General features: G+C 42.1%; 2 protein-coding genes and 1 long non-coding RNA gene across 6 annotated transcripts; 2 read left to right on the top strand and 1 right to left on the bottom strand.

Moving 5' to 3' along the window:
* Positions 1–25,519: 25,519 nt before the first annotated feature.
* PLEKHG4B (pleckstrin homology and RhoGEF domain containing G4B) lies at positions 25,520–104,786 on the top strand. 4 transcript variants are annotated; one of them, XR_013978542.1, is made up of 24 exons: positions 25,521–25,840; positions 41,913–42,110; positions 52,521–53,841; positions 56,724–56,918; positions 58,800–58,923; positions 60,572–60,665; positions 62,786–62,872; positions 63,830–63,946; positions 65,174–65,272; positions 65,835–65,977; positions 66,764–66,902; positions 68,417–68,539; positions 70,337–70,501; positions 71,000–71,886; positions 82,522–82,771; positions 87,550–87,639; positions 87,751–87,975; positions 93,370–93,540; positions 94,436–94,616; positions 95,423–95,539; positions 96,508–96,777; positions 97,424–97,638; positions 99,035–99,209; positions 104,441–104,786. XR_013978542.1 is itself a non-coding variant. In XM_080976462.1 (23 exons), exons 1-23 carry the CDS (start codon positions 25,784–25,786, stop codon positions 99,056–99,058), a joined length of 5,280 nt encoding a protein of 1,759 aa, XP_080832588.1. In that variant the 5' UTR covers positions 25,520–25,783; the 3' UTR covers positions 99,059–102,479. The 4 variants fall into 4 exon arrangements, 3 of the variants coding, with proteins under 3 accessions (XP_080832588.1, XP_080832589.1, XP_080832587.1); XM_080976462.1 differs by lacking the exon at positions 104,441–104,786 and having other exon boundaries at positions 25,520–25,840; positions 56,736–56,918; positions 99,035–102,479; XM_080976461.1 differs by lacking the exon at positions 104,441–104,786 and having other exon boundaries at positions 99,035–102,479.
* Positions 95,546–105,205, bottom strand: LOC308460677. Its single transcript, XR_013978714.1, has 4 exons — positions 105,134–105,205; positions 104,820–104,879; positions 98,278–98,571; positions 95,546–96,104 (listed from the first exon to the last, which is right to left on the bottom strand). It is a non-coding gene; the product is annotated as an uncharacterized lncRNA (long non-coding RNA).
* On the top strand, positions 105,123–119,884 carry LRRC14B (leucine rich repeat containing 14B). The gene is made up of 2 exons (XM_080976809.1): positions 105,123–106,160; positions 114,603–119,884. Exons 1-2 carry the CDS (start codon positions 105,190–105,192, stop codon positions 115,246–115,248), a joined length of 1,617 nt encoding a protein of 538 aa, XP_080832935.1. The 5' UTR covers positions 105,123–105,189; the 3' UTR covers positions 115,249–119,884.
* Positions 119,885–128,698: the final 8,814 nt, after the last annotated feature.

Here is a 128,698-nt window from a genome sequence, read left to right as displayed (position 1 = left end):
CTGACTCTGCCGCACTACAGTTCCCCCTTGTGACCTTAGATGTGCACAACCTGAGATCTGATCATCTAACTTGTGTTCTCCCTGTGAGGGGTTTATATACTGGTGGATATGCGCTGTGAGTGGCTTTTGAATTACATCATACTCTATGTTCTGTTGTTCCAGTGTGGGTGGAATAGTAGGGGATGATGAGGCAGGTGTTTTTTATTTATTTTCCTCTTACGTTATGCTCAATAGGAGGGAAATTGCTTCCACCATCCCAGACCTGATGGGTGTGTCCATGGAATGAAGAAGTTTAGGATTTGGCATAGCCATGCCCCACCCCAAACTCATTTCCTCCTCCTCCTCCTTCTGTAATTTTACCAGTGGTGGAGTTTTCTGCTGGTGTTTCAGGTGAGTTTCACTGGCCTTGGTGTCATCCTGGTGGCATAATGCCATTTCTGCTTGTGGAGTGGGGCTGAATACATGACAGCTGAAATGTCAGAGGAGTTTGCAAAAGAGTGTGTTAAATTTTGTTGTTGTTTTTTTTAAATGATATTTATTAAAGTTTCACAAAAATACAGAAAACAAAGAAAAAAGTATAAATTACAGCAAAAAAGCAAAAAGTAAGAAAAAACATACAAAATAAAACAGTTAAAAACACACTAATGTTCCATAACCTATCTTCCTTACTCTTATTTCCCCAGACCTCCTCATACCTCCCTTCTTTGTATTCCAATTCAGTTTGTTGGTTCAGCAAATCCTTACCATTAATCTTTTACCCAATTGTTAACCTTTTTTTTTTCCATGTCTCTTAAAGCATTACAGCTAAAAACCTCTTAATTTCTATCCAGCATCCTTCTAAAGTTCCTTAATTTTACAATATTTCTGTAAATAGTCCTTAAATTTTTTCCAGTCTTCTTTCACCGACTCTTCTCCCTGGTCTCGGATTCTGCCAGTCATTTCCGCCAATTCCATGTAGTCAATCACCTTCATCTGCCATTCTTCCAAAGTGGGTAGATCTTGTGTCTTCCAATACTTTGCGATAAGTATTCTTGCTGCTGTTGTAGCATACATGAAAAAGGTTCTGTCCTTCTTTGGCACCAGTTGGCCGACAATGCCCAAGAGAAAGGCCTCTGGTTTCTTCAGAAAGGTATATTTAAATACCTTTTTCAGTTCATTATATATCATTTCCCAGAAAGCCTTAATCTTTGGGCACGTCCACCAAAGGTGAAAGAATGTACCTTCAGTTTCTTTACATTTCCAACATTTATTATCGGGCAAATGATAAATTTTTGCAAGCTTGACTGGGGTCATGTACCACCTGTATATCATTTTCATAATATTCTCTCTTAAGGCATTACATGCCGTAAACTTCATACCTGTGGTCCATAACTGTTCCCAGTCAGCGAACATAATATTATGTCCAACATCTTGTGCCCATTTAATCATAGCAGATTTCACCGTTTCATCCTGAGTATTCCATTTCAACAGCAAGTTATACATTCTTGACAAATTTTTAGTTTTGGGTTCTAACAATTCTGTTTCTAATTTTGACTTTTCCACTTGGAAGCCTATTTTCTTATCCAAATTATATGCCTCCATTATCTGATAGTAGTGGAGCCAATCTCTCACTTTATTTTTTAATTTTTCAAAACTCTGCAGTCTCAATTTATCTCCTTCTTGCTCCAAAATTTCCCAATATGTCGGCCATTTGGCCTCCATATTGAGCCTTTTCAGAGCTTTTGCTTCCATTGGTGACAGCCACCTTGGGGTTTTATTTTCCAATAAGTCTTTGTATCTTATCCAGACATTAAACAATGCTTTCCTAACAGTATGATTTTTAAATGCTTTGTGTGCTTTGACCTTATCATACCATAAATATGCATGCCATCCAAATACATTGTTAAAACCTTCTAAATCCAAAATGTCTGTATTTTCAAGAAGTAGCCATTCTTTCAGCCAGCAGAAAGCTGCTGATTCATAATAAAGTTTAAGGTCTGGCAGGGCAAATCCACCTCTTTCCTTGGCGTCAGTTAATATCTTAAATTTTATTCTGGGCTTCTTGCCCTGCCAGACAAATCTAGAAATATCTCTCTGCCACTTCTTGAAACAGTCCATCTTATCTACAATTTGTAATGTCTGAAACAAAAACAACATTCTAGGCAATACATTCATCTTTATCACAGCAATACGGCCCAGCAACGAGAGTTTCAAATTTGACCAAATTTCTAAATCTTTTTTCACTTCCGTCCAACATTTTTCGTAATTATCTTTAAATAAGTTCCCATTTTTGGCTGTCATATTAATCCCCAAGTATTTCACTTTCTTTACCACATTCAATCCTGTCTCATTCTGAAATCTCTCTCTTTCAATCGGTGTTAAGTTTTTCTCTAAAACCTTAGTTTTTAACTTGTTCAATTTAAAACCTGCCACCTGACCAAATTCCTGAATTAATTCTAAAACTCTTTTAGTACTAGATTCTGGCTCCTGTAACGTCAATACTAGGTCATCTGCAAATGCTCTCAATTTGTACTGTTTAGCTCCGACCTGTATGCCCTTAACCAACCGGTCCTTTCTAATCATATTTAGCAAAACCTCCAGGACCGATATAAAAAGCAGTGGGGAAATTGTGCACCCCTGTCGTGTCCCTTTTTCTATCTTAAATTCTTCCGTAACCACATTATTTACAATTAATTTAGCCTTTTGTTCAGAGTATATTGCACCTATACCATTTTCAAAACCTTGGCCTACCCCCATCCCATGCAGATTCTTCTTCATAAAACTCCAAGAGATATTATCAAAAGCTTTCTCCGCGTCAACAAATATCAATACTGCTTTGGTGTTTATATTCACTTCTAATTTTTCCAAAATATCAATTATATTCCTCAAATTATCAGACAGGTATCTTCCCGGGAGAAAGCCCGCTTGGTCTTTATGAATATCTTGGCCAAAATGTCTGCAAAAATTTTGTAATCCACATTAAGTAACGATATAGGGCGATAGTTCTTAAGCTGAGTCTTTTCAGTCTCTGTTTTCGGTATTAGTGTGATGTACGCCTCTTTCCACGATTCTGGTGCCCTTTTCCCCTCCAGTATTTCATTGCAGACTTCCTTCAAAGGTTGCAGTAACCACTCTTTCAAAGATCTATAGTATCTGGAAGTCAGCCCATCCGGTCCTGGAGATTTGCCCAATTGCATATTTTGTATGGCACCTTCTACTTCCTGTTCAGATATTTTATAGTTCAGCATTAATTTACTTTCTTGAGAGATTTTTTGTAGGCCATTTGTCTTCAAAAATTGGTCTATGTCCATTTCCTTCTGTGGCCCTTGTGTGTATAATTGTTTAAAGTACTTCTGGAAGCAATTTCTAATCTCATTTGGATTATGTATACTCTTTCCTTCCACTTCTAAATTTATAATAGTATTTAATTTTTGTCTTTTTTTCATTTGCCAGGCCAACAGTTTTCCACATTCATTAGCTGATTCAAATGTTTTTTGTCTCATTTGTTTGATTTTCCATTCTATTTCCTGATTCATCATTTCCATATATTGTACTTGATATAATTTTATTTCTCTCAAAATATCCTGGGACTTTGGTTTTGCTCTCAATTTCTTCTCTCCTTCTTTTATTTTTTCCAAAATTTTATCTTTCTTTTCATTTTGACTTCTCTTCTTTATTGCATTCTGTTGTATCAAAAACCCTCTCATCACAGCTTTGCTTGCGTCCCAGATTACTCTTTTTTCTACATTGGTATTCATATTTATTTCAAAATAGTCTCTCAAAGTCTTTTGGGCCTTTTTGTAAACTTCTTCATCTCTAAATAAGGTGTCATTCATCCTCCATCTAAAGGATCCGGTTGTTGTTTGTTTCATCTCCATCCTTACAGCATTATGGTTGGAACAAGTTTTTGGGCAGATTTCTACCTTCTTTATCTTTGGTGCCATTCCTCTAGTTATCCATATTTGGTCAATTCTAGTCCATGTCATCTTGGCTTCAGAAAAAAAGGTTCCTAAGAGTGTGTTAAATTTTGAACTGCGTGGTTTCTATATGCAAAGCTGCACTTCAGTCTAGGAGATTTCTGCAGTGTTATCTTAGCCACACTGTTCATGAGAGATCATGGGAAATCTGGAGCGGGAGAAGCTTTTATTACAAATTCAAGAAAATACACCCACTCTTCAGTTTCAGATTGCCCGTTATGTTGGGGAAACATTTCAGACTTAGTGCAAGTAATGTTTCTTTTTGTATCATGCAAAAACTGTGAAATGACCTTGACTCCCATGCCACATTCTGACATTTCAGGTCAGTTCATGAAAATACCCCCCTAAATACCAATGTTCTTATCTGTATGAATAAAGCTTACTTTTTGTCTTCAGAAAAACCTTCATAATTTTGATTACTTTTACCTACACATTTCACAACTTGGCATGGCAGCATTAATCCTATAACACTGCCTTTTCCATCACATTAATAAAGAACAATAAGTTTCCTGAACAATTTTTTAAATGCTTTCTTTGCGTATTTATACACTTGTGAGTTTAGATTCCGGTCTGAACTGATAAGGCTGAACATGTTGCATTAGCACCAAAGGGGTCTTTTTTGGTTCAGCAGCTGTGGATATATTTGTCCAGGTCTGACAGAATTCTTTAGGAGTTGGACGTACTCAGCGGAGCAATTAAAAGGTGGGTGGGTGAGTGTGAAATCAAGGATAAAGAGCTCTCATACCTAATTGAGATGATCAACCCAATACTGGTGTGTTCTTTCCTTTTGCTCTTAATGGAAGGTCAGCTTCAAAGATGCGGGCACCGAGAAAATGTTAAGAGTGTGGAATCTACTAATTTAAAACCTTTCAGCAATCGGGAAATGGTAATCAAATACAACAAAGCATTGTCACTGTGAAGTCCATAATAGTTTCTGTGACGGGGGTGGGGTATCATAAGCTGTAATGGCAGGAATGAATCTTGCTTTGCTTTCCAATTATATCTGTTTCTAATTCTCAGGTTGGCACATCCCTGGAGGATATGCAGCCACCCTGATTCAGATAGAATTGGAAACCACACTTTGTGGAGGTATCCAGACAGGGGCAGGGCATCCTGTTTCACCACTTGAGGGGGAACAGAAAGTGCTGCCTTGCCCTGCTGCCCCCCCACCTGCTCTACTGCAGCCTACTCTGCCCCTGCTGTGGACCCTGCTGCATTTGCCCCTGGCAGAGAAGCACGACCATCACAGGAGCCAATCTGGGGTGAGATCTTACCTCAGATAGACACGATCTTGCCCAAAATTGGCTCCAGTGCTCTACTGATGGTGGAGGTGTTGGGGCAGGTGGGATACCCACAGGCATGCCACCTGGGGGAGGGGCTGCTGCCTGAGGCTGTGGCCTCACCCTGCTTAATGTATCCAGAACACTGTTCCATTTGTGCTGGATTACTTGTGGGTTTTGCATTCTGAGGATGTGGACAAGCTGCTTGCAGGATTAGAGCTGACCACCTGTTTGCTTGACCCTTGCCCACCTGGGCTTCTTAGAGCTAGCTGAAGGGGATTGACTGGGTCAGTCATTGCCTAGGGGGAGATACCACCTGCCTTAAAGGAGGTAAAGGTGTACCCCTTCCTTAAGAGGACTTCCCTGGCCCCAGAATAATATTCTCTAGTGACAAATATCCTGTGGCAATATGCTTGAAAGAGTTCAGGAAGCCCAACTTCAGACATGTTCGAAAGAAGCTGACTATCTGCACCCATTTCAGTCTGGTTGCAGGCCCCATCATGACGCTGAAACTGCCTTGGTTGATGACATTTGTTGGGAAGGAGGTGGGGAGTGTGTGACCCTGTTCATTACCCTTGTCCTCTCTGCTGCTTTTGTTATTGTCAGTGGTATTTTCCTGGAGTGGCTCTGGGAAGTGGGAGTTGTAAAATAGATGCCTCTTCTGCGCACACAGCCTTTAGGAATAAGGAATTGCAGAAGGTGTTGGGGGCAGTCGGGCTCTCAGAGCCACTCAGGAAAGATCCACTGTTCTGTTAAGCCCTGAGGTTTAAGAATGCCCTGCAGGAGCTTCTGGAGAAAATTAATTTTCCTACCATGAATTTCTATTCTGAATCTACTACCAGGGTGTTCCACCCACCTCTTCTTCTTAAGCCACCAGGACATAAGTGGCTACTAATAATCAAATTTATTCTGCCAGCACCACACGTCAGGGAAACTGATAGGAATGCCTGCAGTTAATTATCTTCTTTTGCCTCATTACTTAATGTTTCTTAATTAATTGTTAATGTCATGGGTAGGCAAACTAAGGCCCGGGGGCCGGATCTGGCCCGATTGCCTTCTAAATCTGGCCTGAAGATGGTCCGGGAATCAGTGTGTTTTTACATGAGTAGAATGTGTGCTTTTATTTGAAATGCATCTCTGGGTTATTTGTGGGGCATAGGAATTTGAGCTTGTGCATTAAGCAGCCATTTCTTCTTTTGAGTGTTCCCAAAATCAGATTCCTGCTTGTGAATGTGGATTCACTGGTTCGTACCTAGTGTCAGTATAGTAACTTGTATTAAAATGCGCTTGATCGTCACTTGCATTCAAGACTGCTTGCCAGCGGAGGCCAGGTAACTCCTGGCGAGAAAGAGTCAAGGGTTAAAATGTCCCTGCCTTCCAGAGGTGTGTAGTCTCGTTGCCAAGGCCCTTAAGGCACACTGGACCCAAGCTGAGGCGTTTCTCCGATAACAAAATCCAATTTTGTTTGTTCGTGTTCCCAAGGAGGGAGCATTTCATCTGAAGAATGTCCTGACATCATAACAGCAAAGGTTGGGTCACCCGTTGTGGCAAAGGAATTGGAAGTCAGAATACAGTTATGTCTTAAATGAAAACCAGCTACAGCTTGGCTCATCTTACATAGCAATTTTGGTTCCCTTAAAACAGTGCTGCTTTTGAGGTACGTGAAATAAACGTGGAGATCGCCTATCCGAGGGGTAGGCAACCTAAGGCCCGGGGGTCGGATGTGGCCCAATCGCCTTCTCAATCCGGCCCACGGACGGTCCAGGAATCAGCATGTTTTTACATGAGTAGAATGTGTCTTTTTATTTAAAATGCATCTCTATGTTATTTGTGGGGCATAGGAATCTGTTCATTCCCCCCCCCCCAAAAAATATAGTCTGGCCCACCACATGGTCTGAGGGAGGGTGGACTGGCCCACGGCTGAAAAAGGTTGCTGACCCCTGCCCTAAACCATATGAGGCAGGGTACCTGACGGGCTGACCAGTTAATTTAATATCTTCCTTTTGTGCTCTCTCATTCGGAGATAGCACCTTCTTTTGGGAACCCCCCATATTTGTTCAGCTGGTGCCAACTGTTTTGTTCCCTGGAACATTAATTGGCTGTTGTTGTGATTGACTAGCTAAAACCTGATGCTGTTTTAATATGCTGTTTTTGTTGCACCTCTCAGTATTTGACTATTACATAGCATATTGCTTTTAAGTAATGTTTTGTAAGCCGCCTTTAAGAACTGTGGCTGAAAGACGGAGTCACATAAATAACATAAACTGCAAAATACACCCCACTCCTAAATCTCAGCCCTTGTATTTGTTGTTTGAAACACCACAGCTTTGAAGCAGCAGAAGAGATGGAAAATAAGTATCTTCTGAAAATGTGGTCAGATGACAGAAAAAGTGAACTTTGAGTAGAATTGTTCTAAATTTTTTGTTCTGAGCTGCTTAAACTGCTTAAATATTGTCATAGTAGCTGCAAGAGTTAAAGGCATACACCTTCATTCTTCTAATATTATGACCCATTTTAGCCTCGTAGCCACTGTTCCCTACAGAACAAAGAAGAATTGTTTAGGGCTTTTGTTAGAAATACTGAGCCCTTGCTGGAGTTGTCAAAGTTTTCTTTTGGTAATGAATGACCCTGAATTGCTTGCTGTAATTAAATCTGTATGTAGCCTAGTGGGGAAAGCTGGATGAAATGCTCATTTGTTGCAGCCACAGTCTTTTCACATAGATGTTATGTTGGTAGAAAGAGGCACCTAAAACCCCTTTTTGCCGGGGGTGGGGGGGAGTTTTTTTTTGACTGATAAACACTTTCTGCTGACTTTGCACAAATGTTTAAAGTACCCAAAATGGATGTTAGTTGTGGGAGGCCAGACCAGTCCACTACCCAAGAGGGTGGGGGGCAGATAAAGGACGTCGGAGGGCGAATTTCAGGCAGTGATGCATCTTACTCCCAACTGCTTAGGATTTGCAGCTTCACAGGATCTTCTTAATTTTTTCTTGCGTTGATGCCAGCCAACATAAGAAAGTTTAAGTTAAAAGCGTTTCGCATTTATTAACAACACCATCATCACCATCAATGCACAGGGTTCTTTTATGACATCATAGTAAACAAGGTCTCTTCTCCCAAGAAGCTAGGTGTGATGCTGGCAGACTGATGTGTTGGGCTGCCAGCCAAATGCCAGGTCTGCTGCCAAATTTCTATAAAGCAGAAATGGAAAAGGGGAGTTACCTTGAGGAAAGTTCTTAAACTCCTCTTGCCTGTACCCCTTGCAGCAGGGGTTCTTCTCATCTCGAAGCCTTATTGAGGGAAAAACAATTTAAACAAATTTGGAGAGGGAAGCAGAAGTAGATAGTGGGTTCAGTGTATCTCGTCTAATGCACAATAAAGGTTGGAAGGCCACCTGTCATTGATACTTTAGTTGAGATTCCTGCATTGCAGGGGGTTGGAGTAGATGACCCCCAGGGTCCCTTCCAACTCTGCACTTATATGATTCTGGAAAATCACAACTTGCCTCTTCAAGAGTAACTTAACAGCCAGCCTGATTCTGACATGCATATTTGTTTTATTTATTTATTTTGTTGTTGTTTTTCCTGTGAAGCATCTCGAGGCAATTTCACAATACAGTAAAAACATGTATAAAATAACAGCTATATAAAAGCAGTTAAAGCATATATATGAAAACAATTTCAGATCCAATACTGATACTGACTTGCAAATCTTCCTGGCTAGTCTGTCCATGAAGGAGAGTTCTGGAGAACAATGGGTGGCTGCGAGTCCATAGTCCAGGGCAGCCTCAGATGAAGCACTTCTTTGTGTCCTGTGAAAAACAAAGTTGTTTTAAAGCAGTCACAAATAGTAGTAGCGATCCTGCTGCAACATGCTGTTTTCTTTTTTTTAAAAGGGAACATTCATTGATAGATGCTATGTAAATGTAAATATGACAAGGTGATTATAAATAATGCGCAAATTGCTGGAAAAAACTGCATTTCTCTGGATCGCATCAAAGTTAAACACACCAATTATCTCAGCGCAAATGTTATTTGGCATTCACTTCTGATTACAAGAGCCTTCTGAAGAAATGACAAGACAATTACAGGGCTTGAGTTATTTTTCAGCGTCAGCAGAAAAGCAAAGGTGTTATAACATGAAGCCTGCCCTTTGGGCACAGCTAGCACAGAAGTACAGTAGGTGTGTCTTGTAAGCTCTGTTTTAGCAGTGCATTTTAAAGGAAATCGCAATCTGACATTAAGGCAAAATAACATACGTTTCAAAACCTCATTGTCTTTGCTAGAGGTACTGGCTCTGATCCATCTCTAATTATAGATGATCCCTATAGCCCAATAACCATATAACCCTATTAACTTGGAAATATGCTCTGTGGCATTCAATGAAACTCCATCCAGTGGAGGTGTGCATAGGATTATAGCGTTAGTTTGCCCTCCTCATCAGAGACACACATTCCCGGTCACATCAAAGGAGCATGCAGCCAGCTCGTAGCCTTGATTAGCATGTTCATGCAAATACAGCCCACATTAGCCACATGAGGAATTATTGCTGGATCACGGTGATTGTATTTTTAAACAGAGAGAGCTAGTATTTTTAGGATGCCAGCCTCAAATTGTTCCTGGCATTATTTGGTACTATAACCAAATCACTGTTATTACTTGTTTGCATATGGTCACACTGTTGGCACTCTGTGAAACGGTTTCCCTAGTATTCTTGATAACATGGGACGTGTTAATACTCCTCTCCTCCAGAGCATCAACTGTCACTATGGTACTTCTCCCTGGAGACCAGGGATGGAGAACCTGTCTTCCTCCAGATGTTGCCAGACTCCCCTCCCCTCAGCCCCAGCCAGCATGGCCAGCGGTCAGAGAAGATGGGAGTTGGAGTGCAGTGACACCTGGAGAGCCACAGGTTCTCCATCTCTGCTCTCCACTGAGGGGCAAATGGTATAATATGCTTGTTTAGCTGCATGTAATGTTAACTCAGTGACTGCTTCTTCGCTCCAAAGGGGCAACTTCTATGGTGAAACTGGAAGGAAGGAAGAGCACTTAGAACTACAGATCTAAATATAAATAAAGATCTAAAAGTGTTTGAGATACATGCTCTTTTGAGGTGGAGGAGAAATGGTGGGAAAGTTACAAATTTCCACCTCCCAAGGTTGCTTTAGAACTGAGAAGTGACTAATCTGTTAATGTTCAACACAAACCAGAGTTTTGCTTGCACCTTCTTCTTTACAAAGACATGTGCTACCCATGTGAGGTAGGATGTATTGTCTTTGGCAGGAGATTTTAGAATGGCAGGCCTGCAGCTTTATTACGGTAGACAATGAGCCTAGAGTGTCTGCGTTATCCTCTTTTTTAGAGTCACTTTCACTTTGGCAAAACATCCATGTATTTTTATTCCGTCTGAATACGCAGTACAGTGGTACCTTGGTTCTCAAATGCCTTGGTACTCAAACAACTTGGAATCCAAACACTGCAAACCTGGAAGTAAGTGTTCCGGTTTGCAAACTTTTTTGGAAGCCAAATGTGTTCTGTTTTGAGTGTTACACTGAGGTTTGTCTGTTTTTGCTATTTATTTTGCATTTTTGTTTTGCGGCTCTTTTTTGTGACTCTGTGGAACCCAGTTTAGCTACTGATTGATTGATTGATGGTGTGACTGCAGGACATTGTTTATTGCTTTCATTTTATGGATCAATGGTCTCGTTAGATAGTAAAATTCATGTTAAATTGCTGTTTTAGGGGTTGCTTTTAAAAGTCTAGAACGGATTAATCCATTTTGCATTACTTTCTATGGGAAAGTGCACCTTGGTTTTTGGAACGCTTTGGTTTTGGAATGGACTTCTGGAATGGATTAAGTTTGAGAACCAAGGTACCACTGTAGTCCAGATAGACTCAGGCTTGAGGAGACTGAGGTTTTGATTAAACCTGGTGAAGTGTCAAACAGCACAGGTGGCTTTTTGCCGGCAGGGTGTTGCAAAGGGATTAATCTATGAAAGTGTTTGCTATGGTTACCAGGTGAGAAGAAGTGTTTTGCTTAGAGGAAACACCAAGCCTTGATTACAGAGAACTTTTGACACAATAAGCTATCTTGTGCTAGCCATTTCCCCACCACCCAGCCCTCCCTGCCTGCTTGTAAGAGAAGTCTGGGACCCACAGCTCGTAAATCAAGGCCAAAAGAGCAAGATGCACTGCATCCTTTGAGAAAAAAACTATGAGCTGTTTTGAATCTCTGTGCTGGAAAGTGCCTTCACAGTCAGGGTTTCCAGTGTGTTTATCCAAGGCATACACCCAGAAAAGCACCTGTGCTGTAAGTCATACATTATATGACATGTGAATCAAGGCACATTCCTTCGGTGCTGATGCCACTCGCTGATTCCCATTTGCTGTTCTCATGGCTGTGCTGCCTCCCGTGGGTCTCCGGCTTGCATTTTGGAAGGAGGAAACTGACTGGGGTTTGGGTGGGTAGCTGAGGCAAACATAAGTGCACTGGGGGAAAGGTGGTGGGCAGAGAACCGTGGAGCAGGGAGGGCTCTAAATTCAGTGCTTGGCACCCAGGCAAACAGAAAGGGAAGGGATAGTATCTTTCTCCCAAGCAAACAGAAAGGGAAGGGATAGTATCAGAAAAACCAGTATTGCTGACAAAAGAGAAAGATCAGCATTGTTGACATGTGAATCCCATACACTGCCACTTTGGCGTAATTCACCGCATAATCATCACACACGCCTTTTTTTGGAAAGAAAAATCATCATTAAAAATGTGACAATTATGCAGTGAATTATGGTACATTCTACAACATTGGCCATTGGCCAAATAGGCAGGCAAGCTGTGATCCACTTCCTAGGCCTAGGTGAAGCTGAAAAGGGTTCACCCAGGCCCAGGAAAAACCCCTTGCCTCCAGCACAACTGCTGGATCCAGGAGAGGCATTGTCACCGTCCCATAACAGAGCCCAATCTGGCTGTAAGCATCATTGCACAACAGATGAAACATGTACAAATGGTTTTTCAATTTTTCTTCTCTTCTTTCTTTATGCTTCCACCACCATTTTTATTCATTGCCCCCCAATTGCACCTGAGGTTACTACGCCCCCCTGGATGACCCCCCCCCCAGGAATGGGAAACACTGATCTAGTGTAAGCTGTGTGCAAGCTCAGGATTTCTTCACTTATAATTATTTATCCCCTTATGTAATGATTATGCGCATTTCAGGACAAAGTTAGTTAATTTGTAAATGCTCATAGCGTGAAGTACTTAGGAGTTGGCCATGACGTTAACAAGTCAGTAGCCCTATCTTTATACATAAAAATGGAAGGCTGTCTTCTTCTAGCCCCCATTTTAGGATTATTGTGCCCCATCACAGTACTGTATTTGCATGAACCCGGGCAGGGGAGGGCACCAGAAGTGAAGAGAAGTTGCAGAATAGTAGCGGGCATGGCATAGGAGTGAGAAGGGAAGGGACACTTATAGGGAAGAAAGCTGCCTTGAGTCCCATCAGGGGAAAAGGCAAGGTATAAAGAAATATATAACAACAATAAGTGGTGGCATGAGAATGAGGTTGAAGATGAAAGCAGGGGCCTGAAAGGGTCTGAAGAATTGGAGGGGGTTGTTGGCATCCGTCTGTCTCGAGAGACCCCCTCCAGGGGTGAAGTCAAACTGCTGTATTAGCAGCAGTGAAGTGACTTCCCAAGGTGCAAGCCTGGGCAGTGTGTATGGAGGTCCTGAGTTGCCCAGATGACAAGACACCCCCCCCCCGCTTGGCCTCACTGCTGTGGCCCAAAGGAAAGCAGAGCAGTACAGTGGTACCTCGGGATCTGAACGGGATCCGTTCCGGAGCACCGTTCACATCCTGAATAGAACGTAAGACGTGACGGCGCGTCTGCACATGCGCTGGTTGCGTTTTGCCACTTCTGTGCATGTGCGCGATGTCATTTTGAGCGTCTGCACATGCGTGAGCACCGGAACCCAGAAGTAACGCACTCCATTACTTCCGGGTTGCCGTGGAGCACAACCCAAAAGCGCTCAACCTGAAGCACATTCAACCTGAGGTATGACTGTACAGTACATTTGGCACCAGCTTGGCTGCAGGAGTTGCTGCAAGGAGGTGTACAAGGCGCCATCAAACCATCTTAGGGACTCTACATTTGTGTAGTGTTTACTCCTTAGCCTTTTCTTTCCCCAAAGATGTCCTGCAAGGCAGTGGAAATTTAGGATCCTTTCCCTAGATTGGCTACTTCCCCAGGTTGATGAGCTCCATCTGCTCATTGGAAGGGGCGTGGCTTCATAATCGGGCAGAAGGTGAAAATGGTACACAATAGCTGTAATGTGTGGGAAGAGATTGCCATGGTTTTTTTCTGTGTGTAGGAGGCTGCACATAAAAAATGGGAGAGGAGGCACAGACTTGAGGGTTGAAGGTGAAAACAAGGGTGCAAAGTGGGGCTGCAGATAGTGGCAGAGCTTCCTGCTCTGGCACCGGGGGGGCGGAGAGCAGATGGGGGCATGGCTGGTGCGTGTCCCAGGGGCATGGTGCATGTCCCGGGTGTGTGGTGTGCCGCCTGCAGGGGCGTGGTGCCCAGCATGGGCGGGGGCAGCTGCGATGGCACCCCACCGGGATCATGCTCCTGGGGGCGGTGCGCTCCCCCCGCACCCCTCTTCCTCCGCCAGTGGCTGCAGAACAGAGAATTGGCTCTAGAAATCGGGTGTGAAAGTGGAAAGTGAACTTAGTACAGTGGTACCTTGGGTTACATACGCTTCAGGTTACATACGCTTCAGGTTACAGACTCTGCTAACCCAGAAATATTACCTCGGGTTAAGAACTTTGCTTCAGGATGAGAACAGAAATCGCACGGCGGCGGCACAGTGGCAGCGGGAGGCCCCATTAGCTAAAGTGGTGCTTCAGGTTAAGAACAGTTTCAGGTTAAGAACAGACCTCTGGAATGAATTACCGTAAGTACGTAACCAGAGGTACCACTGTAGTTCCTTGGGGTAGGAAGGAGAAACTAGGGGTTAATATGAGGTGAATGGCAGGGGGGTTGGAAAGTGGAGAGAGCAGGGGTGCAGCCATGTGTACACGTGTGTGTTTGCGTGTGTGTGTGCGTGCACGCACACCTACTTTCTAGTCTACCCCAATGCAGAAAACCACACTAAATCAACACCATAATTAAAGTTTCCAAAATTCAGAAATTTCAAAGCCCACCAATACATTTGAATTTAAACAATTGTAAAGCAATTTCCAGTCACAGCAGTAAACAATAAAACATGTGCATGACCACAAAGTGAGCTATTGGCTTTAGGTGGTGCTGAAAAAATGTGCTTAGCTGGTTAGAGCAGCCGTAACATGTGAGAGTTGTTTGCAGGTGCCATGCATTCCTGGTGGAAGCTGGCACTGGGGTAAGGAGGCTTGAAACATGGAGCAAACGGCTTGCAGAAACATTCCCTGCAGCTTCTGCATGGCAGCCTTAACATAAGATATGTTCCTTACTATAGCGGAGCAAAGACTGCTTCTGCAGAGGAGAGGCCAACCAAGGAGTGGAGCGTGTCCATGCTTGCTGGGCCAGGGTGTCATGGAAAGAATTCTGCCCACACGCGCAGAGTACAGTGGTATCGGATGTCCCAGGGAAGGAAAGATTTGGAAGCGACTACAGGAAATGTTTTAGTTTGTCAAATGTTCTTGTTGGCTGCAGCTGGGAAGAAAATTAAGAAATAATCTCTGCCCATTTCCTAAAGGCATTAACATAAGAATGCAAGCTATCTCCAAAATATATTCCTATCTTATTTTATTTTATTTTCAAATAGTACACTAGAATACCTTTGTAGGATAACTCTGTGGGTACAGTTTCTCATGCTATGATTTAAATACCATGCATCTATTAAATTCTGCAAGATTATTCTGAATTTTTTTACATTATGAGAGTGTGCTGAAAGCTTTTAAAGTTTGAAAATTCTGATCTCACGCAATGGCCGTTTCTGATTATTAACTATAAAAACCAAACATATATAATTTTTTTTTGCGGGGGGGGGGGAACGGTGAAGAGCCGAATGAAAAAGGGGAAAGAAATAACATAGTTGTTGGAGAAAGTTAGTTCCATGTGGATTTACTAGAAATTTTGAGTAAAAAAAGTTATCCTGTACTAAATTATGTACTGTCATGGATGCTTTGGCTGAGTTTCCTGCATTGCAGGGGGTTGGACTAGATGACCTTTGGGTTTCCTACCAACTCTACAATTCTATGATTTTATGAAATTCTTGGAGATTTGATTTGACATTTTATTTGACTGACACTTAGGAAACAAAACTAAGTATGTATGTATAGATTCTTTTTTCCGATAAACAGAATCAATTACATTAACACAAACTTTATGAAAAAATGATTTTATTATATTCCTACCAAATCACTGGTTGTGGGTAACTTATCTGTAGATGTTTTCTAATGTATTTTGTGTGTCCATGAAAGACGGAATCCAAGACAGTCCAAGCTTTTTCAGAGGCCTCAGTTGCGTTTCCAGCTATTTCATGTTGGTGGACACAGATGACCCCAGGAAGCCTTAAGAGACATTAGAATTATTTCTTCTTCTGTACAGCCCACCAGAGACATTCAGGAGAGAAGCTGGCAATATAAAACGTGACAAACAATGCTTTGAACTGGTACCAGGATCTTGGGACAGGTAACTAGAGGGCAGGTGTGGTTCTAGATAGCAATATGTCTTTTATTCCTCCAGATGTTCAGGACAAAGCTTGAGCAGGAAGCTTATTGAGGCGCAGAGCCAATAATGGAGGTATATAGCTACAGCTATTCTTTGGACCAGACGGTTAACTGAGCCCCTGCTTTTAGGCTGTAACTTCCTTCCTCTGATCTGCTAGCTTGGCAGGTTTAGGAACTGACTCACAGGACACCTGTGTCTTAATGTTTCCTAGCCATGAAGTGCAGTATGAAGAGACATGGCCTGCCAAAAGAATAGACTTTAGGACTGAGGCAAATAATTGACAGAGGGCCCTGCAGAAATAAAACCTTTCTAACTAATGGATCTGGCATGTTGTGCAATAATTTTTTAAGATGAGAAATTTCTATAAGGATATTTATAATGCTTAGATATTCTTTCTAGCTGGTAGTACTAGCCGTGGTTTATCTGAGGGTTTTCCTTATAGCATCCATTTGAAATAGTCCCATGATTTAAAAACAACATCCATGCAGTTAAGTTTCAGAAAAATGAAATTTTGCATTGCAGTTGTAAAGGTACAGGTTTGTGTGTGTTTCCGTATTGCCTTTCTTACTTCTGAAACAAAAACATACCTTAGATCAAGAGGTAAAGCTGCATGGTGATTTTTTAAAAAAAATTGCAACTAAAAGGAAACAGTTTATCCCAATTCTCCGTGCCTTACACTTCAGTTTTTAAAATCAACACGCAAATGACAAGACAGAGGTCCATTTCAGATGGTGCAGCAAACCATAGTTTGTTTTCCATGAATAAGCCAACACAATCTCTTCCATTATGCAAAGTGGGAAGGCCTGAGGTTCCTGCCAGCTTGTTTGTGTAATGAATGAGAAATGTTTTAGATGAAAGTTTAATGTTTTAAATTGCATACGTGTCCATTACATGTTGAGAATGCCATTGATTTATTTTTAGGGATAAATGAACATTGTTCCTTTTTTATTTTTCCTGCTTTTCCATCCCATGCTTTCATATTCCCCATTTTTAAACACTTGGCTATGGCACACAAAAAATTGTGTGTCTAGCAGTTAATATAATCAAGCAGGCAGAAAACACCCCTATGGACCTGACTGGCAAACCACTGTGGTGTTAGTATACTTAATAAAAGTCTCTTATCTGTCATCCAGTTGCTGCTATAGAATAATGAATTAAGTGATTTTACACACAGTCTATTGCATGGGTACCGGGGGCCAGATCCGGCCGAATCACCTTCTAAATCTGGCCCGCGGACAGTCCGGGAATCAGTGTGTTTTTACATGAGTAGAATGTGTGCTTTTATTTAAAATGCATCTCTGGGTTATTTGTGGGGCATCGGAATTCGTTCATTTCCCCCCAAAACAAAAAATATAGTCCGGCCCCCCACAAGGTCTGACAGACAGTAGACCGGCCCCCTGCTGAAAAAGGTTGTGGACTATTGTCACATTATCTCAGGTGTATAATTTAATTTTTTTCAAGTTATCTTGAGCTTTAGGATATGCTTCTAGGTTGGGTTGAGAAAGCACTGTAGTTCTGGTTTTTACTGGGGAAGCATCCCAAGAGAGTGGTGCTGGGGAACTGTTGCTCTGTTGGACTGTGGGGTACCTCAGGGATCAGTTTTATTGTCCGTGCTCTTTTAATGCCTCCATGAAACTGCTAGGAAGAAGTCACCCAGAGGTTTGGGCTGTGGTGTCATCAGTATGGCATAAGCGTTCTGCTCTACCTCTGATTTCCATCTTCTGATCCAAGGGGGCTGTAGAAGTCCTGAACTGGAGCTTGAAGGCTGTTCTGGGGAGAATGAGGGCAAACAATCTCAGGTTAAATCCATACAAGATGGAAGTACTATTGGGTGCAGGATGGGGGCAATCACTCGCTTCAGAAGGAGATTTACAACTAGTCTTAGATAGGGTTGCACTCTCCATGGAAACCCAAGTGTGTACAGTAGTTGGAGAGTATTTTGCACTTAGTTGGGAAGCTCAGGTGGTGGCAGTGACCAGGAGTGGAACTCACCAGCTTCAGCCCTGTCTGGAGAGGTCAACATTGGTTCCATTAATCCATGTTCATGTCACGTCCTGGCTTGACTACTGCAAAGAGCTCTCTGTAGGGCTGCCTTTAAGGACTGTTTGGAAACTTCTGCTGGTTTAGAATGCAGCCACCCCCTTAATGGGGGCTGGGCGGTCTAATCATGTGACATCGTTATTGTAAACAAAAAAAAAAAGTTAAAAGACCCCTGACAGTGAGGTCCAGTCACAAACGACTCTGGGGTTGCGGTGCTCATCTCGCTTTACAGGCCGAGGGAGCTGGCGTTTGTCCGCAGACAGTTTTTCCGGGTCATGTGGCCAGCATCACTAAGCTGCTTCTGGTGCAGTGGAACACCAAAACCAGAGCAGCGCATAGAAACGCCATTTACCTTCCCGCCGGAGTGGTACCTATTTATCTACTTGCACTTTTTGGCATGCTTTCGAACTGCTAGGTTGGCAGGAGCTGGGACCGAGCAACGGGAGCTCACCCCGTCGAGGGGATTCGAACTGCTGACCGTCTGATCGGCAAGCCCAAGAGGCTCAGTGGTTTAGACGACAGTGCCATCCGCGTCCCCCATCATTATTGTATCAGGAGGTTTTCTTATTGTTGGAACTGAATTTTTATATCCTATTGCATGAGCTAGGGATGTGGATGGCGCTGTGGGTTAAACCACAGAGCCCTGGGCTTGCCGATCGGAAGGTTGGCGGTTTGAATCCCCGTGACGGGGTGAGCTCCCATTGCTCAGTCCCTGCTCCTGCCAACCTAGCAGTTTGAAAGCACGTCAAAGTGCAAGTAGATAAATAGGTACTGCTCCAGTGGGAAAGTAAATAGCATTTCCGTGTGCTGCTCTAGTTCGCCAGAAGCGGCTTAGTCCTGCTGGCCACATGACCCAGAAGCTGTATGCCGGCTCCCTTGGCCAATAAAGCGAGATGAGCACCGCAACCCCAGAGTCGGCCCCGACTGGACCGAATGGTCAGGGGTCCCTTTACCTTTACCTTTATTGCATGAGCTGACTTGAGTAAGTTTTACTTGTAAGATGACCTATAATTTTTTTAATAATAAATAAGTGTGCAACAGGGCGTTCATTTTCAGTCCTGCAGCTATTCTACATTGAGGAATGGATTTCAACGTTTTAAGGCACTCCATTTGCATTAACCTGGACATTGTCACTATTCATGATTGTTGTGGTAAATAAGCAAGCTCTTCTGTAAAGATCAGTTGTCAACAGAGGAGTGATTACTCGGTTATCTTTATGTTTTCTGTATTTCTGGCCACTGAGCTTTTCCCTGCCCCTTTTCACTCATATCACTATGTGTCTCTGCAATAGTTTTAAGCCCCGGCATTATACTTTTTTGGGTAAATATTTTGAGATCTGCTTAGTCTATCTGCTTTGGGTTTCTGCAATCCCATTAAAATAATTAGTAAAAAGAAGAACCAAAAGAATAAATGGTTGCAAATTAAAATCTTTTTGTGTGTCTCTTTTCAGTTTTCCTAAGTTGTTCAGTGGAAATTCATAATGGGATAAAAGATCAAAGGATGCTAATCAAGCCCTTTATCGCACCGCCAAATGGCCTTTAATGTGGGAACAATCCAGTGTGTCTCTTGGGGCAAGGATAGCTTGCATTTCTATATAGATGAACACATTGTTTGTGGATTTGGTTCCAGCTTTCTGTTCTCTTGGGTGCTGCTGGGAAGCAAAGCCCCCCACCCCCCACCCCCAGTGCGCTGAGAATTCAGTGTTTTAAACGCTGGTATACTTCGTTCCGATGTTCTCTTGTACATGGCATCCTTTGTCAAAAGAGTGAGGAAACCACAATAAATAATAGTTAAAACAGATAACAAATGGTTTTTCTTGTTTTTAAAAAAGTGAACACTGGCAGCAAGAATATTACAATGTAGATGCAGGTGGCTGCTTTTCAAAAAGTCGGTGTCTGGACCCAGCCCTCAGGCTATGTTATAGCAAAGTTAACAAGGAGTTGTTGGAGCCTCCCCAACTGTAACTAAAAGTAAACACCAGGCAGGTGAGCTTATTGTACTTGCTTTTGCTTTGTGCCTGAGGGGAGAGTGATCAAAGGGAAATGAAAGGGCTCAGAACCGTGCAGGTTAGTGCATTGCTTTAAGGCCCCATCTGGTGGGATTGCAGGCTAGCAAAGCCCTGTAAAATGAGTAGCTGTACTGTTGGAGCCTAATATTCATGGCCCCTTGTGCCCCTTAACCTGAGAGGAGTGGGGTGAGGCCACTGAGAACTCTCTCATGCTGCCTCTGACTTTGGACAGTGGTCAGCAGCCTTTGGCCCACAGGCCTCACTGGACCACCCCATTTGCCCTGCCAGGCCGCTTTGGCGAAGTTCTGCTGATGTGTGCTACTCCTGGCATCATACCTGCTTGTAAAGATCCGCGTGCAGTGCTGCAACAAAGTGCTGCACAATCTGCAGGGTTTAATTTCAAAACGTGCAAGTGAAAACAGGTCACTGCATGCCATTGTAACTTACGGCAATTGACGGGTGCACAGACAGGTGAGCCTCTCTGGGGGGAGCATTCCATAAAGTGGGAACTGCTGCAGAAAAGGCCTGTTCTCATGTTGCCTTCAGGTTAAGAACTTTGCTTCAGGATGAGAACAGAAATCGTGCTCCGGCGGCGTGGCGGCAGCAGGAGGCCCCATTAGCTAAAGTGGTGCTTTAGGTTAACAGTTTCAGGTTAAGTACAGACCTCTGGAACGAATTAACTACTTAACCTGAGGTACCACTGTACTTGTGGGATCGTCTTACACCATCTACTACTTTGATCTGCACAACTGCCACTATTACTAGTGCAACATAGTACTTGCTCTGCATGTGTAAGAAATAAATCTTTTACTGTGGCGGCATCTACGCTTTGGAACTCACTGCCTGTGGTCATCAGGCAGGCGCCTTCGCTGTACTCTTTCCAAGTTCCTGCTTAAAATACTTTTGTTTCGGGCAGTCTTCAATCTTTTTCTAATCTGCCATTGTTTGAATCACCTACTGAATATTTTAAAATACCTGTTTTTAGTTGTTTTTAATTTTAATGTTTTATTTTATAAACTGCTTAGTGGTTTTATTACAATCAAGTGGTATATGAATTTTGTTAACTAAATAAATTGTTGTGCTCGTGCTCTAAGCACAATTTACAGTGGTTGAAATGTTTTCTAGAATCCACTTTCCCCCCATCACAGTTTCTGAGCAAGCATGCAAGGTTAAAAAAAAAGAGGATAGTGGTTTTGCGTGCCACATGGATGGAACTCTTCAGATTCAGAAGTTTTTCTTAGTAGTCGCTTTCTCTTTTAATAAAATGTCTACTGTTTATAGCCTTTTCAAATTAATAATTAGATATGGTGAATACTTTTCATCTCTGTAGGAGAATAGTTAAAACTTGTAAACAATTTGAGCTGAGTCCATTATAAGTTATTATTGCTTACTTTTTAGATTAACGTTTCCAGTTTTTGCTTTTGAAACGCCAGAGAAAAGTTGCAGTAGGGGTCCATATCACAACAATAGCACATAATGCAAAACATGTGTTTCCATTCAGTGTCCAGATTTTGTCCTTTGTAAACAAAATGGCCAGGAGACGAAGCTGTCTATACCTAGGGCATGTTCTAAGCCCATGCTAAGTGACCTGTGAACTGAAGGTTAGCTTTGTGCCTGCCACCGTTAATGACAGAGGGAGACACATTCACGGTCTAAATTCTTGGTGCGGGATTACTGGGACATCAAGCTTTTGATGTTACGCTTGAAGCAAGAATTTTATATTTCATTGTCTGTGAATGTTAGATGGTGACAAACTGGTTTATACTCAGAATTGTTCTACCAGGAACAAAAATACATTAGAATTCTTCCCCACTTTCATCCATGTAAACGTGAAGGCTGCAGTGTTTTGCACAAAATTTAGAAGTTAAGTAGAAACTTTTTGGATTTTAATTCCTAGCAGTAACAAGGAAAATAGTGATTGGTTTGCAGAAGTATGTTTTGAAACCACACAGTCTGCTTTAGTTTTTATTCATTGCCACCCAAATTAATTGATGGTTTCTCTGTCAAAGACATATTTCTGCAGCTTGAGAAGTGTCTCAACATACTTCCTCACACAGTTGAGAGCTCCAAAACATAAGCTTGGCTTAAAGCATTAGGACTTCAGGAAATGTCACTATTACTTGTTTGTTCATTTGTGCATTCTTCTAAAGGGACCCCTTTAGGTCCCTTTAGAAGAATTGTAGGTCCAGTCGTGACCAACTCTGGGGTTGCGGCGCTCATCTCGCTTTATTGGCCGAGGGAGCCAGCGTACATGTGGCCAGCATGACTAAGCCGCTTCTGGCAAACCAGACCAGTGCACGGAAACGCCGTTTACCTTCCCGCCGGAGCGGTACCTATTTATCTACTTGCACTTTGAGGTGCTTTTGAACTGCTAGGTGGGCAGGAGCTGGGACTGAGCAACGGGAGCTCACCCCGTCGCAGGGATTCGAACCGCCGACCTTCTGATTGGCAAGTCCTAGGCTCTGTGGTTTAACTCACAGCGCCACCCGCGTCCTTGTGCATTCTTCTACCACTCCCTTAATTCCTGACCACTGGTCATACTGGTAGGGATGATGGGAGTTGTAGCCGAAAACATCTAAAAGGCACTAGGTTAGGGAAGCTGGCTCTGGAGAACAGAAAATTAATTTGGTCCAGTGTGACAGCTCTTCAGGTATTTGAGGATGGGCAATCTTCTCCAGATTACTTTTATTGCTGTTAGCTGCTCTGAGCCCGGCTTTGGCTGGGGTGGGCGGGATATAAATAAAATATTATTATTATTATTATTATTATTATTATTATTATTAATTAAACATACCCTGTTCCTTCAACATTCCTCTGTATTTGAGCATCTGATTTTTCCTACCTAAATGCAGAACTTGTACATTTATCACCATTGAAATTATTTTTGTTAGTTTGGGGTCAGTTCTCCATCTTATCAAAATAATTGTAGGTCTTGTTTCTGCCTGGTAAGATAGAAATACCCTATCTAGTTGGTATCATCTGCAAATCTGATGACCATCCTTTCCACTCCTTCTAAGCTATATACAAATGAACGATCCCAGGCCCAGCAGGGAACCCTGTGGCTCCCCACTTGTCACTTGACAATGAGGCGCTGATGAGTGCTTTTTAAGTATTATCCATCTACCAGCTAAAAATCCACCAACAGTAACATCATCTAGCCCACATTTTACCAGTTTCCCACCCAAAATATCATGAGGTAGCTATTATTTTGTTTTGTATGGAGTAGCAATCATTTTTGTGAGTCTGACTTGCAAGTATAGATGGTTCAGCTGAAACTACATCAGATTTATTACCCCCCTGAGGGCTAGGCGGCTCTTAGAAAGTCACCATCAGCGAAAAAAGGTGGAATATAAATATAATAACCAGTGCTGTTTAGCTAGAAAAAGAGGTGCCAGAACTCACCCTGAACTCCTCCCGTGTTCTCTTATAATGGCAATGGCGACCACCTGAAAGGTGTCAGACCCAGTTCTGTTGAGTTCTGGCTGAAAAAAAGCCCTGGTGGTAGTAGTAGTAGTAGTAATAATAATAATAATAATAATAATAATAATAGAAGAAAGTCTGTCAGATCTGTATTGAGCTGTAAAAGATCTAATGGTTCTTATGTACTAGAGATAGTTCTGAGGTTCTGATCACTGTTCCTCATAAAATAGTTTGTGCCATTTTACTATTTGAGAAGATTTGAGGAATGCTCTTAAAATGTTGCCTATGTTCTTCAGTTTCACTTCCTCAGGTTATTGCGCTTCCTTCCCCAGAGTGGGAATCATTTTGGGAACTCTGTGTATCACACGTTGAGCGCTAATGAAGAAAGGTGGGATATAAATGTAACAAAACCTGTCAGATAATAATGAATAAATAACCTGATACTCTTGAATAAGGCGTATTAAGTTGCAAAATCCATTGTGAGATTTAAGATACGTTGGTGTTTTTTTTACTGTCCTTAATTGTGCCAAGGTATGCGTTTCTAAAATATATAAATTCTATTTGTAGCAGGTGGGGAAGAGCCTTTGGAAATGTCTTAATGAGGGATGAGGGCAGTTCAACTTCAGGATCCTGATTGCTAAATTGGGTGGGCACTCTTATTTCACCCGTGAAAGGTTGGCAGGAGGCAGGCGACCGTGTTTTGCAGTCTTGATTACTTTGCCAGTGACCACAGGCAAAGACATGATCTATTCTAATGGTGTGTAGTGGAGTTACATGATTACACCTACTGTTGCCAGTTTTTTGATAACATTCAATTTTTTGTGACATAAAGAAATGGTTGCAAAGGGGTATGGAGGAAGAAAAGAAATAAGGACCCTCCCCAAATTCCTACTTTTTGTTAAGTTTTTTTTATTTATTTACTTGATTTGGGTGGGGGGTAGCTTCCCCCTCCCCCTCTGGCCATGCCCATGGATGGTTTGCCTAATGCCACCTCATGAGCTCATGGCAGAAGCAACATTTGGATTGGGGATTTCGGATTTGAGATCCAATTTCTTAGTAATTGTGCTCTTTCAGATTTCATCAGGACTTGTTGAACTGACTTGGATACAAGTGGAGATGCACTTCTGTGATCATAAATTTTGTGTTTGTGGCTGTAACTGGACTGAGCTATTACAGTGGTACCTCGGGTTAAGAACTTAATTCATTTTGGAGGTCTGTTCTTAACCTGAAACTGTTCTTAACCTGAGGTACCACTTTAGCTAATGGGGCCTCCTGCTGCTGCTGCGCCGCCGGAGCACGATTTCTGTTCTCATCCTGAGGCAAAGTTCTTAACCTGAAGCACTATTTCTGGGTTAGCGGGGTCTGTAACCTGAAGCGTATGTAACCTGAGGTACCACTGTATTTTTAGTTTTACCCTGAAATAATCTTCATGGTGGGAAAAGCTGAAAGTGCTACCCGCTACATATTTAGAAGGAAAATAAGTTCCATTTGTATTTTGAGATGGAACTCTTATTAACAGTATAATCTGACTTCCTTATAGTCCCTTCTCTGGATGATTTTTATTTATTTTGTTTATTTCTTGCAAGATTCTTGAAGTGACTTAGCAACAATGAAATACATGCTAATATAGTTCCCACAAAAACAACCCTTTTCAATGTGTTTGTGGGAGGGGGTGGGGAGAGGTCTGTTGTTGTTGTTGTTGTTTTATATATCGTATTTTTTATGTTGTTAACTGCCCTGAGATCTATGGCTGAAGGGCAATACAGTATACAAAATAAAGAAATAAAACAAGCAAGCAAGCAGAACTTTGAATGTGCTTTTTTTTTTTAACCTTGATGATTTGGGCAAGTCAGTCTACATGGCAAATCAAATTGTAACGTTGTATGTTGCGCTAGACCACTAAATATCGTGGGAATCTCCTCTCCCCGTGGGGGGGGGGGAGTTTTGCACCTTTCAGCTTCTATCTGGGTTTGGATCCGATGTTTTGCCTGTAAAGTGAGAAGTGGAGGTGATCCCCCAACTCGGAGCTGCTTTGTTCTCGCCTCGGACGTCCCTCTCGCTCCCCCCTCGGACAGAGGAAGTTACATCAGTCTGCATACTCAAGCAATGGGAGAGCAGCAGTCCGGGCTGCTTGGAAGTGAACTCTCCCGTCTGTTCTCACGGTCTCGATGTGTGCAACTGGCAGCGCAGGAAGCTCCCTGAGAACATTGAGGGAGTATGTAAAATTCACATGCAAAAGAGGGTGACAGGAATCTGGCAGACACGTCAAGTGAAATTATTAGAAGGGCATGGGCTTGAGTTACAGTCTTCATTGTCTTGACACAGTTGATTTTATGGACTACTTTTTTGTATTGAAATCCAAAGAGAGGGGGTGTCATTATGAATCACCAGGCTGCAGCTCCAAAGACAAGAAGTGATAATTATCTGAGCATAAAGGTATGTCGAATGCAATGGGGAAAACCCCAAACTCACAAGATTACAGAAACCCTTTTTTGTATCCAAGAATAGTTTTATTAGTAATTATTTGTAAATTTAATTAAAATGTTTCATGGGGGCATTTTTAGCAACATTTATAGTTTGCATGTTGTAGTCAAATAAAACAAATCTACTTTGCTAAATAAAGAGGGCTCCTGTTTTGGTAATGAGTTAGTGCCCTCACTAAATTAGAGAAAACCTGTTGAAATTTCAGGAACTTTTTCTGGTTTCTTGCCTGCAAACATGATGGTTGCTGAATAGGATTCTTTCTTTTGTTCTTGGGCAAAATAATCTGCTTTATTTCTTTTTGTGCAAGACATGGAATTTGTTCTTTTGAAAATACAGGCAGCAGCTTTTATGTCAGAATGTCTGCTTTGCTTGCAATAGGAATTAGTTCACTGAGACAATCCAACAAGGAGGTGGACAGCAAAATCACAGAAATGCCTTTGTAATCTTCTACAGTTGTTAAGAAGATCTTGGTCTTGTATTTTATTCCACTTTTTCCAAATATTTGAAATGAGAGATTTTTCTTTGGGTGCCTTTTGTTCTTTGTTCTTGTATTGATTGCTTTCAAGTTACAGCTGATGGCAACATTTTGAACACTTTTAGATTAAGATATCTGTGATGTTAATGCATCAGATATTTTGAAACAGGACAAGATGTGAAATAGAGAAGATTTTGTTTTAGGAAGCACACATTATGTATTTTTAAAAAACTATGTGCTAGGATTCCGACTTTAAAAGATTTAGCACTACAACACAAACTGCAGTGCCTACTGTCCGAATTGTGTGTTCTGTGTTTTTGTGACTGAACTGCCCCTCTGTGGACGTTGTCATGTTGGGCATAGAATTCAGCCTGCTGGGAGCCCAGGCTTTCATGGCTATTGCCTAAGGCTGCTTAGATTAATTCTGAAAGTGGGGGTGGGGAGGGAATGCATTGATGTAGGTAGGAAAACAGTTGTGTGTTGTTTTTTGCAGTTTCTGTAGGTCTTGATCTGGTAATCTGACTCCTCCAGTAGCCTTATCTGTTTGTCACCATCTTTCCTCTTTTTGGCCATGGTGGATCATTTAAGAAATTGATATGAAGTCATAAGTAACAGCACCTCTGGGCATTCACAGAGTGGCTTTTCCTACTCTCTGCACATCACAGCAGTTATTTGCCATCTGCTCTGGCTTCCATTCCTTTTCCGGATTCCGATTCAGTGTTGTTATTAACCTTTAACACCCTAGGGCTTGCCCAAGACCTCAATATTTCCACTGGAGGTGCTTTTCTAGGTTCCCCCCTCCCTGCACAATGAAATGAGACTGCGAGGGAGAAGACCTTCATGATGGGGGTGCCTTGGCAATAATAATAATATTAATAATAATAATAATAATAATAATAATAATAATAATTTATTATTTATACCCCGCCCATCTGGCCGGGTTTCCCCAGCCACTCTGGGCGGCTTCCAACAAAACACTAAAATACAGTAACCTATTAAACATTAAAAGTTTCCCTGAAGAGGGCTGCCTTCAGATGTCTTCTTAAATTCTAGTAGTTATTTTTCTCTTTGACATCTGGTGGGAGGGCATTCCACAGGGCGGGTGCCACCACTGAGAAGGCCCTCTGCCTGGTTCCCTGTAACTTGGCTTCTCACAGCGAGGGAACCGCCAGAAGGCCCTCGGCGCTGGACCTCAGTGTCCGGGCAGAACGTGGAATGCTTGCCTCAGAAAGGATTTCCTGGTGCTGACAGTGGAATAAAGAGGCAATCCTTCTTTATTTTACCTTTAGTAAAATCCCCTAAAGCAATGCCTCTTTATTCTCGCTGGCATTTTAATAATTAAGTTTTAGTCCTTTGAGCTATCTTTGATGGGGAGCATGCCCGGACTGTTTTGTGGGCCTGTCTCTATTTTAGATGTGCCAGACCTTTTCATCTTGTGCCATGCTCCCACTGCAGCCATTTTTAAACCGGTGCCCTGTGCCCACAGCATTTCTACAAAGTTCTGAGTATGCCCGTTAGCCGAGAGAGGTTGGCTGATGGCTACAGCAATCACTTCACGCTAATCTGCACTGCCATGTCTTGCCACATTGCAGATTGCAGATCAGAAATAGAAGCAAAAGTGCATGGCATATAGCTGATGTGTAGCATCCCCTCCGGGATTGGCTGCCAGCCTGCAACTTTGCAGTGCTGACAATTCCTTCTTAAAGCATGGCTTGCTAGATACTGCTCCTCATCCCTAGTACAGGAACTCATCTTACACTGCATTCACTTATACAGTCACAGGGTACATATAATAAAAGAGGCATTGTCTGTCTGTAAGGCTCATTCACATTTCTTTGAAGGTAATAATCCCCTTGCAAGTGACTGAATAAAGAAATTGGAGTTCACAGTTGGGGTATTGGTCAGGTCCACACCTGCATAACTTCAGCCATGCTGCAACCTAAGGCAAACTTGTGTTCTCCTTTGAACAGTGCTGGAAGAGCATTTGGTATTATCAGTTATCTTGTGCTCTCAGAGTTCTTTGCTGCTGTAAACCATTTCAATGAAACAATATTTAGAGACCTCCTTTAAAAGCATGCCTTCAACCAAATCATTATTTGCTCACCTTCCAGAGATCAATAATACCCCTACAGTGGCTCATTGTCTAGACAGAAACAGCTGGCTGTTTAGCCTTTTTTTGTTTTTGAAGTATTTTCCTTTAAAGTGAAATTCATCAGTCAAAAGAAGTTGCAAGTAAGGTGTGCTAGGACTAAAATGACTTAAAATCCCTTAAAGCCTTCAGGGCTGGGAGTAAATCTGTTTCTGTTGTAGGTCATGCTTTGGGGGCAATACAAGACAAGAATGTTCATTTCTGTATTTATGTGATAACCTACCAGTAGTCCTCTTATTAACAGGTGTTGAGCTATAAAGCTGGTGCCAATGGGCTAACTTTATTTTTACATAGGTGAGCATCCTACATCCGTCTCCTTTGAAGGTCAAAGTTGCCTTTGCAAACAATGCTGGCTGTACCTTTAGTATCCAACCCTAGCTGTTGGGAAAGAGGTTAAAAAGAGGAAAATTAACCTCAAGCCCCCAAATTTGGGATCCTCTCCAAACCTGTATCCAACTATTACAGTTGTTTTGCAGCAAAAACCCCACGTTTTGCAGCACTGCAGTTAATGGGGCCGTTAAAAAGTCGTGCTGTGAAATTTTAAATAGCATCTTATGTTTTGTGTTTTGTGTTGTAGTGATTAGAGTGTTGTTTTGGATGTGTGAGTTCCGATCCCCTTAGAACTAAGAGAAAGAGTTGCTTCAGAACTGCGGCTACATAATTATTTGCGGTGGTAAACACATGAAAGGGGAGACTAAGACGTCCGAGGCATAAAAATACTCACAAATGACAACACTTCTGAAATTTCTCATTTTAGGACACCTCCCCTACTTAACAGTGAACTGTAGTTATTTCAGCTGGAGGATTTATATCAGGAGGATGTGACTGTACAAGTTGCAGGATGAGAGGTAGGCCCTCCCCCCACTACTTTGTGGGAGGGTTGTGCATTTTAGTGATTAAGTGGCATGTCCTCTCAGATGTCTCAACAGCTGTTAGGATCAATTGCTAAGGATCAGGGAAGTCCTTGATAGCACAGGTGAGACAGGTAGAAGCACGTTCTGCAGTCTTGCCCACTCAGCCTTACTTTTAAGCTGATATGATTCCTAATGGTCACGAAAGAAATGTTAAGACTGTCCAGGCATTTCCTTTAAAACCAGAAACTTGTCTTATGGTATCCCTCTCTTTTATTACCTCTCAGCAGCATGACACTTCTATAATACTTCTCTAGCAAGGCCTTTGCTTTGTTTGCATGTCCATGAATTGTATTTCAGCATTTCTGTTGCAGCTGCGTCAGATCAAACACGGCTGAAAGTGCAACAGCTCTGCCTTTGCCAAACTTGCTCCTTCATACAGCTCTCCCCCCTTGTTTGCGCCATACCAAATGCACAGCCCCCTTCTCATCACTATTTTTAAACTAATCCCCTCCCACCTTATTGTTGCTACTCTTGACCTTTTTATTCTTTTGTAAAGGTGTTCCGGGTAAATTTGGACAACTTTTCACTAATCAGTAACACTTTCAAAAGTGTTCCAGTTTTCACCACCACTTTCAATGGGGGCAGGGGAGCACAGGTAAAAAGAAAATATTGGAATGTCTCTGCTGCTTTCAGGAATTCTCATCTTGTCCCTGCTACAAGAGCCCAGAAACGTTTTAATTGTTTGGATAGCTGCTGCCGTAGTCCCTGGGCGCTGAGCTCAGTCTCCTGAGGACTGTTTGCTATTTTGCTACTGCTGCTGCTTCTGTCGCTGCTGCTGCTATTATTATTTATTAAATGAATCTGTTGCCTAACACCACAATTAAAACGTGGCATATAGCCCTGCAGAGGCCAGTTTTTAAAAATACATTAATCAACACTGACAACAAACCTCCAATTTAAACAGAAGGTAAAATATAAACTAAACCCCCATTCAGAATACAGTGATACCTTGGGTTAAGAACTTGATTCGTTCTGGAGGTCCGTTCTTAACCTGAAACTATTCTTAACCTGAGGTACCACTTTAGCTAATGGGGCCTCCCGCTGCTGCTGCACCGCTGCTACGCAATTTCTGTTCTCATCCTGAAGCAAAGTTCTTAACCTGAGGTACTATTTCTGGGTTAGTGGAGTCTGTAACCTGAAGCATCTGTAACCCAAGGTACCACTGTATAAAAATGCCCTGAGAAAGATACTCTGAGAAAGGTACTCTAAATTGCTAATAATAGTTGCTACTGCAGCTTTAAACTGTTAAAAATACTAAAAGCCTGGTGGGAAATAGAGGTGTATAAATTTTTGCAACGTGTGGAGAATACACAGTGGTACCTCTGGTTAAGAACTTAATTCGTTCTGGAGGTCCGTTCTTAACCTGAAACTGTTCTTAACCTGAAGCACCACTTTAGGTAATGGGGGCTGCCACCGCGTGATTTGTGTTCTCATCCTGAAACAAAGTTCTTAACCCGAGGTACTATTTTTGGGTTAGCGGAGTCGAATCTGAAGCGTCTGTAACCCGAGGTACCACTGTAGTAAAAAGCCTTTCCCATAACACAAGAACTCCAGTGGGCATCCAGTGAAGCTGAACGTTGGAAGACAAAAGGAAGAACATCTTCACACAGTGCATAGTTTATATATGGAGTTCACTCCCGCAAGAGGTAGTGATGGATGTCTTTAAAAAAGGATTGGACCAATTAATGGCGATGAAGGCTACCCATAGCTGCTAGCCATGATGGCTGTGCTCCCTCCCCAAAGCAGTGGCCTCTGAATACCAAGTGGGGAGAGCGCTGCTTGTGGGCTTTGCGTGGGCATCTGGTGGGCCACCGTGGGAATGGGGTGCTTGATGGGCCCTTGGCCTGATCCTGTAGACTTTTCTCATGTTCATACATATGATGTAACACATCAAGAGAGCTGGACCATAAAGAAGGCTGATCGCCGAAGAATTGATGCTTTTGAATTATGGTGCTGGAGGAGACTCTTGAGAGTCCTATGGACTGCAGGAAGATCATACCTATCCATTCTGAAGGAAATCAGCCCTGAGTGCTCACTGGAAGGACAGATCCTGAAGCTGAGGCTCCAAGACTTTGGCCACCTCATGAGAAGAGAAGACTCCCTGGAAAGGACCCTGATGTTGGGAAAGATGGAGGGCACAAGGAGAAGGGGACGACAGAGGACGAGATGGTGGGACAATGTTCTTGAAGCTACAAACATGAGTCTGACCAAACTGCAGGAGGAAGTGGAAGACAGGAGTGCCTGGCGTGCTCTGGTCCATGGGGTCACGAAGAGTCGGACACGACTAAACCACTAAACAACAACAACACATCAAGTGGTTAGCGAAGTTTGACCTCTATGATGTGAGCTAAAACAGGCAGTTCCTGACTGGAAACAAAATTCTTTTGGCGTTCACCTAAGTAAATAATTTGAAATTCCCGTTGTAGGGCAAAATCTGTTTAGGGATGTGCACTGCTGTTATGCTTGGGGAGCTTGTTAAGTTTCCGTGCACACTTTCAAAAACTGCTGTCTTTCCCTTGGAGAAAAACTGTTCAAACTTGCATGGGGATTTCCAAAGAGGATGTGGGCTTTATCTCTGGAGAGCAAAATGATTTTACAGATGCCAAAAGCTTCTGTTTGTTTAGACTTATCTAAACTATAAAGAACCTTGTGGATAATAAAGGAATTTTTAATCAAAGCCTGTGAGCTTTTTTTGTTACTTTGGGGGATCCTTCTGGAAACCATAAGCTTACCTCCAGAAAGTTAATAAATAGACAGCCACAAGCATAACAGCATTAAGAAGCTTCTGGTGTTTATTTCCTGAGCCATTCCTTGTGCTGTTTGCAAGACCCTGGGTGAGATTCGGTGTTGTGTCAGTGGGTGTGACAGGAGCTCCCAGCCCCCACAGCTTTCCATGCTTTTCAGCATGCAGAGTCCCCCAACGCTCCAGAGCAGATTTGGGGGCTGCAGTGCAGGCTGCAGAGAGGAGGGGATGAAGGAGAAGTCTCTGCAAGTGAAAGTCTGTTGCAATGCCGCTGAAATAGGGTTAGGAAGAGTATAAGGGAAACGATTTTTCATTATGTGCAACAGTGTGAAAATTTTGATAAGGTTGTGACACTGTGGTGCATATATGTTAGAAAGTCTAAATAATGTAAATAGAAATGTGAAATCAGGAACTTTCCCATTTTTTATTTTGAAAATATGTCTAAACTGCTGTGCTGCCCTCACTATTTTCAGTGTTTTGACTTGGTCAGATGTGCTAGTTTGTTTGTGAGTAGGGGAAAGTGGGTGATCTTTATCTCTCTGCTACCAACACTGCTCCATTGATAGAAATAGTTTATAGGGGATGTGAGTAATCTGAAGGTCATGAAAGTTCTCTGTGCTCATGTCTAGGCTACAAGGCTTGATTATGGGATGGGGGGGACCTGTTTTTCCCCCTGTACGTAAAGGAGAGCTGTGAGCAGTCAGAAGGTGAAGAATGTGAGTTACTTCTCTGGAAAGTGTGTCCTGGTACCATCACCACTGCAATATAATTGTACTAAGAGAAGCTTTAGTGATATTGGAATCCAACAGAAGGGAACTGAGTGCTAAACCCCTTATCTGAAGCCCCAAACAAGATCAAGTGCAAGGATTCAGCCAGAATATTTATAAATTGACTCAGCAAGTGCTGCATTTCCCCCTGTACAGAGTAATCTGTGACTGAGTCAGAATGAGACAGCAAGTAACCTTTTCACCTTCTGATTTTATAAATTGGCTAGAAATCCAAACTTACAACTTTTATGAGATAGTTGTTAACAAGCCTGGACTGGACAGTGTCATTGTATGAGTGGACAAGAGAGTCTGAGCCTGTGTTAGATCACCAGCTGGGATGTGAAGTGGAGTGAAAAGCTCTCTTCCAGTGGTTCCACTCCTATCTATCAAGTGCCTTGGTATTTATACTATGGTGCTCTCACATGATCTGCTGTGTCCAAAAATGTGTTTAAACATCCTAATGAAGTCGTTGGGAGAAGTTGTCTAGAGATCTTGGGTATGATATCTTTGCTGCACAGATGACAACCCCATCAGTAGCATCCTGACCCAGAGAAGGAATTATGGGACCCCAGTTTTCCATGATTTAGTAACATATAGTCATACCTTGGGATGAATACGCTTCAGCTTAAATATTTTCGGGTTGCGCCCCGTGGTGACTCGGAAGTAACGGAGCACGTTACTTCTGGGTTTCGCCGCTTGCGCATGAGCAGACGCTCAAAATGACGTCACGTGCATGCGTGGAAGCGGCGAAGCACGACATGCGCTGTCGTGTCTTGCATCCTGAGGTACCACTGTACAAGCTTGATTACTGTAAAGTGTGACATATAGGGTTGGTGTGCCTTTCAAAATTGTTGTTAGTTTTTTAAAAGAAACGTTAACTTATAGAGAACATAGTAGTCAAGCTGCTGAAAGGGGATAACAGGCTCATTTTAACCCTATGCTGAAAGAGCTTAATTGGCTTTCTGTTTGTTTCTGTGCACAATTCAAAGTGCTGCTTCTAACCTTTCATTCCCTAAAAGGGGGTGATGAACCTGTGGCCCTCAAGATATTGTTGTATTATACAGTGGTACCTCGCAAGACGAATGCCTCGCAAGACGAAAGAGTTTTTTGTTTTTTGAGTTGCTTCGCAAGACGAATTTCCCTATGGGCTTGCTTCGCAAGACGAAAACGTCTTGCAAGTTTGTTTCCTTTTTCTTAAAACCGTTAATACCGTTAAAACCGTGCTTCGCAAGACGAAAAATTCGCAAGACGAAAAAACTCGCAGAACGAATTAATTTCGTCTTGCGAGGCACCACTGTATAATGCACATCACCCCTGACCATTGGCTGTGTTTGCTTGCTGTGACTGATGGGAGTTCTCGTCCAACAACATTGGGTGGGTCACAGACTCCCCACCCCTCCGCAAATGGTCTAGGGCCAGGTCCCTGAAGAACTGCCTACTTCCATGTTTTGTACTACTTGCTTGTTCACAGGCACTGCTGCATTTGAGTTTAAGATACTGGTTAAAAAAACCAAAACAGTTTAAATCAGGGGAGAGATTGTGTGTCACTTCTGATGATATGGATGACATTTATTAACTTGAGTCCTGCTTTTTCTTTGAAAGCTTATACATTAGTCACCCATCCAAACTGATCTGCATGTCCAGCATCAGCCGTGTTACAGCACTGGGTGCTCATCTGCCATCTAATGGGATCAATCAATACATGCTTATAATTATCCCTGATGGACTCTCCCATGTTCAGAGATGGTGTATCACATAGCACTGTTGCCACAAGCACACTGAAATTCAATTACCCCAGCAACGAAATACTGCATTTGGAGTACTTGAGGGAAATTCGGGTTCCCTTTGTCAGTTATTCTCTTCGATAACTTCACCAGATATTTGGATCTCACTTTGCAATAGCTTAGGAACAATTTCATGTTCGTGCAACAAAATGGCAGTCTGGAAAAGTCCCTCACCTGTGCATTTGACTTTTGCTGACCTTGGTCCTTTTATTTCCCTGCTGCCTTTGTTTCATAGCTGCAAACCCTTAAAAGATTGTAAGGGGGACTGCAGGCCTTGCAAGCAATGAAAATTACAGTCATAAGTTCCCCTAAAAGCTTTACGTGAAACCAAGATTATTCTAAATGAGAAAGGCTTGCTCCAGCAAAGCGCTCAAAGGCTTGGGTAGGGTGTCGGAAGAGAGAAACAGTAAGAGAACTTGCCCAGGCAGAATCATAGAATCATAGAGTTGGAAGAGACCACAAGGGCCATCGAGTCCAACCCCCTGCCAAGCAGGAAACACCATCAGAGCACTCCTGACATATGGTTATCAAGCCTCTGCTTAAAGACCTCCAAAGAAGGAGACTCCACCACACTCCTTGGCAGTAAATTACACTGTCGAACAGCTCTTACTGTCAGGAAGTTCTTCCTAATGTTTAGGTGGAATCTTCTTTCTTGTAGTTTGGATCCATTGCTCCGTGTCCGCTTCTCTGGAGCAGCAGAAAACAACCTTTCTCCCTCCTCTATGTGGCATCCTTTTATATATTTGAACATGGCTATCATATCACCCCTTAACCTCCTCTTCTCCAGGCTAAACATGCCCAGCTCCCTTAGCCGTTCCTCATAAGGCATCGTTTCCAGGCCTTTGACCATTTTGGTTGCCCTCCTCTGGACACGTTCCAGTTTGTCAGTGTCCTTCTTGAACTGTGGTGCCCAGAACTGGACACAGTACTCCAGGTGAGGTCTGACCAGAGCAGAATACAGTGCCACTATTACTTCCCTTTATCTAGATGCTATACTCCTATTGATGAGGCCCAGAATTGCATTGGCTTTTTTAGCTGCCGCGCCACACTGTTGGCTCATGTCAAGTTTGTGGTCAAACAAGACTCCTAGATCCTTTTCACATGTACTGCTCTCAAGCCAGGTGTCCCCCATCTTGTATTTGTGCCTCTCATTTTTTTTGTCCAAGTGCAATACTTTACATTTCTCCCTGTTAAAGTTCATCTTGTTTGTTTTGGCCCAGTTCTCTAATCTGTCAAGGTCGTTTTGTAGTGTGATTCTGTCCTCTGGGGTGTTAGCCACCCCTCCCAGTTTGATGTCATCTGCAAATTTGATCAGGATGCCCTTGAGTCCATCATCCAAGTCGTTTTAAGGCACATTCTTAATCCCCCAAAAGAAGCAAGTGACTGCAACAGGACACTGGGTGTTGGGATGAAATCAGGCCAAATCTTTATTAGCTGGAGGATTTGGGGGAGGATCAGTTCGTCATTCCACTCTCCCCATACTGGTGGAATAGGATTCAATGAGGCTGCACCGTAGTAAACCCATTCTGAGGGAACTGGCCAGTGCTGACCCCTGTTGTGGTGCAAGCCAAGCTGACAAGGTCTCACTGGGAGACTGGGGAGAGGATTCCAGCCAGGCAGAGACCCAGCCCGAGCTTGGGGCATGCCAGGGCCAATCCTCCCCTCAAGCCCCTTATGGGAGACCCCCCCTTCACCCACCCAATACCATTTCTGCCAAAGTCCCAGTTGACTGTGCTGTCCTCAGACTGCCTGAGCCTGCAATAATTAAAATATCTGTGTTGGAAGAGTTAATGTTGAAGAAGGAGATACTCCTACAAGGTCCACACGATTCATTTTTGACTCATTACACAGCTTAGGTAATTCACTACCCCAAGTTGGGCATTGGGGGGGTGGTAGTTACCATTAACTTTGATGATGTTGTAAAATGATAGCTGTAACAGTTTGATGGAATCTCCCATGTTCAGAGATGGTGTATCTCTGTGTGAGACTTCCACACCCATAAGTGGCTTAAGTGAAACAAAACAGCATATCTCTCATAGCGACAACTGCATTAGAAACTGCTCTGTGCTGTAGATAGCCCTGGCTCAAAACCTGTTGAAATCAGATGTTTTCCTGTTGATTCTATAACTGCTTGCTGAATCCCCTTCTCTCCGTTTGGTGGGTACTCAGTGCTGGACTCAATGGGCCTTTCATGTGATCCAGCAAGGAAATGTTGGGAAACTTTTTAAAAAAAACTTTTCTCTCTCTGGGGCTCTCTGAAACTGGTTAATTTTAGACTTGTACCATTGGCCTGCCTGCAGAAGGGAGGACACTAAGAAGGGCTTAGTTAATCACAAATAAATCACTGGGATACCGGCCAGCGGTGAGCTCTCCGTCTCTGGAATGCTTTGGTACCAGGAAGTTTCTATCACCAAAACAATGTATTCTGGGGAAAGGTGGGAAGAAGAGCCTGCACAGCTGCAGTGCTAAAATCTTAGGCCCCTCTTTTATGTGGAGCAGAAAAGTAAAGCCTTGGAGGCGGCCAAGCTTTTCGGTTATTTCCGTTTAACCCCAGTATGTTTTTGTTCCGTCTTCTTTCCCACCAAATCTGAAATGGTGCATAGTTTATATCAATGAAAAACAAAGTTAGCAAGCAATGTTTTAAGCACTACATATATAAGCAATTGTGCCAAATCATTTGGTTAATCATTAAAAAGGCTAAGTTGTGGTTCACACATTCGTGTATGTCATTTGATTTACTCAGAATTTGATTACTGTCTGCCAAACTCCTGCCATTGGAAAAGCCACACTTGCCAGCTTGCCAAGCAATCCAGATATTTCATCTTTGAGGGATCATTTGCACACAGTGTTCAAAACTCCCATTGTTCTAGGCGCATTTTGCGACATGGAATTTCATCAATGCGAGCAGTTTCTGAGCTCTGGGCGCAGTACTGCACCTAAGATTAAAACTGCAGAGTGGAAGGAAAGGCCTCACCACTTCCAGCTACTCTCTGAAGACTGGATAAGAGACCCTCCTAAGAATATTGTGACCATGTGAAAAATGAACATAATACTTTAACTGTAGTTCATTAATTTTCAGCTTTGCATACTTGTTATAAAAAACTGTTGCGTCCATAATCTAGGTTTAAGGGGTGCCATTTAGCTCCTAGCTTTCATATCTCAGTTTCTAACATTGTTTTGCACAGGCTTGTGTGAAGGCTCAGCACTGTAGTCATCAAGTGATAGAGATACACCTTCTCCACCTGTTCCTCTTTCTTCCAGTGTTTCTTCCCATGCCCCTCTGGTCTCCCATTAGGTTGAATTTTAGATTGTAAGCTCCTTAGGGCAGGGACTTAACCTCTTGTTCATTATGCTATGCATAAATTGACGAGACCTGATGATTTATTCTTGTTTGAAACAGCCCTGTGCTTGCAACATTGAAAGCGGAAACTTTTCCTTAGGATTTTGTTTGGTTTTGTATATTTATTTATTTTGTATGCCACCCGATGCCCATAGATCTCAGGGCAGTTCACAACATAAACTCACAAAATAAAAAAACAGAAAACACATAATAAAAATAGAAAACAAAGACAACCCAATAACCTCCCCTTCCACAACATATTTTAAAAGGACATTGGATGTCAAGCAGCCAAAGACCTGGTTAAAAAGGAATGTGTTTGCCTGGTGCCTAAAGGTGTATAATGAAGACGCCAGCCAAACCTCCCTGGGGAGAGCATTCCACAAACGGGGAGCCACTGCAGAAAAGACCCTTTCTGGTGTTGCCACCCTCTGGACCTCTTGTGGAGGAGGCGCATGAAGAAGGGCCTTGGAGGATGATCTCAGGGTCCAGGTAGGTTCATATGGAAAGAGGTGGCCCTTGAGGTATTGCGGAAGTTATACCCTGCCTTTTCCCAAGACAGGGACTCAAGGCAACTTGCAGATAAAAATAAAAACAGCTAAAAGCATTGGGGGGGGGTGATCAATAATTAAAAAAAGCATTGATAGGGTTAAAACTACACACACACACACACACACACACACACACACACACACACTTAGAAACATGTTGGAGAGCAAACTTCTCCTGACCGTGTGTGTGTGTGTGTGTGTGTGTGTAGGAATGGGAGTATGTGATGGTGTGCTGGGCTCCTGCTTTCCTTCAGCACCATCACAAGCCAGAGATTTGGGGGGGGGGGGTGGCTCAGCAGAGGCTAGGAGCCTCCTGAGAGGGAGGAGAAAGACTGAGACTGAGGGCTACAAGGTTTTATTGGGGTTTCCTTGCTTGGAAGTTGCTGTCTGGTGCAGGGCCTTGCCTCATCCCCGCCCCTCCGCCCCGTAGCCTCATCCCCCACCACTCTCCTCTCCTTTTTATGAGCCTGGCAAAGCTTATTGCATAGTACGCAAGAAGAATGGACCTAGGATGGGAGGAAATGCATTCTTGGCTGGTAGCAGGGACTATCCACCAGTGTCCTCCTTTACATCTTAATTATATAAATCAGTCACTGTGCAAGATGGCTGTTTGGCCGTTCGATGGGTCTTCTCACCCTCCTAAAGGCTTTTTTTGGGGGGGGGGGTCTATATGTTGAATTATTTTTTTCCTGGAGGGGAGTTTCAGGGTGGGGCGAAGTGTAAATGGACCTCAAGGGCAGCAACAAGCAGCACTGAGTGAGAGGTGATGAATTTATGAACAGGGATGGGGCAGGGAGAGGGCATTTATTGGGGAAGGCACCACTGGCCTTGCAAATAGTAAACATTTGCCCCTTTGCATGTTAAAATAAGACCTTGTGCATCCCAATTGATTTGGCAATGGGGTGGGGATGTGAACAAGAAAATGTGGCTACAACTGCCATGCCTAGTTTGGCCCTCAGTTGGAACTATTCTGGACAACATCCCTCCTGACTTTCTGACAGATCTTGAATAGTAACAGTCATAGTAGTGAGGAGGGGTGGTGGCAGCAGCGGCAAGCTCTTGCATAGAGCACTTATTGCAGGCTTCTGCTACCTGCTTCACTTTGCCTCATGAGTGGACCAGCCCGGCCTATAGAATCAGATGAAGCTGGTGGGAGTGTTTATTAGTCATGTTTCTTCTCTGCCAATATCAAGCTACATGGAAAGAGTGTTATTGGAGGCTATATTGCTTAAACATAAAGGTTTCATTTATGAAGTGCAAGTTAAAGGTCACTGGCACTGAAAAGATATCCAGAGATAAGGATGTGGGAGAGATTCGAATCAGTTTGCATTTATAGCTGAATTTATCAAATTCACACTTTCCGAAACAATATGAGAATCAAAACACAGCCATCGTTCACACATCTGAGTTTTTAAGTGTAGTTCTCCATTCAAACAGCGTTTACAAAACTGCAAATATTAAAGGAAAATTTGCTTTAAAATGAATATATCAGTGAAAATATACAGAAATGCATTATATTAGGAGAAAGTCCTTGCAAAAATGCATACACTAGTCAAAATTGTGTTTATTAGGAGAAATTCACTAAAAAAACTGATAAATATTTTTGGGTGGAGAAATGCACAAATTGCTGCAGAAATGTGGAGAACTGAATTTAAGATTAAAAAAATGTGAAACAGAACCAAAATTGCGAGATCTTTCTACCTCTATCCAGAAATGTTTAAAATATTCTGGCACTTTCTGCCTCAGGTTTCCCTGCAGTCTCTTTAGATTTCTATTCCTATGATTTAGGACAGAGTTTTCCTATACGACGATGTGGCAGGGCAGGAATGTGACCTTATAGTTAACGTTTACACAGTTGGGGTTTCCATGGTTACTAAGAGGATGTGACACATTATGAGACAAACTCCGGAAGCAGGATGGTGGCGGTTTGGGTGGCTCCTTGGTGTGCGAGAAGCTTTATGGCTCCCCTTTGCTTGCGCTGGTTCTGGCCTGCGGATCCTCCCTCCTCCTCTCCCTCCCATTTACGTTAGCAAGGGTTGGGAACTAAAGTGTCACTGCCGTGTTTGCTGATGTTGGCGGGTTTTGTCTCTCAAAAGAAACCCAACACCAGCCTATGTACACACAAGTGCTCTTCCTGCCAGGGAGGGGCTAATTGCCATGCCAACCCCTGTGCAAATATATCATGGTGATAACAGAGTCAAAAGCAGTTCAGTCATTGCAAGGTCCTGAGAGGATGCTCTGTTTGTTTCCTGAGCCTTGCCCTCAGCACTCTAGACCAGCATGGTTCAGGCAGTGGTCTGGGAATCCAGTATTGTCTATTGTGACTGATACCTTCTGTCTTCAGAGTTACACACAGGGAGGTCTTTCATGTCACTGGCCGCATGATCCTTTTTAAGTAGGAGGGACTGGAAATGGGACTGTGTGGAAAGCAGGTGCCCCTCAGTTGCAGTTACTCCCCTGGAGCTTTGCAGCTGTGGAACACACAAGGAAATCAAAAGCATTAATATGCAATATATCAGATGTTTCACAACTTTTGGAAATGTTCTCATATGTGAAAGCTATGCGACAAAAGTTATTGTTACAACTCGATAGAATTTTCTTCATGAGGTCTGGCGGGTGGCAACACAAGAGCAGGCCTTTTCTGTGGTGGCTCCCCATTTGTGGAATGCTCTCCCCAGGGAGACTCTCCTGGCACCTTCACTACATTAACCTTTAGACGCCAGGTGAAAAGGTTCCCCTATAACCAGGCCTTGGGCTGATTAAAGAACCTCTGTGTTTGTTGAAGGGGGCTATTGGGTTGTTGTTGTTGTTGTAACTATGATATGTATTTTGTGTTTTCTTTTTGCATTTTTATGCTGCAAACCACCCTGTGATCTTCGGATGAAGGGTGGTGTATAAATGTAATACATTAATAATAATAATAAATAATAATTTTGGGAAAGTAATCCACTCAAAGAGGTCCTAGACTGGCAGGCCTCTCAGTAAATGGGGGATGGAATTCAAAGGGAATTGTTCATCTGTGTGGGAGTCTTCCTATTTCCAGGGTTTGCATGCTTTCGTTTTGTCCTCTCTCTTCCAAAGGACACGGCACCTTAGATGATGATTGGTAGTGGTGGATAAACTTGTTGTTTGGGTACATTTATCCATTATTTTCTCTTTGAAGAAACCCTGGAAAGTGTCTGGGGAACCCCAAGGTTTGCTATGACATAGTTTGAAAACCAGGGTAGTTAATATTGTTTTTCTGTGTAGAATCTACACTTCTTCCCCACTGCCTAACACTGTGATTTTTATTTATTTATTTCAGAACTCTGAATCCCTCGATATTTATATCCAGAATACACTTTCCTCTCTATATCCACCTTTTGAGGCCACAGCTGCTACTGTTCTGTGGCAGCTTTTCAGCATTGTTGAAAAGTTTTATCACGGAGATGGTCTCAGATGTCTAATTGATTTTCTTGTTCCTGCCAAGAGAGTCTTACAGTGTATCCAACGGGAAACCTGTGTAAGTATATTTGTATCTACTCTGGCAAAACAGAGACTCTTTGTTCATTATCCAAGCATGAGGAGGGCAGAATAAGATGCTGTTTAATCTTTTAACTGCTAGGCAAACGAAACCCTAGATAACCATGGGAAAGTTCATTCTAGTAAGACACTGGAAAGCGAAGCATCACGTTTTGTATTTGTTTGGAATATAATTCCATGAATTTGTGCTGTAGTACATTTTAGGAGAATGGTAGGAGGGTTTTTTATATTTTGCTACAGAATTTATATTGTTGGGCCGATAAATGATAAGAGGGTAAGAAAAATGATTTATGATTGTAATTTGTGTGTGTGCTTTCTTTCCATGGGCATCAGAATTTGAGTAAATCATTGAAAGTCTAGCATGAACTTGGTTAGACTTCTTTAAATGGCCAGTGTTGATAGCTTTATGTTCCATGGATTTGTCTAATCATCTTTTAGTGGCCATCGCTGCCTCTCGTGGGAGCAAATCCAGTAAGTTTAACAATGCACTGTGTGAATAAGTTATTTCTCTTCTCTGTCCTGAATCTTCAAACATTCATCTGCATCAAATGTCCTAGTATTATGAGAGGAGAAAAACTTTTCTCTATGTACTTTCCCCCACACCAGGCTTAATTTTTTATGCCTCTTTCATGTCTCTTACTTGCTTTGTGACCAGAACCATATACAGTCATACCTCAGGATAAATACGCTTCAGGTTGAGCGCGTTCGGGTTGCACTCCGCGGCGACCCGGAAGTAACGGAGAGTGTTACTTCTGGGTTTCGCTGCTCGTGCATGCACAGACGGTCCCATTCGCATCCCGAGGTACCATTGTACAGTTTTCCAAGTGCAATCACACCATAGATTTGTTTATTATAATACTGGCAGTTTTGTTTTCATTCTGTTTCCTGATAGATATTTTGTCCCAGTGTGCATCACTTTACAGCAGCTTACACTGACTAGCATTTGATTTCCTGATTCTCACTCACCCAGTTTTGAGAGATTCTTTTGGAGCTCTTTGCAACCACCTTCTGTTTTAACCATCCCCAACAGTTTCATATCATCAGAAAACTCTACTATTCCTTGATGGGGTGGACCTCTATTGGGAGAACGGTCCATTTATTCTTACTTTTTGCTTCCTGATTCTCAACCAGTTACTGATCCACAAGAGGACCTCTCACCTTATTCCATGATTGCAAAGGTAGTACTCAGGAGTCCTTTGTGAGCTGCTTTGTAAAAAGTTTTTTGAAAGTCTCTAAGTGCACAGTGTCTTACTTTTTATGGATAATCATGCTTTTTGCTGATCTGCTGGTGCAGTAACTTGCCTAGTCCAACTTGTACTAAACAATTCCCCCCTACCCTCATTTGTGTCAAATAAGCATAACTGTGCATAGCCTGCACTAGACATATTAAAATTATCTGTCATGAAAATCTGAATTCTCCACTTAGTCTGCATGCTTTGCTTTTCCTGTGCTTCCACAGAACTGAAGTGTGTATGTAGTACTGGGTAATTGAGGACTGTGCTTGATATTTGACACCATAGGTTTAGTTGAAACTGTCTTTAAGCTATGAAATACCTTGGTTTGTTAGAGAACAATCAAATCTATCTAATCATTTCACCATGCATGTTTCACCATGCAAGTTTCACATCTGTCCAAGTTTCAGGCAGCAGTAATTCAAAACTGCTAATAGATAATTAAGAAATTTTGGTTCAGAAGCTGAGCAACTTTTATTGTTATTAGTATGATAAAGAGTATAGAAAACAAAACTCTGTTCAAACAATCAAACTTTTTTAGTTACATATTTTTAATGTGAAATACCACTTGAGTACTTGAATCTTTCCCTGTTCATAGGCACGCACAGCCTAATTATTACCGTTTCAAGTTTATTCTTCATCCATTGAAGTCAGTTAATTCTTCAGCTGGCTTCTTTGTGAGCAGGACCACTTTCTTTGCTGGGAGTGAAGCGGAAGGAGAGAGTGGTTGCCCACCTTGTGAATGCAACTTTCTCAGGAATGCAATTATTCAGGAAATCACTTGAAGATTTACAGCCCCCAGACTGCAACTCAGTAGGGAGGCAAAAGAATTTATAGCCCAGTGTTTGTGCAAAGTACTGAGGCTCAACAGGAGTCAGAGCAAGGGATTTAGTGACTGTTTAATTGTAGCCGCATAAAGGACGGTTCTGTTTCCACAATGAACTGTGTACGATTATTCATTGCCCTGATGACAGAGGTTTCAGCCCTCAAATGCCACTCTCCTCTTGCTTTGCCTCAGCAAGTATTTCTTTCCCCCTCTTTTGCTGGCAACCTTCAGTTTCCTGACTGGGAAATCGTAGCTATCATGGTCTCTGCTGATACAGTAGAAATAGCGTATTTTCCCAGCTGAGTTAATTGCTGGTTTGGGGGCAAGGAGGAGAGATTGATGTTTTAGTCTCATAATAATCTGGAAACAGATTGGAGATGCAAGAGTAACCTCTTTTTATTTATTTTATCACCACAGTGAATTTTGCTGCTCATAATAATGTTCTTTATAGTAAACCAAGCTCTGCTAGGCATTATCAGAAGTTGGATTTATGCTGATTTGAATGTTACGCAAAGTAGTAACATGAAAAGCATGTGGATCCCAGTGCTGCACATGTTCTCTCCAAATCAATCCCAACTGGGGCGTGAAGATGTAGATTCACTGCCACTTCTGAATCCCAGCTGGCTGCACTTGCTGTCACAGCAGTGGGGCCCAAATTGGGCCCTTCTCTAGGAGCTGGAGCAACTTCCAGCAGACCATGGCTGGCACACTTCCACCTCCAGCACCATTTGGGGGCCCTTCCACAGGTTACTGACATGCCTGCAGTGGGTGCCTTCATTGTGGTGGAACCTTCCCTCTGCCAGTAGAGGCTGAAGGCCAACAAACTGGGATATCCACTCAGGCTCCACCCTCTCTAGCAACACACATTGGGGGTTAGGATTGCAGCCTATGTCAGTTCTCTCAGGGTGCAATTTAAAGCATGCTTCCTTAGCGAAAATACTGTTGAACTCTGTGGCACTTATTTCCAGATATAAACAATTCCTTTTCTGACTGTTAATTTAATTTCTCACAGCACTTAAGTATCCTTACTTAGTGGAAAGTGCTTAAGGATGCTGTACTTGCATCGACTCTCATATTAAGGCTGAACAGAATCTAAGGGTTCATTCATACTTGTGCTTGTCCCATGCCTAGAAAGTGTGAATCTGAGCTGTTTTCTGTTTGTCTCACACTTGCTTGGCATAGGTCCAAGCGGTTTTGCCCTAGCCCCACTGCTTTCTCCTGGAAATGCTATTCTTTAGTGATAAATTGGAACAAACATCAATCCAGAGAAAACCCAATTGACATTTGCTCCGATTCAGCAGTAAATATTGGGTTTCCCTGGAAGAAAGTGGTGGAGCAAGGGAAGTCTGGATGAGCCCTAAGTGTTATCAGAAGTAATGACGAATATATGAAACTGTCTTACCTTGGCCTTTTAAAATCCTTTAAAAAGTAAATTATGGATGCTGTGGATTGAATCTTGGAGCTTCTGCATACGAAGCAAATGCAATGCCACTACATTTTCAGTTGTAATATCTGCTTTATTTTGAAGGGTTTCTTTTCATTTTAGTTACAGATGGGTAGCCGTGTTGGTCTGCCATAGTCGAAATAAAAAAATTTTTTCCTGTAGCACCTTAAAGACCAACTAAGTTAGTTCTTGGTATAAGCTTTCGTGTGCATGCACACTTCTTCAGATACACTGAAACAGAAGTTGCCAGATCCTTCTATATATTGAGAAGGTGGGGAGGGGTATTACTTAGAAGGGTGGTGGGAATCGGAGATTGGCAGATAGCTGAGATGAGCCTGTTGACGACTCTTAACGACTGTAATAGGTCTTACAGGAAAAGGCAAGGGGTGAGAAGGTGAGAAATGGCTTAGTCATGTATAATGAGATAAGAATCCGATGTCTCTGTTCAGACCAGGTCTCTCCATTGTTTTAAGTTTGGTAATGAGTTGTAATTCAGCAGCTTCTCTTTCCAGTCTATTTCTGAAATTCCTTTGTAGTAAAACAGCTACTTTGAGATCTTGTATAGAATGTCCTGGGAGATTGAAGTGTTCTCCTACTGGTTTCTCTGTTTTGTGATTCTTGATGTCAGATTTATGTCCGTTTATTCTTTGGCGTAAGGTTTGGCCTGTTTGTCCAATATAGAGAGCTGAAGGACACTGTTGGCATTTGATGGCATACACAATGTTAGACGATGAGCAATTAAATAGTCCCGAGATGGTATGTGTGATGTTGTTGGGGCCAGTAATGGTGTTGTCCGGGTGTATGTGGCAGCAAAGTTGCCACATACATCATTTTAGTACATCATAGCTATGTAAAACTTACTAGGATGCAATGGCTGTTTACTTTTGAGACCTGTTGAGTGGTATTGATAGGCAAGCCTTAGTTGAAAGGATGAACTGACCCTTAAGGAAAGTTGAATATGTGTAAAAGACAACCCACAGTATTAGTAGTTTACATACATTTTGCAGGCACTGGGTCCATGTGAAGTTTTAGCTGGAGTTTTGGATCTTGGATATTACAGACCAGTTAGCTTAACGTCTGGCCCAGGCAATCTGGTGGAATGTATTGTTAAGGATAAAATAACCAAACATATAGAAGAGCAAGCCTTGCTGAACACAACTAGCATGGCTTCTGTAAGGGTAAGCCTGTCTCACAAACCTATTAGAGTTATTTGAGGATGTCAGCAACCACAAAGAGGTGATCTGGTTGACATAGTGTATTTGAGCTTTCAACAAGCTTTTAACAAGACTTAGAAGGAAGACCCCCCCCCCGTGCTTTTTAACTTATTAATAAATGATCTAGAGTTAGGAGTGAGCAGTGAGCTGACCAAGTTTGCTGATGATACTGAATTGTTCCAGATCATTAAAACAAAAATGTACTTGTGAAGAGCTCTGAAAGGATCTCTCCAAACTAGTTGAATGGGTGGTAAAACGGCAAATGCAGTTCAATGCAAACAAATGTAAAGTGATGCATGTTGGGGCAAAAAAATCTTAATTTCACATGTATTAATGGGGTCTGAACTGGCTGGTGGGGAAGTAGTGGCTAGCTCAGTGATGATGTCGAAAGTGTGTGGCAGCCATGAAATAGGCAAATTCAATGCTAGGGATAAATAGGAAAGGAAATGAAAATAAAATTACTAGTATCATAATGACATTATGCAAATCTATGGTGTGGCCGCATTTGAAATATTGTGTATAGTCCTGGTCACCTCACTTTTTATAGGATATTGTATTTTTCCCCCCAATTTTTTTTATTGATTTTCCAGAATTTTTAAACAAACAAACATAAATCTTAGCTGTACTTACTCCAATCTTAGTAACATTGTTAAGTGACTTCCTCGCATCCCCCTGGCTGAGCTTCAGTGTATATCATTTTAACAGTTTTCCAAAACCAATTTTCTCATAAAATTAACTTAATCACTTAACATATTTCTTTCTTTTCATTTTAACTTTAAACGTATTGTTCTCTAACATCACATATTTAAATCCTAAGCCTATCTGGTATTTGCAAGTTTTTCCAATTATGTTTTCTTAGCATATTTAACTAAATAGTCTTTGAATTTCATCGATTCCTCCTGGTACTCCTCCTCCTTCTGGTCGCGGACTCTTCCGGTCAGGTCGGCTAGCTCCGAAAAGTCCATCATCTTCATCTGCCATTCCTCCACTGTTGGGACTTCTTGTGTTTTCCAATTCTTAGCTAACAAAATTCTAGCTGCAGTTGTGGCATACAAAAACAATCTAACATCTTTCTTGGGCAATTCCAGACTTGTTATTCCAAGAAAAAAGGCCTCTGGTTATCTTCTCCCAGAAGTCTTTCACCTTTGGGCAGGTCCACCACATATGATAAAAGGTACCCTCTTTTTCTTTACATTTCCAGCATAGATTATCACTATTACGATATATCTTTGCTAATTTTACAGGGGTTAAGTACCATCTATACATCATTTTCATAATGTTTTCCTTTAACACTGTACATGCAGTGAACTTGACCCCTTTCCTCCACAACCTTTCCCAGTCTTCAAACATTATGTTATGTCCCACATCTCTTGCCCAATCTATCATCACAGATTTAACTTAACTTTTTATAGGATATTTTAAAGTTATAAAACGGCAACCAAAATCATCAAGGAGATGGAGCTGCAGCATTTGGGACTTTTTAGTTCAGAGAAAAGGTGAGTAAGAGGCGACATGACATAAGTGTATAAAATTATGCATGACATAGAGAAAGTAGACAGAGAAAGGCTTTTCTCCCTCTCTCATACCACTAGAACGAAGCTGAGCATTGGAAGATTCAGGACAGATAAAAAAAGAGCTTCTTCATGCAACACACCGGCAGCCTTGGAATTCGCTCTGGCAGGAGCAGGTGATGGCCACCAACTTAGATGGCTTTAAAAGAGAATTAGACAGATCAACGGAAGATAAGGCTATCAATGGCTATGAGCCAGGATGACTATGCTTTGACTTCATGGTCAGAGGCAGTAGTAGTGCTTCTGATATCAGTTGCTGGAAACTACATGGAGAGGAGGCTGTTCTTGTCTTCAGTTCCTGTTTGTGGGCTTCCCACAGGCATCTGGTTCTGAGAACAGGAAGCTGGACTAGATGGGCCATTAGGCTGCCCAGCAGGCTTTTCTTACGTACTTGTGTTTCGTTTGCTTGAGTGACCTGTGTTGTGGCCTTATTTCATGGATCTCCATGGAAGTATCAGAGGGGGTTGAGTGGTTCTTGATTTTCCAGCCAGTCTGGGAGGGTGGGTGGCACCTGGTGAGGTAGAAGAACTTGCACCCTGCTCATCTCAGCCTGTGGGAGGTGCCATCCCAAAGTAAGGAATGCCTTTCATGAGACAAATGGAAACAGAAAATCATGGTAAGAAAACTTCTGTTTCTCTCTCTGTTAAGTTTCAGTGAACTGCAAAGTGCTGCTGTGGTCGCATTCTGAACACAGTTCTACATGTAATTTGTGTTTGTTATATGAATTGCGTGTTATGAGAATTATGTGTTTGTTATATGAAATATGTAATACAAGATTCCTGGGTTAGACTTTCTGACCCTCAGGGTCTCTGTGATACTGACAGTTCTGTGATTCTATGATTCTGTGAATTTTCCAGAGGAGCAGCAATGTTAGGCTGTTTGGGCTGAAGATAATGAAGAGTTTTGTGGCACCTAAAAGATTAATTATTTATGATGGCATATGCTTTTTTGAGCTAGACTCTTGTCCACATACCTTTACGCCATAAACTTGTTAGTGCTTAATATGTCAAAATATTTGTTGTTTCATCTGAATTAATGAATGAATACTTGAACACTGCAATGTAACATTTAGATTGCCAGCTGGTCTAATAAATACCCTTTTAGTGTGGGAATGCTTGCCTAATTTCTCTACTTTTCTAAGCTTTTTCATAGCTTTTTTAAAAGTCAAAGTTATAATTTCTTGCAAAGCAAAACATTTAAATTGAGTTTTAACTTATAATCAAGTTTTTTTTAACTCCCTACCATTTTTTATTTGAATCCTAAGTGAACACCAGTTGAATAATACTCAGTACAGAGGTCTTTAAAGAAACTTTCAATTGTTGGTTTTCTAGATGTTGATTCTTTTCTTGTTAGTAAAAAACCAAAACTAACTGTCATTGAACGTACTTGAGAAACACCTGTAAAGCGAGTTATCCTACTGATTAATGACATAGTTCAGTTGTTACACCAACAAGCACCCTGGTATTTAAACAAAGTAAATTGGTATAGCATTTTGATTAGCACAGTAAAAGAGAAAACCCAGAATAGAAGATAATTAGTAGTTGGTAGATGCAACACACCAGCCCAGACCTGAAAGAGGAAGAGAGGTATTGAAGCGTACCTGCTGTCTGTTTCAATAAACACATTCCTTTAGGAATGAATCAGAAAACTAATATATTTGGCTTTTGGACAGCTGCAAAGGCTATTACCTCAGGGTATGATTTTGACCCTACAGTGGATGTGTTCAGAGCCGAAAGCATTACATCAGCAAGCATCAAATACCAGAAGCTTCACAATAGCAATGTTTGAATGAAATCATACAAAGAATCTCCTGTTTCGTAGGGCCTTGATTGTGGGACTACAAGATTGTTATGCTGAAAAGTGCTCATGAATGTAGGATGATTTGCCTCCTGGAAGCTCAGGGAGGACCAAAGAACATGTGATGCAGGCAGGGGTGGCGGGTATATGATGTGCAAGGGGCTTCAGCCCCCAATATCGAGGGGCAGGGGGCTATGCCCCCCAATATTGAGGGGGGCAGCCACCCCCTGCCGCCACCGGGCGCTCTCCATGTGCCCCAGCCTCCACCCAGGAGCCCACCTCTATGATTTCATGAGGTTCCTGGGGAAAGTGAAGGGAAGTCAACACTTACTCCACTAAAGCCCAAGGATACCACCATATTCATATTCTGGCGCAGTGAATTAACTCTGCATTCTCTCCTCATGAAAGCCCCCTGACTCTCCTCACACCCGTATCTTCTTCAACTTAGGAGAAATCCTGCTGCACATTGGTGTTTCAGAGTGCTGGCAGAGAGCTGTAGGTAGTTAATAGTAGTCAACATTGTGTTAGATCCTGAATTCATACCCAAAACTCAACAAATGAGCAGCAGCCCTGGATTACTTACTTTTATTTTTGGTGCTGAAATCTGGGATAGATGTTTAAAGAAATCCTCATCTACTACTTGTACCATGAAACATCCATTTCCACCTTACTTGTTTAGCCCAAACTCTCTCAATGGTCTCTCAGTTACAGTTCATAGCACTATTATAAGGAAGTGTGCAGTTGTATGTGACTGGCATTGCATTTATACAGAAATGCCTTCCAAATCCTTGCTCACTTATGTGAAACTTAGGTTGGGACCTGACTATTTTTCTTTTGCTACTAATTTCAAAGTTAAGGGAATGGGGCCTAATCCTTTAATTCTTACAGCATTCAGTGAAGCTTTAAAGCTTTAGGGCTCCCCCACCCCTGCCTTACCCTGGCATTATTAACCAGACAAAAGGCTTTAATGGAGTTGAGCCTCTTCAGATCCAAAGGGTGAATCTTGCTGGTCAAAGGAAATCCCCTTGTCAGAGCCCATGAGTAAAGAAATGACTGCTCAGTGAATGGAAACCTGAGACAGAAATATGCCACCCCTGGCAAAGAGACAGGATGCCTCCGTCAGATACCTTGCTCTCCCAATATTGTTCATTTGAAAAGAAACAATGGAATCTTTATGTACTCCGAACTTAGCAGCTCTCCCTCAAGAGGAAAGGGTCACGGAGAGTGTTTCCTAATGCTTCTTTATAGCCTCAGTTACTAAGATGCATCCCTTTGTTAACTCTGGGAAATCACAAGTCAAACTTCACACATTACATTTTTAGGTGCGCACTTGTGAACAAGATCCAGACAAATGTGGAAACATTTATCATACAGAGATTGAGGACTGGCTGAAACTCTCTGTAGACTAGTTGTTGTTGTTATTTTCCCGTCCATCTGGCTGGGTTTCCCCAGTCACTCTGGGTAGCTTACAGCATATAGATGGCCCTTGAGGTCCCTTCCAACCCTACAGTTTTATGATTCTATGACTTTATGTTCACTAGCAAATGCAGGTTCTCTACCACGAACTGGGTGGAATGGCCCTTCTGCATTTCTTTAGTCCCAGGACAGTTTTAATCAAGAGTATTGACCAGCACAAACCAAAGTGGTTTTCATTCTATAACCTTTTTTCAGCTTTGTTTGCATTACTTCTTTGAATGGGAATGTTTTTTCTACCTGGATAGTTGATATATCTGTTAAAGACAACCCAACAATCCCAAAATATTAACATTGCTTTATTTCAGTTTTATAAATACTGTATATGGGGGGGGGGGCAAGCTACCATAATATGAGCACTATCATCATGTTTGAACATGATCTGCGTAAGGGAAGCTTGTCACTTCCTGTGAAAATTCTAGCAATTTGCTGGTAATGAATTACCATTCTCATGGTTTGGCAGCTTGATAACAAAATCAGTCATTCAAAAATGTAGAAGGGTCTTCTTTCCTAGCCCTGCAGCATATTTGAAAAAATTGATATAACATTTCTAGGAATGAGTTCAGCAACTGATCACAGTAGTCAGAGGAATATGTTCAGGACTAGTTTTGTGATCTATGTTAATTATTTGTACTCATAAGACAGTATTGATTCTGAAACTTTTGTTGGTTCTAAAATAGAACATAACTTTTTATTGTTTACTACGAGTCAACTGCTACATTAATTTACCACATTTTTCTGTTGTACTAAAAGGTGGTTAAATTTGCACAAATGTTAATAGTATAATATAGGCAATTATATTTCACTTAGTTTGCTTTCTCTCTTTTTTACAGAGCAATTATACCGGCCTTATTTTTTACCATGAAGGATGGCCATTGTGCATCCATGAGAAGATCATAGTGCAACTGGCGTCTCTCCACAAAGCCCGTTTAAAACCAGGAGATTTTTACTTCCAGATTGTGCCGGTGAGAAAGCAGTCAGTCAACCTAGTGTTAAAATGTCTCTCCAGACATGGGCAAGGAATGGAAGAGCTTGTTGTACCTGAAACCATGTACGGATATATTTTCACAATAGAGTTTTTGGAAAATGTAAACAGTAAACTGAATGGCTGTCCTTTGCAGAGCTGCTTGCTGACCACAGGCCCAGCCATATATAGGACACCTTGGAAAAATATTGTGAACCCTATATTTGTCCCTACAGCTGAAACAATTCTGCAGACATATTCCAAAAGCTCTCTGCTTGAAAAATTGATCAGCAGCAGTCCTGATGCTAAAGCTATGACACAGACAATGGAAAGCAGCAGCTCACATGAGAGTTCAACCTCTAACGATACCTGTTCTACCGTGATAGAGGTACCGCTTGCAGGCAACTGTGGAAATCAAGGTGATGATGATTCTGATTTATGTCATGGCCCTGGGAGCAAGGCTGAAATACAAACCCCAGCACCCCAAGCTGAGCATGGAACTGTTGATGAAGCAAATCCAAGAGCGCTTTCAGTTGCAGAGCAAGCCATCAAGGAACCAAAAATGACATCTGAATTGACACCCGATTTGTTTAAAGATTCAGCAACTCCTCCGCTAGTGAAAAGAAATGGCCCCAAAAGCATATCCTTCAGCACAGACCTGAGCAGCCCATGTCAAAGAGGGCGGGATTCTCTGTATTTTGAAACAAAGCGATTGTTTAGAAAGTCTTATATAGAAGCTTTGCAAAACCCAATGAGTCTTGGTTCTAGCTCTGAGGAATCCATTGCAGAAGACGAACCGTCAGAGCATGTCATGGGACAGGTGGAGAATGAGTGCAGGGTCACTGGAAAAACATGTGAAAACAATGTTTGGCAAGAAAGCTGTTGGTCTGAAAGAATTTCAAAACAGGAGGAAAGAAGACAGACAGTTAGATTTGGGAATCGTTCCCAGGCCTCTGAAAAATGGACTGTACCTCATGAAACAGCATGTAGCAGGTCAGGTTCACGAAGATCACGGTCTTTAGACAGGACGCATAAGAGCTCACAGAGTGAAGTTTATAAATCCAGGGTGCCTTCAGATGGAGTGTTCAGTGAAAATCCCCCCAAAATCATAAATGGGCATTCTCCAAGGTCTGAGAGACTGGAGTCACATATTCAAGAATTCATTGCTACAAAAAGCAAAGAGGATGAAGGTAAAACAGATGCAAAGTAGATACCTCACTTATTCTTATTTAGTCAGCCTGTTTAAACCATGCTAACCGGTGTGCCTTTAGTTATTTTATTTTAGTTTGGAAGCATAGGTGCTATTTATGTTTATTTGTGGGGTGGCAGGGGTTTTTGTTTTCTGCTGATATCCTGCTATATTCTGAGAGTTCAAAGATAAGTTTGTGGCTTTGAATGATGTAAATAGATCTATAACATTAAGCATACCAACAGCAGAACAAACAGAGCTAGGAAATGGAATGGCAGTGGGATAAATGGAGCTAGACAACAGAAGAACAGCAACTACAGAGCTATCTATCCTGTGTTAGCAATTCTGATAACTCAAGGTTTAAAGTCACCATAGGCACAGTCTAAAGTGTTGGGAAATCAGTGGGATTTTACTTGCACTGAACCAGTGCATGTGATTTAGAACCACTTATCACATGACATTATGCACAGGATTAAGGAAAAACAAAGTGTACAACACTGCATGTGAAAATCACAGCCCCCCCCCCAATATCTGGGTACATGCTATGTATGAGGCATGTATGACTGACTGGACCAAAGAGCTATCATCAGTGGGAATTTATTTTGTTTCTTTTCTGGATATTAATGAGCTAAAAAGATTTCTGGTCTTCATCTGCCTTCTCTAGATCCTCTTTCCCCCTCTTCATCCCCTCTTCTTAACCACTCACTGCTCTTTGTAGCCACTCTTTGTGGGTGTTAGGTCACATTATTTTCCATAGTGGAAAACCACACTCCCTTGAGGTATCCATTTGGTCCAGTAGCTGTGGGGAGCCACAGAGGTCCTGGAGAAACCCATATTACAAAGAAGTTTTCTTATAAAGTGTTTTATGTGATGCTAGATAAATCTGACTTCATTAGACAGAAGAGTATATTGGCCATATGTATATGTAAATGGATATATACGTGTACACACACACACACACACACACACACACACTGTATTTAACAGTCTTCACCCCCACGCTGCATTCCTGCACAAAAGCCTCTTCTGTGTTTGCATAATTCCAACCTGTATGCAGCAATTTATACACATTTAGAATTGTCAGGTGTTTACAATATGCATGAGGAAATAACGCTGTTTCCTATTGCTTTGTAGGAAGTAGGAAAATAACATTCATGTTAGAAACTGATGATATGTGAAGCATCCCTGAAACTATTTTTAACCAGTTGGGTGTTCAGAAAAGTCCAGATTCCCAAGCTTCAAATTTAGGCAGATCTGTTTGTTTAATGTAGGGGAATGATGCTTTTGCAATATTATCTTCCCTTTGCAGATGAGGCAAGGATGTCAGAGCCACAATTCAATTAGTTCCATAGTATCTCAAAATAATCACTAAATGCAAAGTCCCCCGATCCTCAGTTCCTGGCTTTGGCGAGTTAATGTTTTTCCCCTCTCTCTCCCTTTTTTAGAGGATTTCGCTTTGGGTTAGGTCAGAACCAACTTCAGAAGTTGTTGGCTGCTCTAAAAGCAAATATTTATTGTGCCAAGAGCAATATCATATACAGTAATTTTTTAGCATAGCATTTTGCAAATGCTAAATCTTTAAAATATAGCATACTATTTTATCTACTGACATTTAGCAACTGCACTATAACAAGTGGCTGTCAAGTTGTGTGAAGGTATTATATGGTTTTCAGTTTCTCCTAGATTTCAGCAGAAATTTCTTAAGAAATTAAGAGATTTTTTTAAAGAAGTAATCATGAAAAACCAACCATATAGCATTTTGGTCATTTAATACACTTATTCTTGTATCGGCCTATTCAGAAGCCATTTAAATGAATGGATGGAGATTTAAGAAGATTTAGGTTGCAATCGTATGCATATTTATATTGAACGCAAATATAAATCACAAGCAAAAATACATGTGATAGGCTGTTGGTCCCACTGACTTCCATCAGATAGAACTGATTTAAGATGCAATCCTATGCAGACTTCCATGAGAAGTCAATATACAGGCATGTATAGGATTGCACGTAGACAACAACTTTTCTCTGCAAAGTTCTTGCTTCTCAGTCAGTATCCAAGTGGAACTGTGCGGTCAGAAGGGCTGAGTGCATATTATGATCAGAGGCTAAGGCACGAAAGCTGTGGGTTGTTTTTTTAACGTATCTAGTGTCCTGCAAGAAATCAAGCTCCACTTAAATTTCATCACCGTGTAACTCTTTACAAAATCACTTTTCAAAAGTGAAAATTGGCTTCTTTCCAAAGGAAAGAGAGAAAGATCTTGTTGGAGAGGGTGCAACGCTGTGGGATCCCTGATCCACGTGTGGTAGGACTGTTTCCAGAAACATTCTTTCTGGCAAAATATGTCCCCTGAAATTTCTGTTACCATCATTCATAATTTGATTGTGAATCCTAAATTAGCCCTTTTTGTCACTTGAGAGCAGTTGTAACCCTAAGGTTTCATTTCGAACTCTCATCTCTTTCTCTACTTGGAGATAGCTGCCTGGTAGAAAACAGGAGAAAATTTTACTTTGCTTTCCAGGTATGCTTCTGCTTGGGAACTAGCACTTTCCATCACAGCAGTGTTGTAAATGGACAGGCAAAGAGGAACAAATCTTTAGACACATGGTCTTTGTTTATTGTTCACATGACTATGTCAGCACAGCTGTTACAACTCCCTATGTCACATGGGTGTGGACTAATTAAACAGTGAAACTATTATGCATATTCCTTAATTTTACTTTATGCAATTGACAGTCCAATAATATGTACTCTATGTGTTTTTTGGCTTTACGCTATGTTTACGGTGTTACACTTGAAAACCAATAAAACACATTTTTATTTTATTTTATTTTTTAAAAAGAGAGGGTGGAGACTCTAAGCTGTCTTCTTTCACATCACTAGTATTTTCTCCAGACCTCGGAGACTCCAGAATTGATTTTCGAGATTGCGAGTCTACTGTAAATTCACCACCTCTGCTGCATTGCTCTGAGAACGAGCTGCTGTCTGCAAACACTGGGGACCCCAGGCGCTTGCTATCACACCAGTTGCTTGAGGTTAATCAAGAATTACTGCAGTCTGGAGTCATTTCTCTGTGTGGTATGTACTAATAGTAGTGAAAAGTTAATGATGTGTAAGCATGTACAAACTTTACGGAGATCTCTTATTTCATGTTGGGTGGGGGAGGGCTTCCCATGATCTGTCTCAGCACAGTTGGGCTAACTGGGTAAGGGGAATGGGCAGGAGACGAGGGGAGTTCTGCAAAAAGTACTCCAGAAATGCTCCGGGCAACAAAAACATTTAAATTGAAAAATGTAGGCCTTTTTGTCTTCAAGCAGGCAGCACTGACCAACACCCCCCCCAAAGGATCCTTCTTTCAGACAGCGAATACCATCATATAAAAACGAGCTTATCTTCTCACTGTCTGAAGGAAGAATCCAGGCAACTGCTGCCTGTTTCTAAAATGTAAACCTTTTGGTTTTCAGTTTGGAAATATTTGTTGTTGTTGCAGCATAACAACTGATGTCTCTAGTTACAGATGGGTAGCCGTGTTGGTCTGCCATAGTCGAAATAAAAAAATTCCTTCCTGTAGCACCTTAAAGACCAACTAAGTTAGTTCTTGGTATAAGCTTTCGTGTGCATGCACACTTCTTCAGATACACTGAAACAGAAGTTGCCAGATCCTTCTATATATTGAGAAGGTGGGGAGGGGTATTACTTAGAAGGGTGGTGGGAATCGGAGATTGGCAGATAGCTGAGATGAGCCTGTTGACGACTCTTAACGACTGTAATAGGTCTTACAGGAAAAGGCAAGGGGTGAGAAGGTGAGAAATGGCTTAGTCATGTATAATGAGATAAGAATCCGATGTCTCTGTTAAACAACTTAAACAACTCCTAACCTAACCCACAATAATACTACAATAATACTCCTAACCCACAATAATACTACAACCAGACTTAACACGGACACTGGCACCAGAGCCTGCAATAAACCCAGATGCCAACTTTGCTGCCACATACACCCGGACAACACCATTACTGGCCCCAACAACATCACACATACCATCTCGGGACTATTTAATTGCTCATCGTCTAACATTGTGTATGCCATCAAATGCCAACAGTGTCCTTCAGCTCTCTATATTGGACAAACAGGCCAAACCTTACGCCAAAGAATAAACGGACATAAATCTGACATCAAGAATCACAAAACAGAGAAACCAGTAGGAGAACACTTCAGTCTCCCAGGACATTCTATACAAGATCTCAAAGTAGCTGTTTTACTACAAAGGAATTTCAGAAATAGACTGGAAAGAGAAGCTGCTGAATTACAACTCATTACCAAACTTAAAACAATGGAGAGACCTGGTCTGAACAGAGACATCGGATTCTTATCTCATTATACATGACTAAGCCATTTCTCACCTTCTCACCCCTTGCCTTTTCCTGTAAGACCTATTACAGTCGTTAAGAGTCGTCAACAGGCTCATCTCAGCTATCTGCCAATCTCCGATTCCCACCACCCTTCTAAGTAATACCCCTCCCCACCTTCTCAATATATAGAAGGATCTGGCAACTTCTGTTTCAGTGTATCTGAAGAAGTGTGCATGCACACGAAAGCTTATACCAAGAACTAACTTAGTTGGTCTTTAAGGTGCTACAGGAAGGAATTTTTTTATTTCAACTGATGTCTCTGTTAGTCAGGAGAAAGCAAAGCTGTTCCTTTATGCATTTCCTAGGGCAAAGGGACACGTGTGGGAGGAGGGAGGGAGATGTCCCCCAAGTAAAGGGATGAAGGTTCCCCACAAAAGAATCTGTTACGCTCTGTTCCCCCTCAGCTTTCGAAAGGAGCCACTTCTACTCATGCAGGCAAAGTTATTTGGTTTGTGGGAAAAGTGATTTGGTTTGTGGGAAAGAAGACACTCAAGAGGTGTCGACATTATTACAGAGGATTCATTTATATATATAATTTTTCCATAGGAAACAGGGATCGTGGTGGAAGAGCAGTTGTGCAGGTCTGCATGAGTAATAGTGCTTGGTTAAGTGAACCTTTGAGAGTCCATGAGCTCACACAACTTCTAGTGTATTTCCACAGTATTCCCAGGTAAGAAGCAGCAGCAACTGTTCATGTTTTTGGTGTAACATTCATGCCAGTAGTGCAGAGGAGTTAAGACTCAATTTTCATCAAGGCCCTAGAATAATAGCTTGCTTGAAACAGAAGAACTACTAAAAACCACTGCTTATATAGGGTGTAACAGTAGCTAGATACAGCAGAGGGCTCCTGTTCCTATGCTGTGGGTGAGAGGGGCTTCAGCAAGGATGCGAGGCTGCCCCAGCTGAAATTCATTTTTCTTCGCAGTTGTTGGAGGTAAAAGAGTGTGGCCAGCCTGGTGTGAATGTTTCACACTGTGGTTATTTCATTTATTATTATTCTTTATTTCTTGTACCCCACCCATGTGACTCGGTTGCCCCAACCACTCTGAATGAGAACAATTAGGGAACATTGCAAGGATCAGTGTGGATCTCCATGTGCTGCCTCTCAGCTAGTTTTGGCACATGTACAAATGCTTATAGGTGCACCAGTTCTTTTGGGGTGAATTAGATGGTGTCCCTTGAAGTTCTGTTGTATGTAACAGGTCTTGGCACCCAGTTCTCTTGATGCTCAAGCATCTATATAAGAACATAAGAATAGCCCGGCTGGTTGAGACCAATGGCCCATCTAGTCTGGCGTTCTCTTCTCACAGTGGCCAACTAGATGCCTATGGGAAGAACGTGAGCACAAGAGCAATCTTCTCCCACCCGCCCCGCAGTTTCCAGAAACTTGTTTTCGGAAGCATTGCTGCCCCCCAACAGTGGAGGTAGAGCATAGTCATCATGGCTAGTAGCCATTGGCAGCCTCTCCTTCTCCATGAATTTGTCTAATCCTCTCTTAAAGTCATCCAAGTTGGTGGCTGCCACTGTCTCCATAGTTTGACTATGTTCTGCTGCGTGAAGAAGTCATTTCTTTTCTCTGTCCTGAATCTCCCAACATCCGGCTTTGTTGGACATCCACGAGTTGTAGCGTTATGAGAGGGAGAAGAACTTTTCTCTATCCGCTTTATCCATGCTATGCATAGTTTTATAAACTTCAATCCATTCACCTCTTACTCACCTTATCTCTAAACTAAAAAGTCCCCAATGCTGCAGCTTTTGTTAATAAGGCACTTGCTCCCTCCCCCTTAATCATTGGGGTGGCCCTTTTCTGAACCTTTTCCTACTCTACAATATCAATTTTTTAGGTGAGGCGACCAGAATTCTACACAGCAGTCCAAATTCAGTTGCATCATAGATTTCAGCATTATGATACCAGCAGTTTTATTTTCAGTTCCTTTCCTAATAATCCCTAGCATGGAATTTGCCTTTTTCATGGCTGCTGCATGGTGTAAATTGCTATTTAATCTTCCTCTGTGCTCATTATGGCCACGTATTTCATTTTCATTTTACAGTGGTACCTCGGGTTAAGAACTTAATTCGTTCTGGAGGTCTGTTCTTAACCTGAAACTGTTCTTAACCTGAAGCACCACTTTAGCTAATGGGGCCTCCCACTGCCACCACATGATTTCTGTTCTCATCATGAAGCAAAGTTCTTAACCCGAGGTACTATTTCTGGGTTAGCGGAGTCTGTAACCTGAAGCGTCTGTAACCTGAGGTACCACTGTACTTTTAAACATTTTGTAAGTGTGGTTTAAATAACTTCCTCTTATTTCTTTCAGAAAGGATGCCCGTTCTTTGGGGCTACTTATTTTAGTGGATGCCCGCAAAAGTCAGAATGTAGCTGTCCTCTTCAAAGCCTTTACAGCATTACAGGTATGAATGTATTTAGCATCACAAACTAAAAGAAGGATATTATTCTAATTATTCTAATTATTATGTGTCCATCTTGTCCAGGGAAAATGAACAATATTTCTTCATTTGAAGCCAGGGCATTTTCAGTAGGCCTTTTCTGTTGATAATCCAAAAACTACTAGCATTAAGCTTCAGGGTATTCAGTTTATGCGACTTATAGTGATGGGGGTAAGAATGGTTGATTTATACCCATTTGCTAGTGTTTATTCTCATTATTTGGCCTGGAACTATAAAAGGCTAGCACTATGGATTCTTCTTTAGCGATCACTCGTAGCTGAGTAAGATTGTCTTTCATAAACACGGTTTTAACAATGAGTCCATAAGTGACGGTGGAGGCCAATTCTGGAGCCACACGTCCTCATCCTGAAAGCATTGCATGTGACATGTTTTCCAACATTTGTAGCCCCCTACTGAATGTCATGGGGTTTCAACAGCATTCTTCGGCTAACATACTTACAGGTTTTGGAGAAATATGTTCTGGGGAAAGCGTCTAGTAGTAGGTAATCAGGTACTTTGTGGTCTCCAAGTCATTATGTAGGTGGGGAAGCTAATTATTGTTCAGTTCACAGCAATATAATTATCTCACTAAGCTGACTTTAGTATTTTCTATACACCTACAATATGACAGGCATATTTCCGTGTGGAAAAGCAAGTCATCACAAGAAGTAGAATTAAATTCTGAAAGCAAGGCAGTTTGTCTTGGCACAGTGTATTAGCAAACTCTGGCCTCGGCTGAAAGTAGTTGAATAATGCTGTTATTTATTATAATCCCTTTCTTTGTAAGGATCTGGCATTTTCCATATATTAACTCCACTTTTGATTTTTTTAAAAAAAATTAATTCATAGTGCATCAAAGTTTGTATCTACAATAATGTAAAGGGCATTTCCTAAAAAAAAGGTTGTTCTGTACATTTTTTTATGTAGTGAGGGTTTAACTGATGTCTTTATGTTATTATCTGCTCCCTTGCTTGAAGGAAAAATGTGTTTTGGAAACAATTCAATTTTATAATGTTCATAATTTTAGTTACACAAATAAAATGCAGTTTGGCTCTCTGCGGATTCTGGTGAACTTGAAGAAGGTGGGGTGTGTAACATTGACCATACTAGATTTGATTATAATGATGTGGGTGAGGACAGCAACATTTCCTAAAAGTCACAGTGGCATCCAGCATTCCTTTTTGAATTAAAACTTTGAACACTGCCCAGCCAAAGTTAAGTACTTTAATGACAGGTGTTGTTGCTCTTAGCTGCACTCCCTCCCTCTGGCTCCATCCCTGAGCCACCAGCTACCACCAGGCTCTCTGCTTTAAGATTCACCACCATATCTGAGTCTCAGGAGACCTGCCAGCCATATTTACCTTCTGCAAGTGAGGCAAAGGAGGTGTCAATCCAGTTGTTTATGCCAGTTTCAGGTTTTGGGGGCCCCTTGGACATCTTCCTAGGTGCACACTCCTCCTCCTCCGCCTCCTCCTCCTCCTTGCTGTTACCCAGTCCCACACCACTTCCAGAGAGAGAGAGAGAGAGGACAAGATGTGCAGATGTTACTGCTACTTCTCCTTGCTTTCTCAGAAGGAGCAGTTGACAACATCAAAAAGAGTACTCTGCTTACTGTAACTACGTCTGCTAAAGAGTCTTTTGTGTGAAATACAAAACACATTTATATTAAGATCAAGGGGGCTTACTTCTGGTGTACAGTGGTACCTCCAGATACGAATTTAATTCGTTCCAGAGGTCCGTTATTAACACGAAACCATTCTTAACATGAGGCGCGCTTTTGCTAATGGAGCCTCCTGCTACCAGCGCGTTGCCAGTGCGCGACTTCCACTCGCATCCTGGGGCAAAGGTTGCAACCCAGGGCCATCTCCTTCCGGGTTAGCGGAGCACGTTACCCAAAGCATGCGTAAGGAGGACGGTACATAACCCGAGGTTCCACTGTGCTGGCATTATCTGCTAACTGTCTTTCCAGTCTGAATCCTCCTCAGTGATTGCTGCTGCTATTGGTTTTTGCTGTTGGTTTTTCTTAATTCTTATTTCAAATAAGGTGTGCATATTGTATTTCATCAAATTCATTTTGTTTTTAGAATGCCGTTCCTCATTCCATTCATAGTGTTCTGATCTTGACTGATAAGGAATCTGCCTTTAAGCCTGACAAAGAAGTTGCATTTCAGGTATATATATATATATTTAAACAGAATTTTAAATATGGAAAGCTCATGTGAATTACGCCACAGTTATCCTGCAGTAAGCGCCTCTGCTATGTTGCTCTCAGGAAGCCAGACAGCATTGGTAACTAGCTTCACAACAACAAAACCTTCTGAGATCAAAGGAGACTGAGTAAGGACTGGCTAATGTCAAGCTAAATGTGTGACCCTCTGTGTGTCTTTTTTCTTCTTGAGGGATAGTGTCCCTTTAAAGCAAGGGTGAGAGCCCTAGGACCCAGGGGCCAGATGTGGTCCTCCAGACCCACCTGTCTAGACCTTGATCTTCTCCCTGGTCCACCCCCCTCACTGACCCTGCTCTTGAGTGTTCTGGCCTGGTTGGAATGTGTCCTTGAGCTCTGACCTTGCCTCTTGCCTGTCTGGATGGAAGGCAGAGAACTGTGTGTGAGTGACATCGATACAAGGCTACTTTAGAAAGCTCAAATGGGCATTAGTTGCTTTGCCTATTTTTGCTTCTGGCTTTGCCCACAAATGGCACATGTCCCTCAGATGGTTGCCCAGAAGAGGCTGGGAAAGTTTCTCTGCCCCTCTGCAGAGAAGAGAGTCGGATTGCTATGTCAGGCTATTTGGTGAGTATCTTCCCTCATTCACCAAGCACTTCATTCAGTGACTTCTCCCTGAAGGGGTGGGTACACTGATGTTATTACTTTCCCACTTTATGCCAGTACTCAGATAATGCAAATTCCCCTTCCTGAAGAATTTGGTAAAAGGGAAATCCCATATATGAAGAAAGCTGCCAGGCTACTTTTTGACCAGCTGCAATTCTTCGAGATTATCTGAAAGGTGCATTGCTAGGCATCCAGCAAACATTCTGGGACTTGGTTTTCTTTTGTTTGACACAATGCAAATCTCATTCAAAAGTTTGGTGTCTACAAATTTTATATAGGTGTTAACTTTGTTTGACAGTGTGAAGTTCTCACATCGCTCAAGGCTTTGCATAGATTCATTGACTGTACCCAACTGACAGCAGAGTTTGATGGAACATTCCCTTATAGTCATAATGACTGGATATGCTTTCGAAGGGTGAGTTAAGGTTTGGAACTCTTTTTAATGGTGCTTTCTGAAACAATTTTTGATTGCCTTGGTTAACATTTAGTTTGTCATAAAAGTTAGTTGTTAATAATATTTACCGGAATCAAGAATGATCCAGGTAAACATTCTTAGGTCAATTCAGGGATCATCTCAGATTGTGGCTGAGAAGTCTTACCTAGGATTTGGCATGTTGTTTGGAAATGACAAACCACAATTACAGCCATTTCTCCATTTCCAGAGGCTGTTTGCACAATAGAGATGAAAAACAAAAGCAGACTGCTCTAAATCATGGTTTGTTTATAGTATTTTGGAAATTCAAACTATGGCTTGCATTGTGAATTACGCATGCTGCAAGCCATGGCTTGCTGTGATGTCTGAACTAAGCCAGTGAATCTTCCTTTAAAAAAAAAGGATCTAGAAAAAAGAATGTGCAGATTGAGTGGGCTGTCATGACCACCACAGTGGGGAAAAACCCTTATCAGATCAGCTATAGTTTTTTCACCACAGTGCCTTAGGGATTTGTAAAGGTGTTGAACTCTATAAATGTAATTCATATTGAGACAAGATTTATGGTGGTATGACACATGCCTTCAAATACTGATTGTACCACACAGCTCTAAAGTGGGGTGGAGGGTGATTTGCAGTGGACACATCATGCTGAAACTCTCCCCCAACAACATTTCTTCTGACCCAGATGTGTTTTAGGTCTTGAGACAACTGGCTGGGTTTCCCCAAGCCCACTGCCCCTCTGCTTTAATGCCCCAGTATGCTGGGTAACCAATTTAAACTCCTATAAGATCCTCTCATAGTCAAGTAAGCAGCCTTTCTGAGCATCTGGATCCTGGTTATTAGAAAAATGTGGACAGGACAAATGTTTAATTCAGGTCACTAGATATGACCTGAATTAAAAACAACCAACCTGTTTATGACTTGTTGTTTGTGTGTCCTAAGAAACACATGGTGCAAGCTAAGGAGGCAATACTAACTCTCAACATTGGTGGACATTATTGCTGAACCAGTTTGGAAAGAGAGTACACTGAAATTTAATGAAATCTATAGCTTATTATTTCCATGGACTCTTAATAATATACCTCATGTTGCAATTTTGTGCATGTGGACACATCCTATCACAAGCACAGCTCATCAGTACTATCAAATAACTGTAAAAAATGCTATTTTCTGTTCCGTTTTAACCATTTATTGTACCTGTACTTCCAGAAACTTGAGCCATTTATTACAAACTGCAAAGAGGCCCTTGTTTTCTTGCAATACTCTTTATGTTCACTCAGCAATATCCAGACGCCAAGTACTGCACAAGTGAGTATTGGTCTTGTTCAGTGTTTTTAAATGTAGCACCAGCAGTACTTAACTGAGTTTGAAACACTGCTTGCTGGGAGGAGTAAACAGAGCTTATTGATAGGAGTCTCCGGGTTCCAATCTTGCCTCTCCCTCTTTCCCTCTTTCTCCGTCCTTCAACCCCTAATAAGAGGATCACAATATTTGCATTGCTGTTTGCTGCATCCATCAGGTCATGGAAATGCATGGCTGGACCATGTTTAGGGGGGCCCAGGGCAAGAGGCCGTCTGGGGCTCTCTGCAGGGTGCCTCCAGATGACTCTCAAGCAGGGCCTGCCCCATGAGCTTACTGGGTGGCAGGACAGGCAGAGAGAGGCTTCTGAAGAATTGTCCAGTCTGGTGCTTTTCCACCAGTGTCACCACGTTCTTATAAGGAAAAAACTATAATGCTGCTGTGGGTGGTTTCCAGAATGGCTGGTTGCCAATGCTGGGTCTGAGTTCTTCAATAAGAGAGTGCTGCATTTTCAGGTATATTCGCTGCAGAATGACTTGCAAAGCAAACAGGCTTTCATTATTTTTTTTAGGAGGTGGATGACTTAATGAATAAACACAAGACGATGATGAAACTTGTTCTGGAAGATAAACTGTTGGTCACCTTAAGGCTTGAGGGTGGGACAGTCCTTGCAAGGCTTAGAAAGGAAGAGTTCTGTAACACAGAAGATTATAGGTAGGTACTTCATATGCCAATATTACTGCATTATGCATTGTTAAGCACTCTGTCATTATGGCGCCAGCTGGAAAATAATGCTTAAAAAAAAATCTGGATGTTGGAACAAATGAAAATGTCACCATAGGTGTCGCAAAGGAACCAATGATCACGTTGTGTTTTAGAAAGAGACAGGAGAAAATGCCGTCCAAGGTGACAGTTAAATACTGTATAGTGTTTTGCCAGCACCAAGGCAAAGCCCACATATCCTATAGGCATGCAAAGTTCAGCTTTTGGTGCATTCATTTCAAAGTGCAGGCTCTCTGCCACTGCTAATAACCTAAACCAGCATTTCCCAACCTTGGGCCTCCAACTCATAGAATCCTCAGCTAGCAAGACCAGTGGTCAGGGATGATGGGAATTGTAGTTCGAAAACAGCTGGAGGCCCAAGGTTGGGAAACACTGACCTAAACTACTCCGTGAAGCTCAAAAACAGCTTGTTCTGTAATCTGAATTGGGTAACTCAAAGTTAGAGGGAACATTCCAAAACTCCATTCTGTAAGTGAAACTCGCTACACATTTTTCTGAACCACAGCCTTTAATTTAAAAAACATACCAATGATACATAATGTAATGGGGCAGAGATTATTATGTAGGATTATTGCCTCTGTCATTTTTGGCCAGCAGAACCTGAAGTTTGTCACTGCTTTTTGAAACGGATCAGGTAAGCACTTTTAATTTCTAGTAGCTTCAGTAGTTATTTGCTATTTAGTTAACCAACTCTTGGTTTCTTCCTCTCTCCAACAGAGATGCCATGGAGACTATTACGAAGCTGTATAATCGAGTAGATGAGGAAGTTCATAGGCTGGTTCTATTGTCTAATAAATGTCTGCAACAACTAGAGAATCTCTTGGCAATGAGAAAATTTGAAGAAGGCTGTGAACAGGTCAGTAAAGTTGCTTTTCAGCTTTAAAAACAACAGCTGGGAGATCCAATCACAGATTTTCTGCTGTCTCATCTAGTTTGATACTTAAATGTGTGACTGAGACCATGCCATATCTCTCAGTAACATTTACTTAAGTAAGTTTGCTGTGAGACATAGTCTACAGACTATGGTTTGTTGTTAGTGAAACAAACCACAATTCCTGATTGAAATGTAATGCCAAGTCAGGGATTACAGTGAATTTCACCTTTGTACAGTAGGTGAATTTCTCCCACGCTTTCACATTCCTCTCTATTCCCCATCCAGACAAGCCAGAGGCATCACCAGAGCTCGAGGACACATCCCTGCCAGGCAGAAACACACAAGGAGGGGGCAGAGCAGGACCAGTAAGGGTGTGGCTGAGGAGTAGGGTAGTAGCCTGGGGAAAGTCCCAAGAGCCACATACAGAGACCTGGAGGGACACATTTGGCCCCTGGACCTGAGGTTCCCCATCCATGGTTTACTGTGACATGTAAACAAAACATTTTTTTTGTTTGTTTCCTCCGGTTAAAGAAAAAATTGTTACATTTCAAATGCCTGAGATCAAATTGATAGTCAAAAAGGAATTTCTTTCACATGCTCTCCAGAATGGTAGCTCCATCAATTTGTTGTAGTAAAATGAATATCTCTTTATATTTAGGAGCACAGGAAGCTGATTTATGCCGATTCAGACTATTGGTCCTTCCTGCAAACTATTATGTACACCAGGCACCCCCAACCTGCAGCCCTCCAGATGTTTTGGCCTACAACTCCCATGATCCCTAGCTAACAGGACCAGTGGTCAGGGATGATGGGAATTGTAGTCCAAAACATCTGGAGGGTCGAAGGTTGGGGATGCCTGATCTACTCTAACAAGTGGCTCGCCCCACCTGGAGAAGCCAGGGATTGACGCTGGGACCTTCTGCAAGAAAAGAGATGTTCTGCTAGTGAGCTGCAGCCCTTCCCCATCAAACCCAGTAGAGCTACTTTATTGGGAATTAATTAATCCAGAATTGCCCACCACCAGCAGGCAATATGCCCCCTCCTACTGAAAGATTACCCCTGTGTGAATGTGGCCCTCCACAGGCCAAAAGAGGCCACACTTTCCTTTGTGGTGATGTCACATCAAGTCTTTGCCTTAAAAGTTATTGGGTGGGGAGGGAGCTGTCTCATGCTTTTAGTAACATGCATGGTTTGGCCCTCAGGAGAACTTTCTCAGTGGTCCCTTTATACCACTGGCCATGCATGTTGAAACATGTGAAGGAAAAGGAGTGCAGGAGGCTGGGGGTATGTGTGCATGCACACACGTGCACACGCATATAAATTAAAGTGGTTTCGGGCCACGGTTGCAACTAAACAGCACCATACATTCTAAAACATTAGAGCAGTTTGCTTTAAAATAAGGGTTTTTTAGACCCACATTATTTTGATGAAGATGCACATTTTTGCTAAATGAACTGTTCGTTACTTCTAGATATAAAGCCTTGTATTCATTACAGATAAAAGTCTGGTTTGAAAATGAGAGAGAACAATATATTGGGCCTTTGGATCAAGAACACCTTTCAGTTGAAAATGTGAAAAGGAAACAGGAACAGTTCCTGGTTTTCAGTGAAAAGGCGATGGTAAGTGCTTTGCTTTCTTAAACTTTATGCATGTAGCTTAAAACATGTGACAGCCAGGCCCATAACCATGATGGGGCTTTTGGCTATTTGCTGCAGCCATTGAAACTCTGGAAAACTTGATATGACCAACAATACCAAGGGTGTGTGATTCACAATCACCATGGTTTGCGCATCGGCTAACAAATACCTTTTGAAACCCCAAATCCTTCTTTTCTTGTGTAATAGAAAGTATTTGGTAAAGAAGAAAGAAAATTTACAACTTGGTGTTTTAGTTTGTGGGGTGTCGTATCCAATGGAATGGAATGGGTGTTCACCCTCTCGCGAGACACTAGACAGGAGCAAAGACCTGTGGGAAGTAGGCTGAACTCCCTCAGTTTTTCCTGTCTAGACGCAGCCAGTACGTTCCTCCTAGCTCTCCTGACACAGCTACGGTTTTTACTAGTTTCTGAACCCTCTTTTTTTCTTTAGATTTCCCTTATTGTCATTTTAGTTTTATAGTTCTTTGTCTACGCATTGTTGTTGTTTTTACGCGCGCACACACACAAAACCCTTTCCGTTGCTCTTTATGTTTGGTTGTTCCACTTATTTGCCACCCTTCTTTTATTCCTTAGTTGTTTATATTGAATTTATTTCCAGAACCAGTGCCCTTGCTGCAGTGCCAAAGGCCGTTCCTGCTTTCAGGTGGCCCTTTGTCGGCACACTCTTTTTCTTTCTCTCAGCAGCTTCAGCGGCTGCCGCCATTTTTCTGGGATCACAACAGAGTGAGTGTTCCTAATATGTCCCTGCCTGACTGCTGCTATTTGCCTTTGAAATTGAGCCCTGACTGACTGCTTCCTGGTTAGCTTTGGTGGCAACGGAGTGCCTGCCCCTTGTCCTCATCCTCCTGGTCGGCAGCTGTGACAAGGAGAGTGTGTGTAGCTTCTGTCCCCCGCCCCCACAGTGTGGCAAATGGAGTGTGTGGCTTTTGCTTGCCTTTTCTCCTGGTTCACAGAGTGGCAAACAGAGACCTTTGGGATATTAGAGTCCCTTCCCCTAACCCCTTCAACTCCATGGAAAAAGAGGCTGAGGATGAGTTTCCTTTTCCTTCGCTCCATCCTCTTTGCTAGAAGCAGAAGTTGACAATGATTAGTGATGGTTCTGTTCAAGACGAATCCTTTTCTGTAAGACTGTTCCAAGAGGCTAGTGCCCCCATCCTGAAACGTAAGATAATGCACAGATTAGAATTATCAAATTGGACCAGCTGTCCTCAGCTGACGCGGCCTTTGGTCGTACAGTGCTCCAACAGGTATTATAGTCAATGTATTGCAGAGATGGGACCCGCCTGAATTGATGTCTCAGCTGTGGTATGTCCCATTCCATTGGATACGACGCCCCACAAACTAAAAAGAACAATTGGTCTTACCTGAAGTGTAGTTTTGGGAGTGGGGCATTGTATCCAATGGACCCCACCCTATGGTGCTCTACTATATACTGTTGGGTGGGAGTATAGCCTACCTTGAGTGCTAGTTCCTTGTGTTGTGTTTCCTTGCCTTTCAGATACTTAGCAATTTAGAGATTTTATTATAGAAATTTCCAAAGCCAAGGAAGTGGGAAGTAGCCAGGTATTTTTTTTAGGGACTATGTTGGTACTTTCTGTTTGGCAAATCCAGAAAACTGAGGAAGTCCAGCCTACTTCCCACAAGTCTTTGCTCCTGTCTAGTGTCTTGCAACAGGACACCCATTCCATCCTGTTGGATATGACGCCCCACTCCCGAAAGTACATTTCAGGTAAGACCAGTTGTTCTTTTTATGTTACAGCAATATTCCCAGAAAGGACTACAGCTCATAAAGGAGAATTCTTCATTAAAATCTGAAGAAGAATTTCAGGCTTTCAGTAGGTATCTGAGTAACATCACAATTCAAACCGAGAAGAGGAGATGTGAACTGGAGAAGCTGCTTAAGCTATATGACTTTTATGAAAAAGTAAGAATATTTCTATTTTCTTTTTATTTCATCTTACACCACTCTACATGTTATGTTCAGTAGTAGATCACAGAAGTGTCTGCATGCTCTTTGCTCTTCTACAGTATGACTTTGCACTGCAGGGGGTGGAATAGATGACCCGTGGCTCCCTTCTAGCTCTATGACTTTCCATGAAAACAGCTTTGCTTACAGATCTCTCTTCATATCTCAGAGCTCACAGTCTACCATGCTGCAGAATATGGTGGGTAGATTTGGATAGATATGCACAGCAGAGAGAGACATTTTCTTCACTCTTGAGAGACTGGGTACAGTTTCTGCAGTCTAGAATCTTGGGGGCTAGACCACAACCCCAGTAAGGACGCAACTGCCCAGCCTCAACAGCTTATTATGGGCACAGTTTGTTGTGGGAAAGCTCCATATAAGTAAAATCAGCCAATCAATCCATGTCCTCCATTTAACTATTTTCTTTCTTTCTCTCTTTTCCCACTAATCATCCAGGCATCCAAGTGGATGGTTCACTGTAATGAGTTTCTTGAAAAGCTTTCAGTGGAAGCCAAGTATTCTCAGCCAGCAGTTCAGTCTTTGCAAAGCTACCACCAAGAAGCTACAAAGTTTTCTGCCGAGAACTTTCAGAAAGTCAGTGATGTGATTATTGCTCTGGGTAATAAGGAGGAACTAAAGCAATGGAATATTTTATGGCTGAAATGCCAGCAGACCAGGCACCACTTAGAAGAGGTCTTTTCAGAAGCAATTAAAGGTACCAGTGAAGAGGGGTCCAGAGAGATTGGCCAGAGGGATGGCCATAACCTGGGCAGCAAATCTGCAACAGAACAAAGCCAATCTTCCCGCTTTTGTTCTAGCACTCTCAATAACGTGCATGACAGTAAGTCACTCGGTCCGTTTCAAGGTAGCAGCCCATCTGAGGGTGTGCCTTCTTTTTTACATCAGGAAGGTGCTGCTCAAAACACTGATCCATTTTCTTCTTCTGTTAAACCTTCGGTTTCACAAACTCTTACTCCACTCTTGGGTAGGCTTCAAAGGACTAGCCGTGTTTCAGAGGATTTGGACAACATTTCCACCTGCTGCTCAGAACCAATCCAGACCCCCAGCACCCGCCACAGGAGACATCCGCTGAAGAAGATTATGAAGAAGACACAGAGCTTTGAGTTGACCCGACACGAGAGTAACCACAGTGAACTGCATCATCATGGGTATACTGGAGTTTACATAAGAGGACTGGAGGTAGCCAGCAATGTGGCTGCAGAAAAGAGAAACACACAGCATTCCAGTATCAAAAGTCCTTTGGTTTGTAGAAATCGCAGTTTATCATCTCCTTCAAGAATCCACCACGCAGAAGATGAAGAAGAGAAAAAAAGAGGGGGAAGGTGAGAAATGACAACAACGGAATCCATTCTGGTGAACAAACAGCCTGAAAAGTGCTGTAAATATTTTAACATGTTCTCAGTAGAATTGTTATCTGATTACATTTTTGAGTCAATTAGCTTTCCTTTAATCACTGAAAGTGATTAAAGGTAAGTATTTTAGGCAGGTCAAGTTCAGAGGATCTTCAATGGAGGTGAAATTCATTTCTGAGCGACAGACAAAAATCTTGTTTGTAACATTGTACTCTTCACTGAGCAGCACATTGCAGGATTCTTCTGTCATCATTATTTTTATTGAATTTCCTAAGATATATAACCAGGTGTGGTTCCATAGACACTTCAAGGCAGCTTTCAACAATCAATTTTGAATCTGAGCTCAAGGCATTAAATATGTGGTCTATTTTGTTCTTGGAGTAAAATTAAAGATACCAACAAGTTCAGAAGATTACACTGCCCATTTCTCTTCTCAGCAGCACTGAATTATTGACCTAAATCTGCCTGTTATCGGTAAATAATTCAGTGCTGCTGAGAGAAAGAGAAAACATCAAGCCATCTCTTATGGGCCTGGGCTTTGTTTGCCCATGGAAATGTACCACCTGCCATAGGCAGAGGGGCAGGTGTCCCTTCCACTGAAGTGAATGGGGATAATTACATGGCAGAGAAGCTTTAGCAATGCGATTCTTCCTGTGGTGTTTTAGCCGGCACAATGAAATCTGAGAGCTGTTTAACATTTCCTCCTAAGCTTGTGTTGGTTTTGGCAGTTATAAATGTGGGGTGTATACCGTATTTACTTGAATCTAATGTGCACCTTTTTTGGCCAAATTGCATTGCGAAATTAAGGTGCACATTAGATTCGTTGGCTCATTGACATTTGCAAGCAAATGCTTTTCTTGGTTTCAAGGTTCTGAACATTGAGGTGTGCATTAGATTCGATGGAGCATTAGACTTGAGTAAATACGGTATAAATATTTGATGTATATACTTGAAGCATAGACTCTCCTAATTTTGTGAGTGCTGTTGGTTCCTGATCATGTATCAGCCGATTATCATACCATAAAACACATGCCAGCCAAATGTTCACAAGTTGACTAGAAGGATTGATTAGACACTGAGTTACCATTTTCAGTGCTTTGCCTCCTCAAGAACAAAAGGATAAAGCGGCTGCATTTAAAATACTTTATGCTGTAACATCCATACCAATAAGACGGAAAATTGTACTGCCTCAGATACCCTAGTTCAGTTATCAGACGTAGTCACAATATATTACTTTTAATACTGACCTATTTTTCCTGCATTTAAAATATTGTTCCACATAAAAGCACTCAAAGCTTCCTTCTAATATATGTTTCTGGAACTGGATCTTTACCAAATTTGCGCACACAAAGTGTCCAAATAAACTGGCTACCTTCAGGGGAAAACCCTTCTAAAGCAGAATTAGCGTTGTGGAGAGGCCTTCCACATACAATCATATTTGAGGAGATATAAATATAAATATAAATATAAATATATAATATCTAAAAAGAGAGGCCTGTCACACACCATCAGATTGATAATGGCAGGAGCTTCATTTGACATTGGCCTCTTTCACGGAGGTGAAGCTGGACTGTTTTGCTTTTCATGGCAGGGCACGTACAGTTCACCATTTATTTTACTCGGTTCCCTTGTCGCTCTGGCAGAAGGGGAGTTCTGTATGTCTTGCAGCATTGCCCATGCTAAGAGTTATGGCCCAGAGACCTCCCCTACTTCATTATTCCACATTGAAGTGGAATGCCCTCTTACTCTTGGGGTGCAGAGTGCTCCAGACTGAGGTTGGACAGTGCTTTGCTGGATCCGTCTTTTAACCCCAGAAAAGTTGTTGCGATGTATTTAGAGAGAAGCCTCATATCCTCAACCAAGAGCCTCTTTTAAGGTGTCTCTCCGAGAGGGAGGATAAACTCTCCAGGAGGGATGCAAAACTCCTCACTCGTCGGGCTGCTGAAATGTCTTTTCTTGAGCCACCTACGCCCAAAAGGATGGACAGTGCATGGGGTAAAGGAACCTAGTTCATTCAGAAGGCAGGCACCTGGCTCTGGTAAAGGACCACTGAAAAGACAGGAGACTCCCACGCTACTGATAAGGATCTGCCACAGATGCCAAACGCTGACACAGACCAATGTGACATGGCTCTAGAAGGGTTTTCCACCAAGTAGCCTATGTGGTTGGTTACCCTGATGTATGATTTTGGGCCGCTCTTGAAGAACAACAGCAGTTACAGGTAAGCAATCGTGTTTTCCAAAACATTTCTTTTCATGACCTACAGATGCACAGCCTCCCATATTAGCACTCATTATGTTAATCTGCTTCCCATAGTCAATAAAAGAAATAAGCACATTCTCTTTGCTTCTTCCTTCCTTTTTCAAACCTTTCCCCCATTGTGGACCTCTTCAGTTTTACAGGACCAGACTTCTCTTTTCTTGGCACAGACTGTTATCCAGCATTTTCAACGTGCTCTGAGTTATGGGAAGTGTGTTGTCTGAGTCACATATTCTTCTTACTCAGGTACCCCCAAATTGGTCACATGAACCTGTATTGCTCATGTATGTGGAACATTATTAGGGTAGACAGAGCCTTCAAGTTTCAGGATATCCTTTGCAACCATGAGGACCAGACATTCACTTTTCAAGTTGAAGCTGGTTCTCGTTCTTACTGCATGTCTCCAGGTTAATCATGGAATTGGAGGAGCCTTGCAGGCTCTGTGCAAGGAATCTAAAGCTAGAGAATCCCCAAGATGTGAACAACAATCCTGTCCTTTAAGACCTCCAGGAAGAGCCCAGCACACCTTCAGGAAATTGGTTCCATTGATTAACTAATCTAGTACGATAGTAGACTTTTCCTCACTGGAGGTCATAGAATCATAGAATCATCGAGTCCAACCCCCTGCCAAGCAGGAAACACCATCAGAGCACTCCTGACATATGGTTGTCAAGCCTCTGCTTAAAGACCTCCAAAGAAGGAGACTCCACCACACTCCTTGGCAGCAAATTCCACTGCCGAACAGCTCTTACTGTCAGGAAGTTCTTCCTAATGTTTAGGTGGAATCTTCTTTCTTGTAGTTTGGATCCATTGCTCCGTGTCCGCTTCTCTGGAGCAGCAGAAAACAACCTTTCTCCCTCCTCTATGTGACATCCTTTTATATATTTGAACATGGCTATCATATCACCCCTTAACCTCCTCTTCTCCAGGCTAAACATGCCCAGCTCCCTTAGCCATTCCTCATAAGGCATCGTTTCCAGGCCTTTGACCATTTTGGTTGCCCTCCTCTGGACCCGTTCCAGTTTCTCAGTGTCCTTCTTGAACTGTGGTGCCCAGAACTGGACACAGTACTCCAGGTGAGGTCTGGACAGAGCAGAATACAGTGGCACTATTACTTCCCTTGATCTAGATGCTATACTCCTATTGATGCAGCCCAGGATTGCATTGGCTTTTTTAGCTGCCGCGTCACACTGTTGGCTTCATGCAGAAGCTGGGAAGCTATCCGTCAATTCAGTTCAGAGTGGGTAGGGTCTTCTCACAAGGTTAGTTGGTTCACAGCTAGCTCCCTGATCTCTTCTGCAGAGGAGGCTGACAGTAGCAAAGGGGAAGGGCTGCAGAGGGCAGTGATAGGAAATCCCCTTTCCCAGATTCCCAGGTCTTCTTGCTGTTGGAGCATGCAGCTTATGAATTTTGATGGTGGGCAACACGCATCGTTGGAGACGGCAGCGGGGGGGGGGGTAACATTTGAAACAAAGTGGTTTTGGGTGATTCAGTTAAATGCCATGCTTTATTTTCATAAAGTTTACCAAATAGGGGTTGCATAATATTAAATGAAAAGTGTTGTATAAGAAAAGGTTTGGGTCCAATCAATGTGAAAAGTCAGCATTGCTGAGTGCTAAATTTTATATTTCCACTATAAATCCAGTATAAACAGTAAACGATTCAGTATAGCATGAGATAATAGTACGGTAATATAGCTTAGACTGTTTCTGTTACAGAGGTCCTGATTGCTGCTATATCTGCACTTCTCACTGCAGTTCAGTTTGCTTGTCTTGCGGATACATGGTGGAACACATCTCTGGTGCACACATGAACACTTGCAAAGGTCCAAAACAGTCACAGGAGAACATATCAAAGTGCACATTAATAGGCTCAGATTTGTCGCTAACACTTCCATCCAAGATCTGAAGCTGATGTGAGTTTGGGATGCTGTCAAATGTCTTGATGCCATTGACTTGCTTGTATTTTAGCTCTCAGGATTACACGTACTGTGTCAGTGGAAGGCTCTAACTCGGACATTTTCCGAAAAGCTATCACATTACCTCACCAGTTATACTTTTTCCCCATTTGTGGTACATACAGATACGCTGGCAGACAGGTTTCTGTAGTGCATGCATCCCTTCCGATGCAGATACTGAACTTCCCAGATTTGACTAAGCCTCTAAATCCTTAGAATAAGGTCATAATTTATAAGCTGGTTTGCAGAACTTAAAAGGAACCTCAGAGATCATCTAGTCAACTCCCTGCTTATGCAGGAAATACTTCTGCATTGTCTCAGGTAGGTGAACGCCCAGCCTCTGCTTCAAAGCCTCCAATGAAGAGGACTAGATGACCATTGTGGTCCCTTCCAATTCTACAGCTCATGCTTTTTAGTCTAAATAACTTTTTCCTTTCCTTTGAATCCATCAGTTCAAATCCCACTCTCTGGAGCACTAGAAAATAAATTGGTCTATCCTCTATGAGCTAATCCTTCAGATATCTGGATACGGCTGTCATATTGCCACTTAATCACTTATCCTCAGCGTTCCTCATAGACTAGGTCTCCGTGCTCCTAACTATCTTTTCACCCTCAACAGTTGCCCTTTCCAGATTAGAAAGGATCCAAATAAATAGCTTAATTCAAGAAAGTGTGGAAATAATTTTTTTACTACCTGCTCTGTGACCTTACTCAGAAAAGAAAGATTGGAGGCTGCCAAATATCTAGGAAGCTGGGATCCAGTTGCAATTTCTTAAACAAAGGTCTTACCACTGCTTCATTTAAAGGTTCAAGGACACAGCTGTCCTTCAAGGAAGCATTTACAATTTCCACCACCCAATTGGCCTGTCTCCGTCAATTTTTAGGATAGACACAGATCCAACTAGCAAGTGGTTGGTATTGCTCCTCCAAGCAACTTATCCACATCTTCAGGCAAACAAGAAGAAACTCCTCCATCAAAATTGGGCAATTGCCAACTTGGACCTCCTTTTAATAGAGTCAAAGGGCATGCAAGCATTTCTATCAGCAAAGTGTTTTTCAAACTTATTACAGCACATTGGCAGTCTCTGCAAATAGCCACTATTTACATGCTTTTTGACGTTTAAGGAACTCCAAGACTTACCTTTCCAGAAGCCGTGTTGATTCTTCAGCATGAGTTGTTCTGTACGCCTAGCTGTCTTTAACAATCCTTTTCCATTAGCACCACATTTTCTAATACCCTTTTGGAGAGGCGAGTCATTGCTGCCTTGCCAATACTCTTGTCCAGGTCAGCATCAGTGGAGAGGTTGCTGGTTATGGTGAAGCCCAGGTATACAAAATTACCAAGACTGGCAATATCAGCCCCATTGTGTGGGAATCCCTTGCAGACCCCAACCACTTAGAGACAGTGAGGTCATGTAGCCACAGCAGTGACGAGAGGAGGAATGACCACAGAGAGAAGAAACATCATGGTACACTTGCAGCAGCACAACCAGACACCTTCCTCTGCCCCAGCTGCAGCAAAACATGTCTCTCCTGTTTCAGTTTCTACAACCACAGCAGGCGCTTTAACTCTCCAACAGTTTGACTTTACCCTCAAAGGCACAATTCTCCAGTGTCTCCTCAGACACCAACCAATTCTTTCTCCCACTTTATGCAGAGCAGACATTAAACTAAACTGCCTGTAATATCCTAGTTCCTTCTGCAATCTTACAGACAAGTTACACATTTTGTTAGAAGACTAGCAAATTCAGATTTGAGTTATTTAAGAACCCTCAGACCTCATGATTTGTTCATTTTTAATTTGTCTGTAAGTGCTAGAACTTCATCTCTCGTCATTAGTATTTGTCTCAGTTTTTCAGACTCCCTGAAAATGTCATTTCAGGTAAAAGTACCTGCCCTACATTTTCCATGCTGAAGGCCAGATACAAAGAATGCATTGTTTTAATTAAATCTTGTCTTCTAGCATACATTTAATTTACTTGACATCCAACTACCTCCCCAGCTGGTTTTCTGCTTCTGGTGTGTGTGTGTGTGTGTGTGTGTGTGTGTTTTAATCTTGTTGGCAATAATTTTTCTGACAAAGCACTTCTCGAATTCTTTCCATCTCTTACATTTCTTTTGCCAAAGTTTCTTTTTGTTCTTATTTGGGCATGACTTCCATTTTGAGATGCTGAATTGTAGATTTTCAGATTAACTTCATTCATTTGTGACCAGAACTGGAGTCTCAAAATGTGTTCCTAGATTAATCAGAATCAGGAGCAACAATGAAACTCTTGTGGCAGGCTTCCCTTCACCTACGAATGAATTTTAAATAGACAATGTAGGATAAGATAACTCTGCTGGGGTTGCCAGACTCAGCGATCTCGTGAACGATACTGCTGCCATCCAGTTGTCTAGTAAACAAGCCAAATTTGTTAATTAGGTATAAGTAGAAATATTGTGTAATTTGGAGAAAATTTGCCAGCAACTGAAGGAAAGAATATCCCTTTTGACATTGTGTTTCTGCCCTGGCCATTATTCATAAATAATGTGCTCAGTAATATTGAGTTTTCATCTTGATTGGACCAAAAACAAGTTCTTACAATAGTAGACTTTGCATTAAAGGTACCTTTCATTTGATACCATTCAATCCTAGCTTGGTTTAATAAAATAAGGACTGTCATTTAAATGAATCATGGTGCACCATTCTGCTTTTTACAAAGTATTTAGCATATGTATATTCTTCCTTTCAATGCATAGTCTTCACAAGAAAGCATACAACTAAATGAGATCAGCTGAGATCCATTTGAAACTTAAAAATAATTATGTGACATGTTAGAAAACATAAGAATCCAGAGCTGTAGGAACGCACCAAGTGGAATCAACCGCATTAAAAAAAATAATGTTAAAGTCAGACTGGAAGAAATGAGCCTTCAATGCACTGCAGTAGCTTTTTGTAGCTTCATAGTTCTGTAGGAAGGGAGTTCTGCAGCCATGGGGCCACCAGCTAGAAGACTCAGTCCCTTGACTCTGTGCCACTGACGCCACTGGTGCTTCCATCATTAGTGTCAAATTCAGGACTGCTCCCACCCAACCTGTGACCTTCATCCTTCTGGGGAGTGCAGTCTATCTAGGTTCAGCAATACATCTCCACCCAGACTTGCCAGTTTCCCAGCACTTCCATTTTATTTGGATTAAGGCTAGGCTTGTTCACCCCCAAACCACACCCCAAAACTGTTTACATTTCCAAAAATTAGGTCTGGCTCCAGATATTCCCAGCCCCAAATTCAGAGGTGATGCACCTGAAGTTCTAAGTTCCTCTCTGAAACCTCCTGCTGCAGCCTTTCCTCAAGCCTTGGCAGGCATGTGGCTGGAAAACAGACCTGGAAATAGGGGCTGGGGAGGGCAGCGTAGGCAAGAAGTGTTAGGCAGGGGGTTTCAGCATCCCCCCCCCCCACTGCTACTTCTGTCCTCCAAATCACACTCTCCTTGGTACCTAGGTTAAGAAGACTACAATTCAAACTATTTTATCTACTGGTCTGCAGAGACTATTCCACAGCATTTCCCCATTCTGACAAATTTATTTATAGGTACTGATTCTTGATTCGGTGCTCCAGTGTTCTCAACTTTGGGTCTCCAGTTGTTTTCAGACTACAGTTCCCATCATTCTTGACCACTGGTCTTGCTAGCTAGGGATAATGGGAGTTGTAGTCCAAAACCATCTGGAGACTCAAGGTTGGGAAACACTGCTCTAGATGTATGAGATTCAACCCTTCCTGTTTTGGTTAATGACCCAAAATATTTCTTCTATTGTTAAGGTTGTTTATTATTATCAACAGGAGACATATTTAAAAGAAACTAAAATGACTACTACAGTGGCAGATAGACGTCTAAGACTTGAGTGCAACAAATCTAAGTAAATATTGTCCTAGGCTGATCTGTCGCATGAAGCAGGTACAGCAGCCTGGTCCAATGTGTGGGCAAAGGTGCCACATAGCATATGTTTAACTGAAGAGATGGATTAGATGATGCTCTAAAGGGTTTTGAGCCACTTATACTGGCATTGTCCAGTTTTAAACTGTGTGCCAGGCACCCTAGTGTGACTTGAGAGAAAACCATTGGTTTACTGTGAGAAATAAATTAGTGGAGACTCTAAGCTGTCTTTCTCATTCCTCTGTGGTTGAATTATCTGTATCCACTCAGTACGGAGATGTGCCAGAATTACCTTTTCCAAGAAAGCATCTGACAAAGTGTGTATTACACAAGAAAGCCGTTACCTTGAAAGCTTATATTTAGTTGATCTTTAAGGTGCCACTGGAATTATTAAAAAAGATTTTTTCATCTTGTTATTTATTATGACTTTTCCAAGAAAAATAGCTTGGTATTGTTGTGATCAGGGACCAAAATCAGAAGTTTGGCATTCCTGCAGAAATGGTTGGACTACTGTATAATTATTATTTATGCAAAATCTATTGGCCAAGATCCAAATAGCTCTGCAACTACATTCACAATTACGTCTTAAGGAGTAGAACATCAATGTTTAACCAATTAATCAGGGTAAATCTCATTAAATAGGACATTTGATAGACTAAACAGGTACCCTGATTAATATATAATTAAAATAAGCAGTGTTATGAATTTGTGGGGTGTGAGACACCCTAAATTCCTGGTCCAATAAAGGTTAGAATTAATTAAGGTTGGGGGAGTTTAAACTGCCAAGCACTGAGTGTGGTTGTTAGGGGAACAAAGCCTGAGAATGGCGGAGTTGTTATGCAAACAAAGGAGCAGGGAGATGGGCGATAAACAAAGCAGTTGCTCTCTGCTGGACAGCAGAGGGATGTGAGCCCCTCCATCTGGAGTTCATTAGCAGGAGACAAAAGGCCAGAATTCTTAGGATGGCTGTGGACAGTGATGTGCTAGCAAAACTGTGGCAGAGAGGATGGCAGATTTTTGTTTTGTATCCAAGGCTGCTGCAACTACGTATGGGAGAAGCAAGGGACCAGCTTGGAGCATAACACTCTGAACCCCTCCAGCATAGGCTCAGGTTGTATATATGTGTAAATAAACCATATATTATTAAGACACCACTGTCTCTGCTGTGCCTCATTTCCAAAGGAAACAAACCCTGGGTAAGAACCTGGAGTCCCTGGAATAGCACATGACTGCAGATAGCAGGCACTGCCTTAAAGGGGGCCTTCCTCCCTTTCAGATCGCACAGGAGGGAAGGTGTTTTTTAGGATGTTTCCTGTGCTGCTGGTGCATGTATATATCATGTAAGCCCAAAGAAAGTTTGCTTTCTGTCTCAAAACTACTGCTTTTTGCTAGATGCAAATGTATACAGATTCACTTAATTTATAAACATTCAGCTAAATTCATAAATAGCTAAAATTGCTTTAATTGGCTGAGAGTCAAATAAGGAGGATTTGGGGCTTTCTCTAGTGACAGCCCTTGACAGCCCCCCCCCCCCCCGCCAATACATGTATACCATATGCCACATAGCAAAAGGGGAGTTTCAAATGCAGTATGCAGTATGGCAGTGGGGTCTGCTATCCAGGGAAAGAGAAGTCAGTAATCCCACTGCCAGTAGTTCTTTAAATCCTTTTCCTCACAGCTTGCCTTTCAATCGTTCAGTCTCAGGCCTGTTTTCCCAGTAGGAACTCCCTGTGTGCTGAATATTGTATTGTTTGGGGAAATTCATGAGAAAGCAGCTGTACATCATCTCTGGAATGTTCTTCTGTTTTACAGTAGAATGCAAACACAGAAAAGGTCATAATAGTTTTGCAGATGTAATAGGAAACATTTCTGTACTGTGTAGGGGGAGCCTGTTTCAAATAACAAAATTATTTTGTCTTCCTGGCTAGTTACTGTTCTTCTACAGCATCTGATGTGGCTAAGCCCCTCTGTGTCAGAGTGTGCATGGTTTTTTTATCAGTGGGAAGGGTGGAGTGGTAAACTCTGGCTGCAAATAAGAGCCTGAAACCTGCAGGAACTAAGATTGGCTGCTGTAACTACAAATGCTGGTAGAGGTTTGCCAAAATTAGTACACCGCAATAACCGTTTAGCAGCCAATGAGGCAACCCTGATTTTTGCATGGATGATTTCTCAAGTGAGAAATGTACAATATTACTCCTGGGAATCATTCCCACTTACAGGCCCAGAGATGGAGAAGTGTCTTCAGTTCAGAACGAGTAAGGTGCAAAAGGAAATCCATGAATCCGGAGTTCCCCAGAAGGCAGTACACAGGTCTGCTTTATGTCATCACATGTATGCATTTTGTCATCAATATATTTCCATGTCTTTATAGGTATGACTGGTTCACCAAAGCCATCCTGTGATGCTAAATTCTTAAGTTACTGCTAATTAATCATTGTTGTCTGTGTTCCATGCATTTCTTCTGTTTCTTTCAACAGTAAGGTGAACCACATAATGGATGAGATGATCAGAACAGAAAGGGAGTATGTCAGATCTTTAGGCTATATCATCAACAGCTATTTTCCAGAAATGGAAAGGATTGACTTACCTCAGGATTTGCGAGGGAAGCGGAATATCATATTTGGAAATTTGGAAAAGCTGTATGACTTCCATTGTCTGTATTTCCTGAAAGAACTGGAACACTGCACAGACTTCCCCCTGCGGGTTAGCCACTCTTTTCTCAGACATGTAAGTCTCATTTTCCATTAGTGTGTTATTGTCCTCAGATATCTTCTTGTATTGACTAAAATTGTATTACTAGGAAATACCACTTTTCCCTCATAAAATTATCTAATTCTGTAATTCCTCTCTCTCTCTGCACACCATGTTTGTACAGGGTTCTGTACTGCATTTTCCCCACAGAGATAGCTCCATATAGTTCTTTCCAGTTAAAGGTACTTTGGCCGCCTTCAGAGGCGGATTTAGGGGAGGGGGACTGGTTCGGTCACACTGGGCACGGAGCCTCAGCACACCACCAGGGGCACCGCAACTGTTACTTAGAATGGAGCGTGAGAGGCAGAGGGAGGCTGGATTTTGGCATGGAGCAGGGTGCTGCTGAAAGTTGAGACCCCAAGAAACACCACTGCCCTCTTGTTCCATTGCACTAAATTGCCTGTGTGGCATCTGTCGGCACATGGACAGTTTGTCATGTTTCCTACTCATGTGAGACAAGAAGCAACGGCCTCTAGAACAAGGCTGACAGTCCAACTGATCCCTATCCCTTTTGTCCCGCCCAAACACACATACATATCATATGATCCCAGCTGCCTGTTCTGTCCCAGGATAAGCGGCTGGGATAAGCCCTTCTTTGCCATTACAGTCAAGAAAGGAGCAGCTCCTGACCTGAAAGAGCACAGGGTCTGACATTTTATGGCCTACACCCTAGTCCAATTGGCTGGTAGATAAATTCCCCATCCCTGCCAAAAATTGCTTTTAAATGGGATTTCTGATTTGTGTCACTGGAGGAAAAGGGACAGAGTGCACTTGTAATGATTTGAATAATGGTGTTCTGCTAATGGAGGCAAGCCACTGTTTGTATTTCACTTGGAGAATTACTGTACAATCCGATACATGTCTACTAAGAGGGAAGCCTCAATGAGTTTGGCAAAGGTAACTGTGTATAGGATAGCAGCCTTAAAGGTCTTTAATGCAACTTCCCCTACATTTATTTATATTGCCTGTCTCTTCCATCACTTGTTTAAAAAGTTTTAAATAGCTGTTCCCTGATCTTGTGTCACAGAACATTACAAACACTATAATTCTGTGATTTGGTTTCATCCCATACGAGTTCCTGTACATTATATTTTTTTAAATAGTATTTATTAAGGTTTTAAGTTTACAAAAAGGCAAAAGAAAACAGAAAAAACACCAAATTAAACAATAGCAAAACAACACATCACAATAAAAAACAGAAAAATAAGAACACTTAAAAACAACAACAAAAAGAAAAAAGACAAATCGAACCTTCCCATAACTTATCTTTCATTTGCTTGTTTCCCTGACCTCCTCACACCTCCCTTTTTTGTATTCTAAGTCAAATATCCATTTCAGCAAATCCTTTCCCTCTCTTCAAAATTCTTATCCTGAAAATTTATCTTGATCTTAATATAAGTTTACTTTCCCTCTTTTCACCAATTAACAGTCTATTTTTCTTAAATCTTTGGTACATTTTTGCTAAAATCACATAGATTCATTCCAACATCATTCTAACATTCATTAATTTTACAATGTTTCTGTAAATAGTCTTTAAATTTCTTCCAATCTTCCTCCACCGACTCTTCTCCCTGGTCTCGGATTCTGCCAGTCATTTCCGCCAGTTCCATATAGTCTATCACCTTCATCTGCCATTCTTCCAGAGTGGGTAGATCTTGTGTCTTCCAATACTTTGCAATAAGTATTCTTGCTGCTGTTGTGGCATACATAAAGAAAGTTCTGTCCTTCTTTGGCACCAATTGGCCGACCATGCCCAGGAGAAAGGCCTCTGGTTTCTTCAGAAAGGTATATTTAAATACCTTTTTCATTTCATTATAGATCATCTCCCAGAAAGCCTTAATCCTTGGGCATGTCCACCAAAGGTGAAAGAATGTACCTTCCGTCTCTTTACATTTCCAGCATTTATTATCGGGCAAGTGATAAATTTTCGCAAGCTTGACTGGTGTCATGTACCACCTGTATATCATTTTCATTATATTCTCTCTTAAGGCATTACATGCCGTGAACTTCATACCTGTGGTCCATAACTGTTCCCAGTCAGCCATCATAATGTTATGTCCAACATCTTGTGCCCATCTAATCATAACAGATTTCACCGTTTCATCCTGAGTATTCCATTTCAACAGCAAATTATACATTCTTGACAAATTCTTAGTTTTGGGGTCTAACAGTTCTGTTTCCAATTTTGATTTTTCCACCTGGAAGCCAATTTTTTTATCCAAATTATATGCCTCCATTATCTGATAATAATGAAGCCAATCTCGCACTCTATTTTTTAATTTTTCAAAACTCTGCAGTTTTAATCTGTCTCCCTCTTGTTCCAAAATTTCCCAATATTTTGGCCATTTAGCCTCCATATTGAGCTTTTTCTGAGCCTTCGCTTCCATTGGTGACAGCCACCTTGGGGTTTTATTCTCAAGCAAATCCTTATATCTTATCCAAACATTAAACAGTGCTTTTCTGACAATATGATTTTTAAATGCTTTATGTGCTTTGACCTTGTCATACCATAGATATGCATGCCACCCAAAGACATTATTAAAGCCTTCTAAGTCCAACACATCAGTGTTCTCAAGAAGCATCCATTCTCTCAGCCAGCAAAAAGCGGCTGATTCATAATAAAGTTTTAAGTCTGGCAGGCGAGTTCCTGTACATTATAGTAGCCCCTGATTTGCCCAAACTGCTAGTTTTCAAATTCTGTATGTATTTAAGCTGGCAGGCAAGAATCTTTTTCTTGATTTCCACTTCTGCAAGTTCCTACTTGCATGCATGGAAAACACTCTGAGGGCATTATGTTAGAGAGAGAAGCAGGGAGCAAAATTTAATTACAACTTTTTGGCTGTCCAGTCATTCTGAAGTAAAGCAGTACTATGGGACAACTAATATCTTCTGTTTAAATCAATGGGACTTTAAGTCCTTAATTTTGACTGGATGGGGTCCAGGATTTGCCAATCTGAATCCCCTCTAAAGGTTTGCCTTGGTATGGTAACCACCCCCCCCCCCCCAATATTTTAAGGGGTTTGTGTTCTCAGTCACTACTTTGATGCTCTCACCTGGCAGCACAGATGCAATTTTCTTTACGGTCTTAAGTCTTAGACTCTAAAATGAAATTACTTTATAGAAGTTGAAATAACCTTCATTTAATTTTTCTGTCATCAAAAATCTCCAGTAAGCGCTTAAAAATGAATATTGAGTCTGAAGGAAATATCTATCTGGTTTTACCTACCTGGTTTAAAGAAGGATAACAGGGACCAAGCGCTGAGATTCCTGAGTTGCAGGGGCTGGACTAGATGACCATGAGGTTCCCTTCCAGCACTACATTTCTATGATTCTATGGACTACAGTTACTCAGTCTCATGCTCTATTTAGTGTGTGCAACAATAACCTTACATAACTGCTCACTACTCAGCATGTTTAACCACTGCCGGGTTTTCTGTATGTGTTGCCATGAAATAAAGTGGAAAATTCCATTCAATCCATTTCTGGAAGCTAAGTTACTCTTTGCCATTATGATGTCATCAAATGCCTCTGATTCGCACAATGTGGCTGTTAGCTTGTCAGAACTGTTGATCACGTTGGCAACAGTGATTTCCACTTTCTGCTCAGCATGTTCAAGCAGCGTTCTTAATAAATATGATACTGATAATAATACCACGGTGAGACTGAGCAACCTGCTCCGTCCCTGTTTGCAGATTGAGATTGTCTATAGAGGGGAGCTTCTTTGATCTGTGGAGGCTCTCTGCATAGTTTGCTGCCCTGGTTTTCCTGGTCTCGCAGGAGTCCCACACATATCAAAGGCTCCCAGCTTTGGACAGATGGCTTCCAACTCATGGAGGACAACAAAACCCCTTCATGTTCCTGTTTAAATAATCCCTGGACAGGGCTTTTGTGAATGGACCAAGGGGCCACCAGGGAGCTTTCTAGTTGAGTGGGGCTACATACTGAGGTCTCCCTCATCACATTTCCTACTATACCATACTGGCAAACAGTCAATTTCTTTTGCAAAAATTCTGGCATCCTTAACACCTTGCTAGTTTTTATCATCCCTATTTTTATTTATTTTTATTTCATTAGACTAATAAAATGATGCCATCATTCTTGAGCAATACCCATTATTTCCCCCCACTCCTACATAGCTCATACGTTTTGCTATTATTTTTTGATGAATGAGCTACATAGCTCATAGGTTTTGTTAACTTTTGTTTCAGTCACTCACTGTAGGAAGGCATTTTACTTAGCTTTCAATAATTTGCATAAAACATTCTCACTGATGCTGTCAAGTATACTACCAGTCAGAGGATAATCAGTCTGTGTTGAACATAAACATAAGAAACCTGTATCAGGAGTCACAAAATAGTGGTGGCCCCCAGTTTATGGAACACTCTCCTCAGGGAGGCGCGGCTGGTGCCACCCCTCTCTGCTTTTAGGCAGCAGGCAAAAACATTCTTATTCACCCAGGACATTGGATCTCATTTTTCTGCTTAATTGTTTAGTAGGGTGGGGTGGAGTTAGATCTGGGTTTTATATATAGTATCCTTGTGTATTTTAGATTGTCATATTCTTGATTTTTCTGCTTCTTTTCAATATTTTTGTAAGTTGCTTTGAGTTTTACTTTTTTGAAGCAAGTGACTAATAAATATTAGTGACTTATAACAAAGTGACTAATAAAAGAAACAAATGGTAATAAAATGTCTTTGATGTGTATCATCATTAATTAGCCAATTAAATGCCAAGTCTATTTTTCATTATTTCAGGAAGAACAGTTTGGAATGTATGCATTGTACAGCAAGAACAAGCCGCAGTCAGACGCTTTGCTTATAAGCCATGGAAATACCTTCTTTAAAGTAACTATCGCTTAATGTTTACTACATCTATGATTGTGTCTGAGTAGAATTTGTTGACCTTTGTGGTATTTTATCACCTAATGGTTATGTGTCTTTCTACTAATCTTACAGAATAAGCAGCAGGAACTGGGTGATAAAATGAACCTGGCTTCTTACCTGCTGAAACCTATCCAGAGAATGAGCAAGTATGCACTGCTTTTGAAGGATCTGATCAAGGAGTGTTCGGCAGCGCAGGAACAGGAGCTCAGCGCCCTCCGGGCTGCCGAAGAAATGGTCAAGTTTCAGCTTCGCCATGGAAATGATTTACTTGCCATGGATGCCATCAGAGGATGTGATGTGAGTACAGCCACAGTCCCACCCCTGAAATCCCTGTTGTGCAGTTCAGGAAACCTTAATTTTTGTAGCTTTAGTTGCCTGGTGGTGGCTACATTATGAGGCAGGAAGTCCCCTGTTCAAATCACACCTCCATCCACTTAGGCCAGCCACTCTCAGCTCAGCATCTGCATATAATACTTGTCTACATTTACAAGATGGTTGTAAGAATACAAGAAGAGCCTGATGGATCAGACCAAAGTCCCATCTGGTCCAGCATCCTGTTCTTACAGTGACCAACCAGATGCCAATGGGAAGCGCACAATCAAGACCTGAGTGCCACAGCCCGCTCCCCCTTTGCGATTGGCAGAAACTGCTATTCACAAGCCTCCTGCCTCTGACTGTGGAGACAGAGCAGAGCCATTGTGGCGAGCAGCCATTCGTAGCCTTATCCTCCATAAATTTGTCTGCTACTCTTCAAATGCCATCAACACTGATAGCCACCGCTGCTTTTTGTGGGAGCAAATTTAATAGAATCATAGAATCCTAGAGTTGGAAGAGACCACCAGGGCCATCGAGTCCAACCCCCTGCCAAGCAGGAAACACCATCAGAGCACTCCTGACATATGGTTGTCAAGCCTCTGCTTAAAGACCTCCAAAGAAGGAGACTCCACCACACTCCTTGGCAGCAAATTCCACTGTCAAACAGCTCTTACTGTCAGGAAGTTCTTCCTAATGTTTAGGTGGAATCTTCTTTCTTGTAGTTTGGATCCATTGCTCCGTGTCCGGTTCTCTGGAGCAGCAGAAAACAACCTTTCTCCCTCCTCTAGGTGACATCCTTTTATATATTTGAACATGGCTATCATATCACCCCTTAACCTCCTCTTCTCCAGGCTAAACATGCCCAGCTCCCTTAGCCGTTCCTCATAAGGCATCGTTTCCAGGCCTTTGACCATTTTGGTTGCCCTCCTCTGGACACGTTCCAGTTTGTCAGTGTCCTTCTTGAACTGTGGTGCCCAGAACTGGACACAGTACTCCAGGTGAGGTCTGACCAGAGCAGAATACAGTGGCACTATTACTTCCCTTGATCTAGATGCTATACTCCTATTGATGCAGCCCAGAATTGCATTGGCTTTTTTAGCTGCCGCGTCACACTGTTGGCTCATGTCAAGTTTGTGGTCAACCAAGACTCCTAGATCCTTTTCACATGTACTGCTCTCAAGCCAGGTGTCACCCATCTTGTATTTGTGCCTCTCATTTTTTTTGCCCAAGTGCAATACTTTACATTTCTCCCTGTTAAAGTTCATCTTGTTTGTTTTGGCCCAGTTCTCTAATCTGTCAAGGTCGTTTTGAAGTGTGATCCTGTCCTCTGGGGTGTTAGCCACCCCTCCCAATTTGGTGTCATCTGCAAATTTGATCAGGATGCCCTTGAGTCCATCATCCAAGTCGTTGATAAAGATGTTGAATAAGACCGGGCCCAAGACAGAACCCTGTGGCACCCCACTAGTCACTCTTCTCCAGGATGAAGAGGAACCATTGATGAGCACCCTTTGGGTTCGGTCAGTCAGCCAGTTACAAATCCACTGAGTGGTAGCATAGTCAAGACCACATTTTACCAGCTTCTTTACAAGAATATCATGAGGCACCTTGTCAAATGCCTTGCTGAAATCAAGGTAGGCTACATCCACTGCGTTCCCTTCATCTACCAGGCTTGTAATTTTGTCAAAAAACAAGACCAGGTTAGTCTGACATGACTTATTTTTCAGAAATCCATGCTGACTATTGGTGATCACAGCATTCCTTTCTAGGTGCTCACAGACTGTTTGCTTAATGATCTGCTCCAGAATCTTCCCTGGTATTGATGTCAGACTGACTGGGCGGTAATTATTTGGGTCCTCTCTTTTCCCCTTTTTGAAAATAGGGACAACATTTGCCCTCCTCCAGTCTGCCGGGACTTCGCCTGTTCTCCAGGAATTCTCAAAGATGACTGCCAGTGGTTCTGAGATCACATCTGCCAGTTCTTTTAATACTCTTGGATGCAGTTCATCTGGCCCTGGAGACTTGAATACATCTAAACTAGCCAAGTATTCTTGTACTATCTCCTTAGTTATTCTGGGCTGTGTTTCCTTTGCTGAATCATTTGCTCCAAATTCTTCAGGTCGGGCATTGTTTTCTTTATCGGAGAAGACTGAGGCAAAGAAGGCATTGAGGAGTTCAGCCCTTTCTGTGTCCCCTGTTTGCATTTCACCATCTTCTCCTCTGAGTGACCCCACTGTTTCTTTGTTCTTCCTTTTGCTACGGACATACCCATAAAAGCCTTTTTTGTTGCTTTTAACCTCTCTAGCAAGCCTGAGTTCATTCTGTGCTTTAGCTTTTCTGACTTTGTGTCTACACGTGCTGGCTATTTGTTTGAATTCCTCTTTGGTGGTTTCCCCCCTTTTCCATTTTTTGTACACATCCTTTTTTAATCTTAATTCAGTTAAAAGTTCTTTAGATAGCCACCCTGGCTTCTTTAGGCACCTTCCATGTTTCCGTCTCATTGGTATTGCCTGACGTTGTGCTTTTAGTATCTCCCTCTTAACAAACTCCCAGCCATCATGAACTCCCTTTCCTTTTAGTATTACTGTCCATGGGATCTCACCCAGCACTTCCCTAAGTTTTATGAAGTCGGCTTTCTTAAAGTCAAGAAATTGAGTCCTAGTATGCTTGGCTGCTCCTTTCCGCTGTATAGTAAACTTCAGAAGAGCATGATCACTCGCACCTAATGATCCTTCCACTTCTACCCCACTAACCAGGTCATCAACATTGGTTAGGACCAGATCTAAAATGGCTGTTCCTCTTGTTGCTTCTCCCACTTTCTGGACAATGAAGTTGTCTGCAAGGCCAGTGAGGAATCTGTTTGACCTTATGCTCTTGGCTGAGTTTGACATCCAACAAATATCCGGGTAATTGAAGTCCCCCATTACTACTATCTCCCTTCCTTTTGCATGCTTGGCCATCTGTTCCAGGAAGGCATCATCTATGTCCTCCGTTTGGCTTGGGAATCTATAGTAAACTCCCACAACGAGGTCACTGTTATTCTTCTCTCCCTTAATTTTGACCCAAATGCTCTCACTTTGGCTTTGAGGTTCTAAATCTTGGATCTCTTCACAGGTATACACATCCCTGACATATAACGCCACTCCTCCTCCTTTCTTGTCTGGTCTGTTTCTCTGAAATAGATTGTATCCCCCCATTATTACATTCAAATCGTGGGACTTATCCCACCAGGTTTCAGTGATGCCTATTATGTCATATTTAGTTTGCTGTACCAAGAGCTCAAGCTCATCTTGTTTATTTCCCATGCTTTGCGCATTAGTGTACAGACATTGAAGTCCATTAATCATTCCCCCGTGACTCTTATTTAAGGATTTTTTCCTCCCACCACTAGGTCTGTGTGCTGTTTGCTCCATTTGGTCTATGACATTTGGATGATCATCTTCATCAATTGATAGATTCCTACCTTCAGGAGCACTGTCTCCCTCCCCCACATTAGTCAGTTTAAAGCCCTCCTGATGAGGTTTCTGAGATTTTTGGCAAAAACATTTCTCCCAACCATTGTGAGGTGCAGCCCATCGCTTGCCAGAAGTCCATCTTCAAGAAACTGCAGTCCGTGATCTAAGAATCCAAACCGTTCCTGTTTACACTTCCACTATTTTCCCCTCTCTCCCTGGGCCACGTCGTTCAACTGGGAGGACAGATGAGATCACAATTTGTGCATTTAATTGCTTCAATTTCCTGCCCAGAGCCTCGTAGTCTCTTTTGATCTTCTGGAGGCTATTGCTTGCAGTGTCATTGGTTCCCACATGAACCAAGAGGAAGGGGTATTTGTCAGTGGGTTTTATGATTCCTTGCAGTCGTTCAGTTACATCTTAGATCTTAGCCCCGGGGAGACAGCACACTTCCCGAGACATCTTGTCAGGCCCACAGATCACTGCTTCTGTTCCCCTCAGTAGGGAATCCCCTATCACCACTACACGCCTCCTCTTAGGTTTGGTCGGGGTTCTTCCGTGAGCTGTCCGCTCCAAGGTCGCCTGCACATTCCCTGAGGACTGACTTTGCTGCTCGTCTTCATATACCTGATCGACTGTAATGAGGGAGAGATCCTCAAATGGAGTCTGCTCTTCGTCTTCCATGCTAGGGGAGAGGACCTCAAAGCGATTGTGTATTTCTAAACAATCAGAGCGAACCCTGGGCCTCCTACTTCTTTGAGTCACGTTTCTCCATATATCTGGCTCCTGTGTTGGTGAACTAGCGTCCTTCTCAGGGGAGTCCCCTGTCTCCTCCTTGGTGGAGACGGTGTGCTCTGTTGCTTCCAAGAAGAGCTCCAGCTCTCTAATTCTTTGGAGCGTAGCTACACGTTCCTCCAGTTGCTGGACTTTGTCTTTTAAGAGGGCAATCAACATGCAATTGCTGCAGGTAAAGCTGCCTGCAACCTTTGGCAAGATGGCAAACATTGCGCAGGAACCGCAGGCGACTGCAGCTGTTCCCTCCCCCTCCATCTTGAGAACGTGTCGTTGGGGGTGGCTACAGCGGTCCTCCATCATAAAAAGCATGAAGACAGGAAAAATAACTCCCCCCAAAAAAAACCTAGGTCTCCCCCAACAAACGTTTGAGACTAGCTCCCCTAAATCTAAAAGATGGATCAAACTGCGCGCGCCGCTGCCCTGCAAGCTCTGATAAGCTCCTCCCACAGCTAATCACCTGCCTCAACAGAAACCCTGCCCCCTCTGACCTTTGCACAGGGAGAGCAGCCAATCAGCCACAAAGAAACACACACACACACAAGAAAACCCTTTTTGCTCCTTCTTCAACTGCTGCCCTGCAAGCTCTATTTGCCCTGCAAATAGTTTTGACTGTGTGGAAAAATTATTTCTTTTCTCCGTTCTGAAGCTTCCAACATTCAGCTTTATTGGAAGTCCCCAGATTCTGTTATAAATAAGAAAGGAAGAAAAACCTTTCCCCTTTCTACTTTGTCCACAGCTGGGGTCAGCAGCTGGAAGTCCCCAGGCTAGAGCCCTGACTGCTGCTGATAACTATAACCCATATAGTTATTAGCTAAAAAGAAGGGTGTGGGGGGGGGATGGCTACAGAACTTACTGACAGGTTGCTTTACAGCTTTAGAACTGTCTTACCATCCCTCAGGATCATCTTGGAGGGCCTCCCACCCCCTAAACACCAGGAGCAGAAGAAGGTGTGTAAGATTACTGCCACCATGTATATGAAGGAGCTTTGATTCTAGCTGGAAGGTGCTAAATATTATTTTTTTAATTCATGTTAGGAGAACCCTAGCCCAAAGCGGCCCTCAGGCCTAAGGAAGTTGAACCAACCTCCTATCTGAAATCCCTTCTCCTGTGTTGTCTCTTCTTCTCTGATCAGGTCAATCTGAAAGAACAAGGACAGCTGAGGTGTCAAGATGAGTTTATTGTGTGCTGTGGGCGAAAGAAGTACTTGAGGCATGTTTTCCTTTTCGAAGACCTCATCTTGTTCAGTAAAACAAAAAAGATTGATGGGGGATATGACATTTACATGTACAAACAGTCATTTAAGGTAACTTCATCCTTGTTGGGTGTGCTTTTCCTGCCTTGGGTGTGGTTTGATGGCATGTGATGCAGCTAAGCAGGTCTGGGTCTGGTCATTGCTTGAATGGGGTGCCACCTTGAACCCCTCCAGGGAAAGGGGGAATATCAATGCAGCAAACCACCTCTCATAGTGTTTTGTACTTGCTAGTGTGGGGAAGGGGCTAAATAGAAACAAACAAGGAAGTGATCTGGTATATGCATTATTTAAGGCAGTCTCTAGCAGTCTAGCTAGTAAAATCCATTCAATACATTTTCACAAGGATGGCTGGTAGTTGCAGATATTGAGAATGGGCCACTCATGGATATAGTGTTGGGTATAGTGTTGCCATACATCCAGAATTTCCCGGACACAGCTGGAATACTGGAGTCAGAAGCAGTGTCCAGGTGAAAATCGCTAAAAATCTGGACATATGGCAACCCATGTCCGCAGTGGGCAGTGTCGTTTTTGGTGATTTCCCCTAAAATAGCTCAAAAACTTTACTTTTGCAATTTTGCCAAAAAGTTCAAAAACTCTGGGCAAACCTTTGGCAAATAAAAAATGGCAACCCTATATATTGGGCTAGTCAGAACTTCTCAGCCTGCCCTAGCTTTCAAATGAAATCATATACATATGCCCTGAGACCCTTGAGAAAGAGTGGGACAAAAACGTAATCATTGAATTAATGTGCTCATTACTTGCAACTTTAATGCACATTTGTGAGAACCATGCTTCTGTGACTGAAAATCAATACTGATACAGTTTTCTAGCCACTATGCCCTCATCCATATACACTTCTTCATTTGGCAGGACTAACAGATTTTCATGCTCTTAAACAGTGTTCCTCATGTTTCTTTGTCACATTTATTTATTTATGTTTTTGCAGACAGCTGAGATTGGAATGACAGAGAATGTTGGAGATAGTGGCCTCAGATTTGAAATCTGGTTTCGAAGGAGAAGAAAATCTCAGGACACTTACATCCTTCAAGCAAATTCAGTAGAAACTAAGATTGGATGGACAAATCTCATAGGAAAGATTCTTTGGAGACAAGCCTTGCGAAACCGAGGTGTGCCTGCCAGAATAGTCTGCCCTTTGCCTATTGCTGCCCTTTATGCCTGAAACTCTTTCCTAGAACAACCAGTGTGATGCCACCGCAAATCCCTTCAAATCCATCCTTCAAAAGTCAACTCTTGTCTGACCCCTGTGTCATAACTCTTCAGTCCCCACCCCAAACCCAAAGGAAGTGTTGGTACATTTAATTTCATTTGTGCATTAAAACCTCAGTGGTTGGGGATGTGGAGCTATATTTTTCCTTAGATTACTCTGCAAGTCACTATGTACACTCTCTGAATACAAAGCAAAAGCAGCATTACGCAAGAGGTGAGCAGGTGGGAGAAATTGTTGGCCTTCCTCCTTCAGAACCACCCCATCACCACCCATGTGCATATGTTTCCCGTCTTTGTTGGATCTCAGCCTCAGATCCAATAAGGTTATGTAATGGCATTTCATATCTAAACTATTTTAATATACATTATGTTATTGGTCTACTAGAGCAAGCATGGGGACCTAGGAATGGTCAGGTGACAATGGCATTGGTGGTTTTCTTGTGGCAGAATTTGAAGCACTCTTGGCACACAATCTTACATTTTCTGTTTAAAAAGAAAAAAAGTCCCTGTCATATATTATTTTGCACAAAGAACTCAACAGTTTTCACACATGGAACAGTGTAATAGTTAATTTGCATTGTTTATATTATTAGAGTCATTTTCCTTTGCACTCGTTTTGGGTTTCCTTAGTATAAAATACTTTCAAACATGTATAAGGAATTATTTCCTAACTGTTTCTCTCATGTTTTTGGATGGTTGCTTTTAGAACTCCGAATGCAAGAAATGGTGTCAATGGGCATAGGAAACAAACCGTTCATGGACATCAAGCCCAGTGATGCAGCTATAAGTGATCGAGCAATAGACTATATAATGAAACGAGCAGGTACAGTTTGATGCGTTCCCTCACTCCTTTGGCAACTCTTTTAAATTTCTTGTCCACTTCTTACAAAAATTATTTTATTGGATATCCCCACCCCCATGGAAAAAATTCACAGCTAGTTCTGCAAGTTCTGTTCCTCAATAGCAACATCACCTTGCCACAAGGCAAATGAATTTTGAAACTGAGACCCTCAGATTTTTGAAAAGCAAAAATCCCACTAAGACACTCCCAAGCCTTTAGGCTCTTTCAACCAGAGCCAGAGCAGCAAAAGGATCGCTTTCCATGAATATTCTTCCTCCTCTCTTCTCAGGCAGACCATCAGCTTGCCTTGGTCTCACATAACAAGCCTTTAAATTCTCAAGTGATAATTCACCACTTAGGGTGTTTTCAAATGGAAAAGACGGTGACTCTGTAAATAAATGTGCCATCAAACTGCCCTTCAGAATTGGCTTCGGCCCAGCCTCATGTGCATCCATGATCCAGTAGACATCTTGCGGCACACAATTTGAGAAGATGTGTAGCATGTTAACATTCTCCACAGCAGACCAATTCCATGGTGATTTTGGTCCTGTAACAACACAGAAGGAAGAAGTATTTTCAAACATTCCAAATGCAGCCTCTGTGTGGAGTGAGAGAGGCTTAGGTAGACTGTGCCAATTCTGGGATCCTTGGAAACACCCTGAAATATAAATATGCTTTATATCAAGCCAGGCCATTGGTCCATCTAGTCTAGTGATTGTAGACGCTTATTGGCAGTGCTCCAGGGTATCAGGCAAGGTCTTTAGAGTTATAGAAGAGTCTTTCAACAGGACATGCCAGGGATTGAACTTGGATATTTTGCACTTGAAGGAATTGCTCTACCCCACCACCACCACCTCCTCTTCTCTACAACTTTTCTAGACATAACTTTTTACTGTATATACTTGGCTCTTTATGGGTCTTGAGAGAGATATTTTTGTTTGTTTTGCCAGAGTCAAGGAGCCGTGCCTCAATAGCTGTTTCTTCATTTGACCACTCTACGCCATTTAAGAGGCCCCACTCCACCATCTCAAACAGCAGCACATCTTCCTCGAGCAGCCAGTCCTCATCTTCCATCCTGGGCTCGCTAAATCTGCACATATATTCCGCCCCGTCTCACCCAGGCTTGGTGGGACCTCCTTTTTACCACTGGTCGTACGATGTCAGAGCCTGTATTGAGGAAGATGAGCTGGAACAGGACATTGGGAGCCAGCCTTCAATGAGTGAGTGCATTGCAATACCAGAATTAGGGAAGGCCAACCATTTATTTATATTTCATTAACGTTATATACTGTTTGATTGTAGGAAAAAACCTCAAAGTACTTTACAAAAAAGATGAAACGAAAAATTATCGCTAAAAAAATACAACCATAATTTAAAACCTTCCAAAAAAAGTTAAAATCCTAGTAGAATATATTAAAACAAATTAGAATTCATACAAACTTTCTAGATACCTGCATTGACTTAGACTTGTCTAAATAAGAATGTCTTCAGCAGGTGCTAAAAAGCATACAGTCAAGGTGCCTTGGAATCTGGCTAGTTGCCTTGCAGTTTCCTGCTTTGACCAAAGCAAAGTGGTTGTGTCCAGGCTCCGTTCCTGCCTGGCGTTCCTCAGGTCAACAGTTCAAGACTCACACAGACTTGTGTCCTGACAATGCCGACATATATTTCATTAGTCAAATGTTTGTGTACAGGCTAAGAATACCTTGTATAGTGTGCAGCTGGCACAGTTTACAAAGACCCATAATCTTGAAAACATCACAGATTGTAAGTTTACTTTCTTTCAGTTGTGTTGCTGGAATTCCTGTTGAACAATAGGCTGGCCGCAGCCTCTAATGTCAATGGTCTCTTCCTTCCTACTTCCTGTAGTTACAGAGAGTTCAGAGTCATCCCAGTGCACGTCCGGTGAAAGCTCAGGTGGTTTCAGCTGTTCTGCCCAGGCTGGATTCTCCCCACTCCTCGCGGAGACATTTCTTGATGAAGGCACTTCAAGCCCTGGTTCCAAGCCCGCATCGCAATGCACATCTCCTGTCCTCTCAGAGAAGAACCTCAGATCAAAGCCCAGCAGCCAGTATGTCCCTGCTGTGAGTGTTTTCCTTCATTAGGTGTAAATACATAGAAATGAGAGTGAGGATGTTTTACTAGCATCACTCAGTTGCTACTCATGGCATTAAGGGTAGGAGATAGTCCTTACCTTTCCAACTTCATTGGTGCTGGAGGGCTCACCAGGTTCAAATGAAAATCCCACACTATGGCTCAATCAAGACATCACATCTCTCACCATGGCTTGAGCTTCTGAACATATAATAAGCAAACCAGCACTTAGAGCAGTTTGTCCAATTTAGTTTTCCATCTGCTGAGTGCTCCTTTTTCTGTACTTCAGGGATTGCTGAACTAGACGCAGGGGTGTCCAACCAGTAGACTGTGCTCTACCGGTAGATCCCTGGCTGATCCAAATAGATTGTGGGGTCCTTATCGTGTACGAAAACAATCCCCCTCTCTCTCCATCCTCAAAAAATTGCTTTTGGGAGATTCTCTTGCAGCATTATGTCCAGATATTATATTGAGTGGCTGTATGCTCTATGTTACTATATGCCACAAAGGGTCCCCCCCCCCATATAGCGTAATAGTAATGTGTTGGTGTTTATGTTTTGTTATGAAAATCATAACCCATGGGGAAGAGGGCACAATCCACATGAAATTATACTGCTTTTGCAACTCACCTTAGATCAGGCTGTGACCTGGTACATCGTGGCCCATCGGTTGAAGACCAGAGCCCTAGAGTGCTGACATTGTGTGCACTTGGAAACTGAGACATAGCAGATGGCAGATTGTCTTGTACTGGAGGTCCTCAGCAGAGCAATTCCATCATGCATGCCTCTTCCGTAGTCAGTCCCACTATGATCAGTGAGACTTTCCCCTTGGAAATAGCGCATAGGTCTGCCGCCTCAGTGCCCCCGTCTCATTCATCCACACAGCGGAGTTAATGATGGGCGATGTTATTAACCAGGCCTCTTCTGCAGAGAAGAAACAGCGTGACAAAGACCTTGGCTAAATAGGATTAGATTTCACAGATCCAATACATAATCCATGTGTCCAACAAGAAGTCTTCACAGAACTCTACATTTTAACAGATGGTACATCAGTCATACTGAGCCCCACCCCGACCCTTGTGCTCATGCATGGAGAGCAGGGGGTGAAGTCTTTGCAGACATAAATGGGTCTTGGGGCCAAGCAGATGTGCTACTGGCATCCAAATCCACGTGTGCAATTCTACACCACAAACAGGTTCAGTTGGGCCTATTGTTTAGACAATTAGGATTAAAAAGATTTTACAAAGTGTTAATTCAGATATTGCAGATTATTCCAAATTAATTTCATCTGAGCAATCGCATACGATTTATTGCAGCCAAACTTTTAGAAACAATTTTTTTTTCTTTTCACTGCTTCTGAATAATAATAACTTTCGTCATTTTCCAGGATGATTTGGTGCAGAATCCATAATACAAATTTCTAAAACTTGAACCTCGCAGAACCTGCAGCTCTGAGTCCAGGTGGCATTCTTCGGAGGGGGGAAAATGTATCCTTGTTTGTATTAGGAAGTTTGGTTTTGATTCCCTTCCTTTACTTTTGACCTCTTTTTTGTATATAACTGGTGAGATTTAGTTGTTACTATATTTTTCGAAATCCTGTAAATGCAGAAAGTATTTTGTGTAAAAAATGTACAAATTGTGGCTGGATTTGTTTGTAAATATTAATTTTATTGTTCTGCATTATTAATTGCTCGTTTTCATGGCAGACTCTTAAAAACTTTTAGTAGCATACAGTCCAGGTTTTAAAGCAAGTGTGGTTAGAATATTGAAATATTTCTGATAGTAAGAATAGAAATAAGCTTCTGTAGCTCTTTACGGTAGAGATTCTCAGACATTTTCAGCGCAAATTCCAGACTGAGAAAAGAAGTTTAACAAGTCCAATAGCACAAGTTTTCTAACTGTCCAAACACCTTCAGCCTAGATGGATATTAAGCTACAGGCAACCACAAACACATTTTGACAAAGATCAGCACTTGTGCTTTGAAAACATAGAAAAATGGGAAATACAAATTTAATTTTCACAATTTATACCGGGTGCAGAAAGCAGCTATGCTTGGTGCAGAATTTTGAAGTTTTCTAACACAAGAGTGCATGGAACTGGATGAAGATAAGTAAAAAAATTGTATGTGAGTAACAGAGTCACTGTGAAAGCACCCTCAGAATATTCAGTACAGTACAAACTTACTTTGTCCCCTCTGGGGCCAACTTCACACTGAGGGGAGAAGGCTTCTGCAAGTTTGCAGCAATAGCTAGCTGTGAAAGGTGCCAGTTGACCAGTGTGTTTAAAGTTAAAATATCCCTTTCTCAACCCCTGAAGCAGTTTTGGACTATGCTGAGAATGTTTCCATCTTTCAATAAGGTGAATGAATAAATGGATAAAAATTCACACGGCACTTAGCAAACACACACACACATTGTTACACACCTCCCTAATCTCCAAGTGGTGCAAGATTCCAGGGGTCAAGGCGCTTACCCAGCGTTTGTATTTCCGTTGGAAATGAGGCACAGCGGAGACTGTGGTGTCTTTAGGATATTGGGTTTCATTGACACATATATTCAGCCTGAGCCCAGGATGAAGGGGTTCCATTTAACAGAGCCCCCCCCCCCATCACACCACAGCCAACTGAAAACCTAAAACTTCCTCCTAAAAAAACCACCGGCATTGTCTTCCAACTAACAATCTCGGGGCGGGACTCCACCCACCTCTTGTATTGCTGATGGCCCAGCTCCCTGTCGTCTTTGTTCTCTGTTAAAGGCCCATCTCTCAAGTGATCTCCTCAACAGGGGAAGCTGAGTCCAGCCTTTAAGTGACTTCCAGTTTAACTCTTCAAACACTGAGTGATTTCTAACACACACTAAAACTAGGAAGCATGGGTGCCTTGATCACACAAACTCTGACACCCGAACGCATCACACTGCTCGCTCCACTTGCCAATCCCCACCCATCTTGCACTCCTCTCCCCACCCCTGGCCATCCCCACCCTTTGCACTTGACCATACCCCTCGCCCACTCTGCCTCCCACTCCTCGCTCACTCAGCTGCCCAGCTCAACCCAAACACCTGCTCCCTTCCCTCACAGCTAATCTAAAGTTTAACAGAAGGATGGGCACTTTAGAAAGCAGTTTGCCAGACCAATATCTGAAGTGCTTCCCACCCTTCTTTAAACATTGCTCCAGTCACATTTAATGGAGGAATATCTTAGGCTGTGGTGTGCCAAACCCACTCTCTAAACCCCCCCCCCCAACAAATGTCACTAGAGTTTCTTCCTTGGCAGCCCACCTGGGTTGCCTGCCTGCTATTCTGTTGTCACACTGCAGTTGGCTTGGCTGCCTGGTTGCCAGGCAAATTGCATCATGATGACAATTTTTCTTACAGAACTATAGTATAGAGCAGGGGTTCCCAATTAGGGGTCCGGGGACCTGTGAGGGTCTGCAGAACGCACTCAGGGGGTCCATGGCACCATCCCTTGCCTCCCCCCAAATATTTTGTCATTTTTGCATGGTAATATCAACAATTTTATGGTCTGATTTAGCACTATGCGACTTTTCAATATATTGTCCAAAATCATTTTTGAAATCACACCGTGAGAATGATTTTGACCCAGCAATATACAGTGTTATATCACTCCTTGCGTGAGAATAACACTGCTGATCTGAGCTGCCGTCCCTCACACTAACGGAGACCAGGGCAGCTGATCGCCCTCACTTCAAGGCCCTGTGGCACTACCTTCCCATGGCATTGAGGCAGAGCAGCTTTTCTTAATCAGCAGGAAAGCAACAACAGCCACCGTGGATGTGCATCTTCGCTGGCTGCCCCACTGGTGAAGGCTCCCCCCCCCAGCCCCAGCCCCTCCCACTCAAGCCATGCAGTGGAGGTGACTCCACTTCCTCCCCTCTCCCCCCCCCCACATCCAATCTCTGTGACTGGTCCTTCCCTCATCCCCACACCTGATCTCCAACTTCAGACATTGCTATAAATCAGGATATTACGATGTTTAGCTGCTGATGTATCGTGATGTTGAAAACAAGATATCGCTCAGCCCTAGTCTGTTTTTTAGCATACCTAAAATCCTTTGCTTATTGGGGCTACCCCACATGTTGTTCAAAAATTGCTTTGCAGAGGCAACTACCATAGAGTAATCAAAATTTTCAAAAGTAGGGGGTCTGTGGCCTGGCTTTTTAAAAATAGGGGGTCCTCAGTAATTAGCTAATTGGGAACCGCTGGTATAGAGAGAAAGGTGAGGGGAAGAGCAAGACTAAAGGCTGACCCAGCGTATGATCCAAAAGAAATATACATCTCACCACTTACAAACCCAGGAAGACTCTCCAGTGACTTCGCTTTATATATTTCATGTGTCTTCACTCTTTCATTTGAGGTGGTCTTCCTGCACTGACCAAGTTACTTGCTCCGCTATATGAAGGGAGCAGAATTTCAGAGCTGAGCCTCCCATGGCTTGTTCATTAAAAAATATATATATAAGTTTTCAGCTATACACTCATATCATTTTCCATTCACCCATGGCTTGTTCAGCACAGCTTGACCACGTTGCTCTGGCCTTCAGGAGTGTGGTCATCTGTTTCCCTGCCCCATCAGAGGGCACGCAAACTGTGTTTGAAGGACTTGAACCTCCCCTAGAGAGTGTCTGCCCCCCTTAGACCCCTTTAGGGAACACCCACATACTTTGAGAACAGAATTTATGTCAAACTAAATAAAAAAGTATACGTGTTGTTCATATGCTCTTCAAGTAGCTTTATTTTTGTTAGTCAAACATTGCCATGTATGATATATTTTAAAAGATGGAAGAATAAATAAAACATTTGTATTATCCTTTACTGATTTAGTACATGATCCTTTTTTCTTTTCTTTTTTAAACAACATTTCTGTGTCACTAATTCATAAAATTTGCACCTTGTGTGGAAGGATGTTTTTTAAATAGGCAAATTCAAGGATATCTCAGGGGCGCCTCTGGGTAGGGTTGCCATATGCCTGGAATTTCCCAGACATAGCTGGAATTTGGCTGTTGGAAACTGTCTGGGTGGAAATCCCTGAATTGTCCAGGAGAATCTGGAGGTATGGCAGCCCATGCTGGTAGTGTAAGTTTTGGTGAATTTCCTTTAAAATAGTAGCTTGAAACCCCCCACCCCCCTTTTGAGAACAGCAGCTCCAGAGACGGAGCAAGGAAAGCTCAGCAACTTTGGGCAGAACTTTAAAAAAGCTCAACAAAAAAACTTTTGTCTGGCAACCCTACCTCTGGGGACCTTCAGTATAATAACTGCTGAGATTGAGATGGGGGGGGGGATGTTTCCTTCATTCCTTACTTGCGGGTTTCTCTGGAACTGTGGCTGGCTTTCAGTCAAGGAATGCCAGACTTTTCATAATTTACTCAATAATAGGGAGTCTCAAGAATCATTCTTCAAATATCAAGGGTCTTGGAAAATAGGTATATAGGAGAAGGGTTTTACATAGGATAAAGCAAGCAGGCCCATATTTTTTTATCTTTATGCATCATACAAATAAGGATGAAAAATTGTTGAAACAGTAAACAGCAAGTGGTACATCTAAGTCACGAAGAGTAGCTATTAATCCACAAAAGCTGTCCAATTTTTGTTTTGTTTTTTAAATTCTAAACAATTCAGAGGAAACTTTGTTTTTATTACAGGCACATTGGAAAAGAAGATAATCATTTTGGGATCACTACAGTCCTAATATTGGGTGTTGGCAACTGGGCAAGGGGGGTAGCACATACACACTGAATATAATCCTAAGATTCCATTTTTTTTGGAAATAGTAACTTTCCAGCTTTTGCAGAACCCGCAATACAAGGAATAATGTGCAGGTTCTCTCTCCACTTTTATATTGTCACCTTGTGAATCACAAACCAGCCCTGCAGTCTCTCCTAGAATGCCCATTATGGGCCACCCTTTATTTCGAAAGCACGTCAAAGTGCAAGTAGATAAATAGGTACCACTCTGGCGGGAAGGTAAACGGCGTTTCTGTGCACTGCTCTGGTTCGCCAGAGTCATGCTGACCACATGACCCGGAAGCTGTACGTTGGCTCCCTTGGCCAGTAATGTGAGACGAGCGCCACAACCCCAGAGTCGATCACGACTGGACCTAATGGTCAGGGGTCCCCTTTACAGACAGAGGGACCTGCATATAGAAGCAAAGCCATTTAAAGGCGCATGAGCACCACTGGAATCCTCACTAAGTTGTCAACAGATTCAGTAAATGCTGCATTGTGCTTCCAATCTGATAGTTGCCCTGAAAGCAAACTGAACCATTACAAGCTTTGAAAACTTGATTTTGGAATCCTCCCATAAATCTAAAGTAGGGGTGGGGATGGCCAGGTCTTTTCCTCCCCCATCCCCCCAAGGGCTGCCGACCTGGTGTCATCATGATGTGACTACTTCAAAGGGACTCACTTTCAGCACCAATCACATTCGTAAGGCTTAGTGTCAGAAACCTATAATATGTGATTGGCAGGGATGTACAGGGAGCCATATGTAATGAAAAAAGATCTGGGAAAAGATCTGGAGATACCCCCACCCCTGCAGTACAGTCCCAATCTGGATGAGGCCACCTGTATGCAATTTGTATTGCAAAAAAGCCATCCATTATGGAGCTGTCATTGTTATTTTTAATACAGTATTGTGTAATAGTTGTGTTTTAATATTAATGTTAATTGTTGTAACCCACCCTGGGACCTTATGGTGAATGACAGATAATGAAATGAATTAAAGTAATCATCATCATCATCATCATCATCATCATCAACCTTTGCAAACCTGTCCAGCTAGGTTGGTGAAGGCTGGACTGCTTAGAGGAAACTGAGACGTGACTTTCCAGCATCACAACCTCTGTGAGATACATTGGTGGCACCACTATCATCTGGACACAGGCAAGAGACACTTGAGCAGTTCCCTCAAAACTTCAATGACCAGTCCACCAAAGAGGTTCATTCAGCACCCTATTGTGCAAGCTTATAGCAGACCTATAAGCATCACCTTACACAGGAAACCTATTGACCAATACACATACTGCCATATTTCCAGCTTCCACCCAGAACGCACCACAAAATTCATTGTACATGTCTGCATTTGTTTAGACTCATCAAAGAAAAAAATCACAACTCATGATTTTTAATCAGGCATCCCTCAGACTACCATACTCACCCTATAAAACGAAAACAAACAAATAGATCAACAAGGTGAATTATGTACCACAGGGCAGACCTAGAAAACAAACAAACATCAGTTGTTACCACTTATCATTTGCAACTGAACACACAGGATCATATCAATGAACTTCAGACTACATTCTGTTCTGTGGTCCTTGAGGTATGACAATACTCTTTTGTTTATAGTGCAACAGACTAACACAGCTATGCCTTTGTCAATTTATAAAAGTTGGACAATTAAAAAGAGGTGTCAAATAAGTGTCTGATACCAAAATAGTAACCAGGTCAGCAGATGACTGCTCCTCTTACCTTCCAAATACATGTCACGTACGCCCCTCAGCAGCAGCTGCAGCTAAAAATAGAGAATGACAAGCAAGAGAGAACCTCTGTTAGAGCAGATCCAGTATAACAGAAGGAATCAAAAGACAGCAATGCACTCTCTACGGTTCCTGAGTGCTGGGGCTTTGGTATCCAACACAGAGCTGATAAAAGGAAATCTTGGCAGTGTTGCACACAACCTTTTCCCTCTTCTTTTTAAGGCAAGTTACTTACAGGAACAAGGGGAAGTTCTTCACGATTTGGTGGCAAACTGGCCACTGAAGGAACTTAACATTGGAAAACTGTTGGGGAAGACAATAGACCACCAGGAAGACATCAGTAGCAGAGTCTGCTCCGTGTGCTTGACCAGCTGCCTAACCGGCCTCCGAGACTATGTGCTGAATTGTTCATCTCCATATGCAAAGAGACTCAAAGTGGTGGACTTAACAGGCCTAAAGGATGTTGAAGTTCAGCTCTGCAACTGTAGGAAAACAATGGGACGCTGGGCCAGGACAGAGCTGCTGTCGAAGATCTGCTATGATCTGCTTGTTGAAATGCAAAGGCTGAAGTTCAATCCAGATGTGTTTGAGATTTCGGTTGACGTTCTTACTGATGTCTTTGTTACTGAACGAAGTTATGAGCTGCTTGTCCAGGCCTTGCTTATGAGGTGCCATTGCCCACTAAAAATTCGCTGTGCTTCCTTCCGAGTGGACAACCTAGCCCTGCGGAAGCTTTTCTACATCATAAAGCTTACAGATCCCTCTTCGCTGCTCAAATTCGAAGTAGTCCACAATGTTCGGCTGGAAATGGAACATTTGCACATGCTCCTTAATAACGTCCACTTTCCTCAGCTGACGTCGCTCACACTCCCAGCTAGGACGTTCGATGTACGAAGGTTCACCCCAGAGGATGAGGCCATTCTTGTAGGAATTGGAGAAAAGTTAAGCCAGATGACTCAACTGACTGAGCTGAGCCTAGCATTTTCCACACTCACGGGAAGGATACGTAAACTACTCAGGTAATGTGCTCCAGATCTTGCTGGTGATGCAGTTGAGACAATATTTATGACTAATATGTAACGTATTAAAAAAGGAAAGCATATGAAGCTTTCTTTTATTGTCATGCTGATGCTTATCTGATTTAGCATTGTCTACTCTGTCTAGCAGTAAGTCCCAAAGGAAAGACTTTTTACAGTCCTGCTTACCTGTATCCCATCTAACTGGAGATTCAGGAATTGAACCTGAGATCATCTGGAGTCCTCCATGATGTATTTTTTGCTGCAAAATAAATATTTGCAAATGTGGATGCCAGTGCCATTCTTTTTTTTTTTTTAAAGATATTTATTAAAGTTTCGACATATTACAAAAATAAGAGAAAAAAGTAAAAAAAACAAAACCAAAAAAACCAAAAATGAAAATACAAAGTAAAAACAGTTAAAAACAAATCAGTCTTTCCATATCTTATCTTTCATTTGCTTGTTTCCCTGAGCTCCTCACACCTCCCTTTTTTGTATTCCAGTTCAATTAGTTAATTCAGCAATTCCTTTCCCTCTTTGGTTTTATCTTAATCTTCCATCTTAATATATTATAACTTTAAATTATCACCTATTAACAATCCATTTTTACATATTCCTTTCTAACATTGCTACTGAAAACCATTTAACTTCAATCCAACATCATTCTAACATTCATTAATTTTGCAGTGTTTCTGTAAATAATTTTTAAATTTCTTCCAATCTTCTTCCACCGACTCTTCTCCCTGGTCTCGGATTCTGCCAGTCATTTCTGCCAGTTCCATATAGTCCATCACCTTCATCTGCCATTCTTCCAGAGTGGGTAAATCTTGTGTCTTCCAATGTTTTGCGATAAGTATTCTTGCTGCTGTTGTGGCATACATAAAGAAAGGTCTATCCTTCTTTAACACCAATTGGCCAACCATGCCCAGGAGAAAGGCCTCTGGTTTCTTCAGAAAGGTATATTTAAGTACCTTTTTCATTTCATTATAGATCATCTCCCAGAAAGCCTTAATCCTTGGGCATGTCCACCAAAGGTGAAAGAATGTACCTTCAGTTTCTTTACATTTCCAACATTTATTATCGGGCAAATGATAGATTTTTGCAAGCTTGACTGGTGTCATGTACCATCTGTATATCATTTTCATAATATTCTCTCTTAAGGCATTACATGCCGTAAACTTCATACCTGTGGTCCATAACTGTTCCCTGTCAGCCATCATTATGTTATGTCCAACATCTTGTGCCCATTTAATCATAGCAGATTTCACCGTTTCATCCTGAGTATTCCATTTCAACAGCAGGTTATACATCTTTGACAAAATCTTGGTTTTGGGTTCTAACAGTTCTGTTTCCAATTTTGATTTTTCCACCTGGAAGCCAATTTTCTTGTCCAAATTATATGCCTCCATTATCTGATAATAATGAAGCCAATCTCGCACTTTATTTTTTAGTTTTTCAAAACTCTGCAATTTCAATCTGTCTCCCTCTTGTTCCAAAATTTCCCAATATTTCGGCCATTTGGCCTCCATATTGAGCTTTTTCTGAGCCTTCGCTTCCATCGCTGACAACCACCTTGGGGTTTTATTTTCAAGTCGATCCTTATATCTTATCCAGACATTAAACAATGCTTTCCTGACAATATGATTTTTAAATGCTTTATGTGCTTTGACCTTATCATACCACAAATACGCATGCCATCCAAATAAGTTGTTAAAGCCTTCTAAATCCAAAATGTCTGTGTTTTCAAGAAGCAGCCATTCTTTCAGCCAGCAAAAAGCTGCTGATTCATAATAAAGTTTAAGGTCTGGCAGGGCAAATCCACCTCTTTCCTTTGCATCCGTTAGTATTTTAAATTTTATTCTAGGCTTCTTGCCCTGCCAGACAAATCTAGAAATATATCTCTGCCACTTCTTGAAACAATCCATTTTATCCAAAATTTGCAATGTTTGAAACAAAAACAACATTCTAGGCAATACATTCATTTTTATCGCAGCAATACAGCCTAGCAGTGAAAGCTTCAAATTTGACCAGATTTCTAAATCTTTTTTCACTTCAGTCCAGCATTTTTCATAATTGTCTTTAAATAGATTCCCATTTTTAGCTGTCATGTTAATCCCCAGGTATTTCACTTTCTTAACCACTGTTAAACCTGTCTCATTCTGAAACCTCTCTCTCTCAATCACTGTTAAATTTTTCTCTAAGACCTTTATTTTTAGCTTATTCAGTTTAAATCCTGCAACCTGACCAAATTCTTGAATCAGTTCCAAAACTCTTTTGGTACTAGATTCTGGCTCCTGTAATGTCAATACTAAGTCATCTGCAAATGTTCTCAATTTGTACTGTTTAGCTCCGACTTGTATACCTTTAACCAATTGATCCCTTCTAATCATATTCAGCAGGACCTCCAGGACCGATATAAAAAGCAATGGGGAGATTGGGCAACCTTGTCGTGTCCCTTTTTCTATCTTAAATTCCTCCGTCACCACGTTATTAACAATTAATTTAGCCTTTTGTTCTGAATAAATTGCACTTATACCGTTTCCAAAGCCTTGACCTACCCCCATCCCCTGTAGATTCTTCTTCATAAAACTCCAAGAAATGTTGTCAAAAGCTTTCTCCGCGTCCACAAATATCAAAACTGCCTTGGTATTAATATTCACTTGTAATTTTTCTAAAATATTGATTATGTTTCTCATATTATCAGACAAGTGTCTACCCGGGAGAAAGCCTGCTTGATCTTTATGAATCTCTTCCACTAACACTTTTTTTAGTCTTTTAGCCAAAATGTCTGCAAAGATTTTATAATCCACATTAAGCAGTGATATGGGGCGGTAGTTCTTAAGCTGCGTCTTTTCAGTCTCTGTTTTCGGTATAAGTGTGATATACGCTTCCTTCCACGACTCTGGTGCCCTTTTCCCATCCATTATTTCATTACAGACTTCCTTTAAAGGTTGTACTAACCATTCTCTTAAAGATCTGTAGTATCTAGAAGTCAGTCCATCCGGTCCTGGAGATTTACCTAATTGCATATTCTGAATGGCACCTTCTACCTCCTGTTCAGTTATTTTATAGTTCAGCATTAATTTATTTTATTGAGAGATTTTTTGTAATCCATTTATTTTCAAAAATCGGTCTACATCAATTTCTTTCTGTGGCCCTTGTGTATATAGTTGTTTAAAATACCTCTGGAAACAGTTTCTAATCTCGACTGGGTTCTGTATGTTCTTTCCTTCCACTTCTAAATTTATAATGGTGTTTAGTTTTTGTCTTTTTTTCATTTGCCGGGCCAACAATTTCCCACATTTATTAGCCGACTCAAATGTCTTTTGTCTCATTTGTTTAATTTTCCATTCTATCTCCTGATTCATCATTTTCATGTATTGTATTTTGATATAACTTTATTTCTCTCAAGATCTCTTGCGACTTTGGTTTTGCTCTCAATTTCTTTTCACTTTCCTTTATTTTCTCCAAAATTTTATCCTTCTTCTCATTTTGAATTCTCTTCTTTATTGCATTCTGTTGTATCAAGAACCCTCTCATAACCGCTTTGCTTGCGTCCCAGATTACTCTTTTTTCAACATTAGTGTTCATATTTATCTCGAAATAGTCTCTCAAGGTTTTTTTGGGCCTTCTTAGTCACTTCTTCATCTCTAAATAAGGTGTCATTCATCCTCCATCTGAAAGAGCCAGTTGGTGTTAGTCTCATCTCCATCTTCACGGCATTATGGTCGGAGCAGGTTTTTGGACAAATTTCCACTTTTCTTGTCTTTGGTGCCATTCCTCTAGTTACCCATATTTGGTCAATTCTTGTCCATGTCATTTTGGCTTCAGAGAAGAAGTTTCCCTCTCTAGCCAAGGGATTATTTGTTCTCCAGATATCAACTAAGTCCAAGTTGTCTGTCATTTCAAAAAAGGTTTTCGGTAGTCTACCATCCTTAGTGACTACCTGTCTTTGTGCCTTGTCCATATTTGTAGATACCACTCCGTTCATATCTCCCATCAAAATCACATTATAGTCCAAATAGTCCATCAAGGTCTCATGCAACTTTTTAAAGAATTCAGATTTCCCCTCATTTGGTGCATAAACTCCTACTATTAAAAATTTCTCTTCTTGTATTTGAATTTCAATTGCCACAAATCTTCCTTGGTCATCTTTAAAGATAAATTTCGGTGATAATCTCTCCTTTGCATAAATCACTACTCCTCTTTTTTTAACTTTGTCCGATGAGATAAACTCCTGACCCAGTCTTTTGTTAATCAGTACTTTTCTATGTAGCCTTATCACATGTGTTTCCTGTAGACAAATCAAGTCCAATTGTTCCTTTTTAATAAATGAAAAACTCTTTTCCTTTTCTGGGGGGAGTTGAGACCATTAGTATTCCAGCTTAATAGTTGCAGAGCCATGATGTAGTTACTTTACTTTTCCTCCAACTGAGCCAAGTGCCTGTTCCTGCTCTGTCGGTGGTATCACCTTCTCTGGGCAGTCCAATCCAAAAGGTACTTTTGCAATGTCTAATATTCCTCTTTCTAGTGCTCTTAGCTCTTCTCCAAATTCTTTCTGCAGGGCTTCTCCGTGGTCTTTCAAAAATCTTTCTTTGTCGTCCACTGATCTTATTTTTATCTTTCTTCCTTTGAAGCTGAAAGATAGGCCTTGGGGAAATTCCCAAAGATAATTCTGTTGCTTCTCAACAGGGCAACCAAATCTCCATAATTGGACCTAAGGTCCAAAAGATATTTCGGAATGTCTTTAAATATCTCCACTTTTGACTGATGTATTTCCAAAGTCTTCTGAAAGTGCAGACTCAAGATTTTGTCTCTCTCCTCTTTTGTTTGGAGGGTGATCAGTCTCTCACCCTGTTCTTCTTCCCTCCTCTTCCAAGCCTGAAAGCACTCACTATCTTAAAATCTTCCTTCTCCAAATCTAGGTCCCAAAAGTCTGCAAATTCCTGCATAAGAAAGTCAGTCAGATTGTCTTTCTCAAGTTCAGGTACGGCCCTGATCCTCAAATTCGTTTGTTTCTCCTTCAGTTCAATCATAGACAATATCGACCTGTGGTCCTCAAGTTGCCTATGTATCGGTGGTATCTTCTCTTCTACAGCAACTGCTATTTCCTTTGCTTCTTCAGCTGTCTTGCGGGTCAAAGTAGATTCCTGTAGCAGTTTCTCAATAGTTTCTGTATTTGTGTTCACCTTCTGTCCCAGATTATTAATGCTTGTAGTATTTTGATCAATTTTAATTGATGCTTCAGCTACTTCCGGGGTGGCGCCATCGGTAATGGCGGACTCCCTCTGATCCGGAGGGACTGGCTCTATGGAAATTGGGTCTGTTCTGCTACGGCGAAGCGGGGACCCTTTAGAAAATCACAGGCGGGTGAAGCCTGTAACCGTGGGACTCGGCGGGCACCTTTCGTGCCCCCCCCAATTTGTAAAGGTACCCAATTACGGGCTCCGGAGCGAAGCGGGGCAAGCGGTGCGGTGCTGAGAGTCAACTGCTTCTTCCGTGGAGCGAAGCCGCACAGCCGTTACCGGAGAGCGCTGCCTTTTTCCTGTGACAATCTGTCTACAAAAACAACTACCCGTGAGTAGGTTAAATTTGGAAATAAAGGAGAACAAAGACTTAATTTAGCACCGGAGCGGGGAGGCACAAACAGGAAGTCCGCCTTCCGTTCTTTGTAAATGGAGTAAAGCAAAGAAGTTGTAAACTAAAACCTTGAAAGTCGTTTGAAAAAGACTATAATCCTAACATCAAAACAAGCGATTTCCCCCCTTGGCTGCAGGAGAGGAGGGGGGAAAGATATGAACTATATTTTCCTGCAAAAAGAGAGGAAAGGAAGCTAAAATCCACCGCTTAAAACCTGGGAACGGGCTGCCAATGGACAATAAGAATGCCGTACTGTGAAATGCACTGCTGGTGAATAGAGTACTTTTTGACAGCTAACTCTGCAAGAGAGATACAATGTTTCTGGTTGGCTTCTCCTGGTCTTAAAGTAACTGGAAACTAACTGAAATTGAAACTGTTGTCCATTTTGTGAATTGGGGGATTAAAAAAGGTTGTTGTTTTTTTTAATGCAACAAGTTTTGACTGCTACTGTGTCCCCCTAGAGGAAGTTTGAAATTGTTACAACAACAACTGGGCCAGGGGAATTTTCCACTTCAAAACAAATTCTGGCCGTGGGACTGACCTTGAGCTTTAACTAGAGTGTTATGGCAGATGGAAAAGAAAAGATAGATTTGCTTCAAGAAAAAACAACGAGGTCTGGCAGATCTTTTCGCACAGACACTGGGCTGCAGCGAAGAGCATCAGCATCTGGCCCCTCTGTATCATCAGGGGCTGCATCTGTACAACCTAAACCCAAAGGAATGGCATCTGAAGATGTTTTAGCTCTGGCACTAGGCAAAATTAATGAATCTTTGGAAAACTAAGCCAGTGCCATTCTTGGTGGCTTTAGGCTCTAGCATTATTTTTAAATTTGTTTAAAAGATTTTTAACCGACCTTTCAGGGCACACTGCCCTCACATTTTCTGGCAGCAAATTGCTCTGAGCAGAGGCATGCCCTAGCCACATCCCCCCCCCCCCAAATAAGAAAACCACTTGAAGAATAATACTAGCAAAAAAACCCCCACCTTGCTCTTTGTACAGCAGCTGCATTATACGCCTCATGGGAGTGGCAGGAATCACAACAGCACACACACTTTAGTGGGATGAAAGAAGCTTTCATTGTCTTTTGAGACAGAGGGATGCCCAAAGCAACAATAAGCAGGGTTGGCAAGGGAAGTGGCACAAGGACTAGACCCTATTCCACTCAACCCTTGCTGTTGGAAAGTTATTTCAATTGTCTGGGGAGCACCCAATGCAGCCACACACCCCTGGGAGTTGAACAATGTTATATCTTAATGTGGTGTGAGCCAAGCACCAGGGATCCCACTAGGCAACTGGGGGTGGGGGTGGGGAGAACTGGCACAAGGCTGGGGCCCTTCTAAGCTAGGGGTGTGGCTTGTGTATTGCCTGCCCCACCCCCTACTGCTGCCATTTTGCTCAAAGTAGTGATACAATTACAGACACCTAATGGAGAACAAAGGGCGGGTGGCACTGTGGTCTAAACCACTGAGCCTTGGGCTTGCTGATTGGAAGGTCGGCGGTTCGAATCCCCGCGACGGGGTGAGCTCCTGTTGCTCGGTTCCTGCTCCTGCCAACCTAGCAGTTCGAAAGCACATCAAAGTGCAAGTAGATAAATAGGTACCACTCCGGCGTGAAGGTAAACGGCGTTTCCATGCGCTGCTCTGGTTCACCAGAAGCGACTTAGTCATGCCAGTCACATGACCTGGAAAAACTGTCTCTGGACAAATGTCGGCTCCCTCGGCCAGTGAAGCAGATAAGCACTGCAACCCCAGAGTCGTTCACGACTGGGGTCCTTTACCTTTTTTTTTTTTAAATGGAGAATGACTCTGGAAATCAGGGAATGATAAGAACCTCCCAATCCAGAGCCAACTTTGGTTGAGAGTAAAATTCCTTTCCAGCCCTGACAACCAGTGACCCAAGAGTCACTGCAGGAGAAAAGAGAAGGAAGTTGGTGACCACAGCTGATGAGCAGTGGAGGCTTTTAAGTTTCCAGGTGGACAGCCCACCTGAGCCCTGCATCCTGCTGTGGGATCTTGTAAGAGACCACCAGAAAGGCAGAAACCATCTCTTCTGGCCACCCAGAGCTGCCACATCACTGAACAAATGCTGCCCTGCTTGCAGGGGAACATGGAGTAGTGGCTTGTACACAAAATGTTTTGTGTTTCACATATGGAACAGTTTCAAGGGAACTTGTGCATATGTCTCCTGCCACTAAAATGTACTGTGTGTCATTTACAAAATACTTTGGATACGCAAAACACATAGTCTTTATTCATTCTCAACATCAGGGTCTCCCCTAAGGCATTTGGGCACCTGACCTGAGCCACAGTGAGGTACCTCCTCCCCTCAGCCAGGGGTATTACCTTTCAAAGTGGGTGCAGGTTTAGCTGAGAGATGATTGGGCATTAATTTTCTAAATGGTTCATAGTGTTAGAAGAAGGTCTCCTCCCAACCCCAACTCCCCCAGCAGCTTGGTTCTGGTTTTCTGCCCTCCCACTGGTTTCTCTTGTTGTTTGAAGGAGATATTTTGATCTGATCCTGCTGTTTTAATCTGTTGACTAAACAATTAAGGGTGGCTTAGGAATAGCCTAGCCTAGCTCAGTGCCAAAGGCTTGGAGATATCTTTCAAGTCCATAATTTTGTATCCATGCTCAACCGTGGCTATAATCCTTCCTCTTATTCTTCCGTGAACAAGTCCCACTGAAACCAACAATATGTCCTCCATCCATCATGATGCACTTGCACTCATCGTTCATAAACCTATTAAGTACCCAATGCAACTGAATTATGTAATTGTTTACTTTGTTTTAATATTTAACTTTCCAGCCCACTGAAAACCCCGCTGAAAGTGCTGGATGTTTCCAACTGCTCTTTAAACCACGTGGACATGGCCTATTTAGCCAACAGCCTTCATTCCGGCTCCCTGGAAGTCCTTGATATCAGCGGCCATGACGTGGCTGACCTTTACCCATCCACCTTCTTCAAGCTTCTGAACCGTTCCTCCCACACACTGAAGAGTCTCGTCCTTGAGGAATGCAACATTCAGGACACTCACATAAACATGCTGATTTTGGGGTTGGTCCCCTGTCGGAAACTAGAGGAGCTGAAATTTCTTGGAAATCCTCTATCTTCTCGAGCACTGAAATGCCTTTTCAACATTTTCATTGATTTTCCAAGACTCAGATACATTGAATTCCCAGTCCCAAGAGACTGTTATGCAAATGACATCAGTTACCCAATTGGTGAAGCTGATCTTTCGAAATTTGATCACCAAAAATATGAGAGAATAGCCGAGGAACTTAACATGATTTTACTGCAGGCGAAGAGAGAGGACATAAAGGCCTCTACTCCCATCTTTGGGGGGTATGACGCAGCAATACAGGAAACGGGCAATGAACTTGGAGCCACGTTGCTGAAGTCCTTCAGGGATGCCCTAGAAAGCTTCAACAAGGCTCTTCAGGAGATGAACTGAAGTCTGAAGAAACCTGCTGAACCAAACAGTTCTACTCAAATCCATTAATCAAATAAAAGCATTCGTTTATTGGAATAATTTGGATAACACATTTAGGGTATATTCTGCTACCATGGTAGTCTCCTGAGCAAGCCCAGTGAAAGAAAGGAGGATGTGCAACATGGGAGTAGCCAGGATTTATGGGGGGGGAGGCTGGGGGGAGGCTTTATGTTGAGGCGGGACAGAACCTCCTTTGGTTAAGTGTTTTTATTTATTTACTTATGGGGGGGGGGCAATTACCTGCCCCCTGGACAAATCCTTGATGTGCAACCCACTAATCCACATACCATCACCTGTTTCATCTGTAAGGAATACAAAGCAGCAAGTTGTTCTTTTCCTCAGTGGGTGTGCTTTGTACATGAAGGGGTGCAGCCCATTATATGGAGCGACAACTTGAAACCTTATTAAATACAGAGGGTTCTTCGTTGGTGAGGCAGGTGAACTTTATACATGCTCTTGCCATTTGTTTCTGATGCTTAAGAACATGAGAGGAGCCTGCTGGATCACACCAATGGCCCCTCTCGTTCAGCACCCTGTTCTCATAGTGGCTGACCTCTGAGAAACCTGCAAGCTGGATCTGAGAACAAGAACAGCCCTCTCCTTTCCAGTGGTTTCCATCAACTGGCCTTCAGAAGCATTGCTGCCTTTGGCTGTTGTGGCAGAGCATAGCTCTCATGGCTTGTAGCCTTCAATAGATCGCCTTGTCCACCACAAATGCTTATAGTTCCTGTTCATGTCTTCTCCATGAGAGGAGTTGTGGTTTGTGAGGAGGAGTTGGTGGTGCTAATAGGCAAATCCTTTAGGCTGCATTACCCTTTGGGTAGAATATTGCCTGCACATTTTCTTCCCAGTGAGCCCATTGGCCACAACCTCCATGTATTCATACCTCTAGAAAAAAAGCACACCAGAGAGAGGACCTGGAAACTTAACCGTGAAATCCTCCTGTCACTGGCTCACTTTGTGGTGTTGGGTACATTACTCTGGTATCCTTTCAATCCTTTGATAATGGGTAGCCAACTAGCCAAGGCTAACAGCAGAAATGAAACAATTCTCTAGCAGCATTTTAGAGACTGGCAAATGCACTATTCCATAAGATATCAGGAATTACCAAGAATTATGCATCCGATGAAGTGAATTTTAGCTCCAAAAAATCTGAGGTATTTTTTTAAAAATAGTACTTGGAAAAATGAAAATATGGTAATTTTTAATTTTGCTTTATCTTTGCCATTTTTCCCTTTAAAAGGGCTGATGCTCTGCATTTTTACAGGTGTGTGACTGACAGAAATTCAACTGGTCAGATTTCCCTTGGTCTGGTTGTGCTGTGATGGCTCCATCCCACTACCCCTGGCTCAATCGCTGCCATGTCTAGGTCAGGATTGCACTGCAAGCTGATAAACAGGGATAAAAGTAAAAATACAAGCAAGTTAGCACAAATACATGTTTTGTAAAACAGAAGAGGGAAGACTGTTCTAATATAATAATATTTAAAGTGAAAGAAAAATCACATTAATCTGAATGATATGGATAATACAATAAGAAAACACAGAACACTCTGTCTAAACTTAGAAGCATCTGTCTGTCAGCTTTACTCATGGAAAGGTCAGTCTGGTCACACTTGTGGCATTTGACCTATTTTCCAGCCCGTATCCTTTAGATAACACGGAGAACCTTCCAGAATATTTTAATTGTTTGTTTTTTAAAAAGGATTCAAAAGTTTAGTTCATCGGCAATAATAAGAGTATTAAAAGGTTGCTTAACTTGCTAGATGACAGAGCTGTGCAGATATAGGAGCAGAATAAATTCAAACTTCTATCCACCCACAATCACACCCAGTAGCAGGTGGTTCTGCCAGCACAATTTGGGTGCTGTCAATCAAAATGCAGCCCATTGACCAGGTAGGAGTCAAAAATCTGCTTTTGTAGTCCCAGGCAACAAACACGGGAGATTTCTCTTCCGGACCCAAAGCTGGGTCTGCCATTAGGTAGACTGAGGCGGCTGCCAGGTGACAGAAACCCCTAAGGCAGCAGCCCCCGGGTGCCCTGCTTGCCCCACAGCCAGCACTGAAGCAGTGCCAGTATCAGCTGCAATTGTGTTAAAAATCCCACAAGATCTTGCAGAGCATACAAGATCTCACCCAAAATTGGCGCCACTTCTACGCCAGCGGTGGAGGCAGCAGGGCAGGCAGAGCAGCAGGTATAGCGGCGGTGGCAGAAGCGGCAGGCCAAAGCAGCAATTCTCATTTTGCCTCAAGTGGTGAAATGGGATGAGCTGCCCCTGAATGGGCCACTGTAAATAACAGGTCACCCAGTTGCCCAGGCCTACAGTAGGCGCCACAACAGACTATATCATGACTATATCTGCTTGGGGAAGAAAAAGGAATCTCTAGGACTGGAAGGAAGGAAGGAAGGAAGGAAGGAAGAAGCAGTGGTGAATTTATAGGTATGTGCAGAATTAAACCCTCACTGAGGGGCTCCTGAGTCATTGGCATACATTGTTAACTGAGAGGATACTTTTGAAACATGGCATCAAACAATGAATTGCCATTGCTGAATTTCTAGCATTTCAGTTTATTGTGTTGTTTACACTCTTCTCCTCCTTGATTGAAGTCAGCAGCCGTTGCTCCATTTAGTTGTTCCATCTGTGAAGGTCTTCATAGAAAAAAATATATGTGTTATTTATTTACTTTATTGATTTCATAAAATTTTTATAGCACTTGATTGTAAAATAAACCCCCCAATCCCTCAAAGTGGTTTACAGAAACATGTTAATAAATAACCACAACAAGTGGAGCACTGCTTGCTACAGTGGTACATGCACTTCAGGTTACATACGCTTCAGGTTACATACGCTTCAGGTTACACACTCCGCTAACCCAGAAATAGTACCTCAGGTTAAGAACTTTGCTTCAGGATGAGAACAGAAATTGTGCTCCGGCGGCGCGTCAGCAGCAGGAGGCCCCATTAGCTAAAGTGGCGCTTCAGGTTAAGAACAGTTTCAGGTTAAGAACAGACCTCCGGAACGAATTCAGTACTTAACCCGAGGTACCACTGTACTTAAATGTTGAATTTATCACAGCATGAGTAGCTGAACAAAATTGCTATAAATCTTAAATGACATTTGCCCCCCTCCATCTGAAATACTACACCTGGTATTGTATTATTGGAGTACTGCCAGCCCTAAGATCAGCTGATGAAAGACCAGAGGCATAATTCATTTACAAGTACAGCTCATGAAGCTTTACTTCTTTGCATGGTTTAGGGTTGGCATTGGAGGAGAGCAGGGCTCTTATGCCTTTAAAAAAAAAAAATTATTAGTATTTTCCACACAACAACACAAAAAATATCGAAAAATAACAATACACAAAACACAAAAACCAACATTTAAAAAAACCAAATCCATTTCTTACAAGTGAATAATATAAACACTAAAAAGAAAAACAAACATTGACTTCCACCAATCCCACAGCACCTCCTTTATCTCTCATTGTATCTTCCTGTTTTCCTTATCACCTCTATCCTAGCATCTAGATATAAATCCCTCTTTCTTATCCTTTCACTTCACAAGGTTATTCCAGACTCAGCCAGATTTCTGTCCTTGAACCTTGGCTTTTAAGGTATTCATTTAGACACTCCCATTCCTTTTTCACTTCACTTTTTGGTTTTTGTCTTATTATATCTGTCAATTTAGCTAATTCTAAATACTCTGAAAGCTTACGTAACCACTCTCCCCTAGTGGGTAACAGATTCCCTTTCCAATACTTCGCCACCAGGATTCTTGCTGCAGATGTCGCGTATAAGAACAATTTAGTTTTGTCTTTTGGAATATCATCATTTAAAATTCCTAAAAGGAATGCCTCTGGCCTTTTACTGTATGATATTCTTAGTATTTTCTTTATTTCTTCATGGATCATGCTCCAAAATGCTCTTATGCCTTTAACAGCTAGGTAGCAGACAGATATTAAACAGGGTAAGCCTTTCCTAGTATGGAACTACAATTATGGAGGAAGATTAACACGTTGATATTCTGTCTGTCAGACATCTTAATACCGTTGAATGACCCTGATTTGTTTTTGGATACTCCAACCACATCTAAAAAAGATGGTATAAATTTCCATATGATAAAAATGTCTCCATTTCTGAGTGCAGCAGGGGACCCAATCCACATACAGTATACTAGACCAAAAGAGTCAGTTGATACCCCTGGCCAGTAGCCTGGGGTGATGGGAGTTGTAGTTCAGCGTCATCTGGAGGACCACAGGTTCCTTATCTAGCAGGGGGTTGGACTAGATGATCCTCAGAATCCCTTCCAATTCTGCAATTCTAGGATTCTATGGACCTCTGCAATGCAGGAATCACAACTGACAGATAGCCCTCCAACTTCTGCTTTAAAACCATCCACAGAAAGAGAGTCTACCACCTTCCAAGGGAGTCCATTCCATTTTGAGGAGTGTCTGTTTCTATTGGTTATAAGTTTTAATAATAGACTGTTTTTGTGCTGTATAATTTTATGGGCAATGGTTTCTATAATGGTATATAGCCTAAATTATAGGAAGCAATTATTGATTCTGCTTTGTGAATAAAGCACTATTGCCACCAGAGCTATATGTGAAAGCAATTATCATGCATAAAGCATTGCTCCAGAACTTAATTCAGCTAACCATGGTTGTCCTGTTTTCATGCCTGCCAAGTAGTCTGGGTTGGATTTTGAAAACTCCATACTGCACAGCAAAAACGTAGGCGTCAGTCAAGTAGTCCTGAACCACATGTCATCTCCCTTTTCAGTAAGTTACTGAAAGACTTTAGCATCCAGCACAGATTCTAAATGCTTCAGAGGGAGGATTCTGCTTGCCAGTTTATCCATCATATCATCCCCCAAGTGATTCATGAACATAAAAATAGGAGCACCAAAATACTTAAGCAGTGGTAATCCGAACTGAACTCACATAACAAAACAGAGATCAAAAAATTAAGCAAGTTGAGCCTTTAATCAAGAAAGCATTTGGATTATCCATTGTGATAAAATACATTTTTTGCAATGCGGACTTCTTTGCTAAGTAGCCCTGACACGCTACAAGTCAACATTCTTAACTGTGATGTAGAAGAGAGAAATGTTGCCAAGAAGGAAAGTTTCTCTATGCTTTGGGAGGATCTGACTATGGAAGTAAGGCGGCAAGAGAGGTATAAGCCCATCATTATTGTACTTTTTAAGCATTATTTTACTTTATGGATATAACATTTTTATATATATAATGGGTTTGATGTGTTTTTTTCCTAGGGTTTATCAGCATATTTCAACTTTTTTGTACTAAAATCAAACTGAGTAGCAACTGGGCAGGGTGAGGAAGGGAAAGGGGGTGGTGCAGGATTTTAATGCATGGCATTAAACATTCAGTGATACTTTAACATTATGATTTTATAGTTAAGAATTTAGAGATGGTTTAATCTTTCTAGTGATGATAAGCTTGGCAGAATTTGTGCTGCTTCTCTTAGCAATTGATTCAGTTTTTCCAAAGATCTGAACGAAGAAACTAATGAGTCATCCAGAAATGAAGCTGTTTGTGAAGCATCGTTGACTTTTTTTACTGGGGAGAAGCAGGAGAAATGACTTTTCCCCAGAAAATAGTCTTAAATTATTTTTAAAAATGAAAACAGATTAATGCATTTGACTACAGCTCCTGCTTAATTAGCCAGTGTTAAGAGCCAAGTAACTCTAAACTAGCAGCCAAGGAAATAGGTAGTCACACTTTCACTGACTTTCAATTTTTAGTAACTTTTGCAAATTTGGAATCAAAATTAGCAAATAGAGTTCTCCTGTGTCAGGTCAGACAGGTGAGACAGGAAATAGCTATTTGTGCAATAATAAAAATTATGCAGTTAATAGACAATGACTGGGGCCATGCTTCAGAGAAGACCTTCTTAAATGAAAGCATCTTTAGTAGCCATGTAAATATCAAGATGCTTGGCACCTGCCAAATTTTGCAATTGATTCCAGAGTATTGGTGCTGCAACATCAAATGTCCAGTTTCTGGTACAAGCTAAGAGCAGCCCTGAAGCATGTGGTACTCTCAGCAGTGCCCCATCAAAGTAGTGCAGTTGCTGACCAGGGATAAAGCTAACTTGGTCCCATGTTCTTGGGGTTTAAAATGCTGAAACTAAAAGCCAAACCTTGAATTGTTCTTGTAGTATATTGGCAGCTCTCTCAGCAGAGACATTATGCACGGTTAATGTGTCAACAACCTAGCCGCTGCATTCTTCGCCAGCTGCAGCTTCTGCAGCTTCCAGACTAAGCCCAAGGGAAGCCCCAGATAGAGCACATTGCAATAATCCAGTCCTGTGGTCACCAGTGCCAGGAAAACAGGGGCCACCTAATCTTAGCTCCGGAGCAGCTGTAGCTGTTTTACCTGCTGGTGATGCTCAAGGGCACTCCGAAGCCACTGAGGCCACATGTGCCTCATGACAAATAAAAATAAAAATGGATCCAGGACTCGAGCACCCCAGATTGAGTACCAGTTCCTTCAGAGGGAATGCACCTCCATCCAGAACAGGGAACTCACCCAGAGGGCCTTCATCTTGATAGGGTTTAAATCAGGGGGTGGCAACCTTTTTCAGCCATGGGCCGGTCCACCATCCCTCAGACCATGTGAGGGGCCGAACTTTTTTTGGGGGGGGGGGGATGAATGCATTCCTGTGCCCCACAAATAACCCAGAGATGCATTTTAAATAAAAGGACACATTCTACTCATGTCAAAACACGCTCATTCCCAGACCGTCCATGGGCCAGATTGAGAAGGCGATTGGGCCGCATCCGGCCCCCGGGCCTTTGGTTGCCTACCCCTTGTTTAAATGCAGTATATTGGCCGTCATCCAGCCACTACTGCACCCAGACACTGTTCCTGAGCCCGCATCAGCATAATTAATGACACTTTGCTCCAAAGTCCCTTGTGACAGCTCCCAAGAGCTTCCCATAGGTGTTAAATAGCACTGGGGACAAAATAGTGCCCTGTGGCACCCTGTAACACAGATGCCAGGGGACTGAAGAACTGACCTTGCATGTAGGATTGGAACTACCATAAAATGGTACCCCCACCAAGCTGGTCCAGGGGGATGCCATGGTCAATTGTATCAAAAGGCATGGAGAGACTGTGCCAGGTTGACTCCCCTTGTCCCTCTCCTGATAAAGGTCATCCATCAGGGCAACCAAGGCTGATTCAGTCCCAGAATCCAGACTGAAATGGGTTTCATAGAAGAATGCCTGCAACTGCTCTATATCATGGCCTTCTCTATTATTTTCCCTCTGCTCTGAGCAATGGGCACCCCCACATCATGTAACAGCATTTTAAAAAAATTGATTGCTTCTATGGGTTCCTGCTGTGAAGCCATGATGCCAAGGGCCTTAAAAAAAATTCAATTAAAATATGTTGTTGTTTTTGTTGTTATGTAATTTTTTTAAAGCACAGACTGCTCCCAGGGGTCCCCTGCTGTGTATGATACCAAAAGGTTTTTTGGGTCCTCCTAATCCTGCCAAGTTTCTTTATTTAGATGACAGCAAGAACAACAGCAGCAGCATATATTTATTTGTTGACTGCATCCAAGGCTCCCCCCCCCCTCAATTTTGTCCATTTTGAATACTACTACTACTACTACTAATAATAATAATAATACGTTAAAACATTATTTAACTGACTGCTCCCATAGGTACCCCATTTGTGATACTTCGATATCAAAAGATTTGTGTCTATCCCAAATCTGTCAACTCTCATGGGCCCAGTATTCTGATCCTGTGATGCTGAGCAGTTTTTGTGACCTCTCAACACACACACCCATTATATGTGTGGGGTCTCTCTCTCTCTCTCTCTCTCTCTGTATGTGTGTGTATAATCTGTCTACACATACATGCATACAATTATTGATTACACTCACTTCGACATGTGGACATGTGGACCTTGGAGGGTCAATGCAGCCCTTAGCCCCAAAATGTTAGCCTCCACCCCCGTCCTGTACCATTTACATTTTCCTCACAAGTTGTAACTGCTGTGCCATTTTTATTCTTTAACTGGAAGACTGCAACCCACCATTAGGTCACAAGTTTGCCAAAGGTGAGTTGTACTAGTAACATCATTGCCGTCTTTCAGAGAAAATGTAACAGGAAAGGAAACAGGAAAAAGGAAAGGATAGCCTAAGAGAGTAAAGGTTAAAACAATGTATAAGATAATTTTAAAGGGCTCCATGTGTTTCAGATCCAGGGAATGTTGACAGCCACTAACCTGCACTGTGAAAACGTATTCTTGTTTAGTCTGGAATTACATTCTCCACAGGACAACGTTGCTGGAATGGAATAGCTTCCGCCATGAGAAATATGAAAAACAACACCAAGACACCATTCTTGTGCAGAGATCTCCCAGCTTGAAGATGCAGATGGGGAGACTGGGAGAAAAGATGAAAGTGTACCACCTTCCCTACAAGAATGTGCTTCCTGTACCCTTGTTTAAACCAAGCAAATTACCAAGCAAACATAATTATGCATCTGAAGGATGTCAAACCAGAAATGTCCCTGCTTCTGAAAAAGAGGCAATCAGACGAATGGCAAACGGTTCTCAGTCCACCAAACCAGGTTTCCAGGTTTCCAGCCTTCTACCCCAACAAAATATCTGGTGCCCATCAATGCATTAATTGCTTTTGTTGCATCCTAGCTGGGGTTTTCAAATTACTTTCCAGCTTGTAGCTTTAAAAACATTGCATAGTGCTAGGACTGCCACACTCAAGCTCAGTGTTAGAGCCCAGTTACCTTTAAGCGTTCCTTCCACATGGGTCCTGATCTAGCACTGAACTAGTCATGAGTGACCCAATGAGAATGTGGATCAAAACTGAATCCAAACAATTCAATGGGGACTGTATGAACGTCATGATACAGATTTGTTCCATGTGTTGAAGGCTGTGCTCATGTTTGCCCCTCCTTTGCTAGATCAGACAAATAAGCATTAGTGTTATGCTTAGATCCTGAAATAAAATGGGGATCCAAATGTTAGGGCTAGGAGGAAGTTTGCATCTCGTGACTAAAGTGGTTCCCATGGCAATCCAGGTCTGTGCTTTGCCAACATTCTAAACTGGCTGATGCATTCGAGGAAAAGGTTTGGCTGGTGCTCTGCACCTGCTGGTTCCTTCGACACTCTTCACATCTCTGGGTGCTTTTGGAAAGCCTATCAGAGAAAACACAGCACTGTGTGCATTATCCCCGAAGGGTTTCCTACCAAAAAAAATACAGAACTGATCGTTATCCAAGCTGAAAGAGCACTGAAATATGAACAGAAAGCATAGTGGGATGATGACATTATCAACACAGCATGGGATGATGGCTTAGAAACAGAAAGATTCTGTGATATACAAAAAATTAGGCAGTGGAGCCTAGGGTATTTACAAGAAAATGAGATGCAAAGGTTAAAGCAGTCCTAAGGAGATGCCCCAGTATACAGGCCAAACATAGACTTAAGGGTGCAGCCGATGAAAGGGGACTGTTACAAGAGATCCATTACAGTGGCCAACAGTATAAATAACAGCAGATTTGCAACTTCTCTAGTTTACACTAGGGATTGTCTGGTATCTGGGCTGTCAAATAAACCAAGCAAAAATATGATGATTCCTCAGTCTTTAGATATATTTAGCATTTTTAGATGATTGTTATTTTATTTTGTTCCCTTCTATTGCATTATATGCTTTACAACCACCAGGGTTAGAGTACAACAAAAAATTGTGAGTTTTTGCAACAATGGGTGGTAGGTCTGAAGCGTAATGTGAGCCAGCATGCTGATTCAAGCATCAATCCTCTACACATTTCCATGATTAAGCCACATGGAACTCAATAGCACCTTTAAATATATTTATTTAACAGGAGTTATATACCCCTTACTCATCAAAGTGCTGAAGTGTTTTAGCTAAAAATATAATTTGCTCCCAAATAAATCCCATTTTGTTTTGTTTTGTTTTATTTTGTTCCAAATAAATCCCATTTTATTTTATCTGAATAATGCATGGCTGTGAATAACTTTAACCATGATAAATGGCTATTTGAAAGCATTTTTTATTTGAAGGTAGATGTTAAAAATGAGGGAGGGAGGGAGGCAGGGCCTGTGGGTAAGGAACCTCAGCTACTATCTCATGAGGTAAAAGCTGAAAGACCAGGGATCAAACAAGCTCCTTAACATTGCAGAGAAATCTACATGAGGGCAACTGGTGAATTGTGTATATCTGAAATGGGAATTGCTGTTTTTACTGATGGAGCTGGATGAATGAGGATGTTTTGAGACTGAAAATGTGTTATATTTGAATGAACTGGCAAATACTGAAGATACAGTCTGCAGTGAAGATAAGAATGGAGTTAAGTGATTTTGAATGGAGTTATATCTGTATGATGACTCTAAGCTTGGCATTACGGCTCATAGACTTTGGAACATTCAAAACATATACAGGAACTTTTAATAGTATTTATTTCCATGAAATGCTTGATTTCATTATGCTTTTGACAACCATATGCTTACAAATAATAAATATCACCTGAGAACTCCCTGTTGTAGGATTAGATTTGTGCTTTAAATCACCATAAAAATGTCTTTCTGATTATCACATGCCAACCAGTATCTGATTCATTGGTAAAAGAACCACATCTTATATGACAAGAAGTGATGGTTGGGTTGTCATTTTTCTTCTGGTAGGGTAACTGGTACAAGCTTATCCTGGCATGGAAAAGCACCACTGTACTAATTAATCAGTTAGATTTCTGAAAGTCATATATATGTCAAATGCATGGCAGTACACATATACACGCTTGAAGATTAGGCATCCAGAAGGCTCTGGACAGGACAAAAAAAAGAATTGCTATCTTTTTTTAGGACTGGCTCTATGGTTATGAGAGCCCAGATTAAGCTCCAAGGTCTTCTCTCTGTTAACCCCTTTCTCTACAGAATCCTTCCACATTAAACTCCCTCTCTGCTTCCGTTTTCCCCAAGACCTAGGTCAACAAAGGGCTTGTTTTGAGTGCACCAAAAGCCTCTCTTAGAGCAGCACAGCAGAAGGCAACGTGTGTAAAAGTAAAAGAAAGAAGTTCCACATTGAGAATTTGTCCTTAGTTGGCTTCAGTGGCTAATAACTTAGGATGTGGTTACAAAATCATTGATGAGTGTCAAGTACCTGTCTCCTCTGGTGCCCAGAGAGCCCAGTCCCTTGGCAAAATTTGGGACAGAACCCTCTCAGTGAAAAGTACAAAGGAGCAAAAGAGAGACAGGGAGAGCGAACCCTGAACTCCCTAAGAACTTTGGAGCCTGTTTACTTTCAACAATATATAGGGCCGGGCCCTTTCTTCTGCCAGATTCCTGTTTCTTTCAGAGAGCTGTCAGTTATTGTTCAATAAGATATACTAAAATAGACAAGGTCCAGAACATGCATAAAAATATACCAAGACCCTGACAACTGCCTCACACTCTAAACAAAAACATGGTCAGGAGGGAAGGAGGGAGAAGGAACGCCCTGTGCTTGGTGGATGAAGCTAAAAGGACTCAGAGGAACTGCAGTAAAAGGAAACTTGCACAATAATTAAACCAAAGATACAAAGATAATCCTTGCAGAACATCAAGAAGGAAGCACAAGTCAAGAACTTGGAGCAGAGCGGAAATGAGAGCCACAGCTCTGATGCTTAGAAAGATGCCGCAAGGGAAAGATGACTCGTTTGTACACAGTAAGTCCTAAAAGGCAGGAAGTGGTGCCTGTCCTTGCCACCATCCTGGGATGTTTGGGGGTTGAAGGCACTTGTGCTGTTTAATGCAAGGCAAGTGCAACAGTTTCCCATCATAATCTAATTAGGCATGCAGGCATTGACTTATACATGTTACTGAGAGAGGGTAGCCTTATTCTTCAACATGTAATAAGTATACCGCAAGCCAAGGATTTCGGAGTTGAACAAGGATAATTTGTAGTCACCTTGACTTGTAGATCAAGCATTCTGCTGATGCCCAGTAGACTATTTGGCCAAACTTTGCCTGTCAACCTTGATAAAGCATTTCTCAAGTCTCACGAAATGGAGAGAAGACTTATTCTCTAAAGAGCTTTAATGTATACCTACTGAGACTATTTCAGTAAGACCATATTTTGATGGTTTATCTTTTTGACCTCAATCATGGATAACTGATTTACTCAACTAACACTTGGCCTGAGACATGTGATACAACACATCATGATTTTATATTTTACAGAGGCTCTCATAAATTGTGTGGATAAGGACTGTTCCAACAGCATCCTGCCGCCCTTCCTTTTTTCCTGGTGACCAGGATACATCTTTGCTGTGGTGGGTTCATCTGAAATCAGGTAGTCCCTGATCTTATGGTGTGCCCACCTCCACATGGCAGCCATTTTGTGTTGTCATGCCCACACTATGGCAGCCGTTTTGTGACTGGAACCCACACCACCCTCTTTTCAAAATGTGCCCATTGGTGCAAAAAGGGTTGGTGACCTTTTTGGTACTTCATGGGACCTCTCCAACAGTGGCTGCCCACCTCCATCCAGAACAGATTTCTGTGCCCACAGCAGTTATCTAGCTTAAGCCATAGCTTGATTGCCCTCATCCATCCCAAAACTGCCTCCGGGCGCTTTCTAAAGGATTTCCACAGCCTCTCTGGACTAGTAGTTGGAAATGAAAGATACAACTGAGTAGCTTATGTTTTGTTTCCTTTTTGTACTGCTGCTTATTTGGAAGTCAGTATTTGCAAACCATACCACAAGCAGTTTTAGTTGCACAGAAATAATGATTATGCAATATACTTTATTGCTTTTCTGTTCGTAGAAGACTACACCACAGTGCCATCTGCTGGCATTAGAAATACTATCAACTCATTATTGATTCTAATACAGTGGTACCTCAGGTTACATACGCTTCAGGTTACATACGCTTCAGGTTACAGACTCCACTAACCCAGAAATAGTGCTTCAGGTTAAGAACTGTGCTTCAGGATGAGAACAGAAATCATGCTCCAGCGGCGCGGCAGCAGCAGGAGGCCCCATTAGCTAAAGTGGTGCTTCAGGTTAAGAACAGTTTCAGGTTAAGAACGGACCTCCGGAACAAATTAAGTACGTAACCCGAGGTACCACTGTACAGCTCATATATAACTTCAAATAATTTTACCAAACCATATCTTGTATACTAGACACAATGAAATACCACAGTAATTGACCAGCCCACATTAAGATAATCTCCCAGCTGGGAGAATTTAGCTCCCTGGCTCTGGTTTTATGTCTCAAGCTATATTGAGACACGTGCTGTACATTGTGAGGTAATGCAGTATCCAAGGTAGCAGGAAGCTGCCGGAATTTTAGAAGCCTTTGGATCTTCCTGATGATTTCAGATACACATGCAATGGAAGTTAACAGAA

This window comes from Podarcis pityusensis (genome assembly GCF_964106645.2).
Source record: "Podarcis pityusensis genome assembly, chromosome: 13".
NCBI lineage: Eukaryota > Metazoa > Chordata > Lepidosauria > Squamata > Lacertidae > Podarcis > Podarcis pityusensis.
Note: the sequence above shows the minus strand (reverse complement) of the source record. Positions and strands in the feature narration are given on the sequence as shown.

Bases quoted from the DNA above. Each gene is read 5' to 3' on its own strand.
- LRRC14B (XM_080976809.1), top strand. From the start codon at position 105,190: ATGACAAGCAAGAGAGAACCTCTGTTAGAGCAGATCCAGTATAACAGA. The intron at 106,161-114,602 runs GTAATGTGCTCC...TTAACTTTCCAG, and splicing joins AGGATACGTAAACTACTCAG to CCCACTGAAAACCCCGCTGA.
- PLEKHG4B (XM_080976461.1), top strand. From the start codon at position 25,784: ATGAATCACCAGGCTGCAGCTCCAAAGACAAGAAGTGATAATTATCTG. The intron at 82,772-87,549 runs GTAAGTCTCATT...TCATTATTTCAG, and splicing joins GCCACTCTTTTCTCAGACAT to GAAGAACAGTTTGGAATGTA. The intron at 94,617-95,422 runs GTGTGCCTGCCA...GGTTGCTTTTAG, and splicing joins ACAAGCCTTGCGAAACCGAG to AACTCCGAATGCAAGAAATG.